The sequence below is a fragment of the Vanellus vanellus genome (genome assembly GCF_965231255.1).
Source record: "Vanellus vanellus genome assembly, chromosome: 22".
Taxonomy (NCBI): Eukaryota; Metazoa; Chordata; class Aves; order Charadriiformes; family Charadriidae; genus Vanellus; species Vanellus vanellus.
In genome coordinates this window covers 1,615,625-1,753,580 of record NC_138927.1, presented here as the reverse complement: position 1 = coordinate 1,753,580, position 137,956 = coordinate 1,615,625, and the positions used below count along the sequence as shown (strand labels likewise).

At 48.5% G+C, this 137,956-nt stretch overlaps 1 protein-coding gene across 1 annotated transcript; it reads left to right on the top strand.

Moving 5' to 3' along the window:
* Nucleotides 1–50,421: 50,421 nt before the first annotated feature.
* Nucleotides 50,422–119,280, top strand: HIVEP3 (HIVEP zinc finger 3; the record flags this gene model as incomplete). The annotated part of the gene is made up of 6 exons (XM_082494332.1): nt 50,422–55,542; nt 59,674–59,819; nt 94,744–94,919; nt 104,356–104,454; nt 112,859–113,919; nt 116,775–119,280. The coding sequence occupies 6 exons, from the start codon at nt 50,422–50,424 to the stop codon at nt 117,666–117,668; spliced, it is 7,497 nt and encodes a 2,498-aa protein (XP_082350458.1). The 3' UTR covers nt 117,669–119,280.
* Between the last annotated feature and the right edge of the window lie 18,676 nt (nt 119,281–137,956).

The following is a 137,956-nucleotide window of genomic DNA, read 5'->3' as shown; positions in this document are numbered from 1 at the left end:
CCCCCCCAGCCCCGGGACCACCGGGCTCCCTCCCACTATCCCCCCCCCTCCCGGGGACAACCGGACTCTCTCCGCCGTCCCCCCCCCCCCCCTCCCCCGGACAGCCGGGCTCTCTCCCACTGTCCCCCCCGTCGTCTCCCCCGGGGACAACTGGGCTCCCTCCCACTGTCCCGCCCCCCCCTTCCCCCCTCGACCCCGTTGGGGCAGCCGGGGTCCTTCCCACCGGACCGGGGCTCCCTCCCACTGTCCCCCCCACCCCCAGGGACAACCGGGCTCCCTCTCGCCGTCGTCTTCCCCCCCCCCCCCCCCCCCCCTCCAGGGGACGGCCGGGCTCCCTCCCACTGTCACCCCGTCTTTCCCCCCGGGGACAACCGGACTCCCTCCCGCCGTCCCCCCTCTCTCCAGGGGACAACCGGGCTCCCTCCCACTGTCCCCCCCCCGGGAGAACCGGGCTCCCTCCCGCCGGACCGGGGCTCCCTCCTGCCGTCCCCCCCTGTCCCCCCCCGGGGACAGCCGGGCTCCCTCCGCCGGCTCCCGCAGGCAAGAAGCCGCTTTTTTGCTGGAAAGCGCTGGGGCGTGCGGGGCTGAGGGGGGGGGGGGGGACGGGGACGGGACCACAGCATCTCCCACCCGCTCCGCTGCTCCAGCCGGGATGAGTTTTGGTCCCCCGCCCCGGTCCTGCGTGGGTAGGGGGGTTCGGGGGGGTCCGAGGGGGCTCGGGGGGGTGTGGGGGTGAAGGATTCCCCCGTCGGTGCCGACCGCGGCTGCAGCTGCTTTGACAACAGGAAACAATGTGGAGTGAATGGAAAAAGGGGGAGGCGCCGCCTCAACAACTTCCCTTTACATCACTGCCCAAATAAGGAGCTTTAAACTAAGCTTTTCTATTGCAGCCCGGGCAGAAGAGCCCCCTGGAGCCGCGGGGTCCCTCACCCGCACCGGGCACAGCCATGGGACAGCCGCCGCTGCCGCTGGGGGGGCGCCTGCAGGTAACAAATCTCAGCCCTTCATTCCAGCCTGGGATGCCGCTGCGTGTGTGTATGCGTATATGTGTGTGTGCGCGCCCTTTAATATCTCTTCTTGTCATTTTTTTTTTTTTTTCTTTTCTTGTCTCGGCCACGGTCGGTGCTGAGAGGGAAGAGCGGCCGATGAGGCGTAATTAAGCAACGCGGGGGGCATGTGTGGCTGGCGGGGTCGGTGCCATGGCCAGCGGCGGCTGCTGGTGGACGTCGGGCTACTGTACGCCGTAAACACCGAGGGGTTGTTTCTCTTGATCCTCTGCCAGACAGCCCGGGTGCCAGCCCTAAGCTCCAGCTTCACTCTTAATTGGCGGCCACCTCTAATTAAGGTCCTGCCAGCTGCCGGACTTTCGCTGGCTGCACCATGAGCTGTCTGGCTGGCTGTCTGGGACGGATTTCCTCCTTATCACCAGTACAGGAAAGCAAGTGGGGAGCGGAGGGGTTGTTCTTGGGCGACACGTGATGCGAGCGAGGAGCCGCGCGAGTAAAATCCCCGTGTGAGCTCCTCAAAAGCTGATTTTCCCAACCCAGAGTCCCAAATATCCACCGGGCTCCTGCCGGCAGGTGAGGATGCTGACCCTGCGGCAGAGGAGGAGGGCCTGTACCCGGGGCTGACCTTTTGGGCATTTTATCTTTTTTTAAGTGTTTCTCATTGCTGATGAGCACCTGCACATCAGCATAAAATGAAGCAGCTTTAAAAATGCATTAAGGCTGAGTAAATGAGCGCTAACGATTTAAGCTTCTTAATCCTCCTCGGTGGAAATTAATAACGCTTTTGATGCACCCAAGAGGTGCGATGTGGAATGCAGACACGCGCTGAGCTGCTCTATGCAAATGCGTGGATTGTTATTCCGGTAAAAGGCACCATGCATTATTTTATTCCCTCCCCCCTCCCCCCCCCCCCCCCTCCACCTCGTTCTGTAGCTAATTGGCTGACCATCGTGAAAGCGCCTGGCACTTTTACCCAGTTCCACTCCGGTGAGTGGAAATGGCCGGGGCAGCTGACACGGTGATTTATGGTGTGAGCAATACAATCCAAACCCCGCTCCGCTGCTGGAGGATAACCTGTAGCTTACAGGCTTTTCGTTCCCCTGGCGTTGAAAGATTATTAGTGTCGGTGTGCAGAGCTGGTTTTAACCTTCGGGGTCTGGATGTCCCGGTAGCCCCTTTGTCGTAACTGCTCCCTCTCTTAATTTTATTGGGCTCCAGCAATCCCTTAGGAAGCAGTTTGTGCTCGTTGGGGACTGTCATGTTTTTCTCGCAGTCTCAGCGCTCCCGGAACTTTTCGATGTGATTCTTGTAGGAAAGTGTTCCCGACGCTGTCAGAGTGCCTTTCCTCCAGAATAGGTGGGATCTGTTGGGGAGTGGGATGTTGAGGTTCTCAGGTGTCCAGAGGCTCCAAAGCCCGGTCAATGAGTTGGCCCCATCTCCTTCTGCCCTCCTCTGCTTAGCAGACAGGTCTAACTGAAGGGATGTGGAAATAGGATTTCTTTCATCCCTAGAGAAGTATCCTTCAGTGGAGGATGCAGAGGTACTGGTGTAGGACGTGGTATGTGCCGTCCTGAGTTGCTTTTGAGAAGAAAAGCCTTCTGCCGCCAAGGCTTGCTGCTGGGCTTCTCGGACTGGGGGAGGATTCACTGCCCTCCTTGTTAAGGAAAGGAAAACCAGAATCTATAGAGGAACTTGTGTAAACTGCGTCGAAGAAAAAGCTTTGCAGAGGTTACTAGTTGATGAATTGACGAATGCGTTACCACCAGCAGGTCTGGGCTTTGTGTCCCTCTGGGACACATTCAGCACACGCACAAGTGTGGTGCAGCCTTTGAGGAGCCCTCAGCGCTCCTGGGGAAGCTCTTGCGGCAAAAAGGAGGGGGATTTAGTCATTTGAGTGACCATGTTCACCCTAATCCACAATGGGCATTTCTAATTTCTCCGTGTCGGACATCATCCCGTTCGGAAACACTTCTATGTCCTGCTGCAGCTTCTCTGCTGCGCTTTGAGCATCTTAACAAGGGACCCTCACAAGGTTTCTCCCCCCCTGCCCTGGCGAGGGGCTGCCCAGGCGCACGTGCGGCCGAAAAAGCAGAGCCGGGACCGCGGGGTCGGCTCCTTCGGTTTTCCCGTCTGAGCAAAAGCACGTTCTTGCAGCCGGGACGGAGGAGGGGGGGGGGGGTTGAGCAAACTCGGAAATGTTTGGAGTTTGCTCTTGAAAAATACGCGGCAGCCGTCGACCGAACGGCTCGGCGTTCAGCTGGCGCCGTTTGCAGCGTGTGCGAGCGTGATGGGATGCGGGGGGGGGGGGGGGGGGGGGACTACGAAGGGGCTCCGGCGGGGCCAGTCCCCGGAGAAACGGTTTCGAAAATGATATTAATTCTGAAGTTGACGACGAAAGCACTGTTGAGAAGCCTTTCCCGAGCTGCGGGGATACGGCACCGCTGACACGGGTGGTTCAGCCGTCAGCGGAGAGAGCAGGGAAGTGTATCCCAGCTGGGGAAATCACCACGGCCATCCTGTTGATTGGGTGGCGGGTCATTAATGAGGGGGCTCCTGGGAACTCCCGTGCCGTACGTCACTGGCACAGTCCGGCGGCCACGGCAGGCAGCTCCTGCCGCCTGGGGAGAGCTGGCTTCCCTCCGGCTTCCTCCGGCTCCCCTCGTCACCGAGGCTGCTGCCGAAATCTCTGCTCGGAGGAGCTCTGCCGTCATAACTTCTGGCCACATTTGGCTGCACGTGTTGAATGCAAAAAAAAAGAAAAAAAGAAAAAAAGAAAAAAGAAGTGTTTCAGCAGGCTGGCCGTTTGGAAGTGCTTGGAAGCATTTGGTTTCTTGGCAAGGGTTGGGGTTTTTTGTTTTTTGTTTTTTTTTTTTTTTCAAATTTTGGGAAGAAAAATACACCTCTGGAAAGCAAAGCAATTTATTTAAAATATACATTCAACACCATTGTCTCTGCCTTTAGAAAAGGCTGCTTGTTAGTAGATCTTTATGGCTCTGCGGGGATCGGCAGTCGGTAGGGCCGGTTGGGACGCGGGGAAATATTTATTCTCTTTTCCGTTCTGCCTGTTACACTTGCTGAATTCTTCCCACCTTTCGCTCGTTAATCCCGACCCATTTCTCCGTGGCGCTCCCTCTCCTGGGCTCTGCCCGAGACCACCTGGCGAGAGGACAGTTGTGATTTAGCGTTCCCGCTGTGCCGCCACTTGAATTCAAGAAAATGGGCTTTCCCAGGCCGGCTTCGCACAGCCAGCCGGGACCTCGGTCGCCGTAGCCCGGGCGGTAATCAGAATGGAGATTTTTATCCTGCCCGGCTCTAATTACGTGCCTGCATAAGGTGAACCTTTTAATGAGCATCAAAAGACGCATTGTGTGTCAGGGAGGGCCTGCGTTAAAGGGACCGGGGGATTATTCAGTCATTCAAAAAACATTTGGTGAAAGTAAATGCGCAATAAATCTTCCTTATCCTCCCCGTTGCCTCGTTTTCTTCGCGAACCCCTGAACCCAGCCCAACCCCTCCTCCCGAGGAAGTCCAAGCTGTGAGTAACTCGTGTTAACGCGGGTTTTCGCTTGCTGCCCACTTTTCTGAGCTTTCTGAGGAGGTGAACGGGTTCGCACGTGCGGCGGGCCGAGGTGAGGAAATCAGCCATGCGGAGCCCAAGGAGGTGAGCAGAGCCGTCCCGGAGCTATTACTGCGTGGAAATCTTCTGAGAAGACTTTTCCCTAAAAGGAACAGTAACTAACCCATTTAAACACACTGAGGTGGTATTTTTTTTATAAACCTTTTGGGTTTGTTGTTTTTTTTTGTTTTTTTTTTTTTTTTTCTTTCCAGTTGTATGGAAAATTCAGATTAGATATCAGAAGAAACTTTTCCCTTTGAGGGTGGTGAGCCCCTGGCGCAGGTTGCCCCGAGAAGCTGTGGCTGCCCCATCCCTGGAGGTGGTCAAGGCCAGGTTGGACGGGGCTTGGAGCAACCTGGGCTGGGGGGAGGTGTCCCTGCCCAGGGCAGGGGGGTGGGACTGGATGGTCTCCAAGGTCCCTTCCAACCCAAACCATTCTATGATTCCATGAAACTCCGAGTAGAACATCTTCAGCTTTGTGGGAAACCTTATTATACACTGATGATGTAAAAATCTTTTTTTGTGCAAATGAGGTTTTCAGTTTCAGCAGCTCCTCAGCCTCCAGCTCCTAAGTTGCCTTTTCCACCCCACGTATCCAGACCTTCCCTTGTTCCTTCCTTGGACTTTGCAGGGCCACCTGCTCATTAAACCATAACTCTGGCTTTGCAGCGCTGAGAGGCTTTGAGGTTTCAGCTATTTTGCTCTGCTGCCCCATTAGACCTACAGATTTTAGGCAGGAAGGCAAGGTGTGTCAAAAATTGGCTGGATCCAGCGGAATTCAGACATAGGATTTGAGTTTCTCCACTAATGTTGCTCTCGGATGCATCGAGACCTGGAGGGGTTTGCTGAGCCCTCGTTTGGTGGTGTAGTTTAGAGGAGAAACCTCAGGAGAATCCAATAAAGCTGAGCCTGGCCCTTTTCCCAGCAAGCCTGGCTTTAAGTCTGGTAGTTCCCTGAAGTCTTTACTGCCACACTCCTACGTCCAGATTGAAATCCAGCTCCTGCGTGGCCGACGTGGTCTCTCCTGAAGGGCAGTTCGCTATTTTGCAGAACTCGAAAGGCACAAACCAGATGCTGCCGTTAATTCTATAACCACCCACTGGCGCTTTTCATAAGAATTACTAATGGATTTAAGTCTCAGGTATACATGGACTGGCCTTCTTGATCTTCAGGTGTATGGTTATTCTCTTGATAGCCCCACATATCACCAATATCATAACGAACTATGAGCCAGTCGTGATGGAGGGTCCCCGGGGTGTTGCGTTGTGAGCAGGTTGTGTTCCCGACTCAGGGTTGGGTATGGTCTTGGAGTCAAAGGCCAACTAGATAAGTGTGTGACTGGACACGAGCTCCCCAAAAGTAGCGTAGTAAGATAAGTGGTAGGTTGAACACGTTGGAGGTCTGCATCGCAGCTGGAAGTGATGACGTGTCTTCTCCAGCCATTTCATCTGGTGAAGGACAAAATTGGTCTGGTTTTACCTCAATCCAGGACAAGTGGTTGTTATTTAGGTAGTGGGGTAGAGGGTTCGCGAAATAGGTTGTGAAACCTGGAGAGCTTCTAGGAGCTTTCAAGGGGTTTAGGAGGAACACCCTGGGCCCTGGACTTTTGGCTGTTTCCTCCTGCCCCAAGCTGCTGGGAGATGACCAGTTGGATAGGAGGGCTCTCCCCATTCCCCGCTCCTCAGGGTGGGGCGGTGAGGACCCCAAGAAATGCAGCGAGTGACCCGGGGCCAAAGCAGCGGGTTTGTCACTAACGGGAATGTGTTTGGAGTTTTCCATGAGGCATCGCTGACTCTTTAAATAGCCACCCACGGGTTTCCTGTGTTCCCTCCTGCCCTTTATTCAGGTTTTTTTTTTTTTTTTAGGTTTATTCCCTTCTGGGGAGATTTACTAACATGAATTAAAGCTGTAGAAAAACTGAAGGTGGGGCTAAAATGAGTTGAATAGAAATTAAAGAGGTTTCACAAAGTTCACATGTTTCGGAGAGTGCCTGCCACCTGTAAAACACCAGCAGCTGCTGGGCTGGGTGAGCTGCGACTCGGTAACGGGCTGCTAATTTGCAGTTGCCACCCTATTGCCACAGGGGTGGAAGTCTGATAAACTCCTGGGGAGGTTTCTATCAGCTGCTGAGGAACCAGTTGAGGGTGCTGAGCTGGCTGGGCACGGTGAAGAATGGAGAGGTAATGCCTGTTCCCTAAGGGACCGCATCCTCTGGGAGGCTGAGTGTTGGGTGGTGGTTCTGGAGTGGCTTTTGCTTAGAAGAGCCCTTCGCAGCAGTTATTTTTCATAGAAGTGGAAACAGCCATGTGATTTCTTTACTCAAATTTGAGGTCTCTTGGCACCCCATGTGCTGGTGTCAACTGGGAGGCTTTTCAGCGGTGCCCAGTGACAGGACAAGAGGGAACGGGCGCAAACGTGACCATGGGCAGTTCCATCTCAACCTGAGGAGGGACTTCTCTCCTGTGCGGGCGGCAGAGCACTGGCACAGCTGCCTAGAGAGGGGGGGAGTCTCCCCCTCTGGAGCCATTCCAAACCCTCCTGGAGGTGTCCTGTGCCACTGCTGGAGGTGCCCCTGCTCTGGTGGGGGATGGCACTGGGGGAGCTCCAGAGGGCCCTTCCAGCCCCCACCAGTCTGGGATTCTGTTTCTGTTGTGGGGGCTGTCAGGGCTGGTAGGGGCAGGACAATGAGTTTTTTGTGTGTATTTGAACCCACCAAAAAAATGTGTTGGATCTTTGCACATTTTAAAGAGGCAAAGTTTCGGTCATGTTGAAAAGAGAAATGCCTTCACTTTGAAGATGCGGAGTGTTTGACTTCGGAACAAAACAGTGCAATGAGAGGTCAGGCTGGAACCAAGTGCAAAAATAGAGTTGTAGATATCTACAGAAGAACGTGAAGTTTTTCTGAGTTGGAAGGGAAGTCGAGCTGGGTGTTTAATCACCTCTCACAAACTTGCCTGTAGTGCTCAGGTATTTCCTTCATGACTTTCTCAGGCTAAAATTAACAAAACCTGAAGAGAAACCACTCTTCCCCACCATTTCACCACTCTGTTTACGGGAGAAAATTGGCCGGGACGCAACAGTGTGACCACTGTAGTTTGGAATAAGCGTACGTTTCTTCTGGAAGTGAGGATCTCTGCTGGAAGTTATCCTGCAAGAATTCAGAAGTGTTTCTGGCCGAGATCCTTCTGTGGAAAAGTGCGTGCCTCAGTTCCCACTTCTGTAAAATGGGGTTAAAAATATTCTCCCTCCCTCCCCTGAGCATTGCCACACTCTCTCTGCAGCAGTTTGTAAAACACCACAAAGTTTTTTCCACCAGTGTAAAAAATGCTAAATAAAAGTAAATTGATACTATTTTAAATAATATTCTAAGTGCTTCATGCTACAGTGAATGACTACAAATAACTATGAAAACTTATTATGGGAAAGATTCACAGTTACGGTTCATGAGCACTCTAGGCTGGGAAGCTATTGTTTTTTAGCACCGATGGCCCAGCAGCCACTCAAAAAACCTGCCAAAACGGGTAAAAGAGATCCAAGAATCGCCTAAGATCTTCCTCGTGCCACGTGAGTAGATCTGCCAGCAGCACGGGCCGGATCGTCACATCTGATAGCGTCCTACAGTAGTGACTCACTAATGAGTTTACAGCCGTGGTTTGTATCATTACTAAGGTAATCCTTTTTAATTCAAGGAGGGTTTATTAAAACCGAACCCGGGCTGCTTTTGCAAACCTTCTTTGAATGGCGCCGTTTGCATTCAGAAACTTAGGTAAAGCGCGAAAGGCTGAAACCATTACTGCCAAACTGAAGAATTTTTTTTCGTTACCCTCAGGCAGCGCCGCGCTGTTTTGCTGCGAAAGAAAAAGCCTGCAGTGTTGGTTTTTATTATGCATTAGGCAGGTTTTAGGTCTTTAAAGAAGTTAAGGGAAAGTCCCAGATGAGGTGTTGGTTGCCTTATAGTCTCCGTGGAATATAGTTGCTTTTTGATTCTGCCTGTAATTCATTGCCGTAGACACGGTCGGCTGCCTTCGTGTTTTGATCTGTCATCCACCTGTGGGGATTTGCCGCAAAGTTAGAAAATACTTTGCCTTCACATTTGCATTAATCAGGATTCGGAATTATTCAGAAGATGGGAGATGGTATGCCAGAGTGTTAAACCAGCAGTTAATTTTTTTTTTTTTTTTTAAGTAAACAGGTGTAAAGGCAGAAATGAAGTGTGTGAATAGAACAGAAATCCTCAAATCCCATTTCTTCGGAACCAGAGCTAAGTCATCGCTGGCAGTCGGGGATGTCTCCCGTCCCGGGAGACTTCTGGTTGTGGAGTCGCGTCACGCACAAAACCTATCACAAAAAAATCTAAGCTGGGCATTGTTGTTGTTTTTTTTATTTCTTTTTGAACCCATTTTTTCCATCTTAAATTAATGATACCTTCCAAAGGTATAAATTACCATTCAAAGGTATAAATTCTAATGCAAAGCCAGGTGATAAACGTGATCCTGTTTTACATGGTTAAGTGTGTTGAGTTCCTCCCAGGGAAAAAAAGGGCTCCTCACGGGTGAGGACTCTGAAAGTCTGAAGGAGAGCTAAAAAGGAGAAGATGCTCGTGGGGGATGTGGGGAGAGGGCAGGAACTGGTGCCCTGGTGCTGAGCAAAAAGTTTAGGTTAAAACAAAATAAATAAAAAGTTCATTTTGCTCTTTTCTTGACAGCAATAAGCCCGTAAAGAGGTTGAAGCACTTGTTGCAAAAAATAGGTTTGGAGAGGTGTTTGCTGAAAGCGCTCTCTCTCTTTTGGTAAATAAATGAGGAAAGTCAGAGAAGTGAGGGCGGTCGCAGCAGCGGAGGGGACGGGGATGGGGAGCATGGCAGCGGCCTGAAAATACACACACAGGTTCACGGGAATGGAAACTGCAGCTTTGCATGCCTTCGACCTCAAATAGCTGAATGAATGCGGGCGAGGGGAGGGGTGGTTTAGAGAAACTCCCATACTTGGTACTTTTCTTTCCTGCTTTTGCCCCAGGGCTGCGTCAGGACTAAAAACTGCTTTTCCCAGGGCGGGACACGCTGCCTGGAGCGGTCATGATGTAAAATAGGTAAAATATTGTGAATATTGGCCTTGGGAGGCGGCTTTTGGAATACACTCATGGATTACATCTCTATTCAAGGGTGTGCTGTTGCACGCCTGCCTGTAGAAGGTACCTGCCCATGTGCCATCACTAAGACACCTACGTAAAAAAGTGATGTTTTGACTCAATTTCCACCTCCGTTTGCATGTGCTATGGGGTGGCTCTGCAGTGCTTGGGCTGTCACCGTGAGGAATCGTCCCCGGTGCGGGTGAGCCCGTGTGCGCTCGAGGGGTGTGCGCACGTGTGAGAGCGAGCGCAGGGGATGTTTTCCATTTAACAATGTTATTTCTGGCACCGCCGCTTTTTCTGTAATCGCTGTGGAAACTGTTATGCTTGGGGGTTCATCAAGGAAACACTGTAAGTTCTTCTAGGGAGAAATATATTAAGCAAGTGGCTGTGATACTGGTTTCATAAGGGCTCACTTTAATTGGGAACGGTGTTTTCAGGAGGTTTTTACTGGCTGCGTTTCTAATGGAGTCAAGAAACAGCTTAAGTGAAAGGGCAGAGAAGAGCACCCCGTATGCTGGAAAAGGGGCCAGTTTTGGTGTATGGACTCTGGTGCTGCGTTGTACGATGGTGTTTCAGGAAAAAAAGCTAGTCGGATTTTCTTTTGAAGACGAAAAAAAGTTTGGTGATAGATGGGATCTGTCTGCAGAGTAGGGACGGTCTGGGCCCCATCTTAGAGAAATACGAGAAGTTACAAACACAGGTCGTTTATTGTGAGAGGGGTTTTTTAGATACGGTTATGGGTGTCCCACTCTACTGTGGCCCCAAAGAGTCAACCGGGATGGCTTCACCACATGGCCCAGGCTGGATTTGGGATGCCGCCGTGCCATGGTGCCCACGTGTGGGAACATCTCCTGTGCACCATGGCACTGGGGGGGCTTGGGGGGAAAGCCCCTGGACCCACCACTGCCAGAGGAGCTACCTCCAGCCGGCAGCTGGCTCTGGGGGTCTCGCCTGGCTTACTACGCACAGGACGCCTTTGTGTGCGGTGAAGCACACCTGATGTACAGGCAGGATCTGGGGAGAAGAGCGTACAGTGGTAAGTGCGGGGAGAGGACGGTGTGTAGCTGGAGCGTGCCCTTAGAATCATAGAATTGTGGAATCGTCTCGGTTGGAAGGGACCTTTCAGATCATTGAATCCAACCATCAACCCAACACTACCAAACCCATCACTAAACCATGTCCTTCAGCACCACATCTACCCATCTTCTAAATACCTCCAGGGGTGGCGACTCCACCACTTCCCTGAGCAGCCTGTTCCAATGGTTGATAACCCTTTTGGTGAAGAAATTTTTCCTAATATCCATCCTAAACCTCCCCTGGCGCAACCTGAGGCCACTTCCTTGAGGCACTTCCCATGCCGTGCAGCCCAGGGACCCAAGGCTGTTGTTGTCCCATGTCCGAGGACAGTGGTGAGGATGTTCATCTGCTGCTGCCGGCTCACCGTCAGTGCCGGGCAGTCTTCTCTTCCTGCAGCGTATTAGACAGCAGTAGAGTGATATGCATGGGCTGTGCTTAAACAAGTAGCACAGTATTCCTCACAGACAACGTGACATTTCTTCATGGATATGGTAACAACACCGTTCACAAATCAGCACGAAACTTCTGGAGAACTTTTAAAACTCATTCTGTAGGTGCAGCACTGTAGGAGAGGTCCTGAGCAGTTGCGTGAGGCTGTGAAGCATCAGCACTTCATGCAAACATCAGCTGTTAACCCTCACTACAGTTTGAGCTGTTAAAATTCCCCAATTCCTCCTTAGATGTGGAAATAAACCTAATATTTCACCTCTGTCTGTGCTTCACATGCTGGTGGTGTCATTATTCCTTGTCGAGCAGCTGATCTGACCAAGTCCAAAGACTGGATCGTGCCATGGCCGCTGGTTGGAGCGCGAGGACCCACCACGCCGGCTGACATCGGTACACCGCGCTCAGCAGCCTGTCCCTGGAGGATGCGGCAACCACGGCATCAACTTCTTCCATTCCGGGCATTCGTGTTCGTGGTTGTTAAGCGCTTATTTACGAACAGAATAACACCATCACACACTGGAAATTGCACATCCGGGAAAAACTGGCCGCGGGTCCCAGCTCGAGGGAGTTTGGCATCGCAGGGAAACTCGAAGGGCGATAGTGCGTTGAGGGGGGAAGAGAAAGGGTTACGGTGGCCGGGCGGTGCGGTGGGTTTGCTAGCTTTCATCCGTGCCCTGTATTTTATTTGTGGTACTTAAGAGTGCTCTTTTCCATTGGCATTTGCGGAGAGGCTGATACCGGAAAGAGGAAAGGAGGTTTTCTCTATGCTATACATATTTGATGTTTTGCAATTATGCATTTTAATAATTACCTTAGTAAGTTACTCAAACTCACCCCTCACTTTATTTTGGGATCTCTGGAGGCATTCTGTTTGCTTAACACTCTTAAAGTCCTTATAGCGTTCAGCAAATGATTTATTGCTATTGATTTGTATGGCACCCAGGACAAGCTTCATGGCAGCGGTGGGCAGAAATTATGGTTCTTGCAGGACCACTTCACCCACCATTGAAACAGAGACTCCTCCAATTAACAGGAGAGCGGAGAGCGAGATGGACAGATTGGTACAATTTGATGACCTCAGCGATTAATTATTTATCGGGCTTTTAATTTTGCATCCATCATTCTAGTTCTGTCTCCCCTGACTTCCCAGAGTAGTTGCACAGGGAGGTAAAGCATCAACAGATACCTTCAGAGGGGGAGGTTGGCAGCTCAGCCGTGCCTGTGTTAACCCCTGAGACTCTGGAGAGGAGCTATCTCCTCTTCCCCTGGGTATTTCAAGTCTTCAGAGACCCTTAGTTTTAAGCCTGCGGAGCTGTTTTCCCCAGTGCTGTGAGCTCTAGGGCAGATGACGGGGTTAATCCATCCTGGCCCTGGAGCTGGTGTGTGCAAAAGCCCCTTTTTCTTCCGGCTGCGGACAGAGAGGGGTTGCCATCGTTTGTCTTAGTGTCCCGTATCACTCGCAGCTCGGCACAAGCTTTCCGTGGGTCTCGTGCTTGTGGGCTTCCAGCGGATGGATGTCTGCAGGTATCAGGAGGGCAGTTTTTCTAAATGCCAAAGCAGCTGAGGATGTTATGTCTTTATTTTCTTTTTTTTTTTTTTTTTTTTGGCTTTTCCCCCCCTCTTTTTTGAAGGATCAAGGGTGGCCTCAACTGGTAGAAGGACACTGAGTTTTAGGATAATCTGGTGCTATCAAGCATCAGCTTTCATGGATGTGACTTGCCTCCTTCCTTGGCTGTCTCGTTTTGCTCACGGGTGGGGGATCACTGTATCTGTGATCCAGAAGGAGATGTCTATTGAGGTACCTGTGGGATTTTCTTCTTCTCCTCTTACAGCCAATGGCACTTAGGGGACCTCTGCACACCTGATCTGCCAGAACTTCTGGATAGATGGGAACCCGTGTGTAAGCCCCAGAGCTGCTGAGTCTCCTACACTTGTGCTTATAGTTACTGGCTTTGGTAGGAGCCACCAGGAGAACATGAGGGACAGGAGAAAAGGAGATCTTGTGCTCCCGTCCAGCCCCCAGGTGAAACTGTGCAAGGTCTGGGCATGGGGGAGTGCGTGGAGCAGCAGTCTGGGACCGAGCAGACCTGGGCCCTTTGCTTTATGCCCCGAAAGCAGTAGGTCGCTCTGCTCCCCGATGGCTCCAGCTGCTGTCATGGGAGCAAGAATGGGTATTCATCATTTTAGTGCAGAAAAAGCCCAAATCATCGAGGAGTCTCCATTAGGTGGACAGAACCTCCCACCAGGTTGGGATTGATCCTAAGAGGTCTGCGATGTGGGAAATGAAAGAGCGAATAAGGAGCTTTTTGTGGTGAAAGTGCTTTCCTCCCAAGTTGGACAAGTGAACTGTTGAGTCCGGTCCTTCCGTCCTCTGCTCCTAAAGGGACGCGGCGTGATCCCCCATGAGCCCATGCAGAAAAACACGATCCATGCGCTGGGCTCGTCCCCCGGCCGCGTTCAGGCTGGTTGAGATGAGGCGTCAGTGCCGGGAAGAGCCCTGCGGGGCCCCCGCGCAGGGAAAAAACGTCAGATCACCAAACCTCTTACCACACACTTTCTTTTCCCCTTTCAGAGCTGCAGTATTTTATCGATGAACTGGGCTCGTTTGCTCTGAAAGATCCACTTTTCTCTTCAGCCCGTTCCGTTTGGTGCCGGGGAGAGAGCTGATGGGAATGGCCACAATAAAATTTTAATTAAATGCCAGGCAATAATTTGCAGCGAGTAAATTGTGGTACCTGCAGTATGCTGTTGACATCTGTTCGCAGACCCAGAGGGCCATTAGTGACTTTGAGAACCAGGAGAAAAACCCAGGTCCACTTACCTTGTTTTTTTATTCTTTCAGTCCCGGGCAGAGAGACCTATTATGTTTAATATTTTATAGCGGTGCATTGTTGCCATCCTTCCTGTGAGTCACTTTTCCACAAGAAACCCGTGCTCGCCGCGTTATTTAACCCCTTTAGAGGGTTTAAAGGCGGATTGTAAATCTTCCGTAGAAATGGGCTTTGATACGCTGGGCTGGTGCCGCTGCATTGCTGCCCCGCGCCAGGAACCAAAAGCTGCCTCGATATTCACCCTCTGCACGGCCGGGGGACGGCGGGCAGCGCTCCGCAGACCGGCACAGACGTCCCCAAAGCGCTCGGAGGCTGAGTCTCGGGTTTGAAGCTCCGACCCAGGCTGCGCTCCTCTTGCTCGGTGGTGTTTTCCCCCCACGCCTGAGTCCGCCGGAGCCCAAAACGGAGGTGACGGTGCCGAAAATCTGCATCCCGAAAAGAAGCGTTTCCAACCCGGATAGCGTGAGGGCGTTTGGCCAGCCGTGAGATGTTTCAAGTGATGGGATGACTCTTGGTGGAGGGATTTCCTGATGTTCATTCAACTCTTCCCTTTCCCTGTTTTGCCCCATCCCATGAAGATGTACGTGCCCGTGCAGGTGGCTTTGGACTCTCACTTTTCACATGCTTGCAGGCAGTTTTGTCCCCCCTAAAACACCTCCTCCGGTGGCTTTGCTAAGTGATATCTTGAGGACTTTCCAGGTTTTAGTTTAAGAAAATGACTCGCTAATTGTTTTGGGGCATTCCTTGTTCTTTCTCTTTCTGACATAGGAACCAGGACCTATGCACCATTATACCTTGCTTTACTGATATTTTCAGCAGAGCTCCTGCTTATGCAGCCTCATAGGTTTGAGGACAAAAATACACACGAGTTTCATTTAAATAACTGTAGTGGAAACTTTCTATGGAAAGAAGATACCCCAAAAAGCCCCTGAAAGAACAAAGTAATTGCCTTACAGAATGACTTCCTTTTGCTGCATTGTTTTCCGTTTGCATCAGCCGTTTGTCTCCTTTGGGCTGTGCAGTTGTGGTTCTTTGGTGTGTCATCCAGCAAAAGTACAGCAGAACTTCTGTGCACAGAAGAGAATTGCTACTTTTTTTTTTTTTCTCTCTCATAAGGCAAAAAAAAAAAACAACCAACCCCCATCTGCACTTTGTACAAATTGGGTCCGTGACATGAGTGGAATTGAAAAATTACAATTAGTCTTGGACGGGGTGCTCAAGGTTACACTTTTGTGTCGTCCTTCAGATGAGAAGGTTGAAGAAAGTGAGTAGCAGCACAGAAATTGCTAATATGTGGGAGCTTCTTGACCACTGAGATGAACATCTTGAGGCATTCCAGCATGCGCCAGGTGGAGATGTGCTTCTGTTGACCAGGCGGTGGCAAACAGAGCTCCTCGTGCCACGGGGGAGCTTTACCAGGCAGCTAAAGCCTTCAAACCCCCAGAAGGTTCTGGATTCTGCTTTGGACCTCAGGGTGATGGCAGAGACGCTCGCGGGGAACTGGGAGAGGTGTGATCTCTCCCCTCACCGCTGGTGGGGCGGGAAGGGTGGTGGGAGCTTTCTGGTTGCTCGCTCTTGGGAGGAGCCTGGCTCATTCCTATTTTGGAGGCTGGAAAGTGAAATTTTTCATTTTGCACTGCTGGGAAGATTAAGCAGAGATTTTAATCTTAATGAGTCATTAGTACATATGTTTGACCATCTTATTTTTTACTGAGATAACTGCCTATACGATGCTTTCTGCTCAGAGATGGAAGCCAATGTTCTGCAAAGAGATTCTGTTTTCTCCTTTAGACTCTTTTCTATAACTGATTACATCCTAAACTTAAGTCTCACGAACTGCTGGTTCAATCTCCGTTCATAGCCTCGCTCCACTTCCTTTAGTTCGGCACAATACTTTTACTCTGCAGAAGTGTCAAAAAGTTTAAGTGCCTCACACTTCCCCATACCTGCGACTCTCTTCGCTCCTCTTCATGATTTATAAAGGCAAAGGTTATTCTTTTTAACGCTTTGAAAAACTTCTAAAATGCCATACTGCAGTAAAATAAAACCAGCGAGCACCAGAAACGTGCCACATGAATAATTTTTCCGTTGTTCTCGGTACGCTGTTGATAGGGCTGTGGGAAAGATGAATGAAGAGCTGTAGGAACGGCCGTAGACGCTCTGTCATGCTTGACAGCAGATTTCTTTTGAGAACATTGTGTTTGTAATGTGTATACAAAACTTGGGAAGGGGGATAGGCTGCAGATCTCCGGAGGGTCTTTGAGTAAAGACGTTACCGTGGTTGTGATGCTGCAGCTCTGTGCTGCGTGGGCCACAGAGGCAGTCTCGTGGATTCCTGCCAGGCTGGAGAGGTTCGAGCCGCCTCTCCGAGGGGGCTGGTCCTGTCCCCTACGGGGAGGGGACTGGTGGGGTTGCATCCCACCCTTTCGTACCACTTTTTTTTAGCTGAAACACTGGGTTTGAACTTGCCGTAGCCTGCTGAGCGAACGCCCAGAAGATGAGAAAGACAAGACCTTCTGGTCTCCTTGGTCTTACAGAAAGCAACCTGGAAGTTCGGAGTTCAATTGATAGCGAGAAAGTGGAGCCTGATAAGGTCAGAGGTGTGTATTTGAAGGAGAATCCAGAGAAATTTCCTTCTCAGCTGCTCATCACTGATGTCAGAGCACCACAGACTGCCGGACTTGTTTTTCCTTTCTATACTTGTCTGTGGCTTGTAGCACCTTTTGCTGCAAGTGCATCTCTTTCACCTCGGACCACGGCTTCATGCTTCCCACCTGGGAACATGAAAACAAACAGTGATGGTGGGTTTCAAAGAGGTGCGTGGAAAACAAAGCACCAGCTTGGGGCGATTGTCTCCGTTACCCCAAAACAAGAGCTTTGTGCTAAGCGGCAGGTGGGTTTCACGGGAAAGCAGCAGCCCCTCATGGGTGAAGGGATTTCGCCCAACCCGGCAGCGTGGCCACTCCATCATTAAGTGGGCTTTGGTTTCATTCTCCAGAAGATGACAAGAACGTCCCGGTTAGGCATGATCTTAATCTTGACGTTGATGTTAATTAATCCTGATTCATTATTATAAGAGTATGAGGCCAGGCAGGAAATGAGCAAAAAGCATTACTGAGGAAAAAAAAAAAAAAATAAAAAAATCTCTAATTTCACACTGCAGGGTGTGGGGAGGGAAAGCTTTGAAGATGCTGTGTACTTGCTGCAGTATAATATATTAACTTTTTTGGTTTTGGCTCATGAAGTACTCTTTTTCCCTCGCCCTTAGAAGCATCGGATGTAATTAAGCTCAGAAGCAATGGCCCTTTCCAGCTCTTTCCTGTCAGCAGGGTGAAATAGCACATAAATGGTGGATTTTGTTATTATTTTTTTTTCTTCCTGGTGGGTGAGTAGCCGCTAGAGAAATGCCGTTCCTCTGTGCTGCGTTACCTCTGGAGAAGCGCAGCTTTGCCAGGACCTGTTCTCAGCTGCTGCGTCGAGACCCCGCGTGCTTTCGGGCGCGCAGCAAATTGGCTGCATCTTGTCCCGCAATCCTGCTCGGGATGCAGCGCTGGTGCGGGGGGGGTGTGGGGGAGGGATGAAATGCTGCCGGCAGCACTGCAGGAACCCACCGCTTCGTGGGAAAGCGGAGCTAAACGGTGTGTTATCGCCCTGTTCAGAGTCGTTGCAAAGGAGACTTGCCAGACGTCTCCATGCCAGACTAGCTGCGTTGATTTACAAAGTTGTTTTCAACCCGAAATAGAGATTTTTCATCGAAATGGTTTTGCAAGCTTTTGTTCAGGAGGGAAGGAGAAGCAGCAAAGCCCTTCCCCTGGCTGAAGGCACCTGAAGGCGAGCTGCCCGCCGCGTGTGGCGGTGCCAGCGTCTCCCCGCAACGCGTAGTGAGAGGTCAGAGAGGAGCCCCGACGCTGCGCTGGCTCCGTGAGGACAGCTTGGCTGGGATCGGGATTTTTAACTGGGGTTCAAACTGCTTTCACAGAGTCATCGCCTGGAGGCGGAAAGCACGCAGCCGTGTCAGAGGGGGCGATAACAGCTACTTTCTCTCAAGTGCCCGGACCTGCTTTAATATTATTATTTTTTTTTTTTTCCTTTTAATCTGATATTCTTCGTTCGAAACCCAGATGGGGCAGATGCCTTCCAGTTAAGATTGATGTAGCTTATCGGTAGAAGTCTGCCTGCTCTTTCACAGGACGCTCCCGAACTAAATTGAGGTAAAGGCTGGAGCTTCAGCTTGTCGAAGACAGTGTGAGAGGAAATCTGTTTAGATGTTTACGCACCAGCAAGGCAGCAAGGCCAGCGCTGATTCCCATTGGCATTTCAGCTGTTCTTTGTGATTAGAGATGCCCGGGAGAAGCCTCAGCGGTAAAGGAGTGACGCGACAGTAATATTCTGCTAAAGCCAGAGCCGTTTCGCACTGGCGAGCATCACGGTGTGCTTCAGAAGTGCTCTCTTTATTTTTTTTATCATTTTTTTTTTCCATCTTTTTTTTTTTTTTTTTTTCCACCACTTATTAAAATGAAGATTCACTTCTGTTTAAAAGCATCTGTACTGCCGGTTCTGGCGCTGGGTTTTCCTGGTTTATCTACAGCCGGGGGGCAGCGAGGGCTTGGCGATGCTGGGGGGGGGGGGGCGCAGTGGCGGCAGTGAGCGCCTCTGGGTTTATTGAAATCGTCGGTGACCAGAGACCGGCTGTGCGCAGAAGGGTTTTGTGGCGTGGTGGCGAGGCTGGACCAGCCTGTCCCCCAGCCACGCAAAGGAATTCGGCAGACCCTTTGGCAGCCCAGGCGCGGTGCCCTGTTGCAGCCTCCGCTGCGGCTGGCAGCAACCTGCCACATTGGGAGAGCGGCTTATTATAAATTCTATTTTTTTTTTTTTTTTTTTTTTCACTCGGTGAAAATTGCTAAAAATATTTGCTTTCGCTCATCAGCCATCAAACTCCTGCCCTCCAGCCCCATCGTTATTCTGTGCGGGTTACTTCTAATGAGAAATTAATGCTCTGAACATTTATGTTGCAGTCTTTCACCTGCGGATGAATATTTTGCGTGCCACGTGGGATGGCAGATTTGTTCAAAAATAAAACTGTTTTGATTCCCATTACGCACTGCCGCAAGCGGGGCATCTACAAATATTTGAGTGAGACCTCTATTGAATATACTTTAATATTTCCCTAAGCAGAAGGGTCGTTTGGAGATTACGCCACTGGACAGGGCTCTTCTTTTCTTGTGGCAGATCCTCTGTATGACGCTGGCACATGACTTGGTCTCTTCAAGTCTCTGTTTCTTCTCCACAAAATTGGCAGAATCATACTTCTTTCCCCTACCTGGCCTGCATAGATAGACTGCAGTTGGGGAAGATGGGCTGCCTGCCTGGACCATGGGGTGGATGGGGCCGTGGCCTCGACTGTCATAATGTAGTTAATTAATTAACAGTTGGGTTATGTAGGTTCAGCTGGGCACTCATTAGGTTGCTTCCTAAGTTTTTTTTAGCCCTTTGAAACAAAGAAAATTAAGACTTCAAGGTAAAGGCACCTCCTCCTCACCTCTTCCTGATGGACAGTGCCTTAACATCCCTGCTCCAAACACTGGAGAGCCCACAGCCGTCCTTGAATTTCTGTCTCGGGGCTGTCCTTCCCCTAGTCAGGACACTCTTCCTGGTGCCTGACCTGTGTTCCTTGGTGCAATTGAAGGCTATGGCATCTTGTGCTACTCTCAACAAACTGAGAAGTTACCTTTTTCCTATCTGTAGTAGCCCTCTTGCTGTGTTTGGAGACCATTATGATGTCTCCCTGTAGTCTTTACTCTTTAGTTCAGATTAACGTTATTTTTTTCACGTCTTTTCCAGTCTGTGCTTTCTCAATCTCTGATCATTCTTGCTGTCCGCATTGGGACTTTCTCTACAACTTTACTGAAATGCAGTGTCCAGTATCAGGACTTTAGTAGCGCTACATAGATGAAAAGTTCCCTTTGTGTATCTGGTGAACAGTACCCTTCTCTGCGTATGGCCGTGTGATGATATCAGGAAGAAATGTTTCCCTGTGAGGGTGGTGACCCCCTGGCGCAGGTTGCCCCGAGAAGCTGTGGCTGGCCCATCCCTGGAGGTGTTCAAGGCCAGGTTGGACGGGGCTGGGAGCAACCTGGGCTGGTGGGAGGTGTCCCTGCCCAGGGCAGGGGGTGGCACTGGATGGTCTTCAAGGTCCCTTCCAACCCAAACCATTCGGCGATTCTGTGTTGGGTTTCATTACAGCAACATGACCATGTTCAGCTCCTGTTCAGTTTGTGATCCGTGGTAATCCTGAGATCCTTTTCCAGAACATCCCCTTGTGAGTTGATATTTATTTCCCTTGTGACCGTGTCATTGATTGTTCCTGTCTTAGCACTGTTCACCCATCATTCCTGAATTGTCTTTTTCTTTTTCTCTTTTTTTTTTTTTTTTTTTTTCCAGACCATTTCTACAATTTATCAAGATCATTTTGAATCCTAATCCTGGCCTCCGAAGTACTTGCAGTCCGTCCCAGCCTGGTATCAGCAGCAATTTTAGTAAGCATACTATGTTCCATCTTTCAAATCAATTATAAAAATACTGAATTGTGCTAGAGCTAGGACACCTTGGCCACCCACTCGGTGCGTCCTTCCCTTTGGCAGCGCGCACTGTGGCAGCATCCTGCAGCGCTGCGTTCGCCTTGCAAAAGGTACGAAAGGCAATGCGCCTCCCTGGGACGATGAGATGTGTACCTCAAAGCACGAGATTTCATCAGCCCCTTTGAAGTTTTGTGATGAGAAATAAGTTTATTTGTCAGACCGACGCCTGAACAAGACGGGTTATGTGCAGGGCCAGGAGTTTGGAAGAGTAGAAGCTATGCTTCTGAGAAAATCAGCAAGTCAGCTTTTCCCCTTGCATTTGTTCTAGTTTTCTTTTTTGCTTCATTCTCAATGGAAAACCCGCTTTCCGTTCACACCTCGTGGCAGCCCTTTTGCCAATACTTGTTTATTAAGGAGCGTTTGGGGCTGAGACCCAGAGGGAAGGAACGCAAACGCAGTTTCTTTCATGACTTACAAAGCGAGGAGGCAGTTGTGGGCGACGGTGGGGAACGTGTTGGACCTGCTGGCGTGGCAGCAGGGTTTTGTCCGAGTAGACGGTCTGTGTCCTTTATGGGGATTTTTTTCCCTCTGGCTCAAACACTGCCTTTCTGTATCAGCGGACTACCACATAGGTTCATTTTGGTGGAGATGGCGAAGGGTGTAGTATTCCAGGATTTATGAATTTCCGTGGGGTCTGATAAATTAAGCTTTATAGACCAAGCTTATATTTATAACGCAAAGGGGCAGAGCCAGATGCTGCCCGCAGAGACCAAAAATATAGTGGACAGCCACTGTTTATGTCCCTGTAACTGTCGGTGTTTAACAAATAAGAAATGAAAACAAAACCGGTGGATGGACCCCAAAGGTAATCCGTTGCAAATGAACCTCAGACGAGAATTAGTTTCTTGTTTCCCTCTCAGGAGCAGCATAAAGGTGGGTTTTGTTGTTAGCTGCACCGAAATGTATAGGTGTTTGTCAGAATAGCTCCGGGTCTCAAACCTCATGTTCGTGACATCTGCTGTTTCTGGAAATTGAAGCTTAAACGGGAAAAATAATTTCTACTTGCCTTTCACCTCAGGCTTCATAAATGTGATGGTGAATTAGGATTTCCAGCACCTGTGTCACAGGGCCAGAAGTTCTATTGCCATGTCGCAAAGGGGGAAACTGAGGCACAGGAGGTCAGTATTGTGTTAGGCTCATAGACTGCGCCCGCATGAGAAATGCTGATTCTCGTCCCCTCCTCTGTGACCTGTATGTCTTTCCCAAAGTTACAAGAATTCGAGAAGAAATTAAGTTCTGCGAACAAAGACTTGCAGTTTGATATTTTCAAGGACTTTAACTGCATAAAAATGATTTACTTTGGGGGAAAAAGCCTTAAATATCCCTGTAGAGAGTACATAATGTGAATGATTTTGTATTTATTCATTGCATTTCACTGAGTGGATGAAATCTCTCCTGACCATAATGGAATTATGTTTGGATGTGCTCTCTAGTATGGTGGTGTTAAAAGCAGGTGCACAAAGGGAGTTCTTTTTGGAGAGAGGGGGGAAAACACCTTACGGTACCAGTAAATGATTCTTACCGCTGCAACAATCCTAATCAGATTAATTAGAATTAGTTTAGCTCTCTGGCTTTTATTTATGTGAAATAAAAAAACACATCTAAGGAGTTTTGTCTAAAACCTTTAAATATTTAAGTAATATTTCGGAGTTGTTTCACATGGTGCAATGTATAAATCTCTGGCTGGTTGGGCTTTTAGGGAAAATTATATTACGTCCAGCATTTAGGGCCAGCCATTAGTTCTCCATCTCCTCTCCCATCTTTTGTTGTCAGTAACTCCATCTCCTGTCACCTTGCCCATATTGCCCATCTGTAGGTCGCCCAGCTACCCCTGGGCTAATGTCTTCAAACACATTTCTTCTCCTCTTGCAGCTTCTTTTTTTTTTTTTTTTTTTTTTTTTTTTGAGAATTGTACCAAATCTCCCCTCTGGCAGCAGCCTGGTTCTGTTCCTGATCTTCTGGTATGGCCAAACCCCCCGTCTGCATCCCATCCTTGCCCCATCCCACACGTGGCTTTTTCCCTCTGCGACGATCCTTCTGTAATTTTCCACTTACGTGTCTCAGCAAAAGCCGTATCTTTTCTCGCTTGTTTATGCCACTGACTTTTCCCATCGCTTTTTTTACTGCTTCTTTCTCTTACTGTTTTCCGTTTCTGCAAAGCTGTTCAGCTTTTCACAAAACAAAACTGTATGGCATTGCATATGTGCTTGCCCATATGTATCCGCATACAGTGAAGGTTGCAGAACAGTATGTGTCAAATGAGGTAATTTTCCATCAGATTCATCCTTCTATTCTCATTTCATATTTATTCACCGCTCAAAAGTGATCTTCCTTGGAAAGATTCAATCAAATTTAAGATGGCTTTGAGTTGTACAAGTCTGAAAGACCAGAAGATTTTCCCTGTGAAAATTTCTGTGTCATAGCATCGCTACGACCATTCCTCTACATCTTCATCAGTTAAATGGGAAGGTTTTATGTCACGGAGCCCCACGCAGCAGCCACACACACTGGCAGAGCCTTCTCTGCAGAGTCTCTTCCTCATCACTTTCAAGTCTCACGGGACTCCTGTTTTCCCTTTTTGGTTTAATTCAGCTCTTCTTTTCATACTTGGTTTCACCGTGCCATGAACCCGTGGTGCTTTGGAGGTGTGTCCTTTGGGTTTGATCTTGCTGGGATTCAACAGTGTCTTCATCGATGAATTTTCCCATGTGCTTTCACGCAATGGCAAAGAGCACACGGAGGTGCAGAGCGGACACAGTGTGGCCTGTGGAGAAGTGTTTGCTCTTGGCAGAGGTTTTGTTATCCGCAATGGTTTTTGGTGGACACCTGAGGATGTGATGCCCTCTCAAGTCCTTGTGTCAGGAGACAGACAGAGCCCCTTTCAGGGAAAGGGCACCCCATGGTGTTGGGGCCGGGGGGGTGTGTCTGCAGGGATGCACACTGCTGCCAAAGGCTCTTTTCCTTTCCTTTTCCATTACTTCATTGCTGCAGAAGGGTGTACTGGAGGTGCCAGATCAGGGTATGTCCTCAAGTCTTTGTGTTGTGTCATGGTCTGTCAACAGCTCTTGTAGGCAGTAGGTGACCCAATGGCCATGGGATTGTGACCATGGACCTGACAGCTTTGGGGGACAAAAGAGAAAGTGCTGCTTTCTAGGATGTTCATGTCAACACACTGTCGATCTGGGATGGTGGAAGGTGTAAGGTTGCCATTACTCCACCCACAAAACTTGCTCTTGTGCTGCCAGCAATGCATCCAGCGCTAACGAGACGTCTCTCCAGGCACTCTGCTAGAAGTCAGGTTGTACTCGGCTCCTTCCTCTTGCAGGAACCAGATAGTGTCCTCTCGCTGGTGCACCTTGGCAAAAGGAAACACAAGTTGAAGAAGCCCTGCTTGAACCTGAGATGCCCAGTTGTGTTTCGCAGTGACATTGTACCAAACCTGGTGTGCACAAGAGAAGAACGTGTCCCGCAGAAGTTGCAAACATGACTTTTCTCCTCCTCCTGACCTCTGCTGTGGCACAAATGTATTACAGAAAGTTAATACTTCATGGGAAGACACAGAGGAGAGATATTACTTTAGGTGAAGACTTTACTGGTATCTGCGCGGACCACAGATGGCTGAAGAGTCCTGGCCATATGGAGATGTGGATGTCTCACTGCTAAACAGCAGGAAAGCAGAAATGAAAGGTTGTATGATGATGTACACAACCTCACGGTCTAATCCTGTTCTCTTTGAGGTCAAAGCCCCCTCGGTGTCAGAGGATTGGGTGCTAGTCTGTAACCTCCCACCTCCTCTCCTTCTCATATGAATATGCCGTTCAGAGCTTGACAGCACCCTCCAGACCTCGTGCTTCCGGGAACTTTCTATGGTGACATTATCCTGCAGCGCATTGCAGTGAACTAGACAGTGAGTGCTCCTCTTGCCCTTCTGGAAGAAGTGATGAGGCTCCACCACACAATTCAAGGGAAAGATTGCTGCATGGGAAGTGGGAGGAAAATATCATTGCTTGCTTACAGCGTGGTTCTTCAGAATGGAAAAAGAGAAGATTATCGTGATAAGAGGAGGCAAAACAGGACGCCCGGGCTCAGCTCTGATACCAGCTTGTCATGCGAAACTTCTCTGGGATCCCGTGTTTCAGCCGTAATACAGGAATGATGCATTTATATTTTTGTGAGGCCGTCTGGGATTCACTGGTGTTGGACTTGGGATCCTGGGATAAAACGAGCTGCTCAATAAATTCATTATGTTTCGAACCGTCAGTTAGTGTAGGAGCAGAGGGTCAAATTAGGTGTCATTCTGATCTTCTTTACCGTGCATTTCAGGGATGGCTGCTTCAAAGCCAGCAGTCACCCCGGTGCAAAAGCAGTTAAAGAAAATCAGAGTTATTATCTGGGCAAGAGTGTGCAAGGCAGGACCTTTGCTGAGGCTGAGCAGAGGCGTATTGTTTGTACTTGCAAGGACAGAGGCTTTTTAGCCTGGTGTTTCCTTCATTTGTCTTCATTAAGAAAATGACAATCAAAGCGAAAATGGAATCTCCCAGGGAAATAAAACTCCTGCAACTGTTGATGAGATCTGCCCAGCGCTACAGCGCGGCCCTTTCAGATAAGTTTGTTCCTTGCATCGCCTCGTGGTGAAGGGAAGGAGACCATCTGCAGAGCATCGAAGCCGGTGAGCAGGCAAGATCATAGAATCATAGAATGGTTTGAGTTGGAAGGGACCTTGAAGATCATCGAGTTCCAACCCCTTGCCTTGGGCAGGGAAACCTCCCACTAGAGATCACGAAACCAGTGAAGAAGTGGAAGGAGCCCTGATGTTACCTGTATGTGCTGAAATTCAGAGTTTTAATTAGCTCACTGGGATGGGGGGGGGGCATCGATGGTAACGGTTGTGCCCCCGGTGCTGCTCGGTCCGGGGCTGAAGCGGCACAGGGACTGGGGGGCAGTCCCACTGCCGCCGCCAAAGAGTTAATCCCAACATAATCGTCTCATTCTCTTTGGGAGAGGAGTTTCTCCTGCAGGGCCGTGGGGTAAGACGCGTGATTGTGTGTTCTGGCAACCGCTTTGCAATGTGAAATAAACACCCTTCCGTATAATAGCCTTCATTGAGCATTGTGCCTGGGAACTCATCGTGACACATGTCAGCCCGGGGCCGGGGAAGCTTCCTCCTTTTGCAGCTCAGCAAAATATTTATACAGTGTCTTCTAGTAAACCAGTTCCCCCGTGCCGCTGGGGAAGCGGCTCCGGAGCTGGTCTTAATGGCTGACCTTGCTCCGAGTCCCTCCCAAAATAGCGAGCGCAGCTCAGCTCCACTCAATCTGCCAGCCAGATGGAACAGCTACCAAATTCGCTTCCCCGTTAGGTTTACTTTTTAAATTGCTATAATAGGCCTGCAGATTTATCGTTGCTGTAAGTAACTGCAACACAGCTTTAAAAACAACAGCCCGCGTCGCCAGTCCTCGCGCCGCGCGCTGGGGAGCTGGTGGGGGAACTGCGGGGGCTGATGGATGTGTTGTGTTGAACTTTGAGTCTTGGGTGCTGTGCGCTCTGTGATTATTAAGCCCTGCAGTTGCTAAAAAAAAAAAAAAAAAAAATCTTAAATATTTTTTTTTCTTGTTTGTGGTATTTAAGAAAAGCATTTTAAAAATCTTTGTGCTGCAGAAAAAAATAATACATATTTTGCTGTTGGTGGATAGCCAGATGTGGGTACTGGAAAGTCAGCTAGTTCGCAAAGAATAGAAATATCTTTTTTTTTTTTTTTTTTTCTCCCTTTGACCTTCAGCACCGTAGGGTCTCCATGACCAGAGAAAATTATGATGGTTTCTGGCTTCTGACCACTGCTGCTCATCAAAAGTCGTTCCATGGTGTCACAGTCAGCCTCTGCAGACCGCAAAACCAGTTGCAGCTAGAAAGTTTGTGTAAGATGTATAGAAGGCTGATTGAAAAGAAGCGTGTTTCCAAGAATTCTCTGTGTTTTGGTTTGTGTAAGGTATAAAATTTAAAAGATGTTTCTCTTGCCCCAAATAGATCTCAAGTAGTAATTGTAGGTGGGGAATTACAACATATATGGCTGGTTTTAGGAAGGGCCTACAAAGATCTGCTCTTGGCTTGTGATGGGGTGTTTCTCCTCGAAGAGCAAAAACAACAAAAATCTGATATTTAATTTTATAGATGCAGGGTTTGGGCAGTGAAGCTCGACAAAGTAAGCCTAGAAAAAAGGAACAGAATCTTAGCAGAAAAGAAATCGATCACCGGAACATCTTAACTGAGAACTGCTTCTTCTACCACCACTTGTAGTCTCCAAATCAAGACCGTTCTATTTTCATAAGAGATACTGAAGGTCAAGGACAAGTAACGAGCTTGATGCAGAAAAGTCTGAGAGGTTCTGCAACCTGTGTTCAGCAGGAGGTCAGGCTTTATAATTCATCATGCTGTCTTCTGGTCTTAAGATTTGGGGATCTCTGAAGACCATGTGACATTATGCATTTTGAAAATCAACCTTTTAATCTTCCTGGAAATGCTTATTCCAAAAAATCAAGGGCCTTGACTACAGGATATTTTTTTTTCCTGAAATTCTCTGTCTGTAGTGCCCCATAAACGTGAGCACAAATGTTGTTTGCTGTTCAGTCTGGGGCTAAGAATAGGAATTCCCAAGACAAATGCTGGACTAACTGTGCACCAGTTCATTGCCGTTAGGACTTGGCATCACCGAGTAGCCCATGGAGCCCCCGCAGGTCATAGGATTTGGTTTGTGAGCTGTGCAGAACCTCACTATGAAAACAAACAAGCTCTTGTGCAATTATCATACAGTGCGTGTATTTTTAATTTAACACTTTTGCATCCGGGCTTGAACTTCCCTCTTTTTTTGGATGATCATTGTTTTATTGGTGGGACCCTTCTCTTAAACTCCAGGTTTGGTTCTAAGAATGCCACTTACTTTTGCTGTGGGATGAACAGTATCTTCCAAACTGACTTTTAGGAGAAAGAAAAAAAAAAAAAAAGGCAAAAAAAAAAGGCACGTTTCTGTCTTTTTGGGTGTGTGGTCAAAATGCTACTTGCCTGCCCAAGCATCCTCTCTCTGCAACCAGAGCAGGGACATATTTACGGCTTTCCTCCCCCGCAATCCTGTTGCTTGTGAACGAATGCAAACGACCCAAAGAGGAAAATTTTGCAAAGCAGAAAACCAAGTTCGTGATTTCGGGTTCCTCAGAAGAGGGCTTCTACTCAGATGTCCAGTTAATTGCTCGGGTTCCTTCACCTTTGGACCCTGTTGGTTTCGGGTGAGCAGGTTTGGTAGGCGGTGGGGCTTTGTGAAGCCCAACGGATGATTCAGCATCTTCCACCCCAGCTCAGGTCAGGCGGTTGTGGCTACACCATTCTTGCAGCACCACCTTCTGGTCTGCAGCCCTGCACGATGGAGGAGCCATGGGGCCATGCCGCGAGTGCGCTGGAAGAGGTGCGCAGAGCTGCTCGTCGCTATCTGCAGCCTGGAAGTGGAGGAACGAAACTCCTGGGCGGCTTGTGGCCAGGAGCGCTGGTGGAGGAGATGGTGGGGGGAAACCTAAGCAACCTTCACGCCGTGTTTTTCTGCAGGGTTTGCGAGCCCTCAGGGTGCTGAGCGGGGACTGGGGTGCTGGGTGTCGCGCGCCCGTCAGCCAGCATGAGCAGGAGCTACGGGACCACATCCTGCCCCCCGCGGCGGGGCACACCCCGGGTACCCGGCGCTGCTGGCTGCAACCGAAAGGAAACGTGCAGAGAGAATTACTCATCTTGCAGACCGATTTGCCCAGCAAGGGGCCAGCGGCGGAGAAAGTGGAAGATGTCGTAGCTGCCTGCCCTTTTACCCCCCGCTGCGGGGGACTCTTCTCCTGCTGCACCTCATTTTCCCACCCCAGCGGTGCGGGAGACCCTCGTTTCTTCTAATGACTTGCTCTTGCAAACGTTGCAGCGTTATTGAGCTGCAACAGGGCTGCTGTGGCTGAAAGCTTGTCTGGGTGTTTCCGACTGTCTCAATTGGTCTATTTAAAGATGTGAACTCTTCCTCCAGACCCACTCGTGCTGTTCGATGCATTAACGAGAGAGCTCCGAGTTCCCCTCCTGAACAAGCTGTGGCTGGAGCCGTCTGTTCAGGGGCACGAAGAAACCTCATCCAACATCTTTTTTGAACCCGTCCCCCACTGTTTTGTACTTGTACTGACATAACCGCCCTGTTCAGCTGCCGAGCAGGCAAAAGCCGGCCACGGCGATGCTCTGCCTGAAGCCAGCGAGCGGTGTCTGCCGAGACAGCGGCCATAAACCAGACTCACACCATTGGATGAAGGTCGGCTCCGTTCCTGTCAAGGCCTGTAGCTATTCCATTTGTTGCCTGCTAATGCTCAGGCATAAAGCAGGAATGCTGGCCCATTAAGAGATTTTTTTTCTTTTTAGTGTATATATATATATATATTTTTTTTAACCTTTCCTAAAGAGGCTGGAGGCAATTTCAGACTTGCCTCATCTACAAACATAATTTTGCGCGTTGAGGGGAAGGTAGAGTTCGAAGTCTTTGTTACAGCACTTGGTGCTGCTGTAGAGGGTGGTTCTCACGGGCAGTTGTCTGTCCCCGGCCCCAGCAAATGCTCTGAATAAGGGAAGTGGGCTTTACGTTGGGATGGAGGGAGTCACGGCCCGTTTTCAGTAGCCCTTTAAAGAAGGAGTCGCTGGTTAGAGGTTTAGTGCTGTGCTTTCTAGATGGTATTTTGCAAAAAATTGTTGCTACTCTGGCATACGCCAGGAGAGCCCATTGCGAATCCAAACGGGAGGGTTGCTAGATCTATCCAAAGTGTCTGGACAAAAATTGGGGTGTCAATACCCTCATTACTCTCCTTGTTATTTTTCATGCTGATATGACATAGTCAGGAGGAGAGATGAATGCTGGCTGAACATCCATTTTGCCAACAGATGTTGACTTGATTGTTATAAGTGCTTTTGTTTGTTTGTTTGGTGTTTTTTTTTTGTTTTTGTTTTTTTTTTTTAAGTAGCCACTTAATCTAAAGTTCAAATGTGTAGCTAGTTGTGATCTTTGACTGAATAATTTCTTGCCTGAATTAAAATAATGAGTGGTTTTTGTAATCTCTTAGGTGTTTAATCAGTTAGATATTTCATCTTAGGTGAGGTTTCTTTGAAGCATTCTTCCTTTTGAGGCTGTGCAAAGCAGGAACCTTTTTGGATCAGTAGCTGAGGTACACGAATAATCTCTGGATCTGGGTTTAAGATCTGTTATTTTAATTCCTTAGAAAAAGGTAACCTGCTTTTAAAGGAAAAAAGGTTGGAAGTGTTAATCAAAATCTTTGTCCGTTTTTTCTTGCCAAAGACATTTAAATTCTTTTAAAAATATCACCGAATGAACGTTTTGAAGCTTAGTTTCTGTTGAGCCCTGTGCTAAGCAGAAGAAACATGATCTCAGATTTCCGGGATGACTGCGCACAGATATATCCACCTTCTTTGCTAGGGATGTGGGATCAGGCTTCAAAAAATACTTGGTTGCCTTGAAATGTTTAATATTTGACCTCCATATCATTTCCTTAATGCCATTCCAACCCGAAGCCCTGATGAGCTCAGTTGTGAAGTGCTGAAAAATATTTTAAAGGTGTCTCTGGTCACCAGTGTGAGCTCATTTCTAATTAAACAGAAGTTCACATTTTATTTCGTTAGAAGCGTAATAATAAATGTACACATAATTGGCGGATTCTTAATTCATTAACTATTAGAAACAAATTCCATAAGTCCATTAGGATTAGCAAGTGGAGCTTTGTGTCACCGAAGTGGTCTCATTCTCCTGATCTACATTAAGATGTCATTTTGCTTACGGCTTTGATACTTTGGGGTAATTTATCCGGTCCGTGGATATGATAGCAGCACATACAGTTCCTGTTGAAATGTTGCCGGAAGATTAGGCTGGACATTAGATCACTTTCCCTTTGATTTGGGGTAAGTTCTGTAACTTCCCAGCTGCTTTCGACAAAAATGATGACTCTCAATGTCACCTCTCAGCTTACCAGCTCCATCTGCAGGTACCTTAACTGGACAGATTTCAGTGGCCAATGAAATACTAAAAGTCACAAAAATTGAATTGCTTCTCATCAATATTGCGGTGTCTACGTAACTGCCTTACAAAAATTAACAGGTGGATGTGGCAAACACAAATCTCAGGCATTGGCTTTTCCTTTGATGTATTCCGGTGTCCCCAGACGAAGACCACCACGGCCATTCCCGTGCTGTGAAGTCCAGATGTTTTGGCACGGTTGGTTGGGAGTGGGGTGAGGCTGGAAGTCTCGTAGAGCAGATTCCTCTGGGGTGGAATCTCCTGCTCGTCCTTCACCCCAAGTCCATGTGTGACCAACAGCCATCGGACTAGATGTTCTGGTGGACTTGTACAGCTTTGTACTCCAGGTCTGCATAGAATCATAGAGTCATCCTGAAGTGTGTTCCCGTTTGGAGCTCTCAAACCTTCACAGAGGTAAAGGGAAGGAAAATGTAAGGAAGTGGCATTGTCTGAAGCAGCGTGGGGACTCAGAGCAAGGGAAGGGTAACACCAGGCTTCTTGGGTTTTAAATTGGCTTTTAAAACTAGGAATGCCTGTTGTGTCTCAGCCATGGGCAGAAGTCTCCAGGTCTTCATTTTTGGTAAAGAATTGTTCTTTGCCTTGCCGCATTGCTGTATGTTCAGTAAATTTGTCCCACCAAAGTGGAGAGCAGCTTCTCCATCCGAAACCACCCCATCTCTCCAATAGAACCATGACAGTCCAGTGGAAGCGGCAGATGCTGGAGCGAGTATTTGGTGTAGCTGCATCCCTGTGTAGGAGTCGGGGATGGGGAGGTTTTGATTGATGCTTTAATCCAATTGGATTTAAAAGAGTGGAGACTCTCTGGTGCGGAGGAGAGCCTGTCTGGGGTAGTGAAGATGTGGAAAATCCTGCTCTGGGTTTTCTCTCATTCCCCCAGTGAGTGCTGGTGCTGCGGATTCCTGAGGAACAGGTTTATGAGGGGAAAAAACAGACTAGATGGACACACAGCCGATGGGGTCCCTGTGTAAATATTTGCATTCATCTACAAGAAGTATCTGTGAATAAGAGGCCAATCACCTGGAAATTAACCAAAACACATTCTGGTTCTCATTAAACGCTGCTTCGTTTCACTGGCATAAGGTGTATTTTTGTATGTGCATACAAGGGAGTTTTGTAGAGCTTGTGATGACAAGGAAGCAAACACTGTCCAGACTTGATTCTTTTCTTCCTACAAAGCTAACAACATTCCCTCCAAACTCAGTCATGTTTTTTTCTTTCTTTCCTGTTAAACAAATATATATCTTGATTTTAAATTATTTCTGCTTTTTGTGACTTGGCTTGGCCTTTACTGGCAGTACGAGGGCTCTAAAACGTGACATTTCCCGCTGAACCTCCATGCCGTTGGTGTGAGGAACACCAGGGTCTTCCAACGGTGACGTGTCTTCGCACCCGTCGTAGCCATCCGCAAAGAGCTGTGCAGCTCGTAATTTGGAATCACTAATGTACACGTGTGTGTGTGAGAGTGTGCGCAGACATCTGCAGGATATATTTTATCCTTTCGAAGTGAGGTTTGAGGCACGTTGCCGAGGAGGAGAAGTTGTACGAGCTGCCCCATCTATTGCAGCTGGTTCCGGGCACGTTGGTCGAGCTGCTTCCATCTGCCCGGATGCCAGTGCCCGGCGTTTCAGCAGCTTCATGTTGCCTGAGAAAATACTTATCTTGAGAAAAGTTGCGTTAATTAAACTGACTCTTCCACCAATTCCCCTGCCACGTAACGAAAACGCAGCAAAGTCTTTATCCAGGAAGGGTTTCGAGATGAAAGTGGCACTGGGGACAGGCAGGCACTTGCTTAGTGTGTGTAATATGTAGCTCTATTTTTTTTTTTTTTTTTTTTCACCATTTCTGTTATGTGACAAAATAGAAATGAATTTCAGTATATGCTCCCAACGAATCAAGACTGCTTCTGTAAATAGGAGGTTTCCAGTCTGTTGATAGGACTCAGAAGCTCTGGTTTTGCCTGTAGGGAATGAAAGGACCATTTTCTTCTCTTTCTGACTTTCTTTTCATTGACGATAGGAAAAATCCCATTGTCTTTGGTCCTGAATTGGTGGGGGAAGTTTCCTTGTTGAATTATTTCCACTGAGATTCCAGTTTTTTTTTTTTTTCACTGTCACTTAAACAGAAATCTTTCAGTATCCCCTCTTTGTGTTTGCTTAAATAAGATCCAGGCTGGCAGAATACAGCGTTGTGTATTGATGCTGTGTCCAGCAAGTGACGCGTTACTTAGGAAGATCTGATTTTTTTTTTTTTCTTATCAGGGGCCACAGACAGATGCAGTAATTCCCCCATCTACATCCTGCTTTTGCGTCATCCTAATTCAGAGAATTAATGATGCACTGGTATTTCTGTAGTATCTCCTATCCTTAGTGGATATGAGAGCACTTAGGAACTTGGTTAAGTTGGTTAAGTCAGTGCATCGCTTCCCACGCTGGGATGCTGTGCGTGGAGAGAGGGCAGCTGGGGGAGAGCGTGGAGCACCCTCGCACGGTACTGCGGGGCGGCAAGGGAAGAAAAAAACTCCTGTCCAACAGCGTGGGAATTTCAGGCTGTGATTGCCCAGAAGGCCTTATGAGCTCTTTAATGGTCGGTCCTCAGATTTCAATCCCGAACTTCCATCAAGCTCCCAGCCTGGGGACGTCGATGTAGGTGCTCCTGGTGGGTAGGGCAGCCATCTGCTGGGTTTCCCCCCAGACTTCTTAGCGAAATACCAACGGCTTCCAGACCCTGAGGAAGGCGGTGAGATCTGGTGAGGCCATGACCCGAAGCGATGCGAACTTTTCGCAGCCATGGGGATGACCCACCTGGCACACCGTGAGCATTTCAGGAAGAAATTCTCTCCTGTGAGGGTGGTGAGCCCCTGGTGCAGGTTGCCCCCAGAAGCTGTGGCTGCCCCATCCCTGGAGGTGTTCAAGGCCAGGTTGGACGGGGCTTGGAGCAACCTGGGCTGGTGGGAGGTGTCCCTGCTCAGGGCAGGGAGGTTGGAACTGGATGGTCTTTAAGGTCCCTTCCAACCCAAACCATTCTATGGTTCTATGGCTTTGGTGTTTGGGTTTTTCTGAGGGAAGGATTAAGAACTCAGGACAGATAGGTCCATTCCCACATGCCTTGATATCGCAGTTCATTGGGTGAAAGTGGTGCCTTTCTGCTCCCTTCGTGTATGATGAGTGCTTTCCTCCTTTCTCCTCCCCTCTGCGCTGGTGGCTCCGTGGCACCCTGCGTGGCTCAGCAGTGACCACCACAGCTTTGCTCCCGCGGCAGCACCATGTTTTCTAAAGCCAGAGCAACGGCAAGCTCCATGGCAGGGGTACTTCATCGGCCTTGATCCCTCTCTTCTTTCCTTGAGCTGGGGTGTGTGTGGGGAAATCAACAAGCTGAGAGGGCAAAGCTTTTCATGTTTTCTGTGGAAAGTTTGTGCTGAGCGTGTGTGAGTTTTGCCGGAGGCGTTGGGGGAGCGCTGCGGTGAGCAGGGCAGTCAGCCGTCTCTGCGAGGAGCTGTGGAGGTTGTGGCCTGCATGCTTTTGGCTTATTTCGGTATTGTACACGTCGAATGTGATACTCCAGATTTTCCTGGCTGCCTTTCAAACGCCTCTCACCTTTACCAGTGACTGGCATTTAAACCCTGGAAGGATGCAGCCCGTGGGGCGTTCCAAGAGTTTGCTAAAACCCCTGTAAATTTACTTTGTCTTCTCAGAGGGGGAAATGACAAAAACCCATAGATATTTAACTCTTTTTTATTTTTAATTATAAACCAGAAAACGTTAAAAGGAAAAAAAAAACAACCAGTAACTGTGTCTGGGCTAGCCAAAACAAAATATGAACACCAGAGCTGGGCTGTCAGCGATATATTACAGAAATGAACCTGCCACCCGCCGGTGAATTATAGCAGAGGTCCCCCTCCGTGCCATCCAGACAGGATGCGAGATGCGACATCTGCCAAGTGCAGAGCCTTGGCTCGGGCAGTGGCTGCTCCCCCTTCCAGCTCGGCTGGTTTCTGGTCCGCTTCCCGCGCGTCAGCCCGGGGCGGCTGTCAGAGCATCCTCGTCTGCTGCCAGCGGCGCGGTGCAGACGCCGAGGGGAAGATGCCCTTCTGTCTGCGGGGCCTTGGAGACGCCGGTGCGGTGCGGGTGAGGGTGGGCGGAGGGGGCTGGGTGGCAGGGCACACCATCGGGTTGTCTCTGGGTGTTAGATCGGGGTTTCTGTGGGCCACCCCGGAGCCGCTTACCTTGCAGGCTGGGGGACCGTGTTTGCAGCCCAGTTCTACCATCTCACGAACACGTTGCTTGAGGAATACTCGGGTTTTCAGACCTAATTTGTCTCTGAAGGGCAGAAAACTGAAACTCCTCTGTAATCTTGCACAAATGGATTCATCAGGAAAAAAGAAATTGAGGTCGTTGGAGAAAAGGGCATTGGTCTGGGTGTGCGTATGTGATGGCATTGAAAGGACAGCGAACCAAACCTGATGAAACCGTAGCGGTTATTTCTGTTTTGTTTTATTTTGTTTTTTTTTTTTCAATTAAAGCAACGAGTTGCTTGAGCGTTGCGTGTTGTTGCGTAGTTTGACGTGTGTGTAGATGTACACATAGGTGCAAAGGCATTCGGGAGCGGGTGTTCCATTGCCCCGCTCTGCGATGCCTGTGTAAAGAGAGGGAGCCTGGGGCTGTAATTCAGCGCAGGCATAAATTACAATGTGGCTCGCAGCCACCGGTGACCACCACTCCCAATGAGAGACGCTGTTCGCATAGAGACGTTGTCTGTAGCATTTCTTCTTCTTGCTTCTGTATTCAAAGCGAACTGGAAGCTTTTTGTGATGTCAGCTTGAAAGATCACTTTGTCATTTCAGTGAGGTTATACAATAATCTTGGAGTCTGTTTTAATTTTATTTTGCTAAAGTTTTATTGCATTTTGCTTAATTGCTTCTGCTTTGTTGTTAATGAGACAAAAAGCAGTTTGTGTAGTAGCTCGCAGAGTAAAATTATCAAGGAGCAGAGATGGAATTTGCATGTTAAAAGTTTCTTTTCATTATTTTCATTGTCTTCAAATTCCTCATTTGGTTTTGTTCAGTCCCATGAACCTGCTGTCCCCTGCAGGCAACGTCACTGACCCGGCTGTGTCCTGCAAGTCCATGCTTAGGGCAGACTCGTGAGACCCCACCCTGGAGTACTGCCTCCAGCTCTGGAGTCCTCAACATAAGAAGGACACGGAGCTGTTGGAGTGGGCCCAGAGGAGGCCCCGGAGATGCTGGGAGGGCTGGAGCCCCTCTGCTGGGAGGACAGGCTGGGAGAGGTGGGGGGGTTCAGCCTGGAGAAGAGAAGGCTCTGAGGTCTCCTTCCAGTGGCTAAAGGGGCTCCAGGAGAGCTGGGGAGGGGCTTTCTACAAGGGCATGGGGTGATGGGATGAGGGGGAATTTAAATTGTAAGAGGGGAGATTTAGATTAGATATCAGGAAGAAATGTTTCCCTGTGCGGGCGGTGAGCCCCTGGCACAGGTTGCCCCGAGAAGCTGTGGCTGCCCCATCCCTGGAGGTGTTCAAGGCCGGGTTGGACGGGGCTTGGGGCAACCTGGGCTGGTGGGAGGTGTCCCAGCCCAGGGCAGGGGGGTGGGAACTGGATGATCTCCCAGGTCCCTTCCAACTCAAACCATTCTATGATTCTATGACTTGTCTGGACCATGGCTGAAGGATGAGTCCTCCCTGGGGCAGGATGGTGCACAGCCCATACTCGCCCTCGGGCAAGGCAGTGCCTCAGTGCCCCAACACCCCATCCGTCCTTCACTTCTGGGCACTTCTGCAATCAGCCGCAAGCATCTTGCTCTTCTTATATTGATGAAATACCCCAAATTCCTCATTTTCCCTATTGTGGAATGGCTTCAACTGCTGCAGACTGTCAGAATACCAGAGGCTGAGTCAAACAATACAGCTAACAAGCCTGTGACACTTGTTGCTTTTTTTTTTTAAACTTTTTTCTTTAGTGAAGCCTGTGGGGAATAGTACTTTCAGGAAGCCCACGAAGCGCAAACTAAACTGGAAAGGAAATGATATTAATTCAGCTGCTGAGCATCATGTAAGAGGCTGCGACCTGCAGGCTTGTGCCTGGCGTGAGCCCTGCTGTGGAATGGCTTCAACTCCGGCAGTAACTCCTGAAGGCCAAAATAGTTGTTACCAGCTCCAGTCAAGAGCCCTGTTGCAACTTTTTCACAGAGCTTCCTCTGTGTCCTTACGAAGCAAAACCATACGGGAGTTACGTAGTCTGGCGTGAGGGTCTAAATCATGGGTGGTGAAATCTGTGTGTATGAAACACAGGAGAAAACTCCACGAGGAACGGGAATTCATCCCATTGTTACACACAGTCATGTTTTCCTCACTGCTGCCGTCTCTTTTCCATCATTCAGGACCGTTTTGCATAGTGATTATCCGACCCTCTAATTCACATGGCTGCAGGCTTGCCTGCTGGGTACCCCCTTGCTCTATGAGTTGTCCTCCCAAAACCGATAAGAGAAGAGGTGCCAAATTGTCCCCTTATGGACAGCACGGACCAGATCTGTGAGTAGGAGCCAGGACCTGGGACTCGCTGTGCATCGTTGCAGGGTAAAACGAAATATGAGAAGTGCTGGGACGAACTTGTTTCCATTTGGGTACTTGACTTGGGGTCCATTTTTCGCCTTGAGTGCTAAAATCACTGCTGTGTTGCTGTGGTATTAATTTTGGTTCTCCAACAGAGACGATGCGCTCCGCCTGCGGTGCAGCCGGGTTCTGGCTCCGCTCTGTATTTGCATAGGGCTTGAGAAGATGCGTGCAGCGAGCCCAGACTCCTACGCATGCAAAATGGCAATTTCGTGCCCCGTGCTCTATCTGACTTGCCGCAGGTCTGCAGACCAACCCGGCTGCGAGGGTCTGGCTGGGACCCCCTCCTCGTCCCAGCAGCTGCTTACGGGTCTTTTCAAACTGGAGCCACGAGATGGCATTGAGTGTGATGTCTGAAAGTTGGCCTGTTGTCTGTTTCTTAACATTCTGGTGGCCTGACCTCCATTGTGCTTCATCTCTTTGTTTAACTTCCCGTACCGCACTTCCCTCTGCTCCGTCCCAACCCTCCAGTCCACCAGACAGCGCGAGGAGCCGGTTCTCCGGGGCAGGAGGAGCAGCGTAGTGACCAGCTGCAGATACAAACCTCCACCCTCCAACTTCAGACCAACAGAGACTGCTCTTACACCAGTAAATAAAAAGAGCCGGGATCAATTTTCTGACCCTGAGGGACAGGGACATGGAGGACCTCGCTCCATCCCAGCGTCTAAGCTGTGTGTGCTCTTGGCAGGAGGGCGAGCTTCGTCTTGAAGCAAGATTCTGCTTCTCACACGGCAGAATAATCTGGAACGCTCCCTGTATCTGAGTGGGTTTTGCATTGTATCTCCACCGTCCATCGGCCGGTGGCTTTTGCAGGAGGCGAAGGGAGAGGTGAGCAGGCAGTGTGCAGCCCCTCTTGTGCTCAGCAAGACCGTCCAGAGGTGGTCTCTGGACCCATGGAAGAGCGGCAGGGCAGCCTCTGCGGTGAGGTTCATCGATAAGTCAGGGGAGGCTCAAGGGAAACCATTTTCAGCTGATGTCTACAAAGCTTGCTGGCCGTGGGGCCAGGGACTGTGGTATTGCCTGAAACCTCATTTCCCACTGATTCACCCTGCAATTATGAGATTGAGCACAAGTCATAAACTCCATCTGAACTGTAGTTGTCCCTTTTTTTTTTTTTTTCTCTTTTCTCTCCACTCCTCTGGTTTGAAACTATGTGGAAACGTTTTGGAAGGTTGCTCAATACATGAGTTTAACCATAAGTCTCAGCAGGGGGAACGTATTATTGGGGAAAGGCAATTACGGCTTTAGCTGTATGCGAGACACGTTACCTTGGAAAGAATGGCTGTCTCGACAATAGCTGCCTTCCCGTTCTTGGCTTGGCAGGTCTGGAGTGTTCAATGCAGATGAATTTTGAAAGAATCATTACACAGCAGCAGTTTCAAAATATTAGTTTACTAATGACTTTCTTGCACCGATGAGCATGTGAGAAGTGAGAGCAGCAGAGATTTTGAGAAGCCTCTGGAGGAGACGCGACGGTGATGCACATAATCCCACTTCGCAGTCACAGGCGCTGAATGTTTCTTGAGGGTCGTCTTAAGCATTGCGAGAGAACTTGGTTTTCTTGAGCTTTGTTTGCAAGAAAACAGGATTATTTTCATTACGAACTTAAAAAAACCCAACAAACCCTCTGGAATGAGGGGTATATTGGCGTGCCCTTCCCGTCTGCAGGGGCCCGGCTTCAAATCCCGGTTGGGCATAATGATGGAAATGAACATTCCTCAGATCTCCTGCTCCCAAACATGCGGTTGCCTACGGTAAAATGGAACAGCCATGAGCTGGTCCAGGCAGCGTGCCGGAGGCTGCGTGCAGGAGCTGGAGCTGCCTTAAAACCCCACCAAAGGTTTACATTGGATGGGGCAGAACTGAGTATTGGCCTCTAAGGTGGGATGAAACTGCCGCGTCTTCTGCAGTTTGTGAGTGTGACCAGGAGGAAGGGAGCTCTCGGCTGCTGTCGCCGTACCGGGTTCGGGGCGCAGAGCCTTGCTCCAGCTCTGGCTTTCTGGTGGGGATGCTCGCCAGGCTGCACAGGGCTTGTTGCTTTTTGCCTTTTTTTTTTTTTTCCTTCTAGTTTCAATGGTGATATTTCTGGGAATATTTAGCTCTCAAATATGCAGATTTTGCAATGATTATTACTCCGTTCCGACTCAAACACACTTCTGGAAAAACTGTTTCACGTTATGAAGATGGATTAACCCTTTGCGCGTGCCTTGCTGGCAAAACGCAGAGTTGTTTTTGTTCATCTCCGTTCCTCGTGGTGTGGGTACCGGTACCCTTTGCCACCTGCAAAGGTGGGAAAGGAAGTTACTGGAACCATGTGGGGTATAAGTCAAATTTAATAAGCACAGCATTCAATCCTAGACTTTTTAATGAGCAGAGAAAGTCTCCTGGATGTCCTTCTGTCTGTTCCTAGTTATATGGATCTCTGTTTATCTCTGGGTCTCTCCCTTCCCGGAGTATCCGAGGGCCTCATGGACATTAATGGGTGACTCACAACACATCTGTGAAATAAGGAAGTATCCCCGTTTTAGAAACGGGGACTAACACGGGCCGTCGATGATATGACTTGCCCAGTTTCACACAGGAAATGTGTAACCAAAGTGGAAATTGAACCCAAATCACTTGAGTTTAGCACTGGATTGTCTTCTCCCCTCGGCAAGTCTACAGCACCTCGGCAGATGTTGCACATGTAAAATTAGTGTAAGAGTCAAACGTGTGAATTGTGTTGATAGATTCCTGAGTTTGTAGCTTTAAAACAAAAAACTTCTGCTTCCAAAAAAAAAAAGAAAAAAAAAAAAGAGAAAAAAAAATCCTTTTAAAAAAGAAATATTTATTTTCTAACAATCAGCTGCTCCTGAGAAAGAATAAAACTTGCTCTGTGCGTCTGTCCCTGGATGCGGCGCGGTCCAGCCGGGCAGGGTGGGAATGCTGAGCGGGTCAGGCAGTGGCAACATCCAGACCTGTGGAATGAGCGGCTTCCCCCGGGGAGCCCATCCGGCCTCCCGCTGCCCTACCTGCGCCACGCTGGGGGCTTCCCGGGACAGCTGTCCCCGCACCTCTGTAATCTCACACTCTGTCCTCACTGACAGCCCCTTCCCCCCGTGGCTCTCGTCCCGTCCCCTCCGTGCCTCGCCTGCCCCGCTGCCTCCTGCCCCTCTCTGCAGCAGACCGGGGCACGCGTGGGGTGAGTACGGCGTGGGGTGAGTGAGTATGGTGTGGGACAGCAGCTGGAAGCAGGGTCGGAGGGGAAGGGGCCACGGATGGAGATGAACCGCCCGAGCGATGTTCACACTTCCTATGGATATGCTCATTTTGTAGTGACTTCAAACTGAAAGAGGGGAGATTGAGATTAGATATCAGGAAAAAATTCTTTCGCTGTGAGGGCGGTGAGCCCCTGGCACAGGTTGCCCCGAGAAGCTGTGGCTGCCCCATCCCTGGAGGTGTTCAAGGCCAGGTTGGATGGGGCTTGGAGCACCCTGGGCTGGTGGGAGGTGTCCCTGCCCAGGGCAGGGGGGTGGGACTGGATGGTCTCCAAGGTCCCTTCCAACCCAAACCATTCTATGATTCTATGATCATCGAGTTGGAGGAGCACCGAGGGAGCAATCTTTCACCAATCCCAAGTGTTGCTCTGAGCAATGGAGGATGCGCTTTTTCCTTCTGTCACTACTTTTTCAATCAGCTGTACCTATTTAGAGAAGCAGCATGGGGGGAAAGTGAGCTGGGGGCCGGCGAGGAGGTCCCCTTGCCCCTGTGCATGGGGCTGTGCTTGCCCTGCATTGGCCCCACATGCCCACTCGGAAGAACTTCAGCTCCTGTTAGAGCAGAGTCCTCCTTTCTCTAGCAAAAGCAGAAGTTGGAGAGGGAGGAGGAGCACTGCTTGTTCATGGCTCTTTGGGGAAGAGGGCAGGAGAATTAAAGAGCCCCACAGCTTCATACCCCCTTCAGTCTTGAAACGTCTCTCGGAATTGGCATGATGGCTTGGGGAATTTCTTACTCGCTACATCAGGGGGTGGCCTGAGGACCGTCTGTCCCCACAGGCATCATGGATGTGATGATGCTGTATGGTCTACAAATGGGCATGGGAATATTAGGAGCTTTTGCAGCATTAACTGCTGCCGTACATCTCTTCCTGCAGCACTGGGCTGAAGGCAGGAGCAGGACCCAGCACGTGCTCCTCTCTCCACTCATACGCTGCTGCAGGTTGAAGGTCCCATTTGTTTCTCCTCTCTTTGATTCGTGACCGCTGTGCTCCTGTCTGCAGGGTGGGCCAGCCCCATCTGGAAAGACAAAATACGCTACGCTGGTGATGGGGCCGGGACAGTAACTTGGGACGTAGGACATGGGATCCACCTCCCTCACAGGCAGGAGAGTCAAGTCTTGCATTTTATCACTGTGGGGCTGAATGCTCCATGACGGTGCAAGGGGGCACCTCTCCTCTTAGGGATGCTGTGTTCCTAACGCAGCACGGAGGTACAGCTGATTTCAGATACCAACAGGATTTAAGTGGTTTGAGTTGTTGTCTGAGACCTGGCTGGATTTTAGGAGGCGTAGCCCCAAGGGAGGTGGAATTTCAGCCCTCTCCCAGCCAAACAAGGGCTCCTGGTGGCAGGGTTCGTGGTGGCTGCAGGGTTAGAATGGAGTTTATGACACTTCACCAAACTTGTTTCCACTTTGAGCTGGGGATTTGGGAGGAGACAGGGCTGCGTTCAGGCACCGCAGTGACATCCATCCACTGCCTCATTCTTCCTGACCTTACAGCTGAGAGTCTGGATAGCAAAACTGGAATGAAAAGCTGACTGGTGAAAAAAATGACCTTTTTCTCATGGCTGTGGTCGAGCATGCTCCTCAGGTGAGAGGAGGCTGCTTGACCAAGTGTTTAGTTTCCAAACTCTTTCTTGCTTAGATGTTTGTACGTCCCTGTCTGCCTGGGCAGAATTGGTGTCTGTGTGCAGAGGTGCACGTGTCCATTGGGATGTCCTAGCACGTGCCCAGGGGTTCTGCTGGCTGTGGAAGGAGGCTGGTGAGGTGACTTTCCGCCGCAGCCCCATCTTCACACAGCTGGTGTTGGCACAAAGAGGTGGCACAGGGGCTTGCAGCACTGCGTTTGCAGGGGGAGGAAGAGGATGGGGAGGTGTAGATCTGCATAAAGCGGTCAGGTCTGTGGCAGCAGGAGGTCAGAGGGATGGGGAAGGTGCAGTCCAGAGTTGGACACAATATGATAAAAAGGCAAGGTGGCAGGATGCTGGGCGTGAAGGCAGGTTGAAGAAGGTGGCAGGAGTGATGCTCAAAAACTCATTAATATTTGGGCACACGATTCCTACAGGCAGAGACTGTCCTGAAGCAGCCAGTTGTGGAAGGAGATGTTGTCTCTGAACATGAAGAGCTTTGAAGCTTTCATAAATTTGTCACTAAGTCTGAGAGACCTTAAACTGGGTCTCAAAATACTAACCAGGGTTTCTGGAGGTGCTTTAGTAAGCAATACATGCTGCCACCCTCAGTGTGAACCACCTCAGTGGTTCAGAAATGCTGTGACCGTGTAGGAAAGGAAGAGGGAGGTGTTTGGTGCTGATCATAGAATCACAGAATCATAGAATTGCTGAGGTTGGAAGGGACCTTTAAGATCATCAAGTCCAACCATTACCCTAACCTGACAAAGCCACTTCTAAACCGCGTCCCCAACTACCATGTCTACCCTTTTTTTAAACACCTCCAGGGATGGAAATATATGTGGCCCTGTCCCTGCGCGTCCCCATCTCTGAACACCCAAAGTTGGCACGCTTTTCTGCTGAGGACCCCGAGTATCGCAGCTGAACGTCAGAGCCCGAACAAGCCCCAGTGTGTTTTTGTTCTGGATGTTTCCCTGATGTGCATCATAGCTTGGTCACAGAGAACTGACCCTCTGCAGGAGAGAGGAGGGGAAAAGAGGCAGAATTTGGTCTAGTGGGACGTGTCCCTGCCCCTGGCAGGGGGGTTGGAACTGATGGAGTTATTCTGTGAGCTGAGCTCTGGTGACAGGTTCAAACCCCTCTGCTGCAGAGCGGGTTGCACAGACGCCGCTGAACCCAGGGTTTGGTGATGGGGACGTGGAGTTGGAGGAACAGTATGTTCCCCTGCGGAATTGCAATGCTTGTGTCTGTGAAGGAAATGTCTTTCCCTTCGCATGTAAAGTACACTCGGAGCAGGGTCCATACTCAGGGTTGGTTTTCAAAGTAGACCTTCACTTGGGCTGTTGCTTTCCTTCATCGAAGCCTGACCCGTGTGTAGATCAATGCATTGTTTGGAGCGTGGTGGAAGGTAAGTATGAAGGAACTAAATGCTTTACTTAAAACTGAAGTTGGTCTAAATGCAAAGCTCAGGACTAAATACAAGCTTTGGAGGAAGGGCTGCAGCGCCTGCGTGACCTGAATACCCAATATCTGAGCAGGCCTGGAGTCCACGCCAGGGCGCTGAGCTTTCACCTCGCCTGCCCTGCATCCGCCCCGGCTGGCAGCAGCCGGGCTGTGGTTCCCCTCACAGCCTCGGCCAGGGGCAGGAATACCCCGTGGCAAAGCGTTTTCTACGGACGTGCACGTCACCATCGGGGTAACCGTGCTGAAGGAGGTCAATGCAGTCACTGAGGGCTTCTCCAGCTGTTGGGACTGAGTTTGTGTACTGTTTCGGTTACCAAGCAATCCTCTCCATCAGGGCACCTGATGTAGGTCCTGTGTGCTCACTGCTGAGGTGGCATTTTAATATACGCGCATTATGATCCCAACGTGCTGTTTCTTTTACAGACTGAACTGAATCGTGGGCAAACAAGAGGGAGACACCGTCAAAATTACAGACTACCGAGTCCACTGTAAGTAATCGCTGTTTTTGCCCCCGAGTGACTTATCCTGGATGCGTGCACTGCCCTTCGCAGTGGACTCAACCCGGGAGCAGGACCTGCTTTTTCTGTTTTTCTGCTTTACTTTGCTGTTTCTTCAGTGTGGTTGAGAAACTTTTGCCCGGCGAGTCCCCCCCAGTGCTGCAGCAGTGTTTTATGTTACTGAGCCTAGTTACAAGAGGGGATGACAGGAGATCTGCTGTTGCTGCCGGCTGTTGCCATTGTAAATCCCTCTCAGTCATAAATCACTCCGAATATCTAAGGTGGCATCTGCCCTTTCGTTCAAAGCTACAGTTGGGGTCTAGTTGCAAAGACCGTGACCTCCGGGTAGCAGAACGCCCGACCGCCCATCACTATATCTGCTTTTATAAAGCACGGACTTGCAGGTTTTTTTGTGAGAACTGCGGAATGTCGTGAGCTCCTGAAAAAAAAAATCGGGATCTGATTTGCCACAGATGTCTCTCCAGACTGATTCATAGGTTAAAAAGAGGTAAACGATGAATGAAACTTTTTTTTTTTCCGCAGACAGGACATTTTAGTGGCTGCAGGTAGGAAGGGAGCTGTACCTTTCCCTCAGTGGAATAGAAATAGGGGCTTGTGCTTTGTCTGGTTCACTCGCTTTCACAAAATTTGTAAGATTTTAAAATAAATTTAACTTATGGCAAATACATTGGTCATTGGTTAAATTTGTTTAAAATTGGGCAAATGACTTAAAAGTTATCATGAGGAATAAACAGGCAGATTTTCCAGTAGCACACCATTCTGGCATAAGCCTGGCGTCCTTAAAAAACAGGCTAAAATTTGGTGTATAGAAGAAAACGCTGTTTTAGTTGGAACAGCGTAGAAAAAGCGGAGTTGTAATAGCTTCCCACTGATTACACTGGATCTCGATCTGGCTGGGACAGGACCAAACAGCCGAGAAAATCCTTCCATCTGCTTGAGTATTGCAAACAGCAGTTTTGCCACCAACAGGGTTTTAAGGAACCACTGTAATGAGATGTTTCAGTGTCCTGGAAACAAAAGGGAAGCGACAGAAAGCCAAGCTCTGCGGTTTTCCACATGTCACTTGAAAGGAATTAATTCTGGAGGCCAACCAACATAGAGAAAGCCCTGATGCCTTCCAATGTCTTTCCGGTGATGTTCCCACCGGGAGCTCGGGCATCAGGTGCCTCATCCCTTATGGGGGGGTCTCAATCCCAAATCTAATGGTAAAGAGCTTGTTTGGGGGCATGGCTGCACATACGTGGTGATCATCCCAGCCACAGAGGGACCGACCTAAGGCTCGACACTGGTTAGCTCTTCCTCAAACCCTTTAGGAGGTCTTAGGTGAGATTTAGGATTGGGAGAGACTGTGTTCCTGGGCCTCCGTGCAGGAATTCATTCCAGCCAGAATAAGGTAATTCAAAATGCCAACAATTGTGACTGTCTAAAAGGACATTTCTAAGCATTTTATCTCAGGCTTTAGGGTAAAATTCTGGTCCCATTGAAATTAGAAGGAATTTTGTTGTTGACTTCTTTCATCCGGGTGGCAGTCTTTGTTTCTGTCATTAGGAATGAACCCGGTATTTCTGTTCATGTTCGCTCCATTGCATTTCAAGTAAAACCCTAAGAAATTTTGTTTGAATAGAAATAATAGCTGGAATCCCCAGTTTTAGTGCCTGTACTTTGGATTTGGCCACAGACATGCAATGTTAGCAGCTGGAAACCATGTGCCGTAAAATCCATGTGACTTTTGTCTTAAAGATTTGCTGATGTTGTGCCAGTGCCATGCACTGCCTTGCTGCTCTTGTGCTGCTCTATGGAGAGCCCAGTGCAGAATACACACTGAATGAAAGTGATAAGCAAAAATAGTGGAGGCATAACACGTGACAGAGCGAAGAAACTACGCAGGTCATCAGGAAGTGGAGAAGAAAGTAAAAGCAAAAGATGTGCCTTTTCCGAGAAAAATGGGAGAACCGGGAAAGTGTAATGAATATTCAAAGGCTGGAATCTGAAGATAGATTTTGACCGAGGTAAAGAGAATAGGAACTGGAAGGAAAATGAGGAAGGAAAAAAAAACCCCAAACCCAAGAGTAGGTTTTCCCACCCCCGTTAGTCCCATTGCGTTTCCAGAAGGAGCCCATAGGAAGGCGGCTGTGCGCAGAGGAGCTCTGCGGAGGGCTGACCCACACCAGCCCCTGGGCTCGGCCAGCTGGGGGGTGCGTCAAGGCCAAAGCGAGAACAAGGTCTCTTCTCTGGTTTGACGTGGCGAGACGCTCCTTCGCTGCTCTGGGTTGTATCTGAGCTGGGCAGAGCGGTGTTCAGCGTCTGCAACCAGATCTTTGGGACCTCTCCTTCCCTTCCTCTACCGTGGCTCCGAGTTCATGGGGGAGAAACCCTCCTACACATTTTAGCCGGGTGGACTTTGTTTTTTCTGCCACTTTATTTTGTACTGCTGAATTTTCCTTGGAGAGTATCAGTCTGCAGTAACTGCATCCGGCTAGGAGAATTATCTTTTGCCATTGCCATTCCAGGGGTCATTTCCAGTAATGGAAAAAATTTGTAGAAAGTAGCCTGACTTGCTCCAGAATTGCTGTGCTCGCCGCTGTAGGCAGCAGGTGTGCCTGTTTGTTGACCAATTCTTTAAATGTTAACTTTTGTGCAGAGTTCCTCACAAAGTCAGCTGGGGCCCATGTGTTCGTCAGAGGAGACTGAGGATGGTCTGAACATTTGGGATGATATTGAATCATCTCAGGAAGATTCCTCACAACCCTAATTATTATACCCTTAGGAGTGGATATGGAGGCTATAGGAGAAAAGACAGTATTAAAATATTTTGCAGGCATTCTTGAGTTGGCAGTTCTTAAATGTGAGTGTTTGAGCTTGTGGGAAGCAGCGTTCACTTTGTACTTCCTGAAAAAATCTCTGCTTAAATCCACTGCTACCAATTTAGTGTGCTCTGTGTGTCATGAGTGGGGCAAAGAACAGCATCTTGGGCAAAAATCAACATCATAAATCAGCTCTACAACTGTCTGTGATCTTGAGTAAGTCCTGTGCTGTAAGTGCAGTGCTATAAGTCTAGCCCAGACCACGGTCAGTGTTAGTCAGCAATAAGGAGCCAGCAGCCTCTAAAGATGGGGTTCAAAATGTAATTAATTACTCCTCATAGCAATGAGCCCATAAACGTGAGGCAAGTTGGGGCGAGTGCGGGTGCTGTGCAGGTGCTGGGAAGATGTGAAGCTCATGCTGGAGGGGAGCAGAACCTGTATTTGGGGAAAAGGCAGGTGAACTTTAAGGAGGGGACCTATTTTCTGTACATTTACCCAAGATGCGGAAGTCACAGCTGGCCAAGTAAGCCACTAATCCAATCAAGAAGAGATGACATCCCAGGGCACTCAGTCTCAGAGACCTTAATGTGGGATGCGTTGCCCCCGTTGGGTCCCTCATTGGCACCTGTCTCTCTCAGTGATGGTATGGGGACGTGCGTCTAAAGACTTGAACCCTGACTTTTCGCCATCTAAGTTTAGGTGAAATCAGTCCTGTCCAGTTAATAGCCATTTTTAACCACTTTTCTAAAGTCTAGTTGGTCATCATGTATCGTAGGACGTTATCCTATCTTTAGACTCTGCTAATTTAAACCTTACACTCCACTTCTCTCTTTTCTCATTGAATGTGGAGCGTCCACAGTGTTGTAGCAATGAATAAGGAGTGGGTAACCCTTGGAGGACTTCATGTTGAACACAACCAACCTCTTCTGCTTGCCCTTCACTGTTGCTCCTCACAATGGAGTTGGGCCATTGTGCAGCTAAAATCTCAGTCCCCGGTGCTCCCCTGTTCTGCCGGATGTAGACTTCGGCCCCATCCCTGCACCCTCCCCCGGCGTGGGGCAGGATCCAGGCAGCAGGGCTTTGAGCAATTTCCCATAATGAAACCAAGGCGGTTCTGTCATAGCAAGGCACTGCACCCTGAGGCAGATAATAGCTTCGTAAGGAAGGAAGAGATTTCTTTCCTCATTGCGAATTACACATATCACAGAATCACAGAATTATCAGAGTTGGAAGGGACCTCTAGAGATCATCTAGTCCAACTCCCCTGCTAAAGCAGGATTGCCCAGAGCACATCACTCAGGACTGCATCCAGGCGGGTCTTGAAAATCTCCAGGGAAGGGGACTCCACAACCTCCCTGGGCAGCCTGTGCCAGTGCTCTGTCACCCTCACCGTAAAGAACTGTTTCCGTGTATTTGAACGGAACTTCCTGTGTTCCAACTTGTGCCCATTGCCCCTCGTCTTGTTACTTGGAACCATTGAAAAGAGCCTGGCTCCATCCTCCTTCAACCCACCCTTTAGATACTTGTACGCCATAATAAGGTCTCCCCTCAGCCTTCTCTTCTCCACGCTAAAGAGTCCCAGCTCTCTCAGCCTTTCCTCATAAGGGAGATGCTCCAAGCCCTTAATCATCTTAGTTGCTCTTTTCTGGACTCGCTCCAGCAGTTCCCTGTCCCTCTTGAACTGGGGAGCCCAAAATTGGACACAGTATTCCAGTTGTGGCCTCACCAGTGCAGAGTAGAGGGGGAGAATGACCTCCCTCGACCTACTGGCCACACTCTTCCCTCTGCATCCCAGGATTCCATCGGCCTTTTTGGCAACAAGGGCACATTGCTGAGCCATGGATAATTTACTGTCTACTAAAAAAACTGTCTGTTAAAAAAACACCATCCTTATTTTCCTTAGGAGTACCCCACCTATTTCCTATGCCGTATTCCATCTCTTGGTGATGCTGTCTTATTTCAGTGGAATCAGAGTATTTTCCCCCCCAGAGTGTCTCATGAATAGCTGTATTTGCTGACAAGGGTGGGAGGTTTAATACAGCCTCCCATTCAAATTCATTGTACGAAGGGCGCCCCTCTATAGACGGCCAATTTCGACATCCTGCCTGTATGAAATATGTGCATGCTATAGAAGTTGGATTTGCACTATTGTTTGGTAGCAAAAGGCAGGAAATTAAAGAGGCAACATTTCAGTAAAAGAGTGTGTGTGCTTTCTCTTTACCTGCTATTGTTGTAAATGACACCGAAGGTTATTGCAAGCTTAAGAGCGGATTTTACGCAGAAAAGATTTGCTTTTTATTTGTCAGTGAATGTATGTGCTACATTAGGCAGTGCTTTGTATTTCATCAGCTTTACTGTGTAGTCTGTTTGGAAGGGAAATATAATTATAAAAACTGTAAACCCATAAATGTTTGCAGGAGCTTAGAAGGAATTCAAGTTTGAAACCATTATAATACATTTTTCAAGACTGTGTTTCGTTGCTGTCTTTGCTTACTGCTGCAGAGCCAGGTTATGTGTGCATTAAGCTGAGCATGAGTCCCTGAGGTTTGACTTTGTACGATTTATGTTTAGATTACCATTAAAAGTAATGTCTCATGAACGGTAGACATTCAATCAGTTATTCTGACTTTCTTTTGTGCAAACTGTTTACTGTCATCCTCTATAAAAGTAGCAGAGTTTAATTACTTAAATACAAATACTGAAGTAATTTTTTCTGTTTGTTTTCTTTTGGATTTAATTACAGAAATGTGGGAAATACTTTTCCAAGGCTTTTGAACTCAAAAGTGGAACAGAAGGAAGACACAGGGAGACATACACCGTTCAGTGTTATTTTCCTTGCACAGGAAAAAAAGATCATTATGAGATGAGCACTAAAGTCTCAAGTTTTCAAAGGTTTGCATAACAAACAAGAGACACATTGTGGGTTGCATCTTGACTTTGAAGGCTTGCCACTGTCAACTGAAATAAAATGGCAAGGTTTAAAGCCTTAACCAAGTTCACAAGGAAAATATTTGGACTAAAAGTTTTGGAAAGTTTTCTCTCTTTGAAGTAGTTTGTCATGTGTTACCAATGTGAACTTTATTGACCTTGAAACATTTTTTTTTTTGAATCAAATAGCAACTAGTGACACTTTAGTAAAATCTTAAATCAACAACCATCTCCTGGTGGCTCCAGCTTCGTAGCAAATGCAGGCAAAACAGGGAATCTACAGAAGAGACCTTTATTATTCGTAAATGAAGCCTGCCAAAACCTTCCCGAAATAGCATTCAAAGACCCTTTTAAGGTCATGGATCCTGAACAAAGCCAGAAGAGCACAAAAAAGGCTGAGGAAAGTCCAAGAAAGAGGCTTCCCAAAGGAGAGGCTTTCCAAGCCAGTATTTCATCTTCAGCTACGTACCAGGGCAGCTCTGCTTCTTCGCAAGGAACCCCTCTCCGAGATATCATATCGCAGCAGCACTTTTCTGGTTCTTTGCCGATTCCAAGAGAGGAGTCTCAGGAGAAGAGTGGACATCAGAAGCAACCTAAGCCTTCCTCTTTCGAACATCCTCCCCACGTTTCGCAGCTTCAGCAGCACGCACTGTCACCAGCATTTATGTCTCCTGGGAAACCAGAGCATGTCCTTGAAGGTCCCACGTGGCAGCTAGTTGATCCAGGAAGACCAGGTCCCTCTGGCTCCTTTTCATCACCCGGGCTTCACTCTCACCACGGCCAGCTCTTACCTTCCCATTCACCGATCATTCCTGGAGAGGACATGCCGTCCGTTCAAAAGGTCTATATCCCTCGCCCTTCGCAGGTTTCCTTAAAACAAACTGAGGAAGTGCACAAGAAGGAAAAGAAACCTCAGAAGCCGGGCAAATATATTTGCCAGTACTGCAGCAGGCCTTGTGCGAAGCCAAGTGTGCTCCAAAAACATATCAGGTCACACACGGGTGAGAGGCCGTACCCTTGCATTCCATGTGGCTTTTCTTTTAAGACGAAGAGCAATTTGTATAAACATAGGAAATCTCATGCTCATCGAATAAAAGCTGGGCTGGCCTCAGGAATCGGAGCGGAGATGTATCCATCGAGTTTGGAAATGGAAAGGATCGGTGGGGAGGACTTCGAAGAGCCAACAGAAGGAGAAAGCACAGATTCGGAGGAGGAAACGGGTGCGATGTCGGGCCATTCGGTAGAGCTCTCACCTAGGCAGAAGCACACCCTGTTGTCCAGCAGTTTGCTGAGTGGAGGGAGCCAAGGTTCCAGCCACGACCGGTGTTCATTGTCTCATTCCAGTATGTCTCAGTCTCTTGAGGACAGCACCCAGTTTGTGGAGCCATCGTCAGACCATGCTCTGAGCCATAAATCTGAAGATACCCACACCATAAAGCAGAAGCTTGCACTCCGCTTAAGCGAACGGAAAAAGGTCATAGATGAACAAGCTTTCCTGAGCCCCGGGAGCAAAGGGAGTACTGAGTCAGGCTACTTCTCCAGGTCAGAAAGTGCAGAGCAGCAGATCAGCCCACCAAATACTAATGCGAAGTCTTACGCAGAAATTATTTTTGGGAAATGTGGTAGGATTGGGCAAAGGACTGCAGCGTTAGCTACAAACACAACCCAGGGGTTTCCGCACCTGTCTACTGAAGAGAAACCTAGTATGGTACCGTTATCTGTGCCTAGAACACAGGTTATTGAACACATCACTAAGCTAATTACAATTAATGAAGCTGTTGTAGATACCAGTGAAATAGATAGCGTTAAGCCTAGAAGAAGCTCTTTATCTAGACGTAGCAGCATTGAATCTCCAAAGTCCGGTGTATATAGAGAACCGTTTCAGTTTGATATCAAGTCTGGTTCCAGTAGCCAGTTGGATGCATCGAAAGTGTTGACATCCCACGGTGAAAAAATTAAGCCCGAACAATCATTGTTGTCACTTCAGCAATCCCACAGTGCCACAGAGACAGTGCCTCTCCTAAGAAGCCACTCAATGCCTTCTGCTGCATGCACTATAAGCTCCCCACATACCTTTAGAGGTAGCTATTCATTTGATGATCACATCATGGAGCCTGAAGTCTTAAGCCGCAGTCAAGCATTTTCTTCCCACCCTCGAATGCTAAAACGACAACCAGCTATTGAGCTACCTTTGGGAACAGAATACGTCTCGGAGGAGGTTAGCTCTGCGAACAAAGAAACTGTTTCCAAACCTCCCGAGGAGCCTGAAACCAAGGAAAGCGATCTTACCAAAAAGTCACGGAAAGGTCCAAAAGTTAAAGGGTTCATGTACGAGTGTAACATATGTGGTGCTCGGTATAAGAAAAGGGACAATTATGAAGCCCATAAGAAATACTACTGTTCGGAACTGCAGCTTTCAAAGCCTCGTTCTTCCACTTCCCATACCTCTTCAGAGACTGAGAAAAGCGTTGTGGATCCTGACACGTGGCCCCAGGTGATGCATTACAAGCTAGGGAGCAGTTTGGAGCTCACCCCGCTCCGAAAAAGACGAAAGGAAAAGAGTCTCGGTGACGACGAGGAGCCTCTGGCTTTCGAGTTGTCTGACACTCCCTCCTCCAGTACTGGGCCAGGGACTCAGTTTGCAAACCCGGCATCATCTGACGTCGCTTTAAACCTAACCCGTGAATCCATTAAGTCACCAGCAGACCCGGGTAAATCCGCACCTTCTGATGTCAGTGCCAGCTTTCATTCCAGGAATACCAAACCGGCTCCGAGCGCGGAGGGCAAAGAGAAGAGGACAACCTCAAAGGAGATCTCCGTCATCCAGCATACGAGCTCCTTTGAGAAGTCTGACTCCGTCGAGCAGGCGAGCAGCTTGGAAGGAGAAGAGAAACCCTTGTCACAGTACCCATCTCAGCCGACCCCCCAGCACAGCCGACCACCTCACTCCCTGCAGCCCAAGCTGGTACGCCAGCCCAACATCCAGGTCCCAGAGATTCTGGTCACGGAAGAGCCTGACAGACCAGAAATGGAGCCAGAGCCTCCTCCGAAAGAGCCAGAGAAAACGGAGGAATTTCAGTGGCCGCAGAGGAGCCAGACCCTTTCTCAGCTCCCTGCGGAGAAACTCCCACCCAAAAAGAAGAGGCTGCGCCTGGCAGAAATGGCACAGTCCTCTGGAGAGTCCAGTTTTGAATCAGTGTCTCTCACCCGAAGCCCAAGTCAGGAGAGCAGCATATCCCATGGCTCCAGCCACTCCATGTCGTTTGATCGAGAAGATCACAGCAAGTCGGAGTCGACCAGCCAGCCCTCTGAATCCCACCCAAAGCCTGCTGGCGTTGGCTCACACATGTTGATGGTACCAAGCCACCATCACCATTCCAGGGAAATGCGGAGATCTGCTTCTGAGCAGACACCGAACGTGTCCCATCCCTCCCAGATGTCAGAGACCCGCAGTAAATCATTTGACTACGGGAGCTTGTCGTCCACTCCTGCCTCGACCCCCGGCCCCTCAGCCTCCTCGGCTCCACAGGAGAGAAGGAAATGCTTTCTAGTTAGGCAAGCATCCCTCACGAGGCACCCAGAGCACGAGCCAGACTCGGCCCCGACGGGCCGGCCAGAGACAGAAGATCCAAGTCCTTCTTCAAGTAAATCTCCTTCGACAAGTTTGCCCCATCAGCCGACATCTTCATCCCCTCTGCCCTCTCACGGTACTTACCCAAGTGAAAAGAGTCAGCCAAAAGACAGCCCTCAGCCAGCGTATACCCAGCCGTACACAGAAGCTTTGCAAGTCTTTCACCATCCCGTACCACAGCTAACGCTGCACGAAAAGCAGTTCATGTCCCCACAGGTTTCTATCTTTCCCTACCAGCACCTCCTGCCGCAGCCAGCGCAGTCTGCGGAGCTCTTCGCCGCACACACCATGTCTGACATCCTCTCTGCTCAGTTCACCATGCCTCAGATTCCTCCTTCCATATTTCAGACCCCACCGCTGCCTCTCCCGCAAACGCTCATCCACCCCGGCCCGCTCCATATCGCTCCTCCGCTGATGTCTCACCCTGCCGAGGTGCCGTTCAGGCAGCATCCTTCATTCCTGCCGGTGCATTACCCTGGCTCCTCACCGATCCCTTCAGCCTTTTTTCTGCCTCTTCAGTCTCAGTTTGCTCTCCAGTTGCCAGCTGAAGCTGGTGGACATTTACCGCAGATCAAATCCAGTTTATTCCCGGCAGCAGGAACCTCCAGTCTTTCCCCGTGCACGGAATATGGCTCGGACAGTAGGTTGCACCCTCTGACCCGCACAACAAGTCCTCCGGTGTCTGTGTCCGCATCTCAGCTCGTTGTTCCTACACGGTCAGACCCAATGGTGTCGCTTGTTGTCCCCGTTCGCATACAGACAAATATGCCGTCCTATGGGAGTGCGATGTACACAACGCTCTCCCAGATTCTGGTCACTCAGTCCCAGTGCAGTTCCTCTTCTATCGTTCTCCCAAAATTTGATGATCGCCAACCCAAGGGTGCCCTGGTCTGTAGCGCTGATGTTCATGGACTGGGTTTCGATCTGGCACAGATGATCACAGAGGATCAAAGAAGCATTTTCCAGAGCCCCTACCTGAGAGTGCCCTTACCCTTACCGGAGCGAAAAGGTTATATGCCACTCACCTCCCCATCAGACAGCGTCCTTGGACTGGAAGGAGGCCCATCAACAGTTGGTGGGAGCAAAAGGATGCTCTCTCCAGCTGGTAGTTTGGAGCTGACAATGGAAACACAACAGCAGAAGAGAGTGAAAGAGGAGGAAGTGTCTGAAGCAGAAGAGAAGTTGGAAGTGGTGAAGCCACCCAGTGCAATAGAGGAAGGGAAAAAGCAGGATAAATCTCACTTTCTTGCAGAAAGCCAAGGCAGGGTCGAGGTTGAAACACCACCTAGTTTGTCCTTAGAGCAGTCAGAGCCAAAGGAAGTCCCAAGTACTTTGCAGCAAGCTGTGTCCCGTTCAGGTTCTCCGAGCTTTGAGGCACTGGAGGAGTATAAGCAGCCAGCTGGCAAGCAGTGCCTCAGCAAGGCACCTTTGCAACCCGTGAAGAAAGAAGACTCCAAAGAACTGGTGGAGCAATCTCCACCAAACCCTGCAAGCCCTGCACCTCTGTCTGAGGTCACTCGTAGTGCAATGAAGTCTCGAGAAGGTACAGACACGAAGAAGGTACTTCAGTTCCCCAGTCTCCACACAACCACTAATGTCAGTTGGTGCTATTTAAACTACATAAAGCCAAATCATATCCAGCAAGTTGATCGACGGTCTTCAGTGTATGCCAGCTGGTGTATTAGCTTGTATAATCCTAACCTTCCAGGTATATCCACTAAAGCAGCCCTGTCCCTCCTGAGGTCCAAGCAGAAGGTGAGCAAGGAAACCTACACCATGGCTACTGCTCCACGTCCGGAGGCAGGCAGGCTTGTCCCGTCCAGCTCCAGGAAGCCAAAAATGACAGAGGTAATGCAATCCTATATCTTTCTCCTCATCCATTTGGATACATGGGAAGAGGGGGACCAGGGACGGGGAATTGCTATTCTTAGTTTAATAGGAGTTTATTCATCCCTCTTGCAGTTTGGTAAGCACTTGTTCACAGTGAAACTTTTAGAATGAAGAAGCTAAAACCCACTGTAATAAAAATTAAAAAAAAATTAAAAAAAAAAAGAAAGGCAAGCCTGCTCCAGGGCAATGTGCCATATTTCTGTTCTCCGGTTTCTACTTGCCTTGTAATCAAAAGAGCATGTAGGAATCACCACCGCACCATGAACTGCCACTGCTCAAGCACAAAGGATTAGACTTGATTTGCATTTGTCTTGATATTTCAAATAGCTTTACAACTTTTTTTTTTATATATATATATATAAATGCTGTTATAATTCCCTACATTTTGCATGTTATAAATGAAAAAGGATTACCTTGGGGAAATGGGATTCTGTCTGGTTGTGCATCTACTGATCTCACATTAATGAACATGGAGAGGCATGCTTAAAAGTATTTAAAAATATTAAAGGGAGATTTGCAAGCGTATTTAGGCCCCCAAAGAAGCGTAAGGGCATGCAGTGACATTTATAACAGTGCCTCAGTAGGTTAGATGTGGAGTCTTGTTCAAACACCCGTGTCGTTTGGTCCATTCAGTTAATGTCCTTAGCTCTCGACCTGCTTTCCAGGTATCTAAGGATATTTTATGACTGGTCTTTAGAGTTAAGGGGATCACGGCGAACGGCTTCACAGGGCAGAGCTCACCAGAGGCATTGGCCGTATGGGCACAGAAGTGTTTAAGACTCTTCTGGTAGCTGCCTAGCGTTACGTATCTCATTTTGAGGCCAGACTTTTCCCTTCTTGGTTAATGCTGAACCATACAGATCCCTTTAATCCAGATCGGGTTCATGTAGATTAGCAAACAGAATCGCGCTGAAGATTTTGCAGTTTGATATTCATCTCAAGTCAATTTATATTGATGGATTATTCATTTTATTTCTGTATCATGAAATGAACTCTGAATATTAAATTTATCATAATCGCTGCTGCAGCTGCTGCTTATAAATATGTCTTAAAATACACAGTAGAGTCATTTTGATTCAGTAAATCTTTATTTCTATTCAGCATTTCCATCATTCTTCTGCAGAAATCCAAAAGACAGAATTTCCAGGGACGTAGGGGCAGATAATTACCTGCACAGCGCAATAACCACACTGATGCCTGATATTAACACACTCTTTTTCAAAGGACTTTATCTGAACGGTGTCGTACCATCCTTATTTCATTCTCTAACAGAAGTGCCTGTGCTCCTCTGAGCTTTTCTCTTTGACATGGTGCTAAACTGCACACTAAGCGTGTGTTCCAGGAACACGAGACCCTCATACCCTGAAGTTAAACGTTAAGCTCTACAGAGGAATTGTTCAGCCCTTAGCCAACAAAATACATATTTCACTGCATGCGTTTGCTCAAAGGACTCAAAAACCTCTTAGACAAAGCCCTATAAGCTGACCGGTGGTGAAAGTTAAGGTTTTCAGGCTACAGTTTGCAAAAGTAAGAGTTTGCCCTGCCAAATTCACCTAGAAAATGGTGTAGCCTAAATCTAGCATTAATACCTGCTGCTTAGAGGAGTGCGGTTTGCAGAAATTATGTTAATTTCAATGGAGATAAATTGACCTCGTGCCAAGGAGAGAAATAAATTTTGATTAGATGATCCAGTGGGAGTGAAATCCTCAGTTTAGTTTTAAAAATGCTTACGGCTGGCACAGATTAGGGAGTGGCGTCGCTGGTTGCTCAGGAAGATGCGATTAACAGGAGCTGCGTAGCAGTAGCATCAATCGAAGGTTGAAAGTTCAGCCTTCTGTTAACTCTGCTCTAGCTATTTCCCTTCAATATTTGCTTCTTTATGTAACTCTAAATTGTCAGTCAACACGACAGAAAATGTAAAACAGCTCTAATATTTTGTACAATTATGCATGCAGCAAGCTACCAGCAAGCAGCAGTACCGTGTATACTGTCTACGTACTTGGCTTGGTTTTTAACTTACTAGTGGGGTTTACTGAGCAGATCAGTTTGAAGTGACTGTAGGCTCCAGCGTGCATGTAGGGATGGCTAATTACACTGTATCGGGCTTGCACACTTTGTAAATTAAACGGGATTGTAAAAGGGGATAGTAGTGACTGTATGATTTTGGCTCTCTGGTGCCTTTCATCTGTCTGTGTTTTGTGCTTTCTAAAGTTGCAATAAATAAACCTCATGCTACATCTAGAAAGTCAATTGTTTTGTATTCCTCAGCAAATAAGGAACCGAACTGGGAAGGTTGTCACTAGCATTGTTACGAGCGTGGAGCTCGTGTCAGGAGGTGAAGTCATGACGACCAAGGTTTAAATTTTGAAGGTGCTCAGTGCGTCTCCTGCCACTGATTTCCTCCGAGCACAGATGTCTCCGTGCCCAGAGACACCCGCTCGAGACTGTTTCTGCTGTTAAAATTGTTAAAGTGGTTCCTGGCACTGTTCTGTCCTGGGCTGATAGCCCTCTCCCAGGAAATTCCTGGGCACGTGTAGGGAGATAGGACAGCACAGGGACCGTTCCCAGGAGGCATCTAGAAAGGGTAGGTGGGTCTGGTGGTGTGGATGTGGGCTATTCTGCGCCAGCCGGCCCCAAGGGCAAAGAGCAGTCCCGGGTGCATCTAATGCTCTAAGCTGAGCTCCTGAAATTACTGGGCAAATTTGAAATGTTTGACCTCAGTTTTGCATGTCTGCTCTTCAATGAGTCCGTCCCTCCTCCAGCTGAGAGTCTGATGGCAGCCCCAGCAGCGTGCTGTGCTGGAGGCTGGGCTATATCCCACTGGATTTTGCAGGTCTCAGTTTGAGCTAGTCCCTCTTTGGCTTCCTCTATAACCACGGGAGACAAAGAGGCACCTCTTGGGTGATTCATCCCCCCTTAAGATAAGTGTCTAAGGTAGGGCAGATGAATCACCCTTGAGAGCTGCCGCTCTTTCCAGCAACTGTAAGGAGTCAAAGTTGACCAGCTCTGCTTTAGACTTCTGCCAGTTCGTTGGCTACGTTCGGGCCCAAATCCCTCTAATAACCCTGGTCTCTCAAACGCCTTCAGTCCGTTTCCATAAATTATACGTAAAGCAAGGATATGGGTAATTCAGTTGAACTTCAAAGATATTCTTGCACTAGTGTAAAAAGTAACCTGGGTGAAAGGCAGTCTGCTTCCCTCTTTCAGAGCTGTGGAGACCCTTGTTATTCGCGGGGGGAGGGACAACATCCCACAATTTCATTCCGGGTGTGGAGAGCTCCCCTTGCACCGCACAGAGCCAGAGAGGCAGCTGGAAAGTTTAGGTCCATGTACTATAACAAATACCGTCAAACATGCTGGATGAGATGTCAGTGCATGGCTTAAACCTTGCCCTAAACGAGGGGTGGCAAGTTTAACCGTGAACAAACAAATTTTACCCTGGGAACATCTGGGGAGGTTGAGGATTATTTTCTCCCGTTGGTTTTGTGGCTTTCTCTGTACTGCACCCTTGGCAGCAGGGTTTCGGTGAAAGGAAATCACCCGAGAGCTTTGACTGTCGAGTGATTTATATCAAGTTTAGATGGCTAAAGTCCAAATTTGTGTGAATGTGTGGGTATGTGGGGGAAACCCAAAGGTTGAGGTTAAATATGTGAATTCTACAAATGCCTCCTCTCTAGGTCTTTGTAGATGTATGTATTAGAGAGAGGATTATCCAAGGACAGGGCAGTGGATTTGGGAAGGGAGACCCATGGCTCCACCACACGCTCAGAGATACCCCAGCCAAGAGAGAGAGACTTCTCTGTGCCTCAGTTTTCCAGTTGGCAAGAACTGGATAATATTGAGCCGCCGTATGCAGGGGGTGTTTTAAAAACTTGTAAGTGGTCACAGTAAATATAACATAACCGGCAGGGCTCAAAATCCAGAAGCAGAGGCCCTGCTTGTTAAGAGGATGTCCTAATTACTGCACTTAGCTGTCAGGAGCAGCATGTGCGGTAGGTTGCTGGCTCTTTCTGAGGCTGTTTGGTCTGTGTCTGTCTTAGAGTGATTTTGTATGTAATCATTGATTGTTTTGCTCTTTTGGGGAGATAGGTTCATTTGCCTTCGCTCCTTTCTAATGAAGGTCGAAAAGATATAACTAGAGCTGAGAAGGAAGAGGATAAAAGAGGAAAATCAGAAGAAGAGGCTCTTGTAACCAAGAGAGGGGAGCCAGTCAGGATCAAGATCTTTGAAGGAGGGTAAGTGTCTCATTTTATTTCTCTTTTTGTGTCACAGTTGTGTAGGAGTTACTGATAACAATGATGGCAAGTCAGTGAAGGTGCCATGTGGAGGTGAGCAGAAGGCCAGATGTAGTTGGATTTCAGCTTACTTTCTACAGCCACCGTAAAAACCTGGCCCTTGAGATCAGTAGCTACTCCGGACTGTAATAATGTAATTTTTTTTTTTTTTTTTTTGAGATGTCCTTAAGTCAGCAAGCACCTCGATCTCTTTTTTCAGCGGGTGGTTGAGCGAAGATGGCTGAAGAGCACAAATACATCTCGTAGCTGTCTCTGATATAATGAGGTGTACTCTGTATCTTCTAAATCTTTCCAGAGCCTTCTCCTGAAAATTATGTTCCTAATGGCTGTTACCATTATAAGGAGGATCTGGGAAGATCTTTTCTGATGCCTGGGTTTTGGGTGGGGGAGAAAAGAAGGGTTATAGTTGTGTGATTTTAATCCCACCCACCCAAAGTAGCTCAAACCAGAATGGATGCAAGGTCTAAATTTGATGTATATCTTGATTCTTGGCTCCAGGTGACTCTTCAGTAATCAGCACTGGTCTAATACTACCGTTTATCTTTTCAAAAATAAAAAATCAGGTAATAAGTAGCATGTCTGTGGGATACAATTAACGATCATCCTTCCTGTGTGTTGCAGAGGGGGCTGAAGAGATGTAAGAAATCCCGGGCAGGACTCATCAGTTCTGCTCTTGCCATTGGGTGGTCTTGGTTTTTGTGTGTTAGAAAAAGGCTTTAATTAGTCAGTGGTTGTGGTTTTCTGCTGTTACCAGTTGAAGTTTGCTTTTATTTCAAAATATTTCATTAGCAGATGATCAAACTAGCTAACCAAAAGAGTAAAATAGTGCTTTGGGAAAGGAAACCTGCGTGTTTGTTCAGGAGGACTCACCTCTCACCCAGATGTATGCACTGTGAGCCCAGCTCAGGTTTAGATACGTGTCAGCAGCGAGTGGGGAGTGCAAAGAGCTAAAGTAGTGGCGACCTGTAACGGTTACGACCTGAGGTGATTTAGGGAGGGAGCCAGGGAAGGGCAAGAAAGCAACAGACTGAGAAATACGATGGCTTTGGTGTGTTGCCATCACCCTCCTGTAGCAGATAGGACTCATAGGACCAACGGAGCGCCGTGTTTTATTGCCATAAAGCCCATGAGAAGCCTCCGTTCCCCTTGACGGGGTTGTTGCGGAGCTGTGGCCATTTCAGGAGGACTCCTGGACTCCTTCCTAGACGTGATTAAAGAGGCTCAGCATTAACGTGAATGAAAACCACCCTACCCCTCGCAGAGCAGCTCTGCGGAGGTTTTTTGGGGAGAAATGCGGGGGTGCTCGGTGCTGGCTGCTCCCCGGCTGCCCCCGCCGCAATGAGCCGCATCTCCACGTCCCCGCGCTCAGACGGGGCGGCTGTTTGCGTCCCCAAGCCCGGCACGACGGATGCGCAGTCACATTTTTCTGAACGACAGACACAAAATAAAGCAACTTTTCCAACGTTTTCCGTGGAAGCCAGCATCGGGGAACGTATTAGTCATCCTGAACGTATGCTATGTTTTATTTTAAAGTTCCTGTAGCACTTAAGGCAGCCGTCCTTCTGGATGTGAGACAGAATATAGTAGCTGTTTAATGCTAAGCACAGGCACTAACGTAACACACCGGGTCGCAGAAATAAATTTGACATCCAAATTACATGGCATAAGCGCTGCGAAGGGGTCCGGCGGGACGGGCTGTTCTCCCGAGGTGCGTGCTGCGTACCTGGGGGTCCGTGCCTGGTTCCCGCAAGGTTTCTGATGTCGGATTGTTCAGCCTCAGCAGCCCGTGTCTGCCAGGATATTTTCTTGCAGTGAAGGAACGAGCCTGCAGATGAATCCGCAGGGTGCCTAGTGCTTTGTGCAAGATACTAGGTGGATCAGACCCCTTTCCTGGCATCTCTGGAAAATGTTTTACAGAAAGGGCATCCATTCTCAAGACATTATTTCACCGTCTTTTGTATTTTCCCCTCTCATAAAAATTTACTCCTCGTCTCATTTTTCCCCTTATTTATTGGTTTCACATGGTCTGCTGCTGGCTAGACCCATCCTTCCAGTGGGATGCGGTGTGTTTCAAATCTCTTGGAGCCACCCCATGCTTTGTTGCCTCAACCAAGGAGGGAGCTTATAAAGAAATTCAAGCGTTCCCACAAAAGGTGAACTTGCTGCAGCTCTTTTAGCTCCTTCTTCCCCTCAGTTTTATTTTCCTTAGAGCTCTTGCCTTTCTCACTGCCATTTTCAACGCTGCTTTTCCCTCTCTACAGTCTTCTGGCTTCCCCACTTCCGTAGCTCCCTTTCCCCATTGCTACATCGCATATAGCACTGCCAGGACCAGCTCTGCTACGTCCCCTGCTGCTGTCCATCCTGCCGGCCAGAATCATATTTCTTGGCTTTCAGAGAAGACCAGATTTCATACTTTCATCATACCCACCGCCCATTTTTAAGGAACGAACCAATAAACCCGCCAGCAGCTCTCGGAGCACTGCAGGGCAGCTTGGCTTCCCTTGCACTGTCTCTCATTTGAAGATATCTCCTCCCTAGCTGTGAAGGTGGATGGTTGCTTTGTTTGTGTTTGCCCACTGGGAAGTGTTTTAGAAACAGCAGCTTGCAGATTCCTTGAGCCTTGAGGTACATTCGTACCTGGGTTTAGGATCAAGGCTCATTAATGCCATGCACGGGGTGTGCTTGGGCTCAGATTCTTCTCTCATCACCTTTTCCATGAAGGACATCAGTCGGCCCCTGTGGTGCCATCTCAGGATATGGAGTAGTGGCCGCTGAGGCTGTGAAGAGGACCTGGGTGGTGGTTGTGTTCAGCTCCTGTTGAGTTACTCAGCCACTTCAGCATCTGACTCCCTTGGTCTCCTGTGGAGAAGAGGACCTGTTGTGTATTTGGTTTCTTGGGGACTGCAGGAAGGATGTACATGGTTCTGCCTTGACTTTTCCGCAGTTAACTGTAGACAGGATCCACCGAGTTTTCCATTGGACTATTTAAAGAGCAAATTCCTCTTGGAGAGCAAGTCTTAAGATCATTCCATATGTAATTGCAGCAGTGACTTTTACGTGAAATTTCCTAAGACTGGATCTACCTCCGTTGCAGCCAGCATTCACCCCCGCCACGAGCACACCCCATGCACTTGATGGCAAAGGAGATGGGAGTCATTTAACATCTCCCGCAGACTGGACGCTGCACAGTCTCGTTAGGGTGTGCCTGGGAGAACCATGCCATTAAGCATCTAGGTCAAAGTTTGGACTCCTGAAGAAGCTAATATAAGTTTCTAGTGGACTTGTCTTGAGGGATATTGTGGTGGTTTTGAGCAGTGAAAATGATCTTTGAAGGTCAAGCTGGCCAGCACTGCTTCAGGAGAAGTGCCGGGATTCTTCGGTGGCTCTGTGTCACCTTCATCAATCTGCTGTGGTACTTTGGAGGCCCATTCTGAAATCTTACGTCATGAAACTGTAGATTGGTATCGACCTGATTTGAGAGTGAGGTCTGTGATGGTATCATGATCTTGTCAGGGAAATGTTGCCTGTTTACTGTGCATTAGCATTACCATGATGAAATCTGATAGCAGTGGGGTAGTTACAGTCAATATATGTTCTTCTATTTCATAGCCCAACTCTTGGTGCTTTTATGGGGCCCATCAGTTGCCTTATTGCGCTATTTGATTGCAACCAGTAGTGAAAGCAACTCCAAGATATAGAAGGTTAAAGACCACTAACCTTAACTGATATCCCCAAACCGATGTAGTATAAAATGAATACTACGTCAAAAAGAAAGCTCTCTTTGGGGAAAAAAACCTTATGGCTGCAAGCTTACAGTTGCAGACCCAAATATCATTGCATTCACACCTTAAAAAATACCTCCCCTTCACACCATCCCACCTGTACAAATCCACACACGAGCAAGAACTCAAGGTGATGTAATATAGTGTATGTTTTACCTTTAAGAGAGATGCTCATAGTGCTGTTGTGACCCAGGCTGCTCGAGGCATCAGTATGGTCTGACGCAGGTATGAATCCAAGTCCTTCACTCTTTGTCCTCAGCAGTAAGTCACAGAGAGTTGCAGGTTCACCAGCCATGGGATTTTCTGAACTGGGATCTGGAACCCCCCACTGCTCCATGAGCCTGAGTGAAGCCCCTACAGTACAAATAACTGGGGCATTGTATGAGGTTTGACCATCGCATTCCCTAAGAGCCCCGGGGCCGGAGGGGTTGAGGCTGCTGTGTCACAGGTCTCCACACCATGGGGCTGCTTAGAGGGTTTTAGGCAGCAGGAAGAAGACGGAGCCGTACATCTGCCTCCCTTAGCCTGTCTAGCGAGAGGCTTTCCCTGGGGTTGAAGGAAAATGGAGAAGCCTTGGGAGTGTTTTATCAGACTCGAACATGACTGCTAATTAGTGGATGTGTAAGGAAAAAAAAAAAAAAAAAACCAACACAAAACCCTTTGGGGGACCCATTAGCGGTGTGCGAACCTCCCTTCCCCCAGCTCTCTTCCCAGTTCTTGCTATTGTGGACTCGCGGGGATCTGTGGTCGCCTCCTCTGGGGTGATCTCACTCCGTGTCTATGACCGGCCACAGAAACTGCAGCTCCCACCACCCGCTGACACACACCTCATGGAAAATCCCTGGCACGGCAGTGTGAGAGTTTTATTACCCGAGAGAAAGCCTCTCTGTTAAACAAGCAAAGTTTCTCAGCGTGTAACTCCAAACCCCTGCGTCGGACCTGGTTCGTTCAGGGGATTTCCTTTGCTGCTGAGATGAGTTCTAAGAATTCACCGTGTTTATTTGGAAAGGAGTCATTTATCCCAAAAGACACTAACTTGAGCACGCACGTTAGCAGCAGCGGAGGAGTCTGAGCAAGCTCGGGTCTGTAGCGCATCCCGCTGCCGTCTGCACCGGCGGGAGGTAACGGCTGCTGCGCCTTCGTTTATCCGCAAACCTGCCGCAATCCTGGAGGTGAACTCACTTCGCAGCCCCGGGGCAGTGCCTCAATGGGTATAGGTCTCTGCGCAGCCGGGCTGGTGTTAAATAGCAATATTTTGCTCTGCACGCTCTACCTAGGCGTAAGCAAAGAATTCCTGTAATTTGCATTTTTAAGCGAAAGGGGGTTTCCTGAGACTGGCCGCTTTGCACAGGAGGGAGAAGTTGGTGTTCAAACTTTCCTGTTAGGGCTCGTGGTGCCAGACTGACCGCTCGGCGTTGACTCGAGCATCCTGTGGGGTTTGGTTGTTGGATTTTCCCTGCCTTGAGAACGGGTATCGCCGTGCTCCATTTGGGCAGCCCTGTGGCTGCACAGCCCTTCCGAAAATCTGGTCCTGCGTGTGTCACGCTGCTCTCTGAAACATGATTATAAAGTTTCAAAGCATCGGCTTGTGCACAGGTGTTTGTCCTGCTTCTGTAGTGACCTTTAACAAAAAAAAAAAAAAAAAAAAAAATAATTGTTTCTTAAATGTGGAATTTTTAGTTTGTTTTTCAGATAGGACTTTACAACAAATGGAGAGGAGAGCTTTTGTGCCGCTGGCTTTGAGAGCAGCAGGGACAGCCCTGTTGCCTGGGCAGATCCGAAAGCGATTAAACCAGCTTGTGTCGGGGACGCTGGGAAAAGGGAAGGGAAGAGCAAACCCTGATTCTGTTAACACTCGTATGAAAAAAAGTCAGGTTGCGTCAAACGCTGGCGGCTCTCCAGGAGCCCCCACTGAATTCGCCCGTCTCCATATCCCCCCGAAAGACACTGACTTCCCGCAGGTCTGCACCCCCCGAAGGGGCTCCCGCTCGCCAGGACCCCTCCTTGTGGGTAGGGGGTCTGCGCCCGGGCACCGTGCTCTGTGCGGGGGGAAGGACAAACCTCATTTCTCGTGCCCGTTAAAAGAACATAAGGTCTCTTCTGAGCACCATACGTTTACACTCTTTTCTTTTCTTTTTTTTTTTTTTTTTTTCATAGCACAAGTAAAGCACATTTTCTGCTTAAAAAGCTAACAATCCGATGGAGACAAGACGCGGGGTGGCAATTTAAGGCAGGACGGAGTTGTGAATTTTACCGGTGCTGACAAGATGAAAGGAGAAATTGTTTGAAGAGACAGGTTTGCAGGCAGCGAGAAAGGCAGCTTGAAAGATAACGTTCAGGAATAGCAGCAGAGCAAAGTAGCAACTAGAGAAAAAAATGTTTTCAAAATGAAAGGCGTATGTGCTTTTTGCTTTGAAAATCGTTGCATTCTTACTTTAAAATATCTTTAAAAGCTAATATGAGGAAAAGGTTCAATTTGACTCGAAGCAAATGCTTTTCCCTCCCATATGTCTGCATGAAAATTTGGAATTTTTTTTTCGTTTGTTTGTTTGTTTGTTTGTTTCTTTTTAAATTTGGGTTTAATTTAAAAGATGCATTTTCCCCTGATAATTCAGGGAGTAACCGAACTGAGAAGTCAGGTGTTTTCAGCGGTCTGTTCAGGAAATCTTTTCTTGGATCAGGAGCGACGAGGCAGGCGGTGGAAGAGGAGGAAGGCGAGCCGGTCGCAGGTAGAGTCGGCGCAGAGAGCAGCAAAGCGAAGGTGTAACCTGCCTGACGCCGACCCTGGGCACCTCAGCCGCTCCGCTCGCGGCGAGCCGCTGCCGAGATGCGTTAGCTGAGAGCCGGCGTGTCGGGCAGAGCTGACAGATTTCCTTTCGGAGGGAAAGTGTGGGACGGCTCTGTAACTGCGCCAGTTCCCCAACCTGCCACTCAGCAGATGGTGCTGCGTGCCAGGAGCTCTTGTATAAGTAACCTCGTATAACATAGACATAACCTCGGGTTATTAACTTTAAAACAGGTTATTAATTTTTGTCGGGAGCAGCTTCTGGTTGTATAACCACTGCTGAAGCTTCGTGCGAGATCCCAAATGTTGTATCTTTGGGCCAGAGCTCAGGGCTTGATGCTCTTTATATTCTCCTTGCTTTCTTTATATTTTCCTTGCTTTCTTTATATTTTCCTTGCTTTATATTTTCCTTGCTTTCTTTATATTTTCCTTGCTTTCTTTATATTTTCCTTGCTTTATATTTTTCTTGCTTTCTTTATATTTTCCTTGCTTTCTTTATATTTTCCTTGCTTTATATTTTTCTTGCTTTCTTTATATTTTCCTCGCTTTTATGACAATAGATGCAACCTGTGAGTTGGCGTTGCCCCCCAAACATTTCTTGAGGGTCTGTGCAATGCAGATCAGCACCATTCACATCCAGCCCACTCTTTGCTACCTCCTCTGGTTTCCCCTTATGGATGCGGCTACAAGAAGACCCTCATTAAATCCTGAATGTGTTTCGGTCAACTAAGCGTGGACCCACCTCTCAGTTATCATCCCTGATAAACCTGGATGTAAAAATACTGGCAAGCACATGGACCCCTGTGCCGTTCATGCTTTGGGTGTGGTGATGACCGGCCATCCCTGCGCCACCTCCACCTTGGCTCCGAAATTCAGGATGCCCCATGTGCCTACAGCTTGGAGCACAAAAGATGGCTTTCCTTTAATACCAGCTGTGTTTGTGCTGAGCAGTTCCTGAACATGCTGTTCCCTGTCCTCCTGAACATATCCTGGAGACAGCGAAGGGTGGTGGTTAGAGCAGAGAAGTGTGACTTGGGGATGGTGGACTCGTGACTCACCGTGACTCTTGGATAAGTCATTCTCCTCTCTACTCTTCCTTGCGGTGAGAGGGGACACACAAACTCACCTACTGCTAAGCTTGATTATATTATGTCTTTAAAATGTCTTAAAATTTCTCAGTGGGAATTGTTAATGTTTCCTGTCCTGAATATCTCGTCACTTCACTTGACAAATTTGGTTCATTCTGCAGCTTATTCCTGTTTTCCCAGGAAATTTGACAAACACAGAAGGATTTAGTCTAGATTGTTGTCTGGTTTTCTTTATTATTTTTCCTAAATTATTTTTGCCTGTGCAGCCAACCCGCTTTCTTGACACGTCCTGCTGGCAGGAGCTCAAAATGCAGCTTGATGCTAATTTCCCACAGCCAATTATTAAAAAAATGTTATTCCCAGTTTCCTCTCTGACCTTGTGTGGGATGCTCAACTTTCTGCAGGGATTTCTTTCCTCCTAAGTAAAGATCCCCGCAAGCACCCGACCAGCCCGTGGGCTTCCCCAGTGTGACACGGTTACGGTGGGGCAGAGGATGAGTGTGGTCCTCAGGTGGAAGACGGTGCTCTTCCTGAGCCCAGCATTCCTGATAGGGTTTTCCCAGCCTCTTATTCCACTCACCGTGACTTTTATCTTCTCTGTGTTACACAAAGACAAGAATTCCCATTTGCTTTCAGCTCAAATGACGAGAAATACATACTTAATAAGCAGTATCAAGCAAGAAGATGTCTTTGATGCCTTGGGCAGGTGCCTGGGGTACCTGGCTAGGGCAAACCTGCCTTGCTGGCATTGTCCTCTAGCTTATTTGGGGAATGAAGAGCGCTCCAGCTGCCCGGCTTGTCAGTCTCTTGTAGCACTAATAGCATTAAAAATCTACTAAGAATTGTGTTTGTTCTAGCAATTGCTTTGCTTATAACATCTCGTAGATCCTAGGATCACTCTAGGTAGATAAAGAGAAGCAGCGTCTGTTCTGCAGGCTCCAAGACCAACAAGCAAGTTTGTTCCTGGGGTGGGACAGAGCACAATTTTCCTTCCTTTTCCAGTGGAAAGAGGAGTTCAGGTCTCTGCAAGCAAAGAGGCAGAAAGGGAGCACTGCCTGACTGCGGGTATCTCTTCCAGCCCCTCCCTGCCAGAGACTTGTGCCCCTGGAGATGGCCCTGCCTCCCTCTCCCTGTCTCAGCCCTCCCTTTGCAAACGTGGGGGCAAAGTCGAGGATGGCAGTAGTGGGTGTTTCGTTTTTACACCTCGCGTCTCTCCTTGGGGCTGGTTGGAACGTTCCGCAAGTCTGCAGCGCTGCCTCTTCCCTGGCCCTATGCGCAACTTCGTCTCATTTCTGGGACGGGGGTTTGCTCGTGAGACACCGCGTGCTCTGCTCCGGAGTCGTTCTCTACAGGGAGGGCACAAAGCATATGGGGTCTGCGAGGGGGAGAGGATAAACATGGGGAAGACGACCCTGTCATCCCGGGTGGGGAGAGCCTGCGGATGTAAGCTGTGCGCTGGCACGTGTTTTGTACCGGGGAGTTACAAAACGACATGGACAAACAGCGTTTGGGGCAGAAAGTGCCATTGGGCGTTACAGGTCCAGGGCTGTTGGCAGAGCTGTGCAGGAGAGATGGGAGAAAACGTGACACGGAAGAGCAGATGAAAGGACTCCCAAGAGCATTTCACAGTGCCTTTATCGCACAGGTAAGGGGAAGGCAGCGGAAAGGAAGAGTGTGATTTGAGCAGACAGAGTTTTGGCAGCTGAACAGGGATGGTGAGAGATAGAAATTGGTTAGAAGGTAAGAGACTGCAATTATCTGAGCAGGAGAGGGTCAGGCTGGAAGATCTGAGCTCTCACAACATAGAGGGAGTGTGTGGGATGGAGAGATAAATGGCACAAGTTGGTGCCAGCAAAGAAGTGAAGAGAAAGAGCGGATGAGGGTCAGAGATGCTCTCAGGATAGGGAAAATGGCATACTCATAGGAACGGGTGCACGCAGGTACCAACTGAATAGCACTCGTGTGTGTGCATTTCCAAGATTGTATGTGCCCTCAGTTTTGTAAGTAAACATTTGTGTGCAGTTTAGTAAAAGCTGGGCACTTTCCTTTGTCAGGGGTTTGAAAATGATAACGTAGAAAAATCCGTGTGATGTCCTGAAGAAAGTCCATGCTCACCAGGGCTGTCCTTCTGCGTCTCAGATCCACAGGCATGACACAATGTCTTATTCTGAGCCGCTGTTTGATATGGGCCAAATGTCTGGAATAATAAGCTCTCCATGTTCGCAGACTATTTATGAGCTTGTGGCAAACACCAAGATTATAGGGTTTTCACTTTATTGATTCAGTGACACAATCTCTACAATTAATTCAGTGGAAAATTTGAGAAGGCAAACGTTTTTACCAGGTTCACTTAGGATTAGCCAGTTCTTAACATCTGCATATCTAGGCAGCCTGTCCTATACAGAAATGTAATTTATAGAAGCCCTTTAATAGATTCCAAGTACTGTGCAATCAATTAGAAACCCGATGTTCAAATAGACAGACCCAGACCTAACTGCCTGTTACTCAATCCATATTCCACTAGGTAAATGGCAGGAAGATGACTCTGAGATTACGATTCTGAACTGGCTTTTGGGGACTTCCTTTTCTGTCCCTTTCTAGTGATGAAAACATTACTTTTGAGGAGACAGGTCTCTTCTCTAGGCAGATGTTATTCTGGTTCCTGTTAGGTGGTTTGTTGTTTGTTTTTGGTTTTGTTTTTTAATCTTCCCAAAGGTGGTAGTTGATTTTCAGTTCTCTTTAGTATCGACTACCAGAGAATCCCAGTGATGACAGATGGGATGTGAAATTCTTGGGAACATTCTGCATGATGGAAATGATAGAGGTCCGAGAGTGAAGTGTGCCCAAACTGTATTTTCAAAAAATGACATGCATTTAAGAGCGTGAATCCTATGAAATCCGTCTACTGACTAGGTGTTTCACCTAGAGAGGGATCATGTTCCTGAGACTGGGAGTTAAGCTCTCCCCGCTCCCAGTTTGGATTCCAAATTTTACTTTTGGAAAATTTTTTCTCTTTTACATAATTTGGAAGTGAGCACACAAGTCATACTGATGGTAAGAATGCTTGTAAGAACTGAGTGAAGCCTGTTACATCCTTCAGTCATGGGACTGTGAGAGCCAGACTCTACACTTAAGAAAGATTTTCCAATTCTTCCCGGTTTGTTGCTGGAAGGAGAGCAGCTTAGCTTGTGTGCTTTGTCCTGATATAGCCCATGATGTAACTGGATCTTTGATGGTTATGAATATCATCCTTCATCTGCACAACTGAGGGAGGTGCAATGCCGTGGAAGGAAGGTGAGATCATTCCTCCTCATGGGACGCCGCTGGGCTTGTGCTCGAGGGGGGAGAGGCTGTGGGACGTGGCAGGAGCAGATGGAAAGACGACCAGAGGGACCAGAGGGAATGGGCAGAGTCTGCTGCTGCTCAGAACGCCAGCGAGTTGCTGGAGGCACGGATCCAACCGCAAGGACGTGGTGGGCAGGGCTGCATATACATGTTTTCTTCTTCTTTTTTTTTTTCTTAATATTCCATCTTCCCAACTTGCTTTTCACTGTTTAAAAGTTATTCTTCCATTTTTTTAATGATAAAGCCTGTTTACTTGCTTTTTAGTTTTAGTCTTTTTTTTTTTTTTGAGGAGGAGCTCACTGGGGACACGGTGCAGGCAGATGCATCTCAAACCTGTAGCCAATCTGAGTCCCATGATCTCTGGATGATGAAGGGCTCTAAGGTGGCTGTCAGCCCAGCTCAGTTTCTCCAGGATGGAGGGGTGGGGAAAAGCTGTGATTACTCACCGCGAGTGTTTAAATTTCCCTGTCCTGAAGGACCTGCTGCTGCTCAGGCAATTACACAGAATTAACTGAGTAAAAACGGAGGGTGGGATGCGGTGTCCCTCTTTAGAACCACGTGACAAATTCATGCATATGGGCTGAAAAGTATGAATCCAGGCTGACTGTAACTGCATGCTTCTTTGTGTGTAGAACCTCCGACAAAAGGCAACGTGACCCAATAAGATATTTTTGCTGCTCTGTTTTCCTGCTCGTGCTGGCGTAGAGAGAAGGCTGAAGATTTACAAGATTTTTATAAATTGGAAGCAGGGGTACTCCACGGGGAGGTTACAGGCAGGGTCTTGGCTAATTCTCCTGACGATGTTCACCTGGCATCTGTGCACCATGGTTCGGTTTCTTGGATGTTCATGTGTTTCTGAATGCTTGGGTGCTCTTCTCTCTAAACGTTATTCAGGACTTAGTATGTCAAACATGGGCGAATAATCAGATGCACCTAGCCAAGTTTTTATAACCCTTTCAATTTTTGGGGGTGCTTTGGCTTCTTGTAGACCCCGGCCATGATTGAACTGGTTTGTGTAACTCTTGGTTGGGTTAGCGGCACAGTAGCGGCACTTTCAAAGAGCAAATATTTCTTGCAGATGTTTTAGATCAGCAGTTAAACCAGTGGTTTTCAATGTTTGTGAATTTCCTGACATTCTTATTTAAACAAACTATTTGATGGCAGAATTATGTGGTTTTCAAGGTTGCAAGAGGCTGAGCGCTTACGCCGCTCTTCTCAGGTTCAACTGTATGTATTTCAGTCCCCGTATAAGACCAAAGAGCGTGGGGTTATCTGCGAAGCGTTGGTCTGAACTGTGCCAGAGCAGCCTGTGCCTGCAAGCTGGTTTTGATAAAATAAGAACCTTTCCCAAACGTGAACTGAGCAAAGACCTTCATTGCTAAAAATACAACCCCTCTGCTTGGCAGGAGAGCTGCTGTGGGGTGAGGGACTGGAGGCTGTAAGGTGACTGGAGTTGGGCACTGGGGAGGGACGCTGTGCTGCAGGAGGGCACATCATGGGGGTATAGTGATGCTGGAGAAATACAGTAGGTAAAATTGAGCCTTGGGGGTGGTTAGGCTCAAGATTGATGAGTTTTTCACAAGAATTCAGAAAGTCGGAGTAATGTTTGGCGTGTGCTTACTCAGGCGGTGTACAATGTAGGGGTTGGGGGAAGTCGTTTTTTCCATGGCTCTGTTATTGCCTTGGTTTGTGGATATTTTCCTTCTTTCCCAACATGGTACAAGGTTGAGAACTGCAGTGAGATCTCCTGTGTGTGTGGGGGAATATAGGGTCACAGTACAAAAAAAGGATAATTAGTTTATTTACCCAGGTTGTGAATGGCTTTGAGTTTTAGAGCTGTAACATGCTAGTTTTGCTGCAAAGTGTCATTAATAACAGTAATTTATTATGAATTCAGCTCTTCATGTGTTGAATCTTGAGTTAAATTTGTTGAACCGAAATCTGAGCTCATCACTCAAAGAAGGGCTTAATCTTCCGAGGTGCTGAGTGATGGGCAGCGCTCGTTGAGTCATTAAGAGCTGTGGGCATTTGTGCCTGTGCACATTGGACCTTTACATGGATGTCACTGTGTGAGTTTCATAAGCTTTTCATAAGCTCATTCGCAGCATCCATGAAAGAAAACTGTGGCCCTACTGCATGGTTGCACCATTAACGCTGACAGTAAATTAAGAAAGTGCTAATTCATTGCGAAGGGTACTTGCAGGTGGCAGCAGTCTATGAAAATAGAAGCGTTCTGGGAGGTGCCAGTCCTGGGCTGTGAACATTACCACTTTACCGGCAGAGAAAGTGATGGTGATTTCCGACCCCGCGCCGCTGAGCCCCGCTGCATCGCCGCACTCCGCAGGGCGCCTCGGCATAAAGCGCCCTTGGGTCTCTCTGCTGGAGACTTGGGCAGTCTTTTATTTCTTGCAGCGAAGAGCAGAGAGTTAAAATAGCTTCTAACTCTGCCTCCCCCTCCTTCAGAAGGGGACTTCATGGTCCTCCTTTTCCTGCCCAGCCCAGAAATGCTGGAGGGCAGAGGACACATCAGCAGTAACGGCAGCCAGTTATTTTTGCGCAGTCTCTGTGGCCTTCCTGCCGTCTCTGAAGAATTGTGAGCCGTGTCACCAGAACCGCCAAAGCCTCCAGCAGCCGAGGTCACATCTGGAGCAGTGGGTTCGTGAACTGTGCCTGGGATCAGACAGCTTCATGTTCCTCTGCAGATGGCCCCATCAAGGGAACTCCCAGCTGGATGGTGCTCCCACCAGTGCTGGTGGTTGTTGGCAGCCTCCTACCACTTGATGTTTATCTAAGAGAGGGGAAGACGAGTGGTTTTGAGGAGGAGTCGCCTCAGATTCTTGCAGGGTTTAGGGTCACCTTGTCTTCAGACAGCAGCACGTCTTCCAGCAGAGGCATAGCTGGGAGCAAGCCCACGTGTCCCATATGAAGATGTGTACGTGAGAGACCCCCAGAAGCCTGCGTGTCCCTCCCTCGCTTGAGAAAAAGTGCCACAATCATAAGATAAGCAAGGCTGGATGGTTTTATAACTTTCTAGAGATAAAAATGAATATATTTTGGTCTCAGCAAAATTGAGCGTGCTACACTGCTACGTTTGACAGACTCCCTTGCGCGCATGCAAAATATATAGAGACAGAGTTCTGGGCAGGGATTTATGTGATGCTTCTTTTTTTTTTTTTTAAAGAGGGAAATATCCTGAAGTGTTAGCACAGAAAGGGGTTTCCTGAAATATATGAAGAATGGTCTTTACTCCCCTGGGTGGTACACCCTCTGGGTAGGTTGAGTCGTGTCTGCAATAAACCATGTGCTGTTGAGTTCGTCAAGTTCTACTCTCATCTCAGAGAAGGAACCAGAGATCTCTTCCCTGTTCCTTGGGGGTTATTCTGACTCCCTGTACCCCAGCCTTTCTGCCGGGTGGGCAGCAGCTTCTCCAGCGGCAGGAGAGGGCTTTTAGCTGCGTGCCCTTGGTGTCACATAGCTGATCCCTCTGTGGAAAGCCAGTGTGTGTGATGCAGCCTGACTTTGTTTTTCTCTGATGAACATGGTCAAAACCAGCCGCTGTAAATAGGACGGTGCCACCAGAGTATTCAGGTCTATGAAGTCCTGTCTGCATGACTAATTTGGTCTGGGCAGGCAGCTTGGAGGTGACTGAGGTGAAACGAGGGGAATCCTACCCTAAGTAAGCATCTGCTGAAGTTTAACCTGGAAAAAACATGCTGTGCTGCAAGTTCTCCATCCTCAGCACCTTTATATGATTGAGCCCGACAGCAGCACCTTCCCACGGTTATCTGGGGGAGCTCTCTCTGTGCGGGGCTTTTCCCTGGTACATTCAGGATGTGTTTGCATTTTACCAACTCATCATATGCAACTGTCGAATACAACCTTTCCTGTCCGGATATAGAAGAGATGCTCTTCTGGCTCCTATTCTGCATGCCAACAGTGGCAATCTGGGTCTGTCTCAGTCCATTCCGGAAAATGGAAGGAAAAAGTAATTTCCCTAGTGCTTTGTCCACATAGAGCCCTCTCGGCACCCTCTCACACTGCCTGCTCGCTCCATATCACAACAGACACGAGCTGGTGTCACTAACAAGAGTCTCCACAGCTCAGCACCACCCTGCCTGTTGTCTCTTTTTGGTTGCAGAAACATCATCTCCTGCCCCGGGTGACAACCAGGCTGAAGTGTCAGGCTAATATGCATTATTAGCTCATTACAACTTTTAATATTGCAATAAAGTACCCAACTTTATTGAGGAAAAGATTGATTTAATAACTCTAGGTCTGGTGTAATATCCCGAGTAGCCCTGACAGCATCGCTTCAGCAATAACAAAGCAGGTGACTGGGCACCAAAGCTCTTCTCTGTCTTGCCAAGTCCACCCAGCATCCAGAATTTTTCTCTTCCAAGGACAGATCCCTCTGGTGCTAAAATCAGTGGTGCTTCATTTACCTGTAGATTGTTCAGGTCACTGTCTAATCTCTCAGATTTACCTCCTGAAGAGGAAACAACAGGAGAACTCAACTTTCATGTAGGGCAGAGGTCAGTGACCTAAGTTTTTTATTCAGGAAGGATCCTCAGTGCCCATCAAAAGGAGAAAATCTTGTTCAGCCCGAGATGCTCTCCACTGCCCATGTATTACATTTTCAAACCTTTCTTCCCTGCTGCAAAGAGCTCTCTGAAAACATCTGCCAACCTTCTCTTTCCTCCTTCAACTCACCTCTACTCTCAGATATCTACAGAAAAGATGACAGCATTTAGGCTGCTGTGCCAGGACATCCCAACACATCACACTGCCCCGTGCTGTCCTGTTGTTTGCCCACACTGTCGACCAGTGTCCATCTGCTCTGTCTTCATATATCCTTGGGGCAGGAACTCTATAGGGTACAAAGCAGTTTTTTATTCTGTGTGCAGTGCTTGCGTAGTGGACCTGTAGGCACCAGGTTAAGACAAATAACAGTGTTCCTGGCTTGGAAAATCTTCCTGGTTTATGTGTGCAGGGTACTGGACCCACAGTGAAAGCCACTGTGTGCAGAAGGGGGGCTGGCAGGGCTGAAGAAGACTCGTTCTGACCCGTGAGGGGAAGCTAACGAGAGCAGCCGGTCTGCAGTGCAGAGACACGATCCGTAGGAGCTCCGCTGCCGTTGCCAGCTCCTTTCTCTTGTGAGCTACCAGAGAACTGCTGTGCGGTGACAGCTTTCACCCGCTCCTGCTTTGGGCTGGATGTTGCGCTGGAGCCTCAAAGTGAAAGCCCTTCGATGTCATCAGCAGACCTCGGGGACTCTCAGGGGACTCTTTTCTTAATACATTTTTCATCCTGTTTAAACACTCTCCCCCTCCCCCAAACCTTATGATCCTCCACCATTTGCACACGCAAACATTGGCACGTTTTCTCTCTGTGTTATCTCTGCGAGATTTCCATGGGAAACTTTCCAAGGAGGGATTATTTCACAGTCCCTTTCAACCCACAGGGGAGGCGGCCGGACCCGCGGCATTTTCCATCAGTGACTTGGGAGCCGCTCGCCTCCTCCCACCAGCTCCGCATTCTTTGGAGGGAGAAATCCACACTGCCGGTGTGTCTCCGTGCCGGCGATCGAGGGGCTGCATCCCTGCCTTACTCATTTTCCCAGCTGACTTGCTGCTTTGTGTCTCTGATCTCACCCACCAGCGTGGCATAACGTCTGGGAACAGACGGGCCAGCACGGTCCCGCAGCCCTTGCAGGAATGCAGGGGGTGCATCCTTGAAAAGTGGGGGCTCCCGGCGGGAAGCGGTGAGACCTGCGTCGGCCGTCTGTGCTCAATGATGGTCCCGTGAGAACCGCTGTGCTACTGGGGCTTACGAAAACATTCGCCTGTCATAGATCTGTTATCTGCAGTTGTAAAACTGTATCTGTAGAAATGGTTTCTAAAACTAGCAGGATGTAAGGGAGACTGTCCGTGGCTGAAGAATATTTAGGGACTTCTAAAAGAAATTACTTAAAAATGTAGAGATACTGCTTAAGCTACAGAAGAGTATGATCTTGGCATAATTATATTTTTTTATTATTATTACAATCATTATACTCTGAAACTTCTGCACAGCAATTATCTAATGCACCAGCTCAAAGCAGATGCCTGAGAGAGCGGTGTTTTGGTTTTGTTTTTTTTTTAAAGTTCAGTTTCAGAAAAATGACTGGGAAAATAGCATTATGGGTTTTCCAGATTTTTTCCTCAATAATTGTGGTATCTAATGCGCTTCGGTTCCAAGTTAAAAGATGAGGGTTTTGAACTGTAGGTCCTGCAAAGCACAACTCTGGCTCTGCTCGCCTCCTCACACATCATCACGCGTAATGAAGGCTCTACCCCTGGTTACCCTTGTGCTGCCCTGTTTCCTTCAATTGCTTTGCGTTTGGGATCGGAGCTGCCTAAATCGTTGCGTTGATTATGTGCAAGAAAGAACAGTATCCAGCTCTCTCTCTCTGGGCTGTCTTGGGTTTTGCAGCAATAGCAGAAGAGGGAAATCGCAAACTTTTTTCAGTTGCTGAAGTCAAAAGTTCTGACTCTGAAGATGCCCTGGGGAGCTGCGGTGAGATGGGAAGGGGCACTCCTCACCCTGTGGCGAGCGGCCCTGGGCAGCCACGGGGCAGTTGAAACTTTGATGAAGACTGCATGGCTGATGAAGGAAGGTCCCTGGGGATGTGTGATTTTGTACAGATGTGGGAATAGTTGTCACCAGACTCCTTCCAGAGTGCCTGGGCTGGAGGAGCGAGCTGCCTAGCTGGCAAGAATTCAGTCGCTTGGTCAACAGTTCATTTACAATGCGTGGGCCCAGTTCATGCCGGCTGAAGCAAGCCTCTGCTCGACCCTGCCTACAGCCCGTGTCCAGGCCCTCGCACTGGCCCTGTGCTTGAGGGCAAGTTGCATTGAGGCCCGCCCATATTTTGGCTGTGGAAACACTAGAAGAGCATTCTGGTGTTCATAGGTTCAGTGGGACTGATGACTTACTGCCTCTTGCCAGGTGTTTCACAACACAGGTCCTCCCCACGGGTCGGTGGTTCCTCTTCATTATTAGAGACGAGCAGAGCTTAAAATCTTCTCATCCTGCTAGCCCAGATGGGCGCCTGAGGGTCAAGGCACTTCTCTCCAGCTCATCTGGAATCTCTTACCTGTCTAGAATCGGTCTGAAATTTGGTAGGACAAAAGTTTCTTATGCAGTTCCTGGCGTTTCTGCTGTCCAGTTGGACTGATGGTATCTCAGGCCTCCTTGGGATTAGTTCTCCTTTCCTTGCTTGGCCTTGACCCGAGACAGGAAGCACAGGAAATGAGAAATGATTGAATCAGTTCTTACAAATTGGTTTGTCTCAGATCCAGTTTGAAGAATGGGTAAAAGCCTGGGAGGAGTCTGAGGCTCTCGTTTCCTTGAAGCATTTCTCTATCTACCAGAATAACGTACAGAATTTCATTAATAATTACAACCCCTAGGTCCTGTAGAGCAGAATGAGGGTTGACGTGATGGTCTGCATGTAGGTGATAATCTAAGCCAAATCCATTAGGTCCTCCGGGATGTCGAAATGTCATAATAACCTAAGTGGCTTTGGGTAATTTGTCAGTGGTATTTATAGCTGGAGATCACAAATTCACCAACCGTCAATACCCAGTGGTAATAAGGGCAAGAACAGACCAGAAAGTGATACTTACTCAGTATTTTTGTTACTAGTGGGTCTCGGATTGTCTTTGCTGTGCTTTTGTTACCTTTGGGGGAAAAAGGGACCAGGCAGCTGGACTTGCTTTTGTTTCCTACATTTCAATATAGCCAGAGGCTTTTTGGCTTCCATGCTATAGAAATAAATCTAGTCTATTATTATTATTTATTGTTATGACTTATTAAGAACTTTCACTGGGGAGTTGGACCTCACTTAGGGAAGTGTCAGACTCGGTGGAACCGGTCTATTCCCCTCCGCCTTCCAGCAGCCGGCGGTCGGCAGAGCCAAGGTGCGTAACTCAGAAGAGTCAGCTGGCAGGAAACCCCAGGACCCTTCTAGCAAGGAGAGGGGCTCCGACATTTTGAGGTCAGCCTCAGGTTAGCCCAGGGAAGTTCACGCTGCAAGAAACCTTGAAGGGTTCGGCCGATGACGCCAGTCCCATCTACAGTGCCATCTCGCTGTGGTCTTTCTGAAGGGCTTGAGACTCCAAAGGGGACCATTTCTCCTGCAAACACAGCCTGCTGCTTCCAACCAGCCCCCTGGCTTTGGTGAAGCTTCGCATGGGATTGGCAGTAGGGTTGTCTGGGCTGTCTTGTGAAGACATTTGGAAATTAAGCATTTGTCTTGAAGAAGTTATTCCATCATGTGCAGGATATCAGGTTCCAAGATTCTTTGAAATCAAGGCACTTCCTGTTATTTCAACGCGTAACCGGGCCGCCACTTGGATGGGCTTTGGGTTATTGTTAATGGCAGGCAGTCTTAGACATTCAGTTTTTATTGTGCCAACAGTTTATGGATGGGTATTCATGTCGCTGGTGAAGTAGTGAATGAAATTCAATACTCCCTGCAGGGCTCTTGCTGGGGCTGCTGGAAGCCTTCTACACTTGGAGAAGAAGTGTTTGGGTTTCTATTGCTAAGTAACAAAAGGACGGGGATAAAAACAGTTCCTGAACAGCACCCCCCTCCCAAGCCCCCGTACACCTACATTGAGAGCTGAGCACTGTAGCCTCTTCATACAAACTAGAGAGGAAGACTGTGTTCCCCAAGGAGAACTTCTCCAGTGTGTAATGGTGGAGGCAGAGGAACTTGAGAGGAAGCTTTTTTTCTTTCACCATTCCTGTTGTTCATATGGATTCCTCCTGTGATGCTCCCAAAGGCTTAACAGTCAGGAGCAGTGGGAATGAAGATGTAGGAGGTCGCTGTAAAAGCATCCTTGCCGAAGTCTTTCATAAAGTCTTTCAGAAGTAAGCTTACGTGTAAGGAAAATGGGCTGAAGCCCCATGAGACAAGAGGAAAAGAGATGTGACAAAGCAGACATCCACCAGTGAACGGGTTTGGTCTGAGTCATTTTTGTGGCTCATTTGTATAGAAGGATCAGTCCTTCTTATTCCGTCTGTGCATATCTTCACAATAACATGATTAGCGTTACTAAAGTTGGCTGATACTAAAGGGAAGCTGAAAGTAACCAGTGATCCCTGTATTACATTGCAGCCTTCTCTGAGAGAAAGAAGTAGCATCTCCACTGCTTGCAGGGAGCTTCTGAAATTTGCTTGAGTGAGTCAGCTGCACCAGAAAATACCTTTTCTTCCTCTTGTGAAATACTTTAAGTTTTACTCAAATAAGAATGTCTGAAAATGCCTTTCTCTCACTTGGAGCACTCAGGGGATTTAAGTAGGTGGCCTCGCCAAACAGTAAGGAAACACAAGGATCCTATAAGACAGGACATCCATTTCCATCAGCACTGAGGATGCTAGCTGTGAACAGGGGCACTTGGCCGGTGGAAGAGTCTTCAAGTTGCTAATGCTATTAAAATACCAGGTTCTGTAGCTCTGACTGCAGTTCACATCTCATCCACTCTAATGAATGCCAAAATGCTCTTCATTGCCCATTTGGGTGATTAGAAATGTTCATAATAAAATGCATTTATTGATGTTAAAAAATAATAAAAATTTGGAAATGTCATATGACATCTCTTCCAAAGGTTGTCAACATTAAAAACAAAATCTAAAGGATCATCATCTAAGTTGTGGTCAGAGCTGTAGGACTTATGGTTAAGTGGACAAACTTACAGGTAGTATTTCCTCATTTCTAATTAATGGAATTTGCAACTTTAAGTGCAAATATATTTTATTTTATTTCTGATTTATTGATACAGATTTTTTTAATTGGCAATATATACTGTAATTAGAAATAGTGCATAAGACATGGAGACATAACACTTTACTCCTGAGGCAAGGTGTGCAGACTTGATAGCAGCAGTTAACATTTCCCAGACGTGTCTAAGCCGTGAAATGAAACCCAGTACAGAAGTGCCTAAAGTCCAGAGTGATTAAATCGGTCCGATTTGGGGTAGGGCTGATGGACTTACTTGCGCAAAGCTCCAGTAGAATGGGCAAACAGCCCTGGCCACTCCATGGCAGCCCTGTGGAAATGCTGGTTCAGGCTGTGTTCGCCGTACTGATCCGGGTAAAATCATCTCTGGCATCGTTTTGGTGAAAGGTTCGAACTCAGGGCTGAAAAGCTATTGACGCATAAGTTTGGTCTGTTCAATTCTTTTAGCTCCTTGTTATTACTGAGATCTTCTTTGCCATGCGTTGGGGCTGTTCACGCTGCAGCTCATAGCTCTCCAGGAATGCTGGTGAGCAGGTTATTTCTGATACGTGAAAAAACCTTAGGAACCGTGAATTAACAGTGGACATTGTGGATCCCGGTCTGGGTTTCTTCTTGTCCCGCTTAGTGAAGTGTAAAGTGATGTCCCGATGCCCCATTCAGATGCGGCGGCGCTGTGCCCCCCCTTTTGCGCTCCCACTGCAGAGGAGTAAATAACCGGAGGAGGAGTGGGACACGGGGGAGCCGGGCTCGGAGTGCCTCGCTCCAGAGCAGCAGCAGAACAATGCAGTTAAATTTCCCTTGTGCGGTGTTCGTCTTAATTACCGTTTTTCGTTATGTGCAGAAATTTGGCTTTTTTTAACGCAACAGTGTTTTAGTCTAAAAATGTGCAACATGGCTTTTGCTTTTTTTCTTTTCTTTTTTTTTCTTTTTTAACAATGAAACAACCAACCTCATTAGGTGTCAGCCACATAAGTCTCACCACAAAAGCAATTAGCATTCAGGCTAAGCATAAAATATGTTAAAGACCTTACAAAATTGGCTGCTACGCTACAGATTTATTATAAAAGCCAGTAGATGGCTCTTTTTTTTCCTGCCGGCCTACCAGTAATTCCAGTGGCTGTGGATGGGACAGCTCCGTTTGTGGGTCAGTGATCTCTAAATGCAGAGGAATTACTTGCAGAAGATTAAGCAATAATTGGATGAAAGAATGTAAATATAGTTTTGGACAGAATACTAGAAAAAATTTCCAGCCCAGCCTTCTGTTAAGTGTCAGTTGAGTTTGTTTCTCAAGTGAAATGATGAAATTCCACTTTTTAATAATTTAAAACTAATCGATGTAGCAATGGAGAGCATACGGGGGCAGCGGTGATTTTTTTCTGTACCCGTCCCTGTCCCCAAGACCCACCATTGTGTTCTTTTGAGGTATAAGTTGTAAATGGGATATTTATTCATTTCTAATAGGCTGGAGAACAAGAAGGCTTGTGTCAGATGTGGTGACGGAAGAAAAAATGCATTTCTGTAACATAGTCACTGGAGTCAATGGTTACTCACCTTGTCCCATGGCAGGAATATTAAGCTTTTTCCACCTTGACTCGTGTTAGGTAACAGGGGCCAGTCTGATAACAGCACACCCCTGTGCTGCATCTTAATGACATGGCATCTGGCAAAAACTAAACCCGGGTCCAAAACGGAGGAAGCAGAGCACCCTGAACCCCTCAGAATGGAGAGGCACCACCCAGAGAGCTCGAGGAGGAGACAACTGTGTCCGGGAGACAGGCGGCTTTAGGAAGAATTCCTCAAAAATTAAATCTTCTGGACCAGCCCAGAGGTGTTGAGCATCCCCTGTGTATCCCAGTCGGACCAGGAGGGCTTTGAAAGCCAGAGGAAATTCATCCACAAATGGAACAAACTTTGAGTCACAGGAAACTGTCACTCCAGAAAGCAGATTTTTTTGCCAGAATATGGCTATCGAGAGATTCCACTGACTCTTACATCAGAGATCTACTTAATTCTGTAGTGTGTGCATTGCAGCAGTTAATATATGGCTAATTAGAGTCGGAAGTATTGATAGTATTTACCCGTGTAAGTAATAACCGGCTCAAATCAAGATTACTGTAAGAAACGGACTTGACTGAAAAGGACTGGATTTCTGCTGGGCCTCTGAAGATTCTGCTTCTCGAATAAAAAATGTCAGCAAATGTAAAAAATGTTAATTAATAGCATCAACCTTTCAACAAATGGTGTAGGAAAGAAGCTGCTTGAAATAAACGTGGAGGTGAATATAATGTGGTGGTATCCAACCCGAACGAGGCGTTGCGTGTACCCTAAAAGCGTGTTTTTGTCAAAACTGGTGGTCTTTTATACGGACACACAGAGACTCACCAACAAAATGCGTTTGTGTTTAGGCATCTCGGAAGCCAAACCTTCATAATGATAATTTCTTCGAATGTTTGTAACTGGGTTAGAATAAGCTCTAGAGTATGTTGGTAGCAGCTTCAAAACAGAGACGGGGGGGGGGGGGGGGGGGGAAAGATCCTGGAGCTAACAACCGCGGAACATGAGGAGTGGGAGGAACGTATTGATGTAGGCGCTTACTTCTTACGTTGGATATTTCCATTCAACATCCCGAGTACTGTTTGAAGTAATTCTTGAGTCATAACTGACCTCAATCCAAAACAGTTTCTTCAAGAATTTGATGATCTGTTTAGGACCAACAAGTGGGACAGACCCATACATGCCTCCAAAAATACAGGTCCTGCAGGGAGCGCGGTTAGTGCTGAGCAATAACGCACTGCAGTGAGGCCGTCAAACACAGCCCTTCCTCGTCGACACGACAAGCAACAGAAGGACAAGAAGGCAGCCTGTAATTAAAATAGCGATGGCATCCAGAATCATTCATAGCACTTGGAAAAATAGTTGCAGAAAGAGCTGTTTCAAGAACAAGAAGTATCTGTGTCAGACAAGAGTCACTTAGAGTCAGATAGAGTCATTAAATTTCAGATTCTCCGGAAATTGTTTAATCAATTCTGATGGGGGCGGAGGAGGAAGAAATGGGATTGAGACAGGTCATCTATGGGGATTTCCACGTTAGACTTTCTCTATGAATATTTCATGAATCAGCTGTATGAGTTTGTGGCGGTTGTGTTTTCTTTTTTTTTTTTTTTTTTTAAATCTGGTATTTTATTCTATTTGTATTTGATCTTCAAAAGGGAAAGGTGGCGTTGGAGCAGTGCCCTGGGAACAGTGCGCGTGCTTTCCCGTGTGGGTTTTTGTATCGTGACTTAACCTGTCTGACTGGCGCTGGGGAAAAAAAAAAAGCCCAGCCTTGCATTAGCAGTCATGCAGCATTAATTTATTCTAATAACATATAGGGAAATCTTCAGAAATGGGCACGTAGAGGTGGAAGGCAGACGTGATTTGTGTCGCTGCCATCATGTCCCTGTCACTGCAAAACACTGCAGCAGCTAATTACTTTCTGTTTTCTTTCCTGATTACGCCACCGTGGTGGTGGGACGAGCCGTTCAGGTGGCTCGTGCTCGGCAATGACTGACTTCTGCGTGGCATCTTCTGAGGATGGGGACACACGGCCCAATCATTAAACAAGACGTGAGAGGCTGTGGAAGTTTTTGCATTACCTCTCTGCTCTTGCAATCGGATTGAATGGAAGGGACGCCCAGCAGGGACTAATTAGCCTGTGCACACAATCGATGTAATTCCACATTTCTTCATGCTGAGGTGGCTAAAGCTGACCACCTGGCAGGGACGATGCGCTCACGTTCCACTGAAATACTTTCACCTTGTCGCGAATGTACTTTCATTTTTTTCAGTCTGGTTTCATCTCTAATTGCATTTGAGTAATCAAACCCGGCTTTTCAGCTTGCATGAAGCAGAGTAGTAATATTTACATTGATTTTTTTTTTTTGTCTGAAATAGATGTGTTTTTATAGCGGTTTGCAATGACAATTAAGTGATTAAAGCATAGAGAGGATGAAGTTGTATAACAGCAGATAGAGCCATAATGAGTATAACTGTAATTTTACTTTTAATAGACTGGAAGAGGTCTGATGCCACAACCCAAAATTGAATCAAGCTTTCACTCAAGCATAACATTTGGAGAAGTAATATAAAACTGCACTGGTTTTGCAGTTTTACATCCATACACAGCATTTGCTGGTATTGTGCTTGTTCTGTGTTGGATTAGTTTAATTGAAGGAAGTCCCATGGTCTGTCTTGGACATCCCCCACTGCTCAAGGGCCAGCTTGGGGACCAGCAATCAGACGGGAGCAGTCCTCCTGGGGCAGAGCAGCTCATGCAGTCGCAGATCCTCTTGTCCCTGTAGCCCACAACACTTCTTCAATCAAAATAGGCTCTACTGGCAAAAGGATTTGCTTTTGCTGATGGAGAAATGCCATTAAAAGTCATTCTCTGGCGTGTGTTTTTACACTAGTAAAAGCTTCCTGTGTGGATTTGGGTTGTTTATGCATATTTTCTGTATTGGTTTCACTCTGACTGTTTGTCTACCTCTGGAGACCGCTCTGTGTGTGTTACAGAGGTGTCAACATTTTTGCCAGCCCTTCCACTGAATTTACAGCAAGAAGCTGTGTCCAGTCAAAGGTGCTGTAGAGGCTGAACATGCTGGAGGTGTTACGCTGCTTCAGTCCACGCCATGTTTTTGTGCGGGGTAAACCTACTTGAAGACATTTTTCATATTTAGCTTAACTTTTCTGCTTCTTGGTTTCACTCTGTAGTTCTTAGGATAACTGTCAATAACAAATGTCGCTCCATCCTGACCATCACGTACATCCTTCCAGACCATTAGCCTGTCCCTAGACCTTTTGCTGTCTATGGTTCAGTATGATGTCTGAATCGTTCCCTTTTTTGTATGCTTTCCTCCCAAATTCATCTTTGCATCCATCCCCTTCACCAGACATGTTGTTTCCCTCCCATTTTTCCTGGTTTGCTGGCACCACTTGCATTCTGAAACACAAAAACCTGGACGCAGTGTCCCAGATGTGATCACATCAAGAGAGGTTTCCTTTGACTTGATGTTTTCACACCGATCTCCCAACATCCTGGTGGTCTGGCTGCCCTGTCACAGGGCAGTGCTATAGGAAGCAACTCCTGTGGCTTTTTTCCATGATATATGGGCTCTGCCAGCGTTCATTTTTGTAGGCAGGCTGGAGAATCACTGATCTGCTTTTGGACCGTGCCTTGACCACCCATGGTGCTAGCATCACTTCTGAAGCAGCTGGCGTGTCCCACGCAGCCCCAGTGCCACCAAGGTCGTGCTGACAGAGCTGTGATCACAAGGAGCACACTGCGGGGATACACCCACTTCATTGTTTCCCATTCAAAGAAATGTGGAAAATTGCCTTAGGTAAAATCTGAGCTGTGAGGACCCACCAGGGATATTATAAAAAGCAGAAAGGGTAACTTAGGCCTGAGCTGTCCTGTGTGATCTTTTTTTTTTTTCTTTTTTTTGCAGTGCCATAAAATTCCTCCTCCTATCTATGCTCAGATTCCCGCAGGGAGGAAATGAGCGGGATGCATTTATTCCTGAAGCTGCCTTTAGAGTTCCATGCAGAACTGATGCACGTTTTGCAGTCATGGTGAGCAGCATTGCTGGCAAGCCAAGGGGACATTTTGCTCTGTGGGACGCCAGCACTGCCAAAGAGCACCGGTTTCCATGCAAGCAGACGTGCTGTCCTGTGCGTTACGTGGGCTGGTGGCTGTATGAATGGTGTGTCTGTCCTCCAGCCAACAGCTAACCTCATGGCACACAGCAGAGAGGGGTTTACACGCAAGAAACCGGATGGTTCTTTGATCATCATCTCTTTTTACCTAAACAGACTGGATGATCATAGAATCATAGAATCATAGAATCATAGAATCATAGAATCATAGAATCATAGAATCATAGAATCATAGAATCATAGAATCATAGAATGGTTTAGGTTGGAAGGGACCTTGGAGATCAACCAGTTCCAACCCCCCTGCCCTGGGCAGGGACACCTCCCACCAGCCCAGGTTGCTCCAAGCCCCGTCCAACCTGGCCTTGAACACCTCCAGGGATGGGGCAGCCACAGCTTCTGGGGGCAACCTGCACCAGGGGCTCACCACCCTCACAGGGAAACATTTCTTCCTAATATCTAATCTGTCTCCCTTTTTCCAGTTTGAAGCCATTCCCCCTTGTCCTATCACTACATGCCTTTGTAAAAAGTCCTTCCCCAGCTCTCCTGGAGCCCCTTTAGGTTCTGGAAGGGGCTCTAAGGTCTCCCCAGAGCCTTCTCTTCTCCAGACTGAACACCCCCAACTCTCCCAGCCTGTCCTCATAGGAGAGGTGCTCCAGCCCTTGCAACATCTTCATGGCCCTCCTCTGGACCTGCTCCAACAGGTCCATGTCTTCCCTATGCTGGGGGAAGACATCTTCCCCTTTGAGGTGCTGGGCTTTGGTGAGGCTAAAGACCTTCCTGTGCAAAATGCTTTAAAGGGTTTCTTTAAAAAACGTGATCTGCTTTTGATATTACTTGATACAGAAATGACAATATTCGGTGCTCATGTAACTTTACCTGTTCAGTTCTCTAAGCAAGATTAGTCAATTCTGGTAGATTTTAAAAATAGCAACAGGGTGTCCTTGATTGGTACCTGTCCTGACATAGACAAATGGGGTTTCTGTCTGCTAACAATGCGTTCTTCTTCAATGCTTTCCAACTATTTCATGAAGATATTTCCCAATAAGTGACCAGTAGTTGGTGTGCTGCTCTGTACGTGGGTGGGACACACATAAGAATTCATAGAATCATAGAATGGTTTAGGTTGGAAAGGACCTTGAAGATCATCCAGTTCCCACCCCCCTGCCATAGGCAGGGACACCTCTCCCCAGCCCAGGTTGCCCAAGGCCACGTCCAGCCTGGCCTTGAACACCTCCAGGGATGAGGCCTCAACAACCTCTCTGGGCAACCTGTCCCAGTACTTCACCACCCTCACAGTGAAAAGCTTCTTCCTAATGTTTAATCTGAACCTGCCCTCTTCCAGTTTGAAGCCATTCCCCCTTGTTCTATTGCTACATGCCCCAGTAAAAAGTCCTTCCATGTCAGCAAGTCCAGAACTGGTAACACAAACATCACAAAAGTGTGTTTGTGAAGAGGTTCCCACTTTATGTAGTGAAATTAAATCTACAAAAATGAGTTGCTGACCTATGTATTTCTTTCATATATCCATTGTTTGGTCAGGAGAAGTTTTACAGAGCCTAGGGCCTGGAAAGAAGCTCTGGGCTTGGAACAAAAGTTCCTCTTCTGGCCTTGGCATGGCATCTTCACAAAGGGCTTGGGTTTAGAGATGATCCTCACTGTCATCTCTATGTAAAAAAAAAAAAAAAAAAATACAGGCGAGTTCTAACACACAGCTACCCGTGACAGAACAGTATCCTCCCCACTTTATGCAGAGATGTAATGTCCCATTTCAATGGGAAAGCATGGCAAGACCTGCTCTTTGGTGCCAGTGCCGGTGGGCTGTCACACTGCTGAGGCATTGGCCAAAGTGCTTGTGAAAATTGAGGAACATGTCCCTGCTCCTGCCCTCCTGAGAAGTCCTTCACTGTTCAGCAGGTGCCCCAAGCCCCACTGGCCTCCTCTCTCAGTGTGACAGGGCTGGGGAGGAAGGACGGGAGAAGCCCACAACCGTGTTTATTTACACCATGCCTTTTTCCACAGAGGTGGGCTCATATTCTCACCCTGGTGACTTTCAGAGTCTAGGAGACACTTCTGCAGTTGTTAGTCCCAACTGAAAGTGGTCCATGAAGGGAAAGCAGTAAATCCTGGCTTTGGTTTGCTTGATCTGCTGGGTACTTCCTCTGCACAGGTCTGAATCACACCTGAGACCTGGCCCTGAAAATCTGAGCAGCACTTTTAATGACATTTATTTAGTTAATGTGGATGATAGCATAGGTAAGTCTGTAAGTTTGCCTTCATTAGTGTTACTGTCCACTAACAGTGTGAATTTAGTCCATGTCTGCTGGGATGGAAAGGAAGTCCATCCCAAAATAGGGGAAATTCATAGCTGAGTACCAGCTGCATTTCCTTTTTAGGACTTGCAGTAGCTGGAGATGACAATGACTCTTAGCTAGGCCAACTACCCCATTCTGCATCTGAAGGTGTCTCATTTTGCTCCTGTCTCCTCATGAGATTGGATATTAGGAAAAATTTCTTCACCAAAAGGGTTGTCGGGCATTGGAACAGGCTGCCCAGGGACATGGTGGAGTATCCCTGGAGGTATTTAAAAGATGGGCAGACGTGGTGCTGAGGGACATGGCTTCATGGTAACTTGGCAGTGCTGGGTTAACGCTTGGGCTTGATGATCTTAAAGGTCTTCTCCAACCTAAATGATTCTTCTATGATTCTTCCTCACCCGTTGCTTTACCTGCCAGTCCATACTGTCTCTTGACAATCCTTGCTCTGCATAAGTGAATCACATTTACCCACATCTTGCTTTATTTTAAAACCACAAATTATAGAAGCCCTCAGATGTCGCCTTTTCTCAGAGTTGTTTAGACTTTACTTCTTTCTTCCATGTATACGAACAAACTTGGAATGGCCACAGAAACTCAGAGAAGAGATGTACTGGTTTTCCATGTGTTTCTGGTCACTTCTTGTGCGGAAGAGACATAATCAAAGCTGCAGGTTTTCTGATCACACAGCGTGTGTCTGTGGTCAGCAAGTTTGTTGTGGTGTCTCTCTGTCCTTCCATCCTGCAACCGCAAACAGCCATGGACCCGGAATGTGTGAGGAAGCTGAGCACAGCAGCAGTCCTGAGAGGGAGCTGCCTCCGTAGCATTTTAATCTGCCATCCATGATCAGCTGTAAGGGGGAGGGCTCCTGGTAGGGCACATCCACCCAGCTCCTCTGCTTGGGCAAAGAGCCCCGTGCCCTGGAGACGTTGCCTCACGTGGGGATGGCAGCAGTGGCTGCGCAGCCGCTCTTCCCATGACAGCAGTGTGCGTTGCTGATGAAGGGAAGATGTAATACCCCTCAGCCTCTGCGGGATTCCCCACGACTCCAAGCCGGCTATTTATTTGTCATCCGAATTAGCGTCCACTCAAAATGAGGGTCCCATTGCTTCAGGCACTGTGTTGTACCTGTGGCAGAAGATAGTCCCTGCCCCGATGTTTTACCGAGCAGAAGGAGCCGTAGGTTTGCGGCCTGTGAGGTGGTCATCTTTGATAGCGTAATCCTTCCAGTGTTATGTCGTATTTGAGCTGCTGAGACGTAATTCAAGGGCAAGATGATGTTCATAGTAACACCTTCATACCAGCTTCTTTGTGTCTGGCTGGCAGTGTCCCATTCAGCTCAGACTCCTGTCTTCTGCAGTTTCACTGGAGATTGGCAAGTGCTGTTTCCAGAAGATCCATTACTTCAGACGGGGAAGAGGGGCTTTCTGTGCCAGGTCCTCCCATATCCGTACCCAGCTCTTGCTCTTGCTGTATCATTCTTCGGAAGTTCGTTGTTTGTCTTGGTGAGATGGCCCTGTCTGGTAAATTGGGATACTAGAAGGTTTTATGATGCTTTTGGAAACCTGGAAATGACATTGTCTGGTCTGGATTTTGTAAAGAAATCCTTCTGTTTGTTCTGCTGTAGCTTGGCCTGAGTTCAGGGAGATTTCATAGCAACTGTCTGGCCTTAAGGACACACCTCCACGTGTGGTGATCCTTAACGCAGGCTCCGGTCTCGTAGGGTCTCCCGGCCTGGGCTTCCCTCGGGTGCGCCATGGGCAAGGCTAAGGGCTTCTGCTGCACGTGCAGTTTCAGAGTGCGGATTGCGGGTGTCGTCGTGGCAGAAGTGCTTGAATCATCTAGTAGGGAGCTGTGAGAAAGGCAATAAACCAACTAGTAATTAGTGACATTACACATTTATCAGCGATCTGTCAAATTTTGCAGGTGGCATAAAATATAAGTTAGATTAGTTAATGCCAGGACAGACTGTCAGGAACTTCTGAAAGGATTTAGCCAAGCCAGATGAGCGAGCAGCCTGACGGCAGATAAAAGGTGCCATCAATAAAACCAGAAGACTTCCACCAAAGGCAACAACTGGGGCTCCCCCGTCCACCAGACTGTGAACTAAATGCAGCAGCTCAGGAAACGGATCCGATATCCGATTCCTGCTACTCCGTACCAGAAATCCAAAAAGCAAACAAGTGAGTTGAACAAATGTCAAAACCATTCAAGGAAGTGCTTGTTCAGTCACTGCAAAATTAACCAGGGATGTTCTTTAGCACAATACATTATTGAGCTTCCAAATTCTGGAAGTTCACGAAAGCAGTGTGACTTGCAAATAATATGAGTGCAGCTGCTGTGCTGAGGCTGTGACCACCAAGGTCACATCGGCAAAGCCTTTGCAGGCCAAGGTAAGTCCCTGGCGGCTGTAGAAAGCAAGAGAGAAGGGGTGATTCAGCCCAACTGTGTCTCATAGTGAAGCACCGAGTCCCCCAGAAACCTGCTCTCCCTTCCTGCCCGGGAACCACCAAACTTCCTTCCCCCTCCGCTCTCCAAGGTTTTGTCATGTGGTTCTCAGCCACATGAAGATTTTGGATGTGTCTCACAGCACTGAGAGAAAAAAAAGAAGTGTATGTGGCTAAAAATGATAGTCAGGTATTTGTAACAGCAAATATTAAGAACTAAGCTGCCTAAAGCCTGCGAAGGAGTAAGTCCTTCACGGTTTTAGGTTTCAACTAAGGTTAAGGGAAAGAGCTGAGGCAAAGCTTTCTCCAGGTCCATGTTTTCCCATTTTGGGTTTTTTTTGTGACTCCTGACAGTGATGGCCACCAAGTCTCTGAATCTGGTAGTGCCCACAGCAGCAGCGATGCTGCCAGGGCTGTGCCGGTTCCTCTCACTCTGAGACGTTGTTTGTAGGGGTTGCACAAAAATCAACAGATGTGCATTTGCTAGCAGAACACAGCAAATAACCTTTCAAAACGTGCATCAAGTAACTGAATTTTTATCTTTGAAAGAACTATTTCTTAAATTAGTCTCTGAGCTCGTAATGGCCAGTCAGCCTCCTGGGTTTCAAATCGTCTTGGTATTCGATGGGAGCTGTGGCACTGTAGGAGGTGTATGTTGCTAACCAGAGGATTATGAATTCCACGGTGCTCTGGAAGAGAAGCCCAGATTTGCTGACACAACCTCCAACTGTGGATATTAGTGGGATCTGGTTACAGCAAACGTTACGGAGCAGGAAGATCCTTTGTCCAGGGTAAAACTTCACGTGAAGTGAGCTGTCATTAATTTGTCTTTCTGATGCAAATCATATGAGCGTATTAGATCCACGGAGAAACCAGCGTCATATTGAAGTAATTATCTCCATAAACATATTATAGCCCCGAATGTCGACAGATGGCATGTACAGCAGCCTTCTCTGTGTTACGGCAGTATCACCTCCCTTGCTTTCTGCTTCTTCTTCGGTTTGGTATTTCCTTAGGTTACCTTTCTTTTTCTGTTTCTTCCCTCTCCCCGTGTGTTTTACACATGGTCTCAGGGAGCTGTAGAAGAATATCTGCGTCGAAGGATGGCTCAGTCTCAGAGTGTCAGATAAACTGCACCGTCTAATTTCAGATTAAATCACGTGTTCCCTTTTATCCAGGAAAAGCCAGCCCCGATAGCTTTAATGAGGCTGACGAAGGGACTGTTGGACACAAAGAACTGGCTTAGAGATTTCCATGGGAGAGTGTAATTAAGGGTAGTGCAAGTACAAGGCTGATAAAGGAGCAATTTCATTTTTTAAATGGCAAGGTGATTACCAGCATAATGACAAAGAAAGGAGGGCGAGAAGGAATCCTCAAATATGAATTTGAACAGAAGAAGAGAAATCAGATTCCTTTTGCTGCTTTAGCTCTATGTCAGTGACTGAGTGAAAAAAGGGACATTGGCCATCTCTGACAATTAATTATGTGTACCCTGGTATCCGTACGGTTAAATGGAGGTGACTGGACATACTGGGGTGGAGATTGACAGTCAATGTGCGCTCTTCAGACACCAGCTCAGTCCCCTCTGGCCAAATAACAAGAACTTTGTGATGAAGGGTTTTTGGTATTGAGATTTTGGTTGGGTTTTTTTTTTTGGGGTGGGGTGGGGAGAGGGCACTGGAAAGCGCAGGTTAGATGGCATTGCTGTGGCGTCAGTTCCAGGAGATAGAATAGACTACCTGGGCTACCAGATGATGCTGGTTATGGTCTGGAGAACTTCTGTTGATGCTGAAGGACAGAAATAGAAGCTGTTCCCTCACATGCAGCTGTTGGACACCAAGACCTGGTTTTGCTGGTGCTGCCACTGGTATTCCAGGCTAGATTGGGGCTATCTAGATACCCATTTTTCCTCCCTCTTCTCTAGTCTGTCTGAACCTGCATAGGAGATCTGTGACCTCATCACCTCAATGCATGAGCAACTCATCATCTTTTAGGCACCTGCGCGCATCTCTCCTATGGAGCACAGCGGTGGCTCAGCCCAGACAGGGCCTCTTACAGACTGGACCTTGAGGCAGAGAGACCAGGACGTGGCAGGAGAGGAAGGGTTTAGTCCAGAGCTCACGTCTACCAGGTGGCATCCAGGAAGATTATTATGAATTTCACCTGTAGTAGGTCCCCCAAACACCCACGTGGAACTGAAGTTACCTCTACACTTCTCAAGTGAATGCAACAAAGTGGAGCCAAGGCCACGTGCGTTCTGCCTGGGTGGGAGACCAAGGGGTTGGTGCAGTGTGACTTACCTGCTTTTAAATCCACACTTGTGGGTAACTGGGATGTATTATCTTGGATGCATTCTGTGCGGACCACGCCATAATCATCCTGTCAGTTCAGGGCTGGATTCATGATCTTTGTGTATTTTTTACTCAGTTTTAAACAGTCTTTTTTTTTTTTTTTTTCATTATAAATACATTAATTTTTTGTTAGGGCTGTTTTTTCTCACCATTCTGGTTTGGAATAGGCTTTTTCAGGAAGACACTAAAAGATGGCTGATGGTGGTTCGTGTCTTTGGCTCCCCTATTAAGGTGCTTTAGAAGGTGTGATTTTCAAAGGTGGATGTTTGGAGGTTTCTGAGGACCAGACATAATTCATACTGGATAGAAAAAAAGTGAGTTGCAGGAAGTACCATGGTTCAAAAATTTGGCCTCTTAAAAATCTGAGGGGACCAATTTCATGTTACCTTATTCTTCTTGTGCTGCAAGTACAGGAAATTACAGACTCCATTTGCTGAACGGCAGGAGGCTAAATGATTTGTCTCACTCTCACAAATATTTTTCAAAACCACATCATGTAGCCTTCCCTATGCAATAATGCGTGGACAGAAAATAAATGAATATACAATGTGAAGGAAGGATGACCAATCTCATTCTCGTGGTTAAACCTAAGTCATGATATTGTGCCAAAGATAAAAAAGCCTGGAGTCTGCAGTGTTTATGTTTAGTGTTAGCAGAATGTATTTAAAAAAATGGATGTTTTCTTCTCTTTGTGTCCATTCTGGGTGTCTCATTCTAGCAGGAGTCTGTGCAGGGACCACAACTTGCAGTGGGGCATCACAGTCTTCTCAGGTGGTTTTTACCATTGTCCCAATGGGTGAGAAAGGTTGTATCACAAGAGGTTGAGCTAGGATGTATTTTCTCAGTACTTTGCACAGTGCAGTGAGACTCTGCATATTTTAAAACACAAGATAGGCTGAGAGAGAGGTGATTCGGGTAGCCAGGCTGGACTGTGAAATGTCTCGTTCAGACTATTACGAGTGCCTCAGTTTGTGTTTGCGGATCAGGACATCTGGGTGACCCTGTGACTTGATCTCAGACTTTGGGCTCTTTGTACAAAGAAGCAGGTGTAGGGCATTAGAACGTATTCCTGAAGAGGACATAGGCATCTGGGCAAAAGCTTTTGAAGATATTTTGAATTTAGCTCAATTACCCAGAGCTAGCAAATGGTAAATGAGACCGGTGGTGTCAATAACATGCTGAATTAATCCAGGAAAGTTGTGACTACTTTTGAGGTGGGAATCTTCTTTTTTTTTTTTTTTTTTTTTTTTTTTATCACGACACCTGTTGCTCATAGGTACAAATCAAACGAAGAGTATGTGTATGTGCGAGGCCGTGGAAGAGGGAAGTATGTATGTGAGGAGTGTGGAATTCGCTGCAAGAAACCCAGCATGCTGAAGAAACACATTCGCACGCACACAGACGTCAGGCCATATGTCTGCAAGTACTGTAACTTTGCTTTTAAAACCAAAGGTAAGAGACAGTCAGCTCCTAGCTCCTCTGCTTAGTGTATTGACTTACGAGCCTTCCTGGGGGCGCTGGCGAAGGGGAAGAGAAAGCCTTCCCAGGGTCTGGAAAACCCCAGGACTCGGAGGGAGGGGGATGAAGGAGTCTTAAATTGGCTGAAGTTTTCAGAAGAAGACCAGCCCTGTGTTGAGCTGTGTTGCAGTGGAGAGCGCTGGCTGCGCGTGCCAGGCTGCAGCAGAGCATCCACGCCATCCTATTTGTGCTTCTTCAAGGGAGCGATCCTGAAATAGAGCTTCACTGGCAGGGATTTATAAACAAAACCACCCCGGAATGAGAGCAGGAGCTCCTGGGTACAGGCAAACATCCCTGACCGAGCACCTGGAGACAGTCTTTGGGTGGCTTTTTATGCTGGTGCTCTCAAGATCTGTTTGCGCTGCACTTTTTCATCCTTCGCAGTTGCATGTAGCTTCGACATTTTCTATATCATATCAATAGCCTTTTTCGCTAAAGACCTCCATTCCAGGGCATCTAGTCATTAATGATCCACATCCTCGCTACCACCTGATATTCTTGTGAAGTGACCTTCTTCATTGCCTCAGTCAGTGTGTGAGTGAACTCTATCAGGAACATGCAAAACTACCTGCAAAATAAAGTCTCTTCCCAGACATTGTGGGTAAAATTTTCAAAAGTGCCAGAGGTGCCCAGGTCCCTTTATCTTCTAATAAAAGCCTGGCACCGTGGGTTTGACAGTTCTCCCCTCCATCTTTGGTTGCAGCAAGTCTTGCAATAAAGATGTCGAGTTCAGTTTCATAGAATCACAGAATGGTGGGGATCGGAAGGGACCTCTGGAGCTCCCCAAGTCCCACCCCCCGCCAGAGCGGGGGCACCTCCAGCAGTGGCACAGGACACCTCCAGGCAGGTTTGGAATGGCTCCAGAGTGGGAGACTCCCCCCCCCTCTCTGGGCAGCTGTGCCAGTGCTCTGCCGCCCGCACAGGAGAGAAGTCCCTCCTCAGGTTGAGATGGAACTTCCTATGGTCACGTTTGTGCCCATTACCTCTTCTCCTGTCACTGGGCATCACTGAAAAAAGGCTGTTCCCATCCCCCCGGCACCCTCCCTTTAAGGATTGGTAAGTATTGATATATCCCCCCTCAGTCTTCTCTTCTCCAGACTGAACAGCCCCAAGTCCCTCAGCCTTTTCTCGTAAGAATGATGCTCCCATCTCCTCATCATCTTTGTAGCCCTTTGCTGGACCCTCTCCAGCAGTTCCCTCTCCTTCTTGACCCGGGGAGCCCCGAACTGGACACAGTGCTCCAGATGTGGCCTCCCCAGGGCAGAGCAGAGGGGGAGGATGACCTCCCTCGCCCTGCTGGCCACACTCTGCTTGATGCCCCCCACGATGCCATTGGCCTTCTTGGCCACCAGGGCACACTGCTGGCTCATGGGCATCCTGTTGTCCCCCAGGACTCCCAGGTCCCTTTCCACAGAGCTGCTCTCCAGCAGGTCAGCCCCCAACCTGTACTGGTCCGTGGGGTTATTCCTCCCCAGTTGCAGTACCCTACACTTGCCCTTGTGTAACTTCATAAGGTTTCTCTCTCTCTTGATTATAGTTTGGCATAAATATAAAATGTCTGTTGTCTGTAGCTCCATCATTGCGAATCTCAGAAGGCAACACAGTTAATTACTCTAGAAGAGCGTCAGCCCCCAAAAAACGAGTGCTGCCCAGGGAAGCGGCACCATGTGGTTGTGGGGAGGAGGTAGTGGGTGCTGCGTGGACCGCGGCACATGCGCTTACCCAGACGTGGTGATGGAGGGCACGTCTGGGCGAGACAAGTGACCCAGACACCGGGTGATTCAGGGTGGGCAGTGCCTAGAGCTGATGGCTTTGATGGTAAAGCTGGCGGGTGATTTCTGGGTAATGAAGTGTTGGTAATCACCAGGCGTATGGGCGCATAGGGAAGTGATACCGAATTTGGGGCCAAATTCTTGTCAGACACATGCAGCAGATCCGAGCGACAGCTCTTTCTCTCCCTCCCAGCCCGGAGCTATTTCTGGTTCATTCTCTTTCTCTTTCCCTCTTGCTTTTGTTACTTTGTTCTGAGGTTTTCCTTTGAGAGGTGAATCCATTCAGCCTCTTCCGTCACTTCACGTTGCTTTCCACCATGCTTCTGTTAGGTTTTTCTTCAAGATGCTGCGATCAAACCATCCTTTTCGCCACCTCTCCAACTGCTTCGCTCTTCATCTCTGCTCCCTCCAAACGCACAAACTGTCAGCACTGGCTGTGCCAATGGCACACCGCAAACAGCCGCTTGCCTCCAAGGGACTGCCCTTCTCCAGCTTTGCAGGAAAGGAAGGCTGCGTGCAAATGCTTCCATCAAAAAAACTTCAAAAAACCAACCAACCAACCAAACAAACAAAAAAAAAAACCAAAAAACCCCAGTGTTGGGATTTGAATGCAAAACTATCCATTTGCCTATGGATGCATGAGAGGGCAGAACTTCCCCGGAGCACTGATTTCAGGTCAAATAGTTGCATGACGGTAACTTGGCATTGCATGAAAATGGCTCTTTGCTGGAAGGGGGCGACAGTCAGAGCCCCGGCTGTGTCCTGGGAGCAAGCTGATACTCCACAGGACTGCAGCACTTGGGGAAAAGCTCAGCACTTGGGGAAAAGCCTTTTGCTTTGCTGAGGGAGACACGAGGACCTTTGGAAGAGTTTCTGGAGAGTGAGAAAAAGATCAGCTTTGGGTGCTGATAAAATCATCACTTAAAGCCCTGTAACTGAATCATTGCTGTTGGTGATGGGGTGCGAACCAGAGGTCCGGGAGGTTTGCAGAACTGGAGGTTTCACAGCTTATTTTGCAGACGTCTAGAATAAGTTTGTTTGTGCCCTGATTCATTAGGATCCTCCTTCCTGGTGTGCAGTTTTGCAACCACAATTAAGTGCAGAATGGAGAAGCTGGAACTCTCGCTACGGGGCTGCACTTGTGAAAAAATATAAGCTGAGTTGGAGCTCTTTTAGAAATCAGATTTCCAAAGTTAATTTTAGCCTTCAGCGTAAACTCAAAGGGGATATCTGTGGAGCTGTCTTCATTTTGGCCGTGGTAGATCTCTCCAGCATGATCTAATGCTCTAAACTCTCAAGTAGGGCTGGAAGCAGTTAAACGGTTTTTTATTATTATTTTTAATGAGGATCTTTATCTGGTTAAAATGTACCTCCCCCCCGCCCCTGAAAATCCATATCTGTGTTCCAAGAACTGTGAAAAATTTTGCAAAAGAAAGAGCTTTAAATATTTTCCCCTTTTCACTAACTATGCTGTTTGTCTGCTTTTTGTGCATTTCTGTCGCTGTAAACGAAGCTGTTCCCTTGGATTACAGAACTGCAGGGAAATGTTTTGGGTTTTTTTTATTATTTTAAAGCAATGAGATTTTTGTGTGCTCACTTAGCTGATGGAAACAGCAGCCTTGGAAATTTGGTTTGTAAAGATTTATTTGATTTTACGTTTCTGGACCAGATATAAACGTGCCTCTTTAATGAGGTGTCTCTACCTCCACTGTAGCAGCGCTCTCCTAAGAGGTTTGTTACCGTGGCCTCCAAGAGGTTGTTTAAAAGAAGTTAAGCAGCTTCTTCATTGTTTTCTCACCAGGAAGGAAATTAGGAAAAAGCTGCAATCTAACAATTTTCCCTTTCAGGAAGGTCAGGGAGAGCTTTTCCCTTGACCACCTTCCCAGAGGGGACAGGAACCGCCAGCCCTTCCCTTGTCACTCATCTCCAGACCCTCGAGGGACGCGCAGCCCCTTTCCTCACTTCTTCTCTTGGGTGACGTGGGGATGTGGGTCAGCGTTGGCACGCTAATTTCCCTCCTGTGCAGACATTATCCTTTACCACAGCTATTTTCTGCTCTCACTCAGGCTCACATCAGACTCTCACGTCCTGGTTGCTTAAGGTTTCTTAAGATTTCTGGATAAACTGTGTGGAGCAGCTCACTGTGTCCGTGCCGCTGCCTCTGCTTAGAGGTCAGAAGGGACGAGGAGCGTCATATTAATTTAAAAGGTGCTCGTGTAAAGGACAGCAGTGCCCGTTGGCTGAAGATATCCATTTGATAGTCTAGTCCGCTCACAGTTTCCAGACACCAGACTTCTTCATGTCCTCAGCCATAGTCTTCCTTTAATAAATTAGCTTGCAGTTCCTTAAATCAGCACATGACAGGCACTGAGGTTATTGAACATGTTAATATATTAAATGCATTACCCCCTCAGCCCTTAAAGGCAAGGTTATGGCTGCACAGTTTATTACTATTACTGCTCTAGCAGACTCAGCGCTCTGCTAAGCCTCCTCTGGAAACTACAGAGCGGGTCCAACTGGCGGAAAGCTCCGAAAGAATTAACTGCTGTTATAGCAGAGCAGATTGATATATAGATTTGCAAAATGTCCCCACTCCCTCTGCGTGCTGAGGCCCTTCCTCAGCAGCTGGGAAGAGGAAAAGGGTCCGAGCATCCCTCTGGAGCCACTGCTGGGAGGAGGCTGTGGTCCCCCTGCTCCTCGGGGTGTCCCAAACCTCCGCTGGGATGAGGACAGAGTTATCCTCAGGAATTTGCTGCCCGCTCCCTTATGCAGTGTGGCGTGAGGCGTGTTGCTGGGAACAGAAAATGGCCCAGGGGTCCAGTCAGGAGGCGAACCACTGTGAGCAAAAGGGCTCTTTAACTTACCAGGGAAAGGTAAAAAAGAAAAAAAAAAAAAAAGGAAAAAAAAAAGGGAATGAGGGGTGGAAGTCAAAGACTGGCAAATTCAAGTGAAATATTAGCTGTTATTTTTCTTTAAACAGTGCAGCTATTAAGTCCCAGCACAAGCTTCAATGGGAGATATGCTAATTCTCTATATTTTGAAATCTGCCAATCCAGGCTGGGTACCTTTCTGGAAGATTGGGTTTTGGCTAACGCAGGCTGATAGGCTTGATCCAGAAGGTGGCTAGTGTTTTATAGCCTCTATTGATACAGGCAGGCTCGATGTTCAAATTTTCTTCTTTAATCTTGAAGTCAATAAGTATAAGAGATAGTAAGAAATTTTTAAAAAATTTAAATCTTTTGCCCCATCAGTTACATAAATTAAAACTTTCCTTCTCATAGAGTCTCACCTGGGGATATTACATCCATGCAGAGACCTAAATCAGAGCCTGTGGATTATTTAAGTCACACATAAAACCTGTTTCAAGGGTTTATCTGGGACGAAGAGTTCTGGCCTGTTGCTGGTTCTCCGTGTGTGAGTGCATCTCACAGCAAAGGGCGACTCTTCTAGTCTGCTCTCCGTGTATATTATTTTAAAAGAGGAATATAAAAATACTTAAGTCCTGGAAAGCTGTGAATGTGTATATCACAATACAGCCTCGGACACCGAGGTTGGTCATTTGTTGGGGTATTTTTTTTTGTTGTTAAATCGTTCACATTTAATAGGAGAAATAGAAAGCATGGTGTATGCCCAGTATGGACAGGATGATTTTTCTGGGGATCTTAATGTTTCTGTTCCCTACTTTTTGTTTTAACTCTGCCACCTTTAAAATATGATAATGGATATTCTGAAAATGTAATATCCTTCTTTTAATTTCAATGGGAAATCGCTCCTAGTCCCTACTAAGCTGCTTTAAGTGCTTTTGGAACACAGGAGTTTTAGCTTTCTCGAAACAACACAAATATTTAAGCTGCTTTAAGTCCAGAATAAGACATCACAGTGTCAGACGAGCTTAAGCAGACGGTAATACATCGTTATAAGGAGGTGTAATGAGAGCTGTGCTGATACTGCCTGTGCTCCTCCAGTACAGCAACAGTTGGGGTGGAGTCACAATTTCCACCGATTCCTGAATTTTAGATACAGCCAGTTTATTTCAAATCTGGGAACTTTTTGGTAAGCAATCCTGAGTGAGGACACTTACCCGCTTAGGATTCAGTACCACCGGTCTGCTATTTAAATCCAGCTTCCCCCCCTGCTAGTTTCTCTCTTGCTCCTTCCAATATGTTGGTTGTTTTGTGTTTTTTTTTTTCACTGTTTCCAAGGAAGCAATGCTATGTGGGTTGGGTTTTTTTTTGTAAGTTGGGAGCCAGGACTCTGTCAGGCAACAAGTAGCTGTGAGTCCTTCCTTGTGGGACGCATATCCAGCTTTTACTTAGGCAAAGTGGTGTTGACTTCACTGGAAATTTGCCGAAGGACTTTAGCATGTAATCCTGCCAGCATTAATTAAGGGGGCTAAAAACACAAACTGTAAGAAGAACCCTGATAAGATAAATATCATTGTCCTCCAAATTGCTCCCAAGATGATAACTCAGCTTCTCAGCTGGTGTAAATAAGCCTCGAGCCTTTAACTTCCCTAAAATGATGCAAACTTAGGTCAGACGAGAATCCGGCCCGCTGAGTCTCTCTTCCCTAAAAGGACAGCAGCATCCCTGTTTTGTTGGAATTTCTCCCCGGTGTGCGTGCGGGGTGCTGTGCATGCATAGACCGTGCACCAGGGGTAATTAGCACCGAGAGCTTTGCCGGCTCGTCTTGTTCATCAGCGCGTGTGGGCATTGCCTCCTCCAACCAAATGAGGAAAGCAGAAAGGGAAAGAAAGCAACGCTCGCCATGAATCGGTCCTTCGGTGTTTGACACGAACTCATTGGCACAGGGGATTTCAGCATCGCCGGGGCCTGTGCAGGCAGCCTGGGTGGGGAAGGACGAGGAGAAGCCGCGGCGTTGCCTTGCACAAGGGCAGTTGCCTCCGGTGAAAGAAAATAAAAAGGGAAGCGACACTGTGGCTTCTGGCAGAGCTCGTCGACCCGAAGCGTTGCACAGGGTGGAGCTGAGCCAAAGCAGAGGTGCGACGAAGTGACGGGCGGAGAGCTGCAGGCCGCAGATGGGGTCCCCGTGTCCGCCCACATCTCGCAGCGGCAAAAGGGACAGTGTGTGTTCGCTGCCAACAGCAGCGGAGCTACGGGGAGGACGTGTGCGTACAGCCAGCCTCTGGACATCTGGAGTGGCCAAAGGGGCCGCTGAGTCCTTCCCTCGAGTATGGCGTGGCTGTAGTCTTGCCCAAAACACGGCATTCAACAGCCCCCCCCGGCCCCAAGTCATTCACGTTATGGCCTCCCGGTTTAGTGAATTCATGAATAATGTTATGCCCTCCCTCAGTGAATTTATGAGCTTTTTTAGGGGATGTGGTAGCACCAAAATGCCTGGTGGGCCTCCCCTCCCCACTCCTCCCACCGTGGGGATCACAGCCGAATTCCCGAGGTGCCACAGACCGTGGTCTAACCAACAGCCCCCTGCTCCCACCGGGCACTGGCTTGGGCTCATTTTCTGTGTTTATTATCCCTGGAGGGAAGCCAGTTTGGGATTTTGCTGTGGTAACTGAGCAAAGATGGGTCGTTTTTGCCAGCCAAGATGTGATGTGCCGTGATGGACAGGCAGCAGCAGGGTTTGATTTCAACGGGCTGAGTCAGTTTGTCTTTCTGCTAGTTAGGTCCAAAATTAAATTCCAGTTCCATGAGGCCACAATTTGGACTCATTGGATAATTTTCAGTGAAACAGTTTTTCACTTTAAAACAATGGTGATTCACTGGAACCAGAGGTGTCCATGAGAGCGTGCTCTTTTCTGACTGAGTGTCCACAACGAAACTCTGGGTCCAAAGTGGAGAAAGAGAGGTCTGATTGGGAGCAAGGACCTGAGCCAAGCTGGCCTCATCCTCGTACCTGAGTGTCCTAACCAAGGGGCTAAGGGTATTTAGACATGAAGTTTAAAAATAATAAATCTCTCTTATTGAGGCTGTTTTGCTGCATTTAAATTATTAAATATCCTTTGACTCCACATCCTCGATGGATGCCAGATACACAAGGATATATAGTCAGCCTTTGTCTCTCTTGGTCTTTCCTGTTGGAGCTATTCCATTTTGTATAAAATGGGCTAAATAAATAATTCATGGGCTAAAGAGAAACTAACTTGGTAGCTAGATGGTTATGGCACTCTTCTGAGATGTGAGGGCGTCGCGGGTAATTCTCTGCTCCAATGAATAGTTGCTTATTTATTTATACTCTGCAGAGCAGCGGGAGGAGAGGTTGATAGAGGCCCTCTATACTCCCACCCAGCTCAGGGACCAGGGGACTCTGTGGATTGCAGGATACCAGCTGAGGGACCTCAGTCCTCAGCTGAAGGTTATAATAAAGTGTGAGAATTCTTTTTTTCTCAATATTTTTATTTTTTTACTATTTTTTTTTTATTTCTGTGAGAAAAACAAGCCTCGCATCCCGCACTACCCTCAAGTGTTAGCTAACGGGAAGGGTGATGGCACATTGTGTTGCTGCAGTGAATATGGAGCGCTCAACCACCTCCTGGGCTGTGCTGGGAAATTAAACAGCCCTTGGTGGAGCTTCAGCAAGGGCCCAGGTTTCTTCTAATCATCACCTCAGTTGATAAAGAGGTGTGGGAGAGGAAAAGGAAAAATTGGACATTTTTTTCTTTATTTCTCCTACTCTTGATTTTTCTCTCCATTCCACCTACCTACCTTTTCCCCCTCAACAGAGGTTCCCCTTTGTTCAGCGTTTGCCTTGGATATAAGTAGGGTTAATAACTGTCTAATTAGCCTGCCTGTAATTGGGGAGTTAGAATGAGGTGCCCTGTGAGGCCAGCATGCCCACCAGTTATCCCATCACACTGTCTCAGAGCAGTAACCACTGCCCCCACATCCTGGACTCCCCCTTGCAGGGGCTGCTCTTTCTATCCCGGCCCTAACGAGGAAGCCTCGTTAGTGCTCAGCAGGTTTTCTCCATGCTGCCAGATGATGGTGCGCAGGGCTTCAGAGGGTATCCAGGACTCCTGCTCCTGGGAGCTGAGAACTTTTGCCTGGCACTCGGAGCACCTGAGCCATCCTGCTGGCGGGGGGAGAGGGTGATTGTAGGGTTTTTCCCCATTTCTGGCATCTCCAGCACTCATTTTGGCAGTACCAGTCTGCCCAGTGGCGCTAAGGAGCTCCTCACCTCCAGGCAAGTGATGCTGCGTGCTGGGATGAGGTGGGAGGTGATGCTAGGTTGAGATGTGTTTCTCTTCCCTACTTTCCTACCATTTTTCTTTGCTGCACCATCACAGCTGAAAGCAATCCAGGACTTTTCTTCCCCCCACAAACCCCCATGTGGACCCCAACTGTTTTTTCAGGTTGCACAACACCTGAAAGGTCGCACAACCCTGCCAGCACCTCCTCTCCCACCCCCGGGTAGCGGCAAAGGGACGAGAGGGAGGACTTAGCCTTGTGTCATGGGGTATTTGCAATGGATAGTGGTTTGGGGAGAGTCAGAGGCCTCCTTGGTCTGGTTCAGAGCCAAGTTGTTAACTTGTTACTGCTGAGCTTGCAAAATGGAAAAAAAAAAAAAAAAAGAAAAAAGAGAGCCATATTGACCAAAATATGTTTTCTGCTTCTTTTCAGGGAATCTGACTAAACACATGAAGTCAAAGGCCCACAGCAAAAAATGTCAGGAGATGGGCGTGTTGGTATCTTCACTGGTGGATCTGGAAGCCGAAGAAGGTAAAATCTTTCGTGTTACAAACCTGCTGTTGCTGCTAAGAGAGGGCAATGTCCGTTCAGGCAGGAGATGTGCTCCGCAGATCATCCTTTCAAAGCTGTGGAGGGGTTTCGTTCACCCCGGGGCTCCTTCCAGCACCCACGGGGGGAGTTCTCCTTGTGTGGGGTGGGTTACGGGGCCGTCCCGGGAGGCTGCATCCATGGGACGGTCTGTGAGCCCGGGTTTCCTGCCGGGGGAGTATTTTGGCTTCAGCCAGAGGGGAGAGTACACAGACGGGCAGGGAGCATCCTGCCTTTGGCCCAGCGCTCTGCAGGGGGGCTGTACGCATAATAATAAATAGTGGATCCCTGGTGTGAGAAGGTGCTTCTTGGTATTAGGGGGGTATCTCGCAGGGAGTTCAGGAGCTGGACTGCCATGCTCTGGAAGAGCCTGGGTCTCTCCTGGCCATGGAGGGAGTCTCTGAAGCAGCGAAATGAGACCCACCCCCGAGGGTGCATTGCGTAGGTCTGTGAACCCCCACTTTGCTGCCGCCAGCACAGTCTGGTGGGTGAAGGAGAAAAATCAGTCTTGGCACCCCTGGTTAGGGTCTTACGGCATGTTGTACTGGAGCTGAGGCGCTGAGCCTGAGCGCGGGGGTGACCCTTTGGTGCGTGGCCCGTGCAGGCGGTGGCGATGTTCTTGCAGAGGGGATGCTCTCCAGCAATACAGGAGAATTAATGATTCGGGGATACCTTCCTCCAGAGAAGGACTTTTCCATGAAGATCATCTTCTAGGGACCTGCTCGTCTTGCTGTATTTGGCTGATCCCAGGAAACACCAAATTACCAGTGCAAACTGGGCTGTGTCTGGTGGGACTGGTGCATGCAGGAGCTGCCCCCGTCTCTGCAGGGCAGACGCAGCCTGGACCCAGCACCGCCGCCGGAGGCCTCGGCACAGCGGGATGGGCTGCGAGCAGCACGGGGGCAGCTGCTTCCCTCATCCCTCGCTCTCACGGGTCTTTTCCATGTGTAGGATGAAGGTGAATCACCTAGGTCAGAAATGAACTGGAAAATTTCTCAGTAGGGAAAGAGCCAGCAAAACTAAAAAAACATGGTGCTTTGACATTTAATGGCATTATTTTGAGTGCTTTACAAGAAGATATGTTCACCCTGACTCACCTGCTTATTTCTTTCATCTACTTGTGCACAAACACACACACACAAGGTCTGTCCAAGGCTCTGCAAACTCAGGAGTCTCGTTGTTCTTTGAGAAGGACGCGCGACTCTTTTATTTAGTAATTTCCGCCCTGGTTTATAGTATCTGCAGCTGAATTTCCCTGAAGTCATCCCGAGAAGCAGATCTCCTCCTGGGAGGCTGGGCAGCATCAGGCGGGAGTGCGGTGACCATAATCACTCCTGTCTCCATCAGAAATGTTGAGGGAAAGGTGAGGAAGATCTCCAAGCTGGGGGATGAAGGAAGATGGGGAAGTCTCATGTATACTTAGCTCTTTGAGCTAGCAAAGGATATTTTACCCAAATTATTGGAGGCTGTGCTCCGACAGCTGTGAAGGGTTAGGTTATGTGCCTCCAGGGAACAGTTAGATGTTTTTACGATTGTTATTCTGTTTCCTTTAGCGAGACCCTGAGTGTTCGGGGCTGGAGCCGCAGCGCAGGACTGATGGGGAAGAAGCCTTAGGGGCAGCAGATCTCAAGTCCTCGTGAAATTTTGGGTCATCTGCATTTGCGTTCAGCGGGTCGTTTACGTTGATAGGACACGTTGCACGTACAGCTGTAGAGGGAAGAGAGGCTCTGGAAGCACAGGTCTGTCTGTGTTTATTCCTGGATAAAACACCTAGTGCCGCAGAGCAGGGTGGTGTTTCCTCTTTGCATTGCGTTGCAGGCTGGTCAGGCCACCATTGACCCTTCCTGGCTGCCACCCCAGAAACCCCGATATGAAAGCAGCTCTTGTGGCTGTCTTTAGCATTTTTTTCACCCTGTTTCGCCCCCCTGTCTCACCCCAAACGATTTTGATTCCCCCGTCCCTGGGATTCATTCTGCCACAGCCCGCAAGGGTTTGTTGACAATGGGTTAAAATGAACTTCATAAAACACATGGCGCCACGGTTATTTTTATAAAGTGAACATCAGCTGAGCGAGTTCTGGAGACGGCGCTGTGAGCCAGGGAATGTTAACTCGGCAGGAACAACAAACAGCGCTTATCACCCCGGTCCCCTGCTGAGGTCAAGTCCATCAGAGGCTTTACTGGGCAAAGGAGCTGGTTCCCGGGACGTGGGCAGCGTCACACGCGTCCTGTTTTGTAGGTAATTAAAAATCACTAAGTGTGTTTCCCTGCACAGCCCGTGGTGGGGGAGGGGGTTTGCTCTGCGGTGGGCTGCAGCCCTTCACACCGCAGAGGGGGGTCGTGGTGCGGGTGGTTGCCAGGGCTGAGGCTGTGCCCGCCGGGCAGCCCTGGCCGCTGGGACCCTCTGAGGTGCTGGAAGTCTCAGTTTTTGGGTACTGAATCTCAGAAATGCTGTCCCCTGCAGCGTGCTGTATCCTTGGGGTATCTCCACACTGGTTTAACAGGCTGCCCAGGGAAGTGGTGGAGTCACCATCCCTGGAGGTATTTAAAAGATGGGCAGACATGGTGCTGAGGGACATGGTTTGGTGGTGGTTTTGGCAGTGTTAGGTTGATGGTTGGACTCAATGATCTTAAAAGATCCCTTCCAACCTAGAACCTGATAGATTCTATGATTCTATGATTAATTAAACTGTTCTGGGGACATTTGCAGGCCATCATCTCAACTTAAACTGCAGGAGCAATCAGCAAGACATCTGCAGTTCAGGCCATCTACCACACTTCCAAAAAAGTGCTGAGCACAGTTTGGGAATTGGCATGGCCCTCGGACCATTCCTGCAGAGGAAGTTGGATGTGGCCACCATGTTTTGGTGGCACAGAGGTGCAGATGCAGAGTAATTTGATGGGCCTGCAGGGCTGGTGTCACTGTCCTGGGACAAATGTGTCTTGGAGGGCTGATTCGACTGTCCTTGACTTGAACAGACCAGCAGAGAAGCTGTAGGAGATATCTGAGAAGTCCCACTGGTTAACCAGTCCCAACCCCCAGTAATCCCCCAGTACAGTGTTACCGTGACTTTTGAGGCTTGAGTTCTGGTTCAGGCCAAGTGTCGTCAACTGGATGGTCAGGGAACAAAGACATGAGAGAGAGAAAGAAGGAGCCCTATGGCATTACCAGACACCCGTGTCCCCTTTCACAGTGCCTTTCCTGACATGTACAGGGATGGACAAAGGGCTCTCCCAGGCTGCGCTGAATAAACGTCGAACCAAGGCTAAGGATACCCGACCTGGCCGACAGCGTGCCACTCTGCCTCAAGGGATGGCTCTCTTCCTTTTAAATCTGCTTGAACTCTTGGCTTTTCTCCAGCTCTTCAGAGCAACCTTTCGATCGGGCAGAGACATGCTGTACTCGGCCGTGGCCTTTCCAGAGGAGGGCATGGCCAGAAGAAAACCTAGTCGAGGATTTTGCAGTATCTGTCCCAGGGGAAAACTGTTGGCATAGTGTGAGCAGCAGTGGAAGGCTGCTCCCGTGTGGGATTGCTGGAGAACTCCTTCAGCCCGGGAACTCACTTAAAATAATTGATTAGCTGATGGTCTCCAGAAATCTCTCCCTGCTTTTGTGCCACCCATCGGTGATGCTTCAGCAGATCAAAGCTAGATAGGGAAAGAGGAAAGAGGCTCCTGAAATGTTGGTTGCATGACTCTGAGAAGAACAACTGTTATTTTAAACCTTTCCATTATCATCAGTTAGAACTAATGAGTCATATTAATTGAGTGTCACTTTTGAAAACCTGCAAATCAGAAGTCCTATTTATGTTACATGTAATTGCAGGCTTCTGAGGACACAACTGCAAGCGCTCACTTCACCAGTCCAGGGAAATGCTTTCATTCATGATTTCCTTCAGTCATTCATCCCTGGGCTCACACAGGGTTAACAGTAGTGTGCTCAGCGGTGTGTTGTGCCAGTGGTGTGAGAGCCCACTGATGGGAGCGCTCTGCTTGCGAGAACGGAGGTCTGGCAGGTGATGAGGCTGAGCTGGTCTCAGCCTTTGGCCTCGTGGAAAGAGCAAACCTAAACCAAAGCCCAAGAAAGGTCTGCCTTGCATCCCCAGGTCAGCCGGGAAAGCACTCAGAGGAAAGGATGGGACCATCACCTGGGTGATGGGTTCTTTGGCCATCATTAAGTTATTGGTCCCTGACTGCTTGTGGCTGAACACGTGGTGGTTGGACACCTGCTGGCCCTACCTGGGCAGCAGAGGACAGGAACCCATTAGCTTTCGGAAGGGACTCCTCTCCCGTTGTTGCTGTTGGCTGCGCAGCTGCTCACTGGAATGTGTTGCGCTGTCTGGACTCTATTGCATTATGCAAGCAATCTGTGTAATTTTAGAATTACAAAAAATATACAGTCCCCATTTCCTCCCGTTGATGAGGACCATTTGTGTCTCTGCAAAGGGGATGGTTGGCCAGGACGGAATGCAAAAAGGTGAAAACGGGAAGGAGTGGTAGCGAAGGAAATTTCCTTTCTTTCCTTCCAGCTTCTTTTTCACCTGGTTAAAGCTAAAACTGGGCTTCTGCCGAAATTTCAAATATTCTGCTTCATGAGTAAGGAGGCCCATTGCTCACAAATGCCAAGTAAATACTAAATAGAGCAGCCAAGAAGATGGTCAGAAAATTGTATTTTGTACTGTAATGGTTGGGGCTATTTGGATGGATGAGAAAATAATGTAAAAATGGCAGAAAGGTGCATGAGGAATCAGAGATCACAGCTGTGTCACACAGCCCTGTTCTCAGAGCAGTGGATTGCAAAGACCCTTCCCCTGTATAACCACAGAGTGTCTTCTCGTTTGCAAAGAGGCTCAGACTATTTTAATTGAAAAAAAAAAAATAATAAAAAAAGATTACTATTTCCATGTGACACAAAGCAGCTTTGGGGACAGGCGGGGGAGGGAGCAGCAGTTCCTAAAACTCCCTGGATTATTTTAAACTAGAGTTATATTTCACTTGATCGTTTTTATTTCTATTTAAGGGGCAGGAGAAAGTAAGGGGTGTTACTATAAAAGGAGACTGGAGTGTAATTCTTCAATCCTGCATTGTTTCTGCTTGGTGTGATTGCACCAGTTTGGTAGAACAACCTTAGAATAACACACGTGTAATGAAATGCAACCCTCGGACAAAGGTGTCAAGAGGGCACATTTTCCCTGGCTTCCTCTCTCCTTCCTTCCCCCATCTCTCCGTCCCTCTGTCTCCTCCCGACTTGCCCTTTCTCTGCCCATTAGCTCAGAAAATGAATTGCAGTTGCCAGAAGCCAGGGCTCAGGTCTGAGCTCTTTCTGCTCAGGAGGCCAAAGCAAATTGTCTTTGGGCTGTCCCAGGACTCACTCAAATGTTTCTCCCAGTGACAAATGCAAATAACACCCCGGTGCAGAGCTGGCTTCGCATTTCCCTCACTCCATACTTCTGCCCTTGCTCTCTGTCCTGGCCAGCACCTCTCCATTGTGTGACTGGGGCCGAAAAAGGAGACCACACAGGACAAGGCTCTCAGAGCCACGCAGCGGAGGCTGAGGCTATAGCTGCCTGTCCATCCTGAAGACCATAGACTTCAAACCCCACAATCAGAGACAGGTACCCAGAGCGAGTCCAGAGAAGGCCACGAAGATGATCAGAGGGCTGGAGTACCTCTCCTATGAGCACAGGCTGAGAGAGTTGGAGTTGTTCAGCCTGGAGAAGAGAAGGCTCCAGGGAGACCTTGTAGCAGCCTTCCGGTATCTGAAGGGCACCTACAGGAGAGCTGGGGAAGGAGTTTTTACAAGGGCATGGAGTGATGGGACGAGGGGAAATGGCTTCAAACTGGAAGAGGGGAGATTTAGATTAGATATCAGGAAGAAATGTTTCCTTGTGAGGGTGGTGAGACCCTGGCGCAGGTTGCCCCGAGAAGTCGTGGCTGCCCCATCCCTGGAGGTGTTCAAGGCCGGGTTGGACGGGGCTTGGAGCAACCTGGGCTGGTGGGAGGTGTCCCTGCCCAGGGCAGGGGTGTTGGAACTAGATGATCTTTCAGGTTCCTTCCAACCCAAACCATTCCATGATTTGATTCTATGACTAGCTCATAGCTCTGGTAATGAAATCCACTCCTTTTCCAAGCAAGAAATACGCACAGTTCACCCTACAGCTGGGAGAACTGGTCATTTGGAATAATATTTGTCCTAAACTCAGTTCCTCTGGGAGTTTGCAAACAACCCACCGCTGGATCCTGGGTCCAGGAAACACCATCGTTATACAAGCATTTCAAAATGCAAGTCAGCCTCTTGGTGGAGAGCTGCTGACTTCGACTTGGTGCTGTATGGGTTTTGCAGTAGGTCTCACGTTATGGACTTTTGAAACAGGGTGAGGAGCAAATGAAAGGCATTTCAGGCTGACTCTTGGATGGATAATCAGCCAGCGCAAAACATGCCTTGTTTCACTGGTAATGCGTAACACTTCATGAGCATTCGCTAGTAAGGCCCTGTTATTCAAAGTAAACAAAATCAGGCTTTTTATCCATAGATCACAGTGACTTCTCGCTGTGTGGCCATGTCCCCTTCTGAAAACCACCCTGCCTGCTGCAGGCAGGTGTGGTCCAGCCTCAGCATTAGCGCCGTTTAATGTCCCCTCCGGCTCGTCCTGCTGACAGATGGCAGCTCTAAATGGAAAACCGTTTCAGCGTTCATCGGAGGAGAAACAGTGTCCTAGGCTGAACTGATGGGGAAAAGAGGACAGCAGTGCTGCAATTAGTTACCCAGCTTCACGCAGGTGTCAAAGCAGCATCCAGGTGCTCTCCTTCCAAAGGCAGGGACCAAGCGTGTCCCATCGTCTTGGTGCTTGGCACAAAGAGAGTTTGCAAAACCGGTATTTTATTATCCCCTCCAGAGCATCGGGGACTTGCAGGAAAGCCTCCTGACGGCCCAATTTTGTTGAGCTACAGTGACATCCAGTGGCGGTTCCCGATGGACCTCTTCAGGCTGAGCTTGCGTTTCTGCCAGCATCACTGCACAACTGGCGTGGGGAAATGCAGATTTTTGTCCGGGCAGGGCAGAGCAGCGGGTGGGCGGCTTCGATCTGCTTGGGAGCTCGGTACTGATCTCAGGCAGCTTCTGCTGGCCCTTAAAGTAGAAAAGAGATGCTGTATTTTTAGCTGCAGATAAATATCAAATCCTTTAGATTTGCTTTTTGTATACTCCCTACTGTTTACAAGCTCTTGGTGCTCCAAAGACTGGAGCCCCTCTGCTGTGAGGAGAGGCCGAGACAGTTGGGGTTGTTCAGCCTGGAGAAGAGAAGGCTCCGAGGACACCTTGTAGCAGCCTTCCGGTATCTGAAGGGCACCTACAGGAGAGCTGGGGAAGGAGTTTTTACAAGGGCATGGAGTGATGGGACGAGGGGGAATGGCTTCAAACTGGAAGAGGGGAGATTTAGATTAGATATCAGGAAGAAATGTTTCCCTGTGAGGGCGGTGAGCCCCTGGCGCAGGTTGCTCCGAGAAGCTGTGGCTGCCCCATCCCTGGAGGTGTTCAAGGCCAGGTTGGACGGGGCTTGGAGCAACCCGGGCTGGTGGGAGGTGTCCCTGCCCAGGGCAGGGGGGGAACGAGATGGTCTTCAAGGTCCCTTCCAACCCAAACCATTCTATGATTCTATGATTCTTATTAACAAAGCATCCCTGTGAAAGGCCTTCCACAGACAGACAGCAAAAACCTCTGCCACAAAGAAGCATCTGCTAGAATTTATCAAAAGAAGGGAAAATCCACAGAGGTTCTTTCAACCCTATGGTTTGCTTTTTCACAAAAGCCCTGTCTAGCTCATGTTTAACTGTCACATAATGTAGGCATGAAAAGGTCCACCATGTGGAGGATGGCAGCAGTCATCCCAGCAACTTTTTCGTACTTTGGCAGCTGTAGATATTTTGTAGGCACCATTGCAGCTAATAGTCATAAAAAGCCCTCCAAGGGATGATAGTGCTGCTGTTATCCTCATCTATTAAAAGCCTTTTTTGCATTTCTAGAGAAAGGTGGGCAGGGTGTGTGAAGGTGTACAGCAGACACAGGGACTGATGGCTGCGTGTCTTGACAGACCAATGGCTGGAACCAAAATTAGGGCAGAGCGGGAGATCCTAATGGTGGGATTCCCTGGGATCTACTGGGATCATCAGGAGTGGAGTTGGCATAGAGGGCAAGACTGCAGGCTTCAAAGCACAAGATCATCAGATCCAGGAAATAGCCGGGTCCTCTCTCCTCTTGTCCTCTTAGAACCTTCGAGCAGATTTAGCACAAAAATAATTCTTGTATGTGTGTTTTACACTCTCTGTTTTGTGTTTGCCCACCCCTTCAGGAACCAGTGAAGACCTATTCCAGGACTCTGAGGGGCGGGAGGGATCTGAGCCAATTGAGGAACATCAGTTTTCAGACCTAGAGGAATCTGACGATGACGATGACAATGAGGATGAGGAAGATGAGGAGGAAGAGGAGAGCCAAGATGAGCCACCTTTAAAGTTGCCAGAAGGCAAACATACCACCCTCCCGATGCACTCTTCAGGTGGCTCTCCATGTTCTCAAGAGGAAGGCACTGAGATAGCATTGTCTTTAGCCCAAGAAACTGTTTCCAGCAGCCAAAAAGTAGGTGAAGGCCAGCAGGCCTCCTCCTCAGGGCTGGAAACAAAGTGGTCAGCAGACAGCAGTGACATTGCTGTGTGCCACAGCTTCTTAAGTCTCCACAGACCAGCTTTGACCTCCACCGAACAATTGGCTTCTGCTGAAAGAGAGTCTGTCACAAGGCCACAGATGTCCTTAGTTATGGACCTGTCAACCTCAAAAGACACCTCCCCAAGAAAAAGGTGGTCTCCAAGCCAGGACTCTGGCAGAGGTGGTGGCAGCAGCAGACCAATGCTAGCGAGAAAGCACCTACTAACCAAAAATGAAACTTCACCGAAACGGTTTTCACCAACTGGAGAACTATCTTCTCTAAGGTGCCTGTCTCCAGGGAGAGGGTTGTCTCCTTGTCAGCGCGTCTCTCCCAGGAGGGAGGCATCTCCACTGAGATGTGTGTCACCAAGACTTGAGCTGTCGCCCAGCAGGCATCTTTCCCCCAGAAGAGAGCTGTCCCCAAGAACATACCTTCCACCAGAAGGAGAAGTCTCCCCTGTGAGGCACTCGTCGCCGAGCAGAGAGATGTCATCAGTCAGATATTTATCACTGCAGAAAGTCTTGTCTCCAGGCTGCTCAGAGTCGCCTAGGTATCCATCCCCTGGGAAAGAGGACTTGCCTGGTACTAGCAAATCAGCAGCAGAGGACAAAGTTCAAAGCTCATATCAAGCCCAGCATGGGTTATTATCTTCGATGCCTCTACCTCACAGGTTCTTTGGCAAAAACGTACAGCTCTATGAGTCCAAGCTGGTAAGTCCAAGCCCCTCTCACCTTCTAGTCCCTGCAGTACGCTCTCTGATGTGTTTTGTTAATTAAGGTTGCAATGCAGAAGTGCACAGTGACCCTGTGACCGATGTCACAGGTAACCCAGAGAAAAGTGACAGTGGGCAGCAATGGGTTTTGCACCCATCCTGCCCGTCTCAGTTGAAAAGAAATAAAGTTGTCCCTTCCCCAAGGGATTATTTACACTCCTGACCCAATAAGACAAGCAATAAGGATGACCGTTTAATAATGACTAGTTGTCGCTAAGAGGCTTTTTTTTTTTTTTTTTCCCCTGGGAATTTCATACCCATTTCTGAGATTTCACCAGTGGGGGGTAAGATGTGACTATTGTCCACCGGTCAGTGACCTGAACCAGATCTGAACTAGCCTTTGCACTCTACTGCTGACTCCTGGGCTCCATACATACGCAGCCAGCTCTGTTAGCTTAACTGCTGAGAAATGTTTGTTTGGAACATCTCTGATTTCATCTCGCTTCTCTCTTCAGCACAGAGAGGTGTTTCCCACTGGGTCCAGAAAATTATTTAATCCCTCTGCTGGACATATCAAATCCTATGGGTAAAGGAAAATTGCATGTTCCTCCCACTGCTACAGGCAAATTAGACGTCGGGTTTGGTGGAACGTTTCCCATTTCTACTGAAGTGCCTGGCTCTCCTGTAATTTATGCTGATGAACATGAGGTCCAGTTGCTGGAGTTGCTCTGCTGTGAAACTGCTGTGAGGAGAGACTGGAGCCCTTAGGGACTGGACTGGGAAGAGAGAGGCCTTTATACAACTCTTGGAGAACCTGTCACGGCAGATGCTCACCCAGGCCTTCTCCAGAAAAGCCATGCTGCCCAGTGTGCATTTCTTCCATGTCTATGATAATGTACCGTCTTTTGGTGGTGCCTTCCTTCTGCTTGCCACTATGAGGCTTTGCCTTACCTTCTCAGAGACTGTCCTTCATCTTAGGTCCAAACTTTTGCTTACTTTAATGCTATTTCCCTTTCTTGTCAATTAACTTCTCGTGGTGAATCTCAGGGCTGTGGAAACCCGGGTCCTTCAACTCTAGTGAAGAAAGCTGCCCACTGCTGCTGCTTGTAGCAAATCCCCTAAGCTTCCTAGTCCACAGTGGGAGACGATATCGTATACCCCTGCTTATCTGCCCATTCACACCTTTTAACTTATGCTGTCACACAGATACCTTTTTGCTCCATTTTCCTGCTCCTTTTATGCATCCAAAGTCACCCCTGTTGCTTTTTTCATGTGCCTCCAAAGCAGTAATAAAGACCTGAAGCTTTCCGTTTATCAGCGAGGTGGACAGCCGGGCTGTTGTTGCAAAATTGCATTCCTGGTAAGGCTACAAGAGACAGGAAGATCAGAGGTGGATTTATCAGCTCCCAAATGGAGCTCTGTGCTCAAAACTGGTGCCCTGTGCATTGCTTAGAAACTTGGAGACAATTTTAGCCTAGCATCAGTGTAAGGCTTTCTGCCGAGCCTGTGCGTGGCCTGACCATGACCATCTCTCTTCCCACGGGCTCTTGCAGTAGGTAGTCTCTCCTTCTGGTGGCTTTTGCACCACAGAGGTGATTTGTTTGGGCATTTCCCAGCATCCCTATAGCCATTCTGCCAAGACTCCATGTGGATAAGTGAGATTTAGCAAGTGTTTGAGCTTGTAACTGCTGACCAAGTATATGCTATCTTCAGTGGCTCTTGCTTTCTCTCTCTTCCGTTCTCTTTTGCTGCTTTCCTCTGTTGCCTCTTCATAGAGATCCAGCTCTCAGGATCAAGAAAGTCTCCATAATCCTACAAAGAAATATGCCCCCAGCAAATCCTCAAATTTTGTAGCTAACTCCATCTTAATGGAAAGTTGATTTCAGTTTCTGTTACTTCCTCTTCTTGGGAGTCCTGTTTAGGGGATTAGTTATAACCTCATCACTAATTAATCCATTTCTGTTTAGCCACATATCTCTCCATGATGTACATTAGGAAACTATGTGAAGCACCGAGAGAGAAAAAGGAAAAGGTAAAACGGCAGGGCTTTAACCCCTGATTTCTATGGACCACACCATGAGGGTGGTGGTGGGGACCACACTGATGGGTGTGTTTTGTGTCAAACGAGAGTTAATGCTATCTCTCACTCTGTCCAAAACATCCTTGCAATTAGCAGCTGTAAGGATGTAATCCCGCATTAAAAAAACACAGTAAAATTAAATAACATTATTCCGGGCTTTCAGAAACCCCATGTACTGAAAGGGATCCAAAGCAGCTCGGATGGTAGGAAACACTGGCATCCTCTGCCAGAATTTCAGAGGCAACCCTGATAATAGGACAAGGGGTAACTAAAAGAGGGGAGATTTAGACTAGATATAAGGAAGATTTTTTTTATGCTGAGGGTGGTGAGCCCCTGGCACAGGTTGCCCAGAGAAGCTGTGGCTGCCCCATCCCTGAAGGTGTTCAAGGCCAGGTTGGATGGGGCTTGGAGCAACCTGGGCTGGTGGGAGGTGACCCTGCCCAGGGCAGGGGTGTTGGAACTAGATGGCCTTTAAAGGTCCCTTCCAACCCAAACCACTGTATGATTTTGTAATGACCCAAGCCTGAACCAAAGCCCTGGGTCTGTGCCCCAACGGACCGTGGGCGTATTTGTACCCAGAAGGCAAATGCTGTAGGTTGTGCTGTTCCTTACCTTAAAGGTTTGGGGGTCCAAATCTTCCTCGGTTGATTGATCTCCCTTAAATTAGAATAAAATTTTAACAAACCCAGTCCTTACAGTCAGCATTAATGATGCTCATGCTGTAACTTGTGCATTGCACTGATTCACCTGTTTCTTTTCCCTCTCCGGTGCAGAAGATAGAACCACGAAGCCCAACAGGTTCACCTGGCGTCACGCAGCCCGTGTGCTCCAGACCCTTGCAGGCACCTCATGAAATACACGTCCACGCTCCCAGCCGAGGGGAGGAGAATGTCTTCAGCCATCTCCCGTTGCATTCGCAGCAGCTCACGAGGACCCCGTATCCGATGATTCCCATTGGGGGCATCCAGATGGTCCAGGCGAGGCCAAGCACCCATCCCAGCTTGGTGCCCAGTTCAGTCGTGTCCCTGCAGGCGGGATACTTTGCCTCTGGGGGCAGCGACTTCGCCGAGTTCAGCCGGGCTCCCAAGAGGGACGAGGAACCGCAAGTCCCGCGGGAGCCGTCATCGGCATCCGTCTCCCCGGTTGCAAAGGTTTCTAAATACACACTGTCCCCAGAGCTTACGAGCAGTGGGTACTTAGAAGAGAAAATGAGGACTAGTGAGCTTCAGCAAAAGACAGACGAGGAGGAATACAGGGTAAAAATGTTGGCTGAGTCTAGCCGCGCGGAGCAGGCAGGCTGCTCGGCGTCCCCAGCCAGCCCCAGCACAACCGACGAGCACTCTCCAAAGCCTTCGACAAGCGGGGAAGAACCCTTGAAAAAACCGGGCAAGAAGCAATCTGGCAGCTCGAGCACTTCTTTTGAATCATCCTGCACTTTCATCTCAGATCTCCCCTCCCAGCCGTTGGACCGAAGCAGCAGCACCGGCTGCCTCTCAGAGCCCTCATCGAGCCATTCGCACGCCCAGCCGTTCTCCGTCCGGAGGAGGAACCTCTCCGGAGAGCCCAGTCGCCAAGGGGGAACCTCCAGGAAGAGCAGTCCACACCTAGAGCACGCAGATTTAGGTCAAACTCAAAAAAAGGTGGATGAAAACGCGGGAAGTACTTAAGCCTCCACCATCCGTTCCACCTTTAGGCTTCCTCTGTAAAATCAACAGACATTTTCAACACTATTTCCTTTAAGTATAATCATCGCTATAAGAAGCACTCTAGTGAATGACCAAACCCATGGAAGATTCCTGGTTTTCTTTGTCCCAGTCTGGTATTATCTCCACATGTATGCAGTTACTTGTGCCTTTTTCTATACCTTTTGTTGCTTGAAATGTACAAAGATGTTTGAGGCTGTGAATATTTTTTTAGAGTTTTTTGGAAAGGGGTTTGTTAGACCTTGTCTTTTTCGCCATTTAGGTGTGCGTAATTATGGGCCTGAGAGATGCAGAAAGGAAAGGGTTAAGCATTTTAAGAGGAAGAAGATGCACTGAAAACAAAAACAAAACAGAAAAACTTTTTTATATTGATTAAATGATTAAAAAAAAACAAAAAACAAACCAAACCCTTGCTCCTGTGTACAGAAGTTTATGATTTGTATTTATTACATGCTTTATTTAATTCTCGCAAAGTGCTTGGTTTTTTTTTCTCGCATCCCTCTGATTGCCTATGGTTGTGCTTTAAACAGTTGAGACTGCTTTACATTTGAAAAACGTGTTTACCCTGAACTTGTAGATGAAACTAGCACTTCCTTGAGTAGGGGGAGGTTCGTTCGCAGGGAGAGAAATTGTCACTCAAAAGAGAAAATGAATCTTGAGCATCCCTCCCTCCTGCAGAACCCATCAAAGCACTTTTTTTAAAAAGGGACAAAAAAAAAAAAAAAAAAAAAAAAAAGGTTCTTCTTCAAAGATTTAACTGCAAGAACGTAGGAATGTATCGCATGTAGACCCGGTGCCAGGAACGGTGTCTCTCGCTGGACGAGCCGGCCGCCTGCTTGCTTTAATCCTTCCATCCCACGGCCGCTCCGCGATGTTCCCGCATCGCCCCGGCAAAGTCATGCCTGTGCCTGAGAGCCCCTCTTTTCTGGGGCTTGGAAGCCCTCTGTAAACGCCCTCCCTTGGTTTAAAAGTGGAAGTAAACTCAGCCTTGCAACCATTTTTCCTCCGTAATTTTTTAGATGCGGACAAGCTCCCTCCATCCCATCCCCGCTCGGTCCTGGCTGGTTTGGCTTCCTCGAGCTCTAGGGATGCAGGAGTAGTTTGCGCTCTGCTTGTTTGCACGCCTGCGGCTCTGTAACCCACAAGTGACTCTGTGTCTTATTTTAACTTTATTTATTTATTTAAGCGGAACGTCGCAAACGCAGTCCTTATTGCGCAGATGGGCCCTTTTTTTGATGTTTTGGAAGAAAAAGTTATGATGCTGAGTGGGTAGTGTTTGCAATCAGTTGTTATGCATGCACAGTAACTTTTTCCAGAGCAAATTTTTAACTATGACCATCCGTAGCAGAGCAATGGCCTCTACTGCCAATAGAGACGATACCAAATACAGAGAGACCTGATGGAGCTGTTCCTCTCTGTCACGTTAACACACTTTTTAAAATACAAATGTTCGATACATGTTTGCCCTAGCAGACAGCAGGCTCTTTACTACTTCAGAGGGTTTTCTGGTCTATGGAATCTGTACAAACCTTTTTTTTTTTTATTTTAACAAAAAGAAAAAAAAAAAGATATAAATATTTAACCAGTGGACCAGTTCTTTCTTCTTTCAGAGCTGTTCCAGTTTATCGGGTACGTAATACACTTTTTAAAAAAAAAATAAAAAATAAAAAAAATAATAATTAAAAGAAATCAAATAAAACCCTGAATGAGAACATATTTCCTTGCCAGACTTGATGAGCTATGAACTGTTCCCGTTTCACGGGCAAATAATATAAATTTTTTAATAATCTTCTGTGATTATTTTTTTTTTTTTTTGCTTTTCTTGTAAAGGGAATTAAGTACAAAAGAAGATATCATGGAAATAACATTAAGGCTGTGACACTGACCAAAACCACGTCCAGAACCCATTTATACCTTAATTAGCACTTTTATCAAGTTTCCCTTTTTCCCATCTCCCCCTCTTTGGCCCCAAGCCTGGAAGCTGGTCCTGCTTTCAAACGCAGCCAGATCCAGGAGTTCAGTTGCAGCGCAGTGACTCCGTTCAGTGAAACTCTTAAGCACCAGCTTAAATCCTGCTCAGGCTTTAAGCGTGCGCTTAACGTGAAGATGACTCGGAGTGGAGCGCTCAGCGTGGGCCGGTGTGCGCATCCCTGGAAACCATCCACCAAATCTAGCCACGGTCCTGACTTTCCCGGCTTCTGTCACTTCTCCCCGCCGTGTCCTTGTCACAGCCTTAACATTATTCCAAGGTAGCTTTTTGTATTTAATTTTTTTATATATATAAATATATATATATATTGAAATTGTACATAAAGAAAAATAATGCAGCAGTTGTGCACTCAGCATCCTGGTTTTGTTAGGTGCATTTGACATGAGCTTTGGGCTAGATCAAATTTGCTTGGCTTCTTTCTGTAACTTTATTTTAATCCTCAACCTGTTGATACTTTGCATGGGTGGAGGTTTTTTTTCTCCCTCTGTCATTTCTGGATAGAGGGGAAAAAAAAAAAAAAAAGCCCAACAAACCCCAGAAGTCATTACATTGGTTTCTTGGTTTTGTTGTTGCAATTTATTATTTTTTTTTATTATTATTATTATTATTTTTTAAAGCTTTTCCAGCAGCTCAAGATGAGTTGAAGCTTTCTGCATCTCAGCTGCAGAGCATCGGGGGTGGCAGCCGGCACTGCGTGGGGCAGCGGTGTGTGTGACCACCCAGAAACCTCCACCCCCCGCCAAAAAAAAAAAAAAAAAAGCGGGTAGAGGAGTTTGGGAAAGGGCCGTGCGGCAGTGAGGTGCTCCCCGGGTCATGCCCTGCTCGGATCCCATTCCCACCACCTGGCAGCGTGCAGGGACTGCTGAAAACTCAGGAGATGGGCAAAAAAAAACCCCAAAACGCAACCCCCAAGGCTGTGCCCGAGTCTCGACCCGGTTCAGCTTCTCAGCAGCGCGGCTGCGGGCACGGCGGGGGAGGCTCTGCCTGGGGCGAAATGGTGCTTCACGCTATACCTAACGGGCGCAATATGGCCTACTGGATAGGCAAAAAGGATCACAAAAAAAAAAAAAAAAAAATTGATATTTAAGGGCTAATTATCACTCTGACAGCTCAGAGCTGCGTGGGAAGGGTGTCCTCCTCCCCGCTGGCACCAGCATCTCCGTCTGTGGGCATCCCCGAGAGGCAGCCCCAGCCCTGCCGCGACCTTCTGCGACTCCTGTCTCCCCTCTGCCTCGCACTCAGCTGAGGAGCGCAGGAGCGCAGCTCCACCGGTTTTCACAGAGGTGGGCGTTATTTACAGCGGGGCTGAAGACCCCACCGTCACTGGGGGGCCGCCCTGCCCGCCCGGAGCCCCCGTTGGCATCCCCGTGTCGCACGCGGCGAGAGCTGTTTGCAGGTCACAGCTTTTAATGTCCCTCTGGGTGTCTGTTCTGTCTGCAAAATAGGGATGATAAATCCCTAATTTCCTTTCCGCAAGGGCTGCAGGGGTGGCCGAGTTTGTATCTGCACAGGCGCTTGGCAGGGCAGTTAGCGGTGTTATTTGCAAGAGAATGCATTAATCATGTAAATAGGCAAATTAAAACCCAGAGCCCAGCCTGTCCCTTTCATCAGCAGGTGGAAATAAAACCCCCCTGCTTTTCTTATGGCAGAGGTTCTTAAATTTATAGTCCGTGAAGGCACGTGGCCTCCAGAGACCGGCTGCTCCTCTTCGTTACGCAGCTGGTTAATCAGCCAAAACCCTCCTCTGATATTTCCCTCCCTGGTAAGCTGTTTGTGGAGCTCCCGTGAATGCAGGTACCCGATGGCAAACGGATGCTCTGGCATCCGAGGAATCATTCTGCACGGAGGACTTGGCCCACGCTCTTAAATAACTCCTTGAAGCAGTCACGTTAAGTACCAAGCTTTATGTCCAGAGCTAATAAAGCACTTGTGCATTGGCTTAAGCTTAAGCATTTCTGGAGTTTCAGTAACTTCTTTGCGCTTGAGCATGAATTTAGCTGCTTTTATCAAGGTCGCAGAGCTCGCTGTCTTGCAGGACTGAGCAGATCGTGGGAGGAGGAGAGGGGGGCAGTTGGCCCCCAAAAAGGACCCTGTGCCTTGAAGCAGATCTCTTTCAGCTCTAATTATTTGCAGGTTGTTGGCTGGATACCCAGGAACTGCAGCAGGAAACTCTTAAAAGTAGTGATGAAGTAGCTGTGACTTTACAGCTTATGACTGGGAAACGTATTTCATCACCTGCTCCTAAGGGGTGACATTTTCAACCCCGGCGTCTATAAAGTTCCACTCCTTGGCCAGTGCTGGGGCTCGCTGGGAAAAGCCACCGGCCGGTCCCAAACCCCGCTCTCGCTCCGGCCCCTTCAACGCCGCCGGCGTCGGCTGCGAGCGCTGGCTCGGTCCCGCTGCCCGCCGTCGCTCCCGCCGCCCCGGGTCGGTCCCGCTGCCCGCTGGCCTGCCGAGCCCCGGCGCTGGAGGCGGCTGGAGGCACTGCCGGCAGCGGTGGGAGATGCCGACCTGCAGTGACGCGCCGTGCCCGGCGTTGGCCATCAGCTCCGTCGGAGCGGCAGCGGGCACAGCCAGACACCTCCCCAAGCGCTCGTCCTTCACCGCCACCGACAAATCTGCAGCAGAGTTGGTTTTCTTTTAAACCAGCTTTCACTTTTACCCGGTTTTTGTTTTAAATCCACAGGAAAAAGCACCGGAACAAGCAATATACTTGGTCACGCAGAAGTCATTAAGTTTATTCCAATTTTCATGCAAAATCCTGGACAATTTGATCTAGCCCTTTTCTGCTGTTCTTGCAATAGCTTTTCATTTGCTGACTTGGTTTCATCACGTGCTTTTCTTTCCCTTTTTTTTTTTTTAATATTTCCATTTATTGCACAGTATTTACAAATAAAACCATATTGTAAATTATTTACAAAAAAAAGTTAAAAAATTAAAAAAAATCAGTCCTGATGGCATAAAACCAATCTGTTTTCATTACTGAGATATGATGGCACTTACGATCACTTTAGTAAATGTAATGTAAAAAAAAATTAATAATAATGTGTACGCAAATTTAATATACATGGTCTCATGTAAGATAAATATTTGCCTTTTTTTCTAAAAGGTGTATGTATTCTGTAAGTGGAATAGTCTGTAGAAAGTTTCTATATGTTCTTAAAATGGCAATACATTCCAAAAAAGGTACTGTAAATATGTACAGCGTACAATGTAATTTGGTAGTTTTGCCTGTAATTTTATTTTAACTCCAGTTTCTACACTTGCATCTTGCAATGTCTGTATGGTTATATCAGTGCAAAAAAAAAAAAAATGCAGTTAAAAGCACAGTCTGATGTAAAAAACAAAACAAAACAAAACAAAAAACATAAAAAAAACCAAAACAACAAAAAAAAACAAAAAAGAAGAAGAAAAAATACTCAGTATTTGATGTTTGTGACCCTTATTGTAAATGACATCTGTACTGTGAATGAGAAGTTTTTACAAGTATAATATTGCCTTTACTACAGCTCAGATTGTCTGCTCAGTCTGAGCGTATTTTTAAAAAAATAGCATGTTGGAATAAATTTTAAAGTCCCAACATATTACTACTTGCATGACTGGCAGTCTTTAATTTTCATTTTATTTAGCACAGTCAGGGACAGGGGCTGTAAAACGACGGAGGCGAATTCGGATAAACCGGTGTTGAAGCTGCAGCCGCCCCTCCCACGCAATCGCCGCCGAAACGCCCCAGTTGCATGTAGAATTGTGGAATCATAGAGTCGTCTAGGCTGGAAAAGACTGTTAAGATCATCAAGTCCAACCATCAACCCAACACTGCCAAACCCACCACTAACCCACGTCCCTCAGCACCACATCTACACGTCTTTCAAACACCTCCAGGGATGGTGACTCCACCACTGCCCTGGGCAGCCTGTGCCAGTGCTTGATAACCCTTTCGGGGAAGAAATTTCTCCCAATATCATAGAATCATGGAACGGTATCCATCCTAAACCTCCCCTGGCGCAACTTGAGGCCGTTCCCTCTTGTCCCATCGCCTGTTCCGTGGGAGCAGAGCCCGACCCCCCCTCGCTACCCCCTCCTGTCAGGGCGCTGTAGAGAGCGAGAAGGTCTCCCCTCGGCCTCCTCTTCTCCAGGCTGAACACCCCCAGGTCCCTCTGCCGCTCCCCATCAGCCGTATGCTCCAGACCCCTCACAGCTCCGGTGCCCTTCTCTGGACACGTCCAGCACCTCCATGTCTGTCTTGTCATGAAGTGCTGCTGTAACAGAAATGCCACAAACGTAATTTTTTTCGGTATTTCCTCCTCGCAGTGCAGAGGCAGTGAAGCAAAGGTGGATGCTCTGATGGGGCTCTGCAGAGGCTGGACTGAATTCAGTGCACTGAGCAGAGCCTGTCTGCAGGAAGCACCGCTGGCTTTCATTTTCTGAGAGATGTCTTTCCTTGCTGGATCCCCCAAAACATGTGATGGTGCCCAGCATCCTGCGGTGGCCGCATACTCTATGGGGCTCTTGCCAGGCTGTCCCCTGCCGGGGGAAGCAGCGTGCCCTGCCAGAAAGCCGAGAGGGCTGCTCTCCTCACCCCTCCTTGCCATGTCCCTCCACACTGTCTTGTCCCCCTCCATGTCACGTCTGGGTGTTTCTCCCCACCTCGTCCCTCCTCTGACCCACCAGTGGGGGGTCCCACTGCCTGGGGCATCCCCGGCACAGGGCCAGCAGGGGGAAAGCAACCCAAAATAGAGTGTTTTGGGGAATCTGCTTCCCCTTCTCGTCCTGCTTTGCCCATTCGGGAGCAGCTCGGGGGCTTGCTGCACCCCAGCATCCCCGGGGACCCCAACCCTTCCGACCACGCTCTCTGGCTAATGCAAGCCCCTGTGCAGCAGGTATCCCATCTCAGGAGACAGACCTGCCCGAGGCTGGTCCACCACCAGTGCTGCTCCTGTAATGAGCACAGACATTAGGAAAAAAAAAGAAAAAAAAAATAGAAAAGAAAGAAAAGCCTGTAATTCTGTAATTTCCCCCTGCTAATTGTCCTTCCAAGGAAACGGAACCCTTCGGGCAACTTCCCACCCGCTCTTCTTCCCCCTGTGGCCTCCAGCGGGCTCACTGACCTTTGATGGCGGTTTGCAGACAAGTTCAGACACTAAAGCCGGGGGGATGGAGGAGAGAGGCTTTGCAAAAATAGGTCAAGGAAGGAAATCTCTCTCCGATTTCTATCCGTGACCATGGAGCTGGGGCTGCCTCAGCCAGCAGAACCGGCTGCTCCCTGCCCAAACAGCAGAGCCCGTAGCCTGAAGAGCTGGCTTCTCCAGCACTTGTTTCTGAGCACGGTGGCTGTGCTGGATGAGAAAGACGAGGGAAGGGGTGGGGAAGCTCATCGGCTCTCCATTTAGTCTCACAAAAGCCACATTTCGGCATGAGGAGGAGGTAGAGGTGCAAACCTCTGCCTTCCTCCTCTCCCAGACCTGTCTGGCCTTGCAGCAATTACTGGTTTTTAATTTATTCCTCACTCAGGAGGAAGGAGTGTACCAGTCCCCAGCACTCAGCTGGCGGAGCAGGTCCCTGCTCCGTGCTTCAGTTTCCCCAGCTACAGCCGGCAATCGTGGCCTCCTCATAAGGCGATGAGAAAACTCCAGGGGTTAAAGCATACACAACAGCAAGGCCTAAAGATGCACAGCTTTGGGTGACTTCTCCCTAGGGGTTCTCCTGGGCTGGAAAAGCTCAGACAGCTCTGGGTGGTGGGTGCTGTGCTCTGCAGCCCTCTACTCCAGGGGGTTCCCACTCTTGCTGTTGTCCCTGCTCCGAGGCTCCCCGAGGTGCAGTAGAAGTGGATCCAGCGTTTTGGTCTGGGCATCCAGAGAAGCTCTGTGGGCTTAGGGAGATGTGCAAGAGTCAGAGCTTGGGGAAGTTCGGGTCCTTTACTACCCTAAAAACACCTTCTATTTTCCTTTATGGTGGTTGAAGGCAACGAATCTTGGCTGGAGGCCGCGGGCTGGTGACGTTTGTTCCAGATAGGCTGCCAGCCCCTCCGGTGTGTGCTTTAGCCACTGAACGGAGGAATGATTTTTCCTTTAAAAAAAAAAAAAAAACACCATAAAATAGTTTCTCCAATGCTTAAAACCAGAGACGCTTTAAAGGCAGCCAGAGCTGTCTGGAGAACGCTGCAGCTAAACCCTGCTAATCTCCCAAACCTGGAACCAATTTGGTTTACACGAATCTCCACAGTGGCTCCAATTAATCAGGTGTCCCAAGAAATTCCTTCCCCCTAAAGAGTCTTTGTTTTCTAGACACAGAGACCAGACGTTTCCTCCCCTGGGAAGCCAAACGTAGTATCAAAACATTAAGAATCCTTTGGCTGATGCTCCAGGCCGGTTCCCCCCCCGGGAAATGCAGTTACCGATAGCCGTGCGAAGCGGAGAAGGTTGTGACGATGCTGTGGGAAGTTCAAACCAGTCCCTCTCTCTGGGAGGCTGAAATTTCTGCTCTTCTTTTGAAACACCCGCGTCCCATGGTGAAATGGTCTTTCCTTCTCCCCAGGTTCAGCCTCAGCCTCCCAACAGCTCGGGAGCTTGACTTGAGAACTTGGAAAGATGAGTTCTTGTTATAACCAGGCTTTTATGTGCACCACAGGCATAAAAGCACCTTCAGAAATCTTCACTCCCTGAGCTCTCATAGGGCTCTTGGCTGAAGAAGGAGCCAGATTTCCCAGCCGAGGGGTGGGTTTTAGATGCACCGTGTTGGAAAATGTAGCCCAGCATCACTACTGGGAAGAGCTGATGAGCTTGTGTGGAGAGTGAGCTGGATGGCTTTAGCAAAAAAAAATAAATAAATGAATCAGTTTACCTACTTGCAGTCACTCCACAGTCTTGCACAGAACTGCACCAAAGGGAACTGCCGATGTGGGAGGAATGACAGAGGGGAAAGGACTGGGGACGGGGATGAAGTGATGCCTCGAGGGAGACGCAGCAATACTGAAGCCAAGACAGGGTGGAGGTGGACACGGGCAACTGTCCCACCAAGATCCAGCCCTGCCAGCAAGTTTTTGGTTGGTTTCTGGTTTAACTTTTCCACACCAGCATCAGTGCAAAGAGCTGTGAGTGCTTCCCTGAGGGCTGGAGCTGGCAGAGCTCGCTGGAAAAGAGCTGGGAAAGAGAGGCTGAGAGACACCAAGGAGGGTGTTGGTCTTCGGTCCTGGCATAGAGGGTCTGGGTTGAATGGAACTCACCCAAAGCTTGTGAGGGATGAGTAAGAAGTAGGTAAACCTCAGATCTACATTGCTTTATCTTGGTGCTCTGTTTCCTACATAGCTCGGGGTGTAGCAGCATCCCCTTGCTCTGACCAGGCTGGTCTTGAGTGGCTTTAATCTGTTGCTGGCCACAGCCTTCCAGAAGGAGAAATGCCCCTGAGGTTTTGGATCTGATGGACTTTCTGGGACACAGGATGGATGCCCAGTGTCCCCGGTGACTTCAGGAGCTGCTCTGGCTGTGTCTGTGGTCCTGGTCCCCCTTGGAGAAGCACGTCCTAAGCCACAGGGAGCCTATGGGACTCCCTAATCTGCACTGAGCTGGTCTTGTTAGATCCTGCCTGTGCCTCAGGGTGCTACATACTGGGGTTGTGTCATACAGGGAGGAGAGGAGACCTGAGGGCTGAGGGGGTCAGGGGACCCAGCTCCGGGGGTATCGGGACTCTGGTGAGCTGGTGGGGAGGAGGGATCGCTGGGGCAGGTCATGGATGTACGCTGCAGATGTACATACTGCCATGCCGTGGGGTGCTGGGCAGGGGCATGGCCCTTTCTGCATCTGCCCCACATCCCCTTGATGGACAGATGGAGGGAAGGATGCGGACAAGCGCAGAGGGACCGGGGGCGGTGTCAGCAAGCCAACACGTGAGATGAGGCTGTGCTGCAGAGACCGACCAGGGGACCACTCATTATGTGTCCCTGTGTCCAACACCGAGTGCCGGGGGACACGACCCGAGGAAAAATGTGTGGGTGAGGCGAGGCAGCCCCCCATCCCTCTGCCTGAGGGTGAGCTCGGCCTCCTCCCCACCGCAGCCAGATGGTTCGGGGCCAGGAGCCAGTGCTTTCTCCCATGAGGAGGTGTTTTTGCTGGAAGAGCTGGCATGGCCGCCACGGGCTGATGCTTGTTGTTATGACAACAGGAGGAGGCTGCTGTGTGCAGAGCGGAACAGGGGAGAAAGGGAAGGAAAAGGGAGAATGTCTTAGCCAGCAAGAGGGTATTCACAATGAAGGGATGGAGGGCACCCCCAGGGATGTGGCCATCGTGAGGAATCAGGAGGGGTTGGGCTTCACACCTTCTCCCATGGCTTATGACACCACTGTGCACAAGAAGGGTCTGGGCATGCCTGCAGTGCTGCGTGCTGGCGGCCTGAACCCCCCTGCGTGGGGCTGGGGGGACCTGTGGAGTGGGCAAAACCTGGGAAAATAATGCCCAATATAACAGAGTCTGCTGATTATTGCAGCAGATCACTTGTGGGGAGCACTGGCAGGCAAAGCATGACTTCATCCTCCTTACAGACATTTCTTGGACCGCTAGCAAGACAAATAAAAAATCACCTAATAACAAGCCTTATGTCCTGCTGGAGTCACCAGTCCCCCCTCACAGCCTCTCCTGCCCAAAAGGGGGTCGGCATAAAACCAAGAGATGCAGGAAGCTGCCGGGGTAAGTCCACGGTGTCAGCTTGTGCTTTTCATTTTAATCGTGTGTCTCATAACGTGCACTTCTTTATAAAACCACAGCTCCTGGACCCATGATTAAGTGAAAACCTTGGCTTTCATCATCAGAAAGATGCAAACAACCGTATCCTCTGGGTTATAGAGGAACACTTGGAACCGTGGCCCCTGTGTGCTCGCCAAGAGGGATTAACACCCATGCGAAATTCGTGACTCTGCCACTGCCTTCCTCTGAGACCTGGTCACATCCCTTAGGAATGCGACCCCGACTTTTCTAAAGGGACCATAAGAACAGTTTTCAAAACCAGACCAGATAAAGGCCAGAGTAACCTGGTCTGACCTCCTTGGATGCCCCTGCTCTCAACTCGCTTCCAACCTGAATCACCCTGTGACCGAAGTGTGCGCATCAATGTGTGAGGGATGCATAAAAGCCTTCCAGGTGCTCAGAAGCTACGGTGAAGGCAACACCAGCCAAACATTGCTCCTGCACCCCTGTGCTCAGGAGCTCGGGGGTCTGTGAGTCAACCACATCCCACTGCCCCTGCCCTCTGCCAGCCACGGTGTTGAAAGGACACAAGTAACCTGCTCTTATGGCACACCTTTACCCAGGTAACCACCAACCACTTTAAACCTCAAAAAAGAAAAAAAAAAAAAGCCTGTGGGGTGAGTCAGTTTTATTCTTCCTCAAATTACAGATCAACTACAGAAAGGACACGGTTTCAGCAAGAAGTGGCTGTGGGTGAGAGCATATTCTATGTATTATTTATCTCAGAAGGTCTTTCCCCGTTTTAGCTGTGAGTTGAAGGGCAGCTTAGGCCACAGATATGCCCAGTCGCTTCAGTCCTGAAGAAATGCAACGTTCCAGCTGAAACATTTGGGTTAGGAGATGAAATACTAAACTCCCGGAGAGAGCAGGGTTGGGTTCGAGGTCCGAACATTTGTTTAATCCTTTGGTCCTATAAATGTGTGAGCACTGGGAATTCCCAGGCACATGCGTGCCATTGCTAGCTCCGGATTGTTCAGTCCTGCGGCGCATTTCACTTACAGCTTTTTGCTCCTGGAATGAGGTTATTAACTGAGAATCCAAATTTGCACTTTAAAAATAGATTTCTAAATACTGTGGCTGTGAAAAAAAAGCTGGAAATCATGACCTTATATTTCCTAATGTAAGGCAAATATGAAGAATGTAAAATGTATTATTCTTTTAACCTCATAACTTTGAAGACTTCACTTAGGACTTTGCAATACATGGTGTCAACAGCGCCGTGTCTGAACACTAAGCTCCAGCAGAGGAGATCTCCAATTTTAAGATCTCTGTAACCCATCAGGATACAAACTTATTAAAGGAGACAGGCTAGATAAGAATCAGGCAGTGTTTTAGGGTAACTGTTGTGCTCGAGGAAGGTCTTTTCATATTTTTTTGCAAGCTCTGTAGCAGTGCCTTTTGGTCTGGGGCACGTATCGCCCAGCTGGTGGCTGAGCAGTGATGGCTTGTGAGCATCCCAGCTGCTGGGCCATCACTCAGATGGTGCCGGCTGGCAGGAGGCGAGTGTGAGGAGAAGAGGAGATAAGGGTTATGGGGAAGGTATGCAGGAGATGCTCAAGGAAGAGGATATCCAGGATGGATGGACCAAGGTATGGGGGGAAGCCTCTGAAGTGTGGGTCCATGTTGCTGAGTGGAAGAGCGCAACTTCTTGAAGTAGACACTGCAGTGTCTACAGGTTGATCCTCCTCTGGGACAGACAGATGGACCAGAAAGTCTCCTCCCAGCTCATTTTCTATGCCTTCCTGACTCTTTGTGAATGCTTCTGTAGTTAACACCCGCTTTCTGAACTCCTTCAGAAGCAAAGCCCACAATTCCTGAACTCTCATGTGGCACCAGGAGCTGGTGCTTTAAATTCTTCTCTCACAACGCAGCAAACAGCGTGAGACTCGCAGACTGCTCAAGGCAGAAAAAGTAATGGCTATTGCTAACAGCAAACCCATCTTCCCGGTGCTTTTATATATCTGACTGGAGACCTAATAAGCCCTGAATTGGTGTGTGATTTAATGAGTCGAACTTCAAAGCTGCTGTTTCAACACCTAATTCACTCATCTGGACTAATAACTGAAATGGGTGGCATTTTTTTTATTTCCTTCTAGCGATTTATTATTTACCCAGTTGCTTTACAGCTCCTAATTTAATAAGTGCAATAACCCAGGGGTACTGCTTCAGGAAGGAGGAGAAAGTGTGAAATCCTACAGTCTCTCCTATGAACTGCTTTGGTGGACACCGGAGGTCCCATTATAGCATTTTAAGCCCTTTATGCCATTGGCAAGTCAGAGATGTGGAGCGCTGTGCGCTGTCGGACAGCCTCCATTTCCAACACGCACCAGCAGCTGCTGAAATGGAGGCATGGTGGGGCTGGGTCTTCTCCTGCGGCTTTGTACCACGCAGCCTGGAGAGGTGTTAATCACGGCTGACCACTCAGCGGAGATGGACTGCTCCCCTCTATCGAGCCAAAGGGCACCCGAGGATGCCAAAGCGCATCCCCTCCGGGCAGCGTGGCTCATTTTTAGGGTCTCCTCTCCCTCTATCTCCTTTCCAGGGATGTGCGTGAGGGAGCAATGACCTTGTCCTAGCCCAGTTTCTTCCTGTGGGTTAAACTTAGGGCCACAAATCCCACTCTGCCTTCCAGCAAGGCTGAGGCAACAATCCCACAGGGTGGAGGTGACTTTTAGAGGTCTAGAGGACTTTTTGTTGGGGGATGATCAAGGAAAGAAGCTTCCAATATCCTTCCAGGGACATGCAGACAGCTCCGGGCGTGAGAGAGGGAGCTCAAAGCCCATTACAGTTCTTAACCTCGATCTGCCACGAAGGCAGGATAAATAAGAGGTCTTTCTGGCCCTGCATTGCACTGACAGCTTCTGCACTGCTGGATAATCAAGAATCACCCGGTTGCTTTTTTGCTAGCTTCATCCCACCTGAAGCATCCTTTAGGTCATGCAGCTCACTGGGCCTCCTTGGATATTTCTCGGCTGTATCAGTCGGGAGAAATCTGAGCTGAGCTGTTCTCACCGAGATACTCTTCAGGCGTGATTTCTCTGAGCTGCTGCGTTCAGATATGCTCGAAGCACAATCTGCCGCGTTCGTAATAACCGTCGTCCTTCCCCTCCCACATTTCTCATCCCCGGGTTTCAAAGCACTTTTGCAGACATTAAAGAGCTGTTCCCCAGAACCCCAGAGGCTGCGGCTAAACCGAGCTTGCTCTGAAATATTCCCACTGTTGCTGCGATACCAGCGAGAGCTCACACCAGCCACTAGCCTTTTTATTACAGCCTAAACTAGCTCGGAGGTTAGGTCATTTTACAGATAAAGAACCGAGCCAGAGATGTGACTGTGCGAGGATCTCACTGTTAGCCACTGGCAGAGCAAGGGATGCTGCTTGGGATTCATCATCTCTTTCGGCAAACTCACGTCCTCCTTTTCTGCACTTACACCATCCTTCGCTCCCCCCCCCCCCCCAACTTATTCATTATTCGGACACTGGCCGTGCTCTTTTCAAATGTGCAGTGTTGAAAGTATTGCGGTTTGTAGCCTGTCCGTTAATCAGGCAGTTCTGCAGAAGGGGAAAATCCTAAGAAACCTGCAGCAGGTTCCCCTGCTGCTAATTAACATTTGATCTATTTTCCTCTGGTTTTAAGTGGGAAAATAGCAGTGATCCTAGCTTTGTGCTCTGAAGAGCCACATTCCTGGCCCATGAGCTATTCCCAAAAGACAGCTCTGAGAGCATCCAAGGCAAAAACGCTGCTCGGTTTTCCTGACTGCAGTGCATGATGAAAAGGGGGGGGCTGTGATTCCCATTTTGGGCTGCTGATAACTGAAGCCAGCTAAAATTGCAGCCAGACCTTGATTTTAGAGGTGGGCAGGCAGGGACCTGCCTGGGCTCCAGGCCACGGGGCTGGGTTGAGCTAGGTAGCCATGCAAGCCATCGCTGGTCCTGGGGTGCATCAAGGGGCCCACACTTGGGGCTCCAGAAGCAAAGAGAAGCTTCGATCCCAGCCCCTTCTGGGCTGAGATGAAGGGGAGAGGCACTGATGATCTACATTGGCATGGAGGGGACTGCAGGGCTGAGCTGCTGGCGCCACATCTTGTTGGGGAAAAAGAGCACGTTCTGGAGAGGATCAAGCTCAGCCCACGCTCAGGCAGGTGGCACATGCTGCGGGTCTGGGTACAGCCTCGTCACACCAGCCTCAAGCTGTGCTTGAGCCAGAGACACCCGGAACCAATTCGGGCAGCCTGAAAGTGGTGGGCACGGTGGCAGAGTGATGGACTGCAACGGCGTGGGGGCTGTGCGCCCCACCGGGGCCCATCGGCACCACAATGAGATCAGCATTCACAAGCAGTGCTCTGTAAGTCATAGAATCGTAGAATCACAGAATCGTTTTAGGTGGAAGAGGCCTTTAAGATCATCAAGTCCAACCATTAATCCAGCACTGCCAAGTCCACCACTAATCCATGTACCTCAGCATCATGTCTACACGTCTTTTAAATACCTCCAGGGATGGCGACTCCACCACTGCCTTGGGCAGCCTGTTCCAATTCTTGAGAACCTTTCCGGTGAAGCAATTTTTTCTAATATTCAATCTAAACCTCCTCTGGTACAACTTGAGGCCATTTTCTCCTGTCCTATGGCCTGTTCCTCAGGAGAAGAGACCATCCAGGACATCCTAAGAAAGAGATCCCCAACCCCTGGCCTGCAGCTGAAACGGGCACAGAGCTGATTCTTTTTTTTGACCCTTTGCTTTTCACCCATGGGTGGCAAAATCATGGAGCAAAGTGTGAAGTCCCACAGCCGAACACCTCCAGCTCCATGTCGGTCACCTGGCAATGAAGGCACCATGGGCTGGGCTGGGGCTGAAGGGGAAGGGACACAGCTAATGGACTTTCTTTTCTTGCTGGCTCAGATCTTCACCCTCTGCCACCTCACAGTGGGGTATGAGGGACTGTTAACTGCGGGCTCCCTGTGTGTGTAACTGTGTCGGGGTGTGCTCCCAGCCAGAGCTGTTGGGGTTTGTATGTGACTATGGAGACCCCGGCTGATGCCTGGCCACAAGGAGCTCTGTGTGACAGCTCTGTGTGCGCGCACAGATAAATCTACATCTGATTTAGCACTGGGTCAGCGTGCACACGGGTTTGTCAGCTGCATCACTGCAAACCCTGTGGTGGCAGCACCCTGCCTCGCTCGAGGGTCCAGCACCACCTACCTGCTCTCTTGGCCCGTCATGGATGTTGTCACCATTCACCCATGCTGAAGTCACCCACCGGCATTGCTGAGAGTGATGGGATGGGAGATGGGCCAGGGGGGCTGCAGATTCAGTGGCCACCTGGCCAGTGGGACAACCAGCTCTGTGATGACAGGACAGGGCAACACAGGAGGATCAAGCCATGGAAGCATTGAGGGTACTGTTTACACTGATTGCAACAAGAATACTGCAGACGATGGAGGTAATAGTGGCTATTTAACTAAGCCTGGGCAGCTGTTCAAAGGGTGATCTCCTGTGTGCTGCTTGGGAGTCCATCCATGGCTCTGCCTGGGGACCCAGGGCTCACTCATGGGACTTTTGCAGTTTGGGCTGCTGCTCCCATAGCCGGTCCTGTTGCTTTCATTTGGCTCTCCGCCATGGTTGTGCCTACCTCATGCCTGCCAGACCATGGTGGCTGTGGTGGTGGTTTCAGTGACACGACCACCAACAGAAGCCAGGCTGAATGTCCCATCTGGTTCCCCGCAAACCACCCTTCCGGTGGCAGCCTGACCTTGCTGGCCAGGTTTGAGTCACTCCAGGCGCAGTGGGTGGCTTCCCGTGATGATGTGCCATGTCTCCAGTCTGCTGTGGTATTCACAGAATCATAGAATCATTTAGGTTGGAAAAGACCTTTAAGATCGAGTCCAACCATAAACCTAACACTGCCAAGTCCACCACTAAACCATATCCCTAAGCGCCATGTCTACACGTCTTTTAAATACTTCCAAGGATGGCAATTCAGGCAAAAGGAATCTGCACTTGGGTTTCTCAGGCTGGGACCCACCCAGATCTGCGTCCCTGTCACAGGCTTCCTTCATTCCCTTCATTCTCCTTCCTGCTTGACTGAAGATGGTCACAGCCCTCCCCAGTCACCCTTTATGGCCCTCGGCTCTTCAGTCCCAAACCCTGTGAGGTACCTGACTGACCAGCATCCCTGCTCTCATCTTCAGCCATCCCTTGAACAGCATCTCCTTAGCAATAAATTCTATTTTCCCACCAGCCCTGCACGCAGAAAAGCTAAAATCAAACCAGCCATGGCCATCCCCAGTGCCACCAGTGTCCGTCCACCCCTTGCAGTCCTGGACATATTTGCCCTTGTTTCTGCAGAGCAGGGGTGATGGTGTTGAAGCCATTGTCATCTCAAAGGCCAGCAGTTCCCGGGGCCGGTTGCTGCGGTCCTGGGCACAGCAATTCCTCGACGGCTCGGCGGGGTTTGCAGCCTGCATGGAGGTGGCTGCGTGTACCCTCCGGCCGCCTCGTCGCTGCCTGTCTCATGGCTGGATGGTCTTACAGTGGTGATAAGAGGGGATCGGATTGCTGACAGATGGTATTAAAATGAGCTTGCAGGAATGAAACATGAAAAGATTGGATTAGCACGGGTGTGGGTGCTCATGCCAATTACTGCTGGAGTGCAGCCCCACTCCTCGCAGCCCCACGTCGGGCAGGTGTGTTCGGCAAAGATTTCTCTTTAAGAGAAATTAATGATTTTTCTCAAGCACTCTCGTCTCTTTAATTAAATTGCCTCAGGAAGCTGTCAGTCAAGCCGGGCAAGTTACAGTCCTGCTGCCAAGCAGCCATTCGGTCAAATGAGCATTTCGTGCTCGTGATGCTTATGAAGGAGTCAGAACCACCATTGGACCCCAGGGGGGTGGCACCGGGAGCAGAGCTGCCTGGAGGTGTCTCCATGCCTCAGCAGTGGGGCTGGGAGCAGGTCCCATGATGAAGAGCGTTACTACGGAGAAGAAAAGACTCTCATGGGCTCAACTGTTCCTACAGGCATCCGTGAGCCTGGCACACTCGGAAGCAAAGGGTTTGAGGCCAGATGGAAGGAAGAGTTGAGTTTTGGGTTTTGCTAGATGTTCCTCTAGCCCAAGCCATGTCTTCACTGCATGCAGAGGTTTCCCTGGTGGGGTCTGGTTCCCCCCTCTGCCCACGTTCACAGCCCTGGCACTCTGCTACTGAGTTGGGCAGCCCCCAGACCCTCTCCTGAATTATAATTATATTCCTCACAAGAAAAACGGGACCCTTTCCAGCTCCCTTTAACCCAGCAGCAACACAACTCTGTGCCCAGACTGGTCTTCCTCTGGCCAAGTGCCCCATGTGGGCCTCCTCAGCTGACAGGGCAGGCGGGGAACCCGTGGGCGAGAGAATGGATGGAGGAGGAAGATGCCTCTTTCCACTGTCTCTGTTCTACAGCCACATCATAGGGCAGTTCTCCAGCCTGCGCTGTCGATTGAAGGGTCAAAGCAAGTTTTCTGCTGCTCCAACACAAAGCTGTTTGATGTTGGTTACGCTACAGAGGAGATCGCTGCGATGCCATCCTCCCCGGCTGGCTGAAGCCCATTGACTAGAGCAGGGGGGCAGGAGTCATGGTTTTGGGGCTTCGCTCCCCAGGATGCTTCCCCGCTTCGTTTCAGCAAACCATTTCCGTGCCTCGGGGCTCAGTTTCCCACCCACCAAACACCAACCGCAGCACACAAGGGGAAGTAGATCCCCCGGATGATTGAGACGGATACAAACGTGCCGTGATGTCCGGTCGGAGGCAGAAACAAGGCTTTGGCAGGAGGAAGAAGGATGCTGGGGACGATGCTCGTGGGGCATGTGGTGCAGCAGCCCCTCGCATTGCATCAGCCGCGCCAGGCCGCCCAGCGCTGCGGCAAGCCTGCAGCCAGCGCGCGTTGGGCAGCGAGCGCGGCATGATTTGGGAAGTGAATTATGCATGTCCAAGGAGTGCCATCTAGTGGGATTTTATTTTATCATCCCTATTTCCTTAAAAAAAGCTGCGCTTCCTTACAAAAAGGCAGCGTTGTGCATAGGTTTGATGCAAGTCCGAGAGGAGAAAGCAAACTAATTAATGCAATTTTTCCCTATCGCGCTTTCTCCCAGCAGCTCCTTTCCAATTGTGTTTTTGCATCTCCCTTCCTTGCATAATGGCTGCAGTTTTCTGGCACGGTATCAATCTTGATTTAAAGTGGAAGCTCCACAAGGAAAATATTGCGTGTTTTCACTTGTATTTAAAGGGCCCTGTATGTCAGTGGTACTACAGGGTGGATAAGTATTTTAAGATCTAGATCTTCTTGTGAGAATCCCTACAGGAATGACTACATCATCTCCAAACCTACTGGTGCAGATATATGTGCATCTCTCTGTATCTGACTGCGTGTGACAGGGGGAGAGATGGCAAGGGAGAGGGGGGGTGTGTGTGTGTGCGCACGTACTTGTTTAAGTGCACATTTGCATTTCTTTGAAAACACAAAGTGTATCACAGCAAGCACAGGTACGTGTGTGTGTTTCTCCAGGGGACATTGTGTTTCTCCATGCTGGTGGCACTCCGTATGAAATGCAGGGGAGAATTTGGCTCCTTGCAGCGTGCCTAGGCTCTGCTCCACCTGCTTCTCCTTCGAGCCCAAGAGCCTCGCACCAGAGCGAGCCCGATTCTTGTGCTCATGGTTATTCCAACCTGGAGCCAGTGGGGGTTCACTGTGAAAACCTCTCAAGTGCTTTTATAGCCTAATTGTGTCCTTGGAAGTGCCCATGGGAGATGCTGGGCTGCAATGAGAGGACCTGTTTGGAAATCCCACATCTGAAAGTGGGAGACCAACAATAGAGACCAACTACAGAGATGAGGGGACCAATAATTAAGGACGTGGCACTGGAAAGGGCCAGTGCTGTGCTAAGGGACAGATTTAAAGCTGCAGGAGACTTAGCCCTTTGGAGGTCATGTAAGCTATGATCAGGATTTCACTGGACTCCTCTGTCTCTCCCTTTAACACATGCATCCTTCCAGTCCTTCTCACCAGCAGCTGGTCTGACACCAATGCCTGAATCTGCCAGCTGTGGAGTCTGCTGTTCTCTGCGGGCTGGTACAGAGAAGCTGGAGGATGTTCCTTCAAAGAAATGCTGGAGAAGTGATGCGGGGGATGCACCTTCCAGGGATCAGCCCCCAGGGATCAGTGATGCTCTCCGCATCTGAGTGACCACCTAATCAGGTCACCTGTGCTAGGAACATGAGGCAATATTTTCTTAAAACAAGATGTCATAGAGCAGTGGGGAGAGGCTTCTTTTGCCGAAAAATCCTGAGATTTGAAAAACATTTCTTTTTGTGGTAGAATACGGAGGGGATGCCATTGCAGCTACAGTGTGCTTATGCATTAAATAGAAAGTAGGGCATTGTGGCGTACATACGGTGCTGTGGCCTCAGCACTGTATGTACATATTTTTATGTATACACGCACATACATATGGTTATACATACATATATGTATACCACATATATATATCCCCCCC